At 43.1% G+C, this 144,179-nt stretch overlaps 1 protein-coding gene and 1 non-coding gene across 5 annotated transcripts; both read right to left on the bottom strand.

The window, feature by feature from the left end:
• Positions 1-10,954: 10,954 nt before the first annotated feature.
• Trnaa-cgc (transfer RNA alanine (anticodon CGC)) lies at positions 10,955-11,028 on the bottom strand. The gene has a single exon. It is a non-coding gene; the product is annotated as a tRNA-Ala (tRNA).
• A 22,405-nt stretch (positions 11,029-33,433) lies between these two features.
• Positions 33,434-133,503, bottom strand: Scml4 (Scm polycomb group protein like 4). Of its 4 annotated transcripts, XM_047559704.1 has the most exons (9): positions 133,364-133,483; positions 133,207-133,277; positions 88,829-89,043; positions 73,789-73,918; positions 70,363-70,563; positions 66,399-66,584; positions 49,527-49,817; positions 39,488-39,633; positions 33,434-37,079 (listed from the first exon to the last, which is right to left on the bottom strand). In XM_047559704.1, exons 3-9 carry the CDS (start codon positions 88,982-88,984, stop codon positions 36,954-36,956), a joined length of 1,236 nt encoding a protein of 411 aa, XP_047415660.1. In that variant the 5' UTR covers positions 88,985-89,043; positions 133,207-133,277; positions 133,364-133,483; the 3' UTR covers positions 33,434-36,953. The 4 variants fall into 4 exon arrangements, with proteins under 4 accessions (XP_047415660.1, XP_047415663.1, XP_047415662.1 ...); XM_047559707.1 differs by lacking the exon at positions 133,207-133,277 and having other exon boundaries at positions 133,364-133,503; XM_047559706.1 differs by lacking the exon at positions 49,527-49,817.
• Between the last annotated feature and the right edge of the window lie 10,676 nt (positions 133,504-144,179).

Here is a 144,179-nt window from a genome sequence, read left to right as displayed (position 1 = left end):
CCCTTTGACCTTGGTGAAGAAAGGGAAAGTGGATGCTCAGCATCTAGCCAGAACTTTAAGGTTATGTGCTGTTTTTCTTCCTTCTTTCTAGGTTTATTTCAACAAAAGGGAAGGGTCATTATAAAACAAAAACAATGAAAACAATTATAGGTAGAAAAAAAAAGAAGAGATTTTTAAAATAACAGGACCCTACTGAAAGCCCTTTTAATGTCCCATTCCCTGGCTCCAAGGCCTCCCTCCCCTGTCTTCACCATGTGGCTCCCAGTGTTTCCTACGCATACAGTAGCTGGGTTAGGCCACAGGACCCAAGGCCAGAAACGTAATAAAATACTTTTAAACTTATTGATCCTTTTAAAAAAAGAGTTTGTTTTTATGAAACTTTAATTCACTCTTTTCCCCCCCCCCTTCTTTCTTTTTGCTTTTTTTTAGCTTTTTAGCCTAACTGCTACACATTTTATCCCTGTTCTTTGTGAAATGCTAATCCAGCCCAGGGTTTTCGTTTTCCGGGTGTAACTTTTCAGAAATCGTATATCTGCATAGCAACCCTGCAAGGGCTGCCCATGTCACAGTATCACATGTCAGAAAGATGAAAAGGACTCCAAATCTAAGCTCTCTACAAACTTGGCCCTCCAAATCTGAGGCAGAGAGCTTCTTGGCCTTAATATAAATGGCAGGAGAGACATTTCAGGGCCAGAGAGGTGCAAACTTTTATCTTGTTGATGACAGAAAACGACACATGACCTCAGCTCTGCTCGGTGGGGACGATCAAGCCAGAAACAAAGGCTGTATTTTTCTCTGCTCTCGTCCCTGCTGTCAGCTTCCAAGTGCAACCTGAGCCTGGATTCCGAACCCAGTGTCCAGATTAGAGATTGTTGACTCAGATTTAGTGGTGAAACGTGAGACGGACTCTGTTGATGGCAGGCCTTGAAGGAGCAAGTTTACTTAAGCCAGGAGAGAGATTGTATGTCAGGCGAGAGCCTGGCTTTTCTTTATCACAAACTTCCTGGTCTGCCTCTGTTTTAATAGTTTCCACCACCACCACCACCTAAAAAGAGAGGGCAAGAGGGACACAGAGGGAAGAGAGAGAGAGAGAGAGAGAGAGAAAGAGAGAGAGAGAGAGAGAGAGGGAGAGAGAGAGAGAGGAAGTGCCATTCTGGGTTCTATCACTTCAGTGTCATAAATCAGGAAATTAACAAGTGTCTGACTGGCCTTTGCCATGGTCAAAGACAATGGGCTTTTTGTGTTTCTTACCGGTGGCCAGCACTTAACATGATCAATGGAGACCTCTGCTCAGAAAGGATGAAAAACGGGCTTGATCTAGCCATTGAAAGGCTCTTTCCCAATACCGGCCACATGGCTTTTACGAGACTCGAATGTGGCTTAGAAACTTGCCTTGGGTCGGAAGGCAGGTCGTGAAGAGAAATCATTACATCGCTTTCCCATCTCTGTCTCTCTCTCTCTCCATTTTTACTTTGGCATCCTCCCGGCTTTTCCTTGGCTTCTGATTTCTTCCCTATTTTAGATTCTCTGTGCCTTCAGTAATTTATGTGCAAGATATTTTCCCAACCTCCAAATGTTTTTCCATTTGGCAAACCGTGTCCCAAAGCCTCCACACAATGTAACTGTAGAGTTCATTTATGCTAGAAAACATAAGCTTGGTTAATGGAAAAGCCTAAGCAGCCAACATCAGTGACCCTGCAGGGCCGGGCGTCACAGACTGATCCTTCAGGCCACCCCTGGGGACTCAATGGGGGAGGGTGTCTGGAGGAGTGTCTTTCCAGGTTGCCTCAGATGCTTGGCTTCCACCCTCCATGTCTGCGAAAAGGAAAGAATTCCTTCCAAGCCCCTTTCTCGTATAGTTTTTGGAAGCTTCGGGGCACCATATGGAGAATCGCTTCATGATTTTCCTGATGGCTTTTACGTGAGCAGCTATAAATTGGATGGTTTCCTTCAGGTCTGACATCCCAGTAGTACCTGCTGTGAGTTGTGGGGAATAGTCGCTGGGAATGTCAACCCTGTGTTGTTCTTGATAGGAAAGGAGAGCCATATCATACCCTCTCATGGCAGAAACCAGTATAACTTTCGGAAATGGAAACCGGGGAGGGGGCGGGACTGGGTGGGACAGGTCACCAAGGTGATTTCCTCCAATGACTTTTTCAGTCCAAGGTCTCAGATTTAGGGCTGAGTAGTAGAGGCTGGTACCTGCTTCCAAATGCAGGGTCATTGGTTTCTCCCCCAGGGCTCTTGCTCAGGCGGGCTGGGCTGGACCCCTCTGTGAGTGTACCCAAGGTTAGTGTGCTGGTTTTCATCCAGTCACTCACAAGGCTCAACTAGATAACGTTTGGCTTCTGAAATACAGCTCTCTTCATTGAGTAACTGGCACTTTTTCTTTCTAAACAGTTGCAGTGATACATTTTACTTTATTTAACAGGGGGCATGTGAAGCTCTCTCTCAACTCTTGACCTAGTAACTGTTGATTGAGTAAATAAATCAAAGGCGGAGAGTCATTCTAATAAGCCTTTAGGCAAGTGGTGTTTGTTTGTTTGCTTGCTTTTTTGCGTATCTAGCATTATCTTAACTCCTTGGAGTCCTTTGGCCCTCTCTAGGACAGCCAGGAGGGCAGAGGCAGATCAGTCGAGTCTACTGAACCAGCAATGAGTGAGGACCTTAAACTGTTTCTGATCATCTCCATAAAAAACAAAAATGATGCTGAAGATGGGTTGGCTCTGGGAACTCATTCATTCAGATGTATTTTTAGGCTTTTGTTTATCTTTCTTGATTGATAAAGTAATTATCAAAATGCGTTAGAAAATAATAGCCAACTGGTGAGAAAAGGAACAGTTGGAGGAAGCCACGCAATGGAGGAAAAGCAGCTACAGACTCTACCTCAGGCTTTCCAGTGAAATTCCATGAAAATTCATCACCCCGCTTTGCCATCATGGGGGGCCGATCAGAGATCTGGCTTGATAAAGACTCCCCCCACCACATGGTATCTAATTAATTCCTCCAGAAAGGCAGTCCCACTCCCCAGTTTCCCTCTCCTCACCTTTTCTCCATCGCGCTTTGCTCTGAAGTCTGCCGCAGGCCAACCAGAACCCCAGCAGATGTTTGTGTTTTATGAGCCAAATGGGAGCCTGAAGGATCAACCAAATACCAGCCCCGCTGAGAGGGGGAACCAGGCCATCTGACATCAGGAATACAGAATGCCGGCCGGTCCAGCAGGGCAGGGGCTTCCAGGGAGCAGAAGGAGGGCTAGATAATTAGTTGGCACAGCCAGTGTGCTGGCCCATTGCTCTGTCCTTCTGAAGAGCATGCAGAGGCCCTTAATGGAGGCTCAGGGAAGTTGGGCAAGACCCTCCATAAGTCCACTCCCTGGCTGGCAGTCCTGGCCCATGATGGCCTCCCTTTGTGCCAGAGCACCATGTGGCACCCTGACTGGCTCCTGGCATAGGAAGGAGTAGGAGGTTAAGGACGCCTACAATCAAACCAGCTTGGAAGGGCCGTGCTGTCTCCATAGACACCATCCCCACACCACCACTGCAAGGCCAAATAAGAAGAATGGACAGAGAGTAGGTGGACAGATGGAAGAGTGAAGTTTCTGTCTCAGCTCCACCATTTACTGCTGTGTACTCTTGGCTGTGCTGGTCTGTAATGTCTCCGAGGCTTGGTTCTCCATCAGTGATACAGAAGTTACAATACCTATTCTTGGGGTTACTTCTGGGATTAAATGACAGTAAGTGTGCTGGCTCCTGTTTGCCCTCATATCCATTCCTCACCTCATCCCACTCTGCTCTCAGCCTGGCTGAGTTCAGCCAGTAGGAGACTGGGGAGGAGGTATTTCTCTCCCTCTCTCTCTCTGTCTCAGCTACCCAGGGACAACTCCCTTTCCTTGTCTCCAAGGACAAGACTTTCTGGAAAGCCCTTGGGAGTTGCTGCTCTCATACTGGCCTCCTTCCTTTGTCTCCATATTCTCAGGATTCCTTTACTGTTCTCTACCAGCTTCTCGACCCTCTGTAACCTTTGTAACCAGTTCCCTTGGAAGTGTCCCCTTGGGCATCCATGATTGAGGGACTTTCTGTTTTCCTGGTTGGGTCAGGTTGGGCCATGGCAGAGAGGGTGTGTGAACATGTAAGCACATTTCACACTTAGATGGAAGGAGACCTGCTGAAAACCCCATTCCATAAAGTGGAAGGAAAGCAGGACAGCTCCCCATAAGCATCAGATTCAAGAGTTTGACCATAACACCAGGATCTGAAACAACTTCCAGAGAGGTTCTTCAACTTGGGACTTTATAAAAATATAAAAGCAGAATAAGAACTATATATGTTTTAGTCATATAGTAGTTTAAAAATCCATACCATAAAGATAATTCCAGTGAACTTGTGGTATTCCCTGTCGTCCTTCTTGCTAAGGAACCTACAGGCAGCATGGCCTGGTGTGACTGGACTCCCCTTCTGGGTGCGGTTGGTGTTTTCCTGTGTCCGTGCTATTCCTGTTCCACACCAGGTAGCATCCTCTTGTTTCCTGGACTTATTCTGCTTTTCAAGGAGTGTGAGCTAAGAGTTGAGTTGACTCCCTTCCCTATGGCAGGTTGCTTCCATTGACTGTTTGCTGTCAAGGCCAAGTTTTGTCAGTCATGGACTCTTTCTCTGTCTGCATCCTGGCTTTTGGTTCTGCTGTGCTGTGAGGGTGGGGATGGTTATACTCTACTCCTTTTGGCAGGAAAAGTAACTTACATATTGAAACTGGATTTCAGAATTGAAAATGGATTTCCCCATTGGGCAGCAATGGAGGCCTTTACTTCCTGTGTCGCGTAATTGTCCATCCAGGTTCAGGGCTCTCCCTACTTAACCATTTCCTGCCCAACATGGTGAAGGCTACAGAGGAACTCTGTGAGTTTTAAGATGCTTTCTACATGCTAAACATTATACTGTGTGAGGCACCATGCCAGCACTGCTCCTGCCACACAGGAAGAACTCAGGACCTTAGCTGCTCCATGGAGCAGGAAAACCAGAACCCAGAGGGAACTGGTCAGCAACTGGGGATGTTAGGACAGGGGAGTCCTTACTTGAGGAGCCTATTTAGAATAACTTGCTCACTCTGTTCCCACAGGAAGAATTATGTTATGTCACCTCAAACTGACAGGACTTATAAAACATTCTTTACGGATGAGGGGTCTCTCCCTACCTTGGTCTGCCCACATTTCATGTGACCCCTATTGAAAGTATAGTAACCAAACAGTACAGGGCACTTTGAACACATCTGTGGTCTTACAGATGGCATTTTACACTGAAGTGCACACCTGGTACCCTTAGGTTGGTGTATTGGTATTACCAAGTCCTCCTGGTTTGCATTCCTACCTCAAAATTGTTCCTTGCTCATGTATGCATAAACCATGGCATTCAAGAGTTGGAAAGACCTTAATTGTTGGCATTGTTCAGTGCCCTCTTTTTTGCAAGAGGGAGATTAAGAATAGAGAAAAGTCGACTTGTCCAGTGGCAGACAACCTGTGACAAGGCAATGTCAAGATGAGGACCTGGGTCTTCATGGACTCTCAGTCTAATGCTCCTGTCAGCAGCACTGGTAGCAGTTAAAACCAACTAAAGTTGTTGCTGCCTTGATGGGAGCAATGTAAAGCTTGGGGAAGATGAATGGTTTGCTGTTAAATATTTAACTATGGGTAGGTAGGTGTGCTAATACATACATATGTAAGTTTATTATAAATTCTGCTGTTTTAAAGGATGTATAGCACACAATTTACAAATAATGATAAAATAAACAGTATTCTTTGTTATAAATCCCACAGAGCCCATTGATTCGCATGGAATGCTTTTGATGATTTTTGCTGAGTTCTTGGAACTATACCTGGTTGCAAATGCTGAATGAGCATAGTTTTGACAAAAATGTTGAATATCTTCTCATATGTTAATGTGTAAGACAAGAGTCAAACCACAAAGACATAGGTTAGAACTTTATTCATTCATCAATGTCATGAGTGACTTCTTTTCTAAATCAGGTAACACTTTTCAAATGCTGGGAGAATATTTTCTCAAATTTTGGTGTTATTCACAATATTTTTATATTTAATCTTCACTATTTACATTTTCCATCACTTTCTCAAGACAAACAACAAAACAATAAATCAAAACTGAACTTCTGACACTTGCTAGTTGATATAAATATTCTCACCTCTACCAATTTCAGGCTACCAATGTGATGTCATTGAACTCAGTAAGACATGCACAGGGACATATCATTATATAATATTTCCATTCTGCAGATATATTGGATGTAAATAGCCTGAGTTGCTGGGATTACAGACATGTGCCATTGTGCCCAGGACAGAATTCTTGAAAAGTGAGAATTGGCCCTTGTGAGTCTGAAAGAAGGATCCTCCAGCACATCACTGGTGGATGAATGGAATGGGGATCACCCCCAACTTTGCTTCTTAGTGTCCAGCCTAGGCCACTAGATGGAGGATACCAGGATGATGGCCACTTGGATTAGAAGGCATGTGCCAAACTCAGGCTGAGAGGTGGAAGGTAGATTTAAGAATATGGATTAGATTCCATACAGTAAGTAACTGGTTATCTTTTCCTTTTTTTTTTTTTTTTTTTTTGGTCTATGTGGTACATTTTCCCAACTGCAACAGAAATTAAAATTTTAAATATTTGTCAGTCACAGAAATGGAAAGGAAGTGGTAAAGAGAAATAAGAAGAAAGAAATAACTATTAATTTTCAGGGATATTATTCAGAAAGTAATTTGCCAACACAAAATTCCAGACCAGCTTTGTGGAAGCTCCTTGACTTGTGGCTTCCACCAACCACCCTCCCACGTGTCTGCTGCGGGGCTAGTGCGGGGGCCTCTGGGGCCCTCCCGGTGTGACCTCTTACTTCTTTGGAAGGAGAGGATGAGATTACCAGAGCTTCAGATCCATTTTTGGATCAAATGAAAACCGCAGGCTAATCCTTAGCATGTCCCTCTCCTCTTTCAGATGCTGGCCTCACTCTGAGGGTGGAGCTCGGGGTGGCTAACAGTCCCAGGCCTGTGACAGAAGGTAAAAAGTCACGTGCTGCTCACGAGGTCTGAAGACACCCTCCCTCCGTCCTTCAGCAGCACTGTCCCCTGAAGGACCCATCTTTCCAGACTCAACTCCCACATCAGCTCTCTGTGACACCTCCAGGGGCGATGACCTCAGATAGAGGCACCCACTCTCCTTTTTCCCACAGCATCTGTGGTCATTTGCTTCACCTTTTGTTCACTTGTCCTCCTTCTCAGAAGGACTGCAGACTTCTCCATGGAAAAGATCTTTTGTGTCAGTGCCTGGTACATAATAGGTCTCAATAGATCTTGCACACTATGTCACCTTGCTTCATGATTCTCAAACATTTGAAGAATGGATGAAAATATAGATCCCCCCACCTCAGATCAGTGATTTTTGAAATCTGCATCTTTTAACAACATCATGTGATTATGATGCACATATGTCACAAACCACACTTTAAGAAATACAGATTTATTCACTTTTTTAGGTAGGGAAACAGAGGCTAGAGATTATGTATACTGCTTCTGGACTGGTGGCTATTTAGTGTAATGGGAAATCATGGTGCTTTCAGGAAGAACCATCTTAAATTCTTATAAAACTAATTTAAGTTCATCACAGTCACATGGATGACCACTCTTAGGAATATATGAAAAATGCCTTGACCTGAAATCATTGCCACCACATTTAAACTGGGGACAAGCCTCTCACCAGATAGATGCCTATATACCTATTACCACTACTAGTGTCTCCATAGAATTCCGAATGCTTTCTCGCTGACACCAGAACAGGCTCCTTAGTGACTTCTGCCTTTAAAGTGCTATTGCCTCAATGATCTTCACAAAAGACCATTTACCACAAGCTCTATATCTGGCAGGGTATCCTCTGACCCCACCCCTCTGATGCTCACACTTTACTACAGCAGAGACAGGGCCCCCAAGTAGACCTAAGTGTTTAGGTGTCTGGTTCATGCCTATTTTTATGAGCAAGTCCTTATTTTATCAGTCATTTGTTTGGAGAATGCTATGTGTGCCGGTTCCTGCCTTGGGCAGCAGGTGCCACCTAGAGGGGCCTGTGACTGCACTGTGGCTTGGCAGGAGCTGGGCAGCCCGAGTCCAAGGAAACCCAACGACCCCACTAAGAGTTCCACGAACCCCTAAGCAGCAGTAGTGCTGTGGGTTCAGAGGCAGGGAGAGTGGGGTGCTAGGGGAGCCCGGGAGTCCCGAAGGACAGAAGGGTTACTAGCACTTGGTCGCCTTGCTTGATGTGTTTCTAGGTTAGAAAATGGCCAGGGACTCTGTTTCTCGGCCACAAGGTGTCAGCAGTGGGCTAGCCAGGTGATGGCTCTGTGCAGGGGCGCTAGGAGGAACTCCAGGCCACAGTGTACAGAAACCGGTCTCCGGTGGCCCTTTGAAATTCCTACTTAGGAGAGATTGCTTTTCTTATTCGCAGGGGCGTGATGATTAAGTTACCTTCTCTCGATCCTGCCTGTGGTCTCGACACATGTCTCTTTCTGCCTTCGGAGGAGTAAAACTGCCACTACTGAAGATGTCACGAGCATCTTGATCAAACCTGAACTGCAAAGCAGTGCAGCGGATTCCGGAATAAGACCGTGGATAGTAACAAGGCAGTGTGGGGGGGGGGGGGGGGAAGTAGAGACACATTAGTTTAGGACAGGGTTTTTTTGTTTTGTTTTGTTTTGTTTTAATCTAGAGGGGAATTCTAGGTTGTCTGCCCACAAGTGCTTACCAGCTCTCTGGGTTTGTGTCCCCATGTGTAAAATAATATATTCCCGGTTTTTCAAATGGCAATAGTCATGGGTTGTTATGTGGTTCAAATGAGATAAAGTGATTTGCAAATTATGAGGCGCTATCTACACGTGGGTGCAGTTGTTGAGACTCATCTTTTGACCTCAGTTTTGTCACGGAGCTTCCTGCAGACTAGAGGCACAGACGCTGAAGCAGGAAGAAGTGGCTGACTTCTTGGAGCGGGTCATGTGGAGTCTCCAGCCTGAGCTGCCAGCCATAAAACTTCTGATCCAGCTTGATAGAGTCATCTTCCAACTAGATTCTTCCTGGATGCCTTTACCATGGCTTGTGTCCAAGTGGAAAGCTGGCAGTGGATGCTTGCTCTTCCTTCTTCACTGAGTCTGCTTTTCCATATTGGAAGAAGATGAAATGCACATTTCAGAATGTAAATTTTTCCTGCAGGACACTATCCCCAATGGTGAAGTGATGGAGAAAAATATGAGATGAAGTCAGGGGATAACTGAGTAACATATTGATTTATAAACTCATGGAATTGAATGAAAGCATTTTTTCCACTGGTGGGGTTATTTATGATGTCCTAGCTGGCTGGATCCCACAGTACAAGAGGCTTTGGTTCCTGAGCAATAGAAATAGCAGGAACTAATTTTCTTCTTTGCTTCTCTGTTAAAAACACAGAACACTAGCTGATGTCAAAACCAGTCCCAGTCATAGATCCAACTCAAGACTCACCTGCTCATCACCTTTGTGGTGAATAGTGTCCACAGTATAGGCACATCCTCCAGGGATGGTGGCAAAGAGGAGCTAAGGCTGTTGCTACAGGTCATTGCTCTGTGGAGTTTTTCCTATGATCTGTCCTTGATGGAAATGAACTATCCTGAAAATATTCCATGAAAACCTGATGGGATTTTGATTGGAATTTTACCAAGTTATATATTAATGTGTGGAAAGTGTTATGATATACTATTTTCCCATCCATGAACATGGTGTGTCTTTCCATTTATTCAGTTTCTCTTTTTTAATTTTTAATACTAAAAATATTATTTTTGGTATTGGCAATTGAACCCAAGGGTGCTTTACCCCTGAGCTACTTCCCCAATCCTTTTTATTTTTTATTTTGAGACAGGGTCTCATTAAATTGCTGAGGCTGGTCTCTCATTTTCAATTCTCCTGCCTCAACCTCCCAAGTTGTTGGGATTATAGGCATGTGCCACTATGCCTGACTCAATGTAAAATTTTAAGTTTCTTTATAAAGATTTTAAGCAGTTTATGTTAGATTCATTCTTAGATAAATTATAGCTTTTTGTTGATATCGTAATGGAATCTTTGAGTGTGTACATTTTCTAATTATTGCTGGTATGTAAGCAAATATTTGTGTATGCATGTGTAAGTGTGTTGATAGCAACTGACTAATGACTTATTAGTTCTAATAGTTTGTCTATTATTTCTGAATGTGTGAACATAATCATATCATATCAAATAATGCCCATTTTAGTTTTTCCTTTTTTGATCCTGACACTTCTTTTTTCTTTTTGTTTTCTTATAGTGCTAATTAGCATCTTGAGGTCTTCCTTCTATATACCCCAATTTTGAAGGAAAAACTTTCTTGGAATAATTTTAGATTTACAAAAAACTCACAAATATAGTGCAGAGTTTCCAATTACTCCTCACCAATTTCTCCCTTTTTAACATCTTATATATCCTACCCATGTCAAAACTAAGCAACCAACTCTGGTATATCAACATTAGCTAAACTCCATAGACTTTATTCAGATTCTCTTGTTCTTCCTCTTATGTCTTCTCTCTGTCCAAGGATCGAATCCAGGATACCATATTCTGTTTAGTTATCATATCTCCTTAACATCCTGTGGTCTATGGCAGTTTTTATTTTCTTCTTGTTTTTTATGACCTTGACAGTTTTGAGGAATACTAGTCACATATTCTGTAAAATATCCCTCGATTTTTGGATTACTTGATGTTTTTCTCATGAACAGACTGAGGTTTTGGTTTTTTGGGAATAATGCCAGAAAGGTGCAGTGCCCTTCTTGTCACATGGTATCAGTGGGTACCATTCCATCAACATGTCTTATTGCTGGTGAAGTTAACTTTGATCACCTAAGGCAATGTTTTTTTTTTTTTTTTTTTTTGCGGTACTGGGGATTGAACCCAGGGCCTTGTGCTTGCGAGGCAAACACTCTACCAACTGAGCTATATCCCCAGTCTAAGGCAATGTTTGCCAGGATTTTCCACAGCAAAGTTACCTCCTTAACTCTCTTCCATTCTCTGTTCCAACCTACACTCACGTGTGTGTGTGTGTGTGTGTGTGTGTTTGTGTGTGTGTGTGTGAGGCAAGGGGGGGTGCAGAGGGAGGATTAAGTTCTACTTCCTAGAGGATGGAACATTTCCATGTATTATCTGGAATTTTTCTGTAAGGAAGACTTTTCTATTTATTTGTTTGTTTATTCAATCATTTGTTTGGGTCAATATGGACTTCTTAAAAAAGAATTTGGGTAATACCACATTAATTGTGATTCTACTCAAATGATCTCAAATTAGCCAGTGGAACTTTCTCAGATGGGTTCCTGTGTCCCTTTGACATGTCTCCATCCTTTCAGTTTTTGATATTTTCTTACCATCTAATAATAAAACATGCTCCAGGCCCACCTGCATTATTTTTATCCTAGATCTTAAACCGGCCATTTCTCAAGGAGTGCTGTTTCTTTTTATTGGAGAATGGAATTTGGAAACCAAAATTTGGGGGATTTTTGTGTTCCTTAGAACTGAGGTGTCACTCAACAGACAGAGCTCTCAACAGAAAGAGCTAAGGATGTATGTAACACTAACCCATGTATGCACACATATCTATAATTATGTCTATGTCTTTTATTTGCCTCTTTATTAAGTTCAACCTGAGTTGTACTTGAGGACCACAGAGTTCATCTTAGGCTTCCCTTTCATTATCTGCATTTCCCCTCTCTAATAGGGAGAATCCTAGCTTCTACTATCCACCATCAATTTACTTATACAGGGAATAATCTTTATTCTCTACCATTAAATTTGATGAAGCATTCTTTAACAGGTTAAGGATATTTCCTTTCTATTCCTAGTTTATTAAAAAGTAATCTTGAATTGTTAGGTCACATATTTTAAGCCCATTTTCTATTGAGATGGCAATATAAAATGTTAAAATGAAATGTTAAATCCTTGGGTTAAACCCAACTTGGCAGTAGAATGTTTATATTAGACTGAAGTACATGAAATTGCTGACTTTTTTAGGTCAAAAGTGGCCAAATATCAGCAACCCAACACATTGCCTGATTCAGTTTGTTAATGATTTATTTAGAATTTTTGTGTACATGCTTAAGTGAGATTAGCATATAATTTTCTTGTCACTCACTGTTATTCTGCCCCTGAAATACAAAGACTTTTTCTCTTAAGAATCCAGGAGTATATTTTAATTATCACTAGAAAAGATTATAAGCCTGAAGGTTATTGCCTTTAGAAAGAGAGTAGATAAGTAAAAAAAAAAAAAAAAAAAAAAAAAGAAGAGAAACAAGGAGAGGCAAGGATGCAGGGGGGATGTGCTAATTCTAGATGAGTCTCCCAGCCCATCAAACAGCTGCAAGAACCCCTATAATTTTACTATCGAATATGTCCCCACACCTCACATGCCATTCTACACACATCCTTAGGATAGGGTGGCAGGTCGGGGAGAGGACGAATCTCCCTGCAGATGCCTCCATGCTGTTTGGGAGAGCTGGGGCAAAAGAGTTCTGTACCTGATGTGCCCTGGGTGGACATTTTTGTCTTCCCAGCCAGACTTCCTCCCTTCTTCAGCAACAGCACACTTTGTTCTTTTAGAGAATTGCTCCTCCTTGCCAACGTCATGGATTCTGACAAGGCCACCATCCCTGCTCTCGACCTCATCCCTCACTACACAACACACCTGTAGCCCAGGATCAGCCAGGTGTAAACCCTCACCCCCAGCCTTAATGTCTGCTCCGTAGGTGGACAGTGGCCTCAAGCAGGTGCAATCAGAACCCTTCCAAGGGAGTCAGTGTGCTAATGGTGTTAGAGAATCTCCCTTTCTTGCTTCTTGGGTCCTGGCCTGGAAAGATGCAAGCATAGAACCGTTTGTGGTTCCTTGCCCCTGTCCTAACCCTGGAAGAGCTGTTTGAAGACAGACAGAATGACATCAACATGAAGAGAGTGCTAAGATGAAAACTGGGAGGGTGGCACAGGCGTGATGGTTGGGATGGTTCCAAAAAGCTGTCCTTACTCATTGGCAGGCAGGAAGTAGATGGGGCCCCCTGATGGAGACCCAGGATGGTTAATATAAAGAGATCCTGTGCTATGACAATTATGAACCTGTCAAATGATGGGAAGTGGCAATATAAAATCCACACATGTTTGAAAAAGTATGTACTCTGTTTAGTCACTGCCAGGGTGCTTAGAAGAGGATGGTATCTTAAAGGGGGTCCTCCCTCAGGTCACTGTAACTGAGAGTTCTTTAATAAAGGAACAGGTGGGATCCACTTCATAGTGAGGGAGAGTCTTGTTCACCATATAATGTCCCTGCCTTTCCACCCATCCTAAGTCCAGGCACGCTGATGTACAGCTGGGTGGAATCTCTAATTGTAAATGCTATGTGCAGAAGGATGTAGATAACGAAGGCCAAGGCAGATGCTCAATGAACACAATAGTGATTTCAGTTTAACTTTTCTTGTGGTGCATAATGCAACATTAAAGCCCATTACTGCACAAGGGACTCAGAAAATTTAAGTGCTGTATCTAGAACCAAAGAATAGGTTTTTGAAAAGGATTAATTCTTTAAGAATAAAAATGTACAAGAAATTCTCTTAAAATGCAATAAAAATTAAAGAGATAAAGATGATCTAAAATACCAGCATCCAGAGATGAGCACCATTTACATTTCGATGTGTGTCTCCCAGATTTATTTCTATGAAAGAGCTGGCTTAGAAGGAATTCAGATCAAAATCAAGGTCTCTTGGTGCCTTTTCAGAATATTTGCTTTCATTTGTTATGACATATTTCAAACATATGATAAAAACATACTATGACAAAGTTCATGAACCCAAGGCTCATATACAACAAAAGTATTTTCCATATTTAGTTCAGATACTTTTTTATTTGTTCTAATTAGTTTTACAAGACAGTAGAATGCATTTATGCATTTTGAGAAATCATACATGAATGGAGTGTAATTTCTCATTTGTCTGATTGTACATGTTGTAGTTTCACATCAGTCATGCAGTCATATAAGTACATGAGGTAATGATGTCTGTTTAACTCTACCAACCTTTCTACCCCCATACTCCTTCCCCTCCCTTTATTCCCCTCTACCTAATCTAAAGTAACCCTATTCTTCCCTAGTGCCCCTCTTATTATGAAGTAGCATCTGCATATCAGAGAAAACATTTGCCCTTTGGTTTTTTGGTATTGGTTTATTTCACTTAGCATAATATTCTCCAACTCCATCCATTTATCAGCAAATGCGATAATTTCATTCTTCTTCAAAACTGAGTAATATCCCATTGTGTGTGTGTGTGTGTGTGTGTGTGTGTGCGTGTGTGTGTATCACATTTTCTTTATCCATTCATCTATTGATTGGTTCCATAGTTTAACTTTTATGAGTTGAGTTGCTGTAAACATTGATGTGGCTGTGTCACTATAGTATGCTGAGTTTAAGTCCTTTGGGTATAAACCAAGGAAAGGGAGAGATGGGTCAAATGGTGGTTATATTCCTATTTTTCTGAGGACTTTCCATACTGCTTTCCTTAATTTCCAAATTGGTGGTTGTAACAATTTGCATTCCCATGAGCAATGTATAAGTGTACCTTTTTCCCCACATCCTTGCCAACATATATTGTTGCTTGTATTCTTGATAATTGCCATTCTGATTGGAGTGATGTGAAATCTTAGAGTAGTTTTGATTTGAATTTCTCTAATTGCTAGAGGTGAAAGATCTCTACAGGGAAAACTGCAAACACTAACGAAAGAAATTGAGAAGAACTTAGAAGGTGGAAAGACTTCCCATACTCCTGGATAGGCAAAACTAATATTGTCAAAATGGTCATGCTACCAAAAACATTATACAAATTTAATTCAATTCCTATTTAAAATCCCAATGACATTCTTCATAGAACTATAAAAGCAATCATGAAATTCATTTGGAAAAATAAGAGATCCAGAATAGTCAAAGCAATGTTTAGCAAGAAGAGTTAAGCAGGAGGCATCACAGTAACAGACCTTAAACTATACTACAGAGCAATCATAACGAAAATAGCATGTATTGGCACCAAAAGAGACATGTAGACCAATGGTACAGAATAGAAGACACAGAAACAAACCCACATAAATGCATTTATCTCATAGTAGATGAAGGCACCAAAAACATTCACTGGAGAAAAGATAGCCTATTCAACAAATGCTGCTGGGAAAAATGGAAAGCCACATGTAACAAAATGAAATTAAACTTCTATCTCTCACCCTGCATGAAACCCAACTCAAAGAGCATCAAAGACTTAAGCACTAGAACAGAGACCCTGTGCCTACTAGAAAAAAATTTGACCCAAATCTTCACCATGTTGGCCTAGGATCTGACTTCCTTAACAAGACCCCTAAAGCACAGGAAGTAAAATCAAGAATCAATAAATGGGATGGATTCAAACTACAAAGCTTCTTCTCAGCAAAAGAAATAATCAATAATGTGAAGAGAGAGCCTACAGAGTGGGAGAACATCTTTACCACATGCACCTCAGAGTATTAATCTCTAAGATATATAAAGACCTCAAAAAACTTTAACACCAAAAAACTGAATAATCCAATCAATAAATGGGCTAAGGAACTGAACAAAAGAAATACAATCAATCAACAGATATTTTTTGTTTTAATAAGCACAATGTTACTGATTATTTGAGACTTGTCTGTACTCCTCCCTCATCCCTTTCCCTTTTCCTGACATCACTATCCTTGACTTAAAAGTATCTTTCTGTATTAGCGTTCTACAGAGGAATAGAACTAATAGAAGATGTGTGTGTGTGAATGCTCTCACATGCATGCATGTGCACAATGCCTTTGTTCTATTCAAGCCCTCAATGAATTGAACGATGGCCACCCACATTGGAGAGGATCATCTGGTTTACTGAGTACACTGATTCAAATGCTAATCTCATCTGGAAACACACAGAAATATTTAATCAGGGCACCCTGTGACCCAGTCAAGTTGACATGTAAGATTAATCATCATACTTTGCCTTATGAATTTTCATATTTTGCTGCATATGCCCTCATTCTTAAATAATATAGAGTACCTTGTGTGTGTGTGTGTGTGTGTGTGTGTGTGTATTAGGATTTAAATAATTTGCCATATGCCTGTAATCCCAGCAATTTGGGAAGTTGAGACAGGAGGATTGCAAGTTTGAGATCAGCCTGGGAAATTTAGTGAGTGAGATGTGGTCTCAAAAAAAAAAAAAAAAAAAAAAAGGTGGGTCAGAGGGGTCTGGGTCTGGAGATGTATTCAGTGGTAAAGAAGCACCCTTGAGTTCAATCCCCAGTATGAAATAAATAAATTTATTTAGATTTAAATAAAATAAGTAAGTTTATGAAGATCTATGTTTATACTAATACATATGTTTCTTCAAATTTTCTTCTTCATACTCACCCTTATATTTCTGAGATCTATTCACACTGATTCATCTATGCTTCAGGAGCAAGGTGTTACATACCAAGGCATTGCAGGATCTGGCTAGTCTTTTGGCAAAAATGACAGGAGAAAGTGAAAGTGGATCTTGAGAAGTTGGGCCAAAGAAGGTGGACTATAAAGTCAGTTATAGAAGACCTTACTAACACGAGCCCCTCACCTGTGCCTCAGGATTCAATGTTCTAGCAAGGAGGTTGATCTTAGTAGTTTTCCTGAAAGTTGATAAGAGTGTCTACAGTAAAGAGTGGAGCAAGTCTGCTGCTATGGTACACTGTAGATCTAGGCATCCTGAACCCAAGCTAATTGCAAGGCAAACTGAAAACCATAATTGTCTTCCTGTTTTGTGTAGGCTGAAAAAACGGAATTGCTGAGTATCTAGCCATCTCTGCTTCTGCACACATTCGATTTTAGCTAATAAGGGTGCTATTATGATTATTCTCTATAGGAATGGGCATGGAAGGGGTAGCAAACTAAATGCACAGACAAACCTAAACTTCAGAAGATGAAATTCAAGGTTAAACAAGGATGTAGTAGCCAGGATAAGCTTGTATTAATCAGGATAAGCAATGCAGCCTACTAAAACGAACAACCCGAAATCTCAGGAGCTTAACATAAGACTTATGTCTCATGGAGGATGCATTCTCCATGTTCTCCACTCCCTTCACATTTAAACCTGAGCAACCTTTCTGGTAGCAGGTGCTTGGAGCCTTACCTCCTTTGTCATTCCTGTTCACCTGCTGGTCGAGGAGGTCCTGGCCATTAAGCTATTAAAAAGGCAGATGATAGGAGAATGAAAGAGAAACTTAGAGACTGGAGGTTATCTGAGGCATCTAATAAATGTCTGCCAACAGCGGTGTTTCCTCTAGGGCTTTCTTCAGGTAGCCAGGTGGCTAAAATAAAATCTGTTTTTGTGCCTGGCATATCAGTAGCTTTTCAGAGGCTTGTACCCTTAGTCCCTGGAAGAGGTAAAAGTGACCCACTTCTACAGGGAAATGTACCTGGGTGAGAGTCAATTATGACCTGGAGCAGAGGCCTGATCACATTCTCAGCTTCTCCATGAGGTTTTCTGCAAATATCCAAGGCACACAAATCTGCTAAAGGCCATTTGGGAATCCAGCAATGGCATCATATTAGAGAAAGGGTGCTGAAGGGACTTCTAACCATCTGACTATCACTGGGATCCACGTGACTCCCTACACTTGCCCCCACCCTGCCACGTTCATGATCACCAGGTACAGAGTTGACCATTAGGTGGGTCAATAGTGAAGCCAATGGTCACTGATACAGGAGGTAATTGTCCTAGTCATTTAGTCTCTAGGTTTCCCTTTGTTCTCCTGTCCACCTGCCTTTGAAATAACTCAATGGTCAGGAGCTCCTTTGCCAGAAGGTGAGTAGAAATAACAAAAGGAGGAAAGACTCAAAGCACTCAGTCCAACTGCTCCCAATAGGACTGGTCAGGTAAAGAAATGGAGAACATGGAGGACGCATCCTTTGTTTAAGCTTGAATTTCAGATTTGTCTGTGCATTTAGTTTGCTACCCCTTCCAAGCCCGTTTCTATAGGTAACAATCATAGCAGCATCATTATTAGCTAAAATTGAATGTGTGCAGAGGCAGAGATGGCTAGATGCTCAGCAATCCCACTTTTCCAACCTGCACACCCAGGAAAACAATTCTATTTTTCAATCCCCTTGCAATTAGTTTGGGTTCAGGTCAATGCAGGCAGAGCGATATCTGCAGCTTCTAGGTCTGGTGTAATCCTCACAAGCAATCCTTCTTTTCTCTCTTTTCATTCCCTAGCAACTGCAAAGGACATATGTTAAGGACAGTGACATTACAAGATGAAAAGAGACTGGATTCCAGGGTCTCTCTTCAGGGAGGACAATGTGACCCACATTGTACTGGGATAGAAATGAGATATAAGTCTTATGTTAAGCTCCTGATGTTTTGGGTTGTTTGTTGTAGTAGCTTACATTGCTTATCCTGACTAATACAAACTTATCCTGACTACTACTAATATGACTAATACCAATATATGGCAGGTATTGGACACACATGATCTCATTATATGCCTGTAACACTCCTACAAGACACATTTACTATGAGCATCCCTGTTTACAGATAAGGATGAAAATACATAGAAAAACTTGTCCAAAGATTCACAGGTAGGAAATGATAGGGTCAAGAATCAAATACTGGTATCTGGCTCCCATGGTCCTGTGCTTGGCTTTCCTCCTGTGTTCATAACTGAGAAGTGGTTATTGCTGGATTTTTCTGAATGGGGTAGAACATAGCGAGTAGATTATAGAAGGAAAGGTGTAAGAGTAACTAAAACAGCATCTTTGTCAGTGACTCCAACTTTAAGCTATGACTCATTATAGGAATCAAACATAGTCTCCTGAAGATTTTTGCCTATCTTTTCTTTCTTTGTTTTATCTAGCCTCAGGGACAATAGATGGTAGGGTGGCCTAGGCACTTCTGCTTCCTCTTTAGTGGGCGAATCTGAGCAGACGGTTAACTGAGCTACCAAATGAGGATCTGAACTGGCCCTAATCTTGATCTAGAAAGTGATGCCTTTCCATGATGACTTCTCCCATCCTTCTTGGGAACTTGTCCAGACCCTAATCACTGGACAGAGAATTACCATCAGCCAACATCCCTGGAGCTGATGAGTCCTCTGTGACCATAGGAGGCAGGGAGAAAAGGAGATGGTAGAGGACTTAGGTGTGTTATCTTCCTAACTCTCTCTATTCAAGTCACTACTGACTATCATGTTCCCATCTCAGGGGGACAGGTAAGGTTTAGAAAGGCTATCACTTGCTCGAAATCATGGGGCTTGGAAGGGAGAAGATAGCATTTGAACCTTGATGTTCTTAGCTTCAAAGTTCCTTTTTTCAGGGTTCTCTGGATGGATTCCATTTTCTACCAGCATTTTAGTGACCATCTAGAACTTTCTCACTCCTACAAATTTATTTCGTTTTCTGGAATACTAGTAGTGCCATGCACCATTATTTTCATTCTACATTGACCACACTTCATGTATTTTAACTGTTCAGAGATAAGTCATTTCCTTGTAAGGATCTGAGTGCTATTCTGCAAAGTCAATTACCATATGTGGATAATAGTAGAAATCAAAATTGACCCAGTTTGGATTATGGATAAGCCCACCCACTTCAGGGAGATTTGTGAAATTTGCGGAGGTGGTAATAAGAAATAGATTTCTTTGGATTCTGTACAAAGGGTTTTTGAGGAGCTTGGAGCGTGGATCTGTTTGAACATCCTTCCTGCAGTTGAGGGAATGATGAAGGATCCTTCCTGTAAGCAAGCAGGAGGTTCTGGATAATTCTATACTCAGAGCCTGAACTCTCTGAATAAAAGCACAAGCATAGCTGATGAAGATGGTGGTGATGTTTCATCACAATAGCGATACTCCTTGCAGGTATATGTGATTGTATTGAAAGGTCAGAATGATAAATTTGAGAGCCCTCTGAAACCAGAAGTTTTCAAGACAATTTTTAAAACAGTGGATTCCTTTCTTTGAACACACATACACTGCAACATGCAAAATTGTTGGGGCTCAGAAAATGATACTCCAAAGTATGGCACTTTGACATGCTGAACTAAAGAAGCAGCCTCAAAGTCTCTGGCTTTCCAGTGTCCCCTATCTCTTGATTCTCTATTTGTCCTGAAGCACAGGGAAGGGCTTTCTCTGAAGCTCACTATCTACCTCAAAACCATATACTCCTCCAGGTATTCAGTTGTTGTGAATCACATCTCAAGATATCTTATCAAGCCAGGGAAACTGAGGCATATCTCTTAAAGGAAGTTTAGAGTTGATAGTACTCCCAGATTCAGGTAAACTTAGTCCCACACCATTGTCTGTTCTTTGGGTTTGTTTGTTTCCCCCCAAAATAATTTACTTCTCCTCTAAAAGTGCCTACAGTCCACTGTTTCCTCCCCTCTGGAGAGAGTATTTAAGGCTCAAGCACATGGCCATGACTTTAATGTTTTGTATGATGCCCATGAACTTGCATGTTAGTAATCTCATAGGCCTTTTCTCCAGTTAACCTATTATTGGTTTAGTTCCATAGATTCAGTTACTGAACTCCAGAAGAAAAGTTCAAACTTCCCTACAAAATTGGTAACAGTAGAGCAGCTCCAGTAAAGGGGAGCAGGAGTCCAGGGCTTGGCCTGTCCCCTCCTTCCCTGTGCCCCTGGGCTCCTTAGAACACATCTGCAAGAGCCCAGACCTGATCCAAGTACTTGTTCTTCAGATGAGGAAACAGGCCCAGCCAGGTGAAGAGGCTCAGCAGCAATCTCCCTGAGGGGGCAGAGGCTAGAGTCTGGGAAGTATATCTTCCACAGAACAGGCTCTCCTTAGAGACGGTTCTTTTTTGTTGTTTTTGGTTGTAGATGGACACCATTTATTTTATTTACTTATTTTTATGTAGTGCTAAGGATTGAACCCAGTGTTTCACCCGAGCTAGGTAAGTGCTCTACTACTGGGCTACAACCCCAGCCCTTGGAGATAGTTCTTGAAGGAAATCAGTCCAATGTGCTTTCCATCTCAGTGAGTCTCTTGTGAATGGGCAGAAGCACCTGAGGGTGTCTAGCCTGGCTTGTGGCTACAGCAGGACTGTCACCTGATAGGGAATGAACCCTGAAATCACTGGGGTCTGAGAGTGAAGGGGTCTTGGTGAGCAATGGAGGCCTCTCTCATAAGAAACCAAATGCAGTAGATGAGGTTGGTCTTCCCACTGATCTCTTCAGAACTGTGCAGGAGTCAGGTCCTCACTCAGAATTAGACTGCCTGGCCTTCTGTCCCCACTGGGGATACCACAGGCCTCATAGACAGTAGCTCCCCCCCGCCACCCAGATGGTCCTACTTTGCTCCAGTCATCTGCATAAGCTGCCCTCCATGCACCTTCCCCTTCAGGTGCTCACGGAGGGGCTGTTGAGGAATCTGACATTGTCCTGAAGCATTCAGAGTTCCACCTGACTTCCAAGAGGACCCTGCTCTGCCTCCCTCTTCTCCCCATGTTCAGCCAGAATTGGACAACTGCTTTTGCAGGCCCTGAGTTTCCTAAGGCCCTGTCCAGGAGTTTCCTCCAGACTCTGATTGCACTCTGCTGATCCAGTGAACCCCCAGTTGGGAACTGGCTGCCTTTTAGAAGGGACACCACCCAGCTGCATAATCAAACATTAGAAGCCCAAATGAGAACTCACAGCTTAGAATTACATTCAGAGCGTTGACCAGATTCTCAAATCACAAATCATATTTCTTTTTCCAAGAACTGCAGGTCAAGAGGACCTTCAGGCACCTCACACACAAGCCGATTCAAGCTGCAGCTGGAGTGTGAGCAACAGATACAGCAGGTCCCCCTGCCCGAGAGAGGGGTTCTGTGTCATGAGGAGTTGGGAATAGAACCCCGTGTGCTGTGTCCCAGCCCTTTCCAAAGCCCAGGCCTTGCTCCCAGCCTCCTCCCCAGTACCACACAGAGGCCCACTGGGGATTTTCAGAGCTTTTACTGGATGCCTCTTTAAAGTGTCTGATTTTAATGAAGAAATCTTTCATCTGCCATCCTGTTTCCAGGAGACAGGTTGGGAAGGAATTTTCACAAGTCACTAAGGCCCTTGGAAATGTGTGTTTTGGTGGAAAATACAAGGCCGTAAGACATGCACAGAGATGTTCTCACTGGGGGTTGGGAGTGGAGGAGGCAGGAGGAAGAAATAAAACAGCAGAAAAAATACTTCAAGAGCCAAACGGAGGAAGGATACAGAGGGGCAAGCAAAAGGGAAAAGGAGTTTGACAGGAAAAGTCTGAAAAACAATACAGCCAGAGAACACAGAGTCCCTCCCCAAGGGAAATTATATGCAACTCTAAGAAATGCTAGGGATGGAAGATGCAGCGGGGAGGGGGCGGGAGGGGGGAAGGGCGGAGGGAAAACACATCCACAACTGGAGCAAGGCAAAGAGTCCGTACCTACAACACACATGGCAGGAGAAAAATCTCAAGTTCATCCCCTCCGGAGCTTTTTAAGCCAAAAAGAAAAAATAAAACCAACAATAACCACTGAACTGGAAAGTCTGCGGAGCTGCAACCGCAGGTCTGCAGGGCTGGCAGCTGTGAATGTGGGGGTGTGCTCAGACACAGCACCTCTGCAGGCGATCCTGGATGGAGTCCCCGTTGCATATTGTCCTGGTTCCTGGACCCTTTCTCCCGAGTAATTCCCACCCTGTGTTTGTGACCAAGGAAGCAGTTTCCCCTGTCCCCATCTCCAAAGAGCTCCACAGCATTTCCTGTGGGCTGCGTGATACCTTCCCCATTACATTACAAGGGACAACAGTGCCATCTTGGTAGTTTTGTACCACCTGGTCCTTTGAGGTTCCCAGGGCCCCTGAGAAAAGGGATAAGTGAATGTGTATAAACACATGCAGAGGGAGTTTGGCAGACGAGCCTATGGAATTTAAACATCAGTATGAGCCAAAGGGTAGGGGGGAGAAAGGTTGAGGGCGGGGAGGTGCAATTCATGGGCTACTCTACTCTACTCTTGCCCTGTCATAAAAAGGCAAGTGGGAGTCATAGGGGTTAATAAAAGTGGTTTTGTTGGGAGTGGCCCTCCAGGATCACTAAATCCATGGAACACATCCTTTAAGACTGATGGACATATATGACTGCATGACCGATGTGATCCTATAACATATACAGTCAGAAAAATGAGAAATTATACTCCATTTATGTATGATGTATCAGAATGCACAGATGCATTCTACTGTCATGTATAACGAACCAGAACAAATTTAAAAATTAAAAAAAAAAAGACTGACGAACAGAGGAACTTGGAGTTGGCAGTGATTTGAATTAGTTTTTTTTTTTCAAGTCTATGAATGTACTTTTGGGGGGCATGACAGTATTTCCTGCTGCCAGTGATGAATAAAGATACCTTTCCCTCCCTTTTTCTGTTGCACAGTCTAAACTAGCACCAGATGATGGGGAGTCCAGAACGAGCAGGTTATCATGACCCTTAACATTTTTGGATATAATCATCATCCTGAATTACAGACAAATGGCATTCTCAAATGTACTTCTGTTTACCCGGCTTTGCTAATGTGAGATACTACTTGTAGATGCAAAATTTTAAGGATGTTGTTTTCAGCCTGGAGAGAAAGAAACTGTAATTTGCAGCTTCTGCTAAAAGTGGTAACCTTATTAAGTAATGGGATTTGCTGACTAACTGCTGCTAACAAAACATGGTTGCCAAACCTGTTAATCTAAAACCAGCAACAGAGCTATCCTGAGATCCACTGCTCCATTCCCTCCATCCCAAAGGATATTACAGAAATATTTCTCATTTAAATAACTTTCATCTTTCAATATTTTTTATTGCTTCTGCTACTATGTGAACAATAAGTTAGGAGCCACTCCTAGATGGATATTGAATCAACCTTGGTGAAGAATTCAAGGAGAAAAGCAGTTGTCCTTAAAATATGATTTTTTGATGAAAGGGATAATGGGAAAATGTGTGAGTTCATTGAGCACTAAAATGAATGTAAGTTATCAGAGATCAGAAGGCTAGACCTGTCCATGTCCATCGTGTGCAATGGCACTTTAAATTCCTAGAATGAAGCAATATCTCTTTCATAGTGATTCACGTGGTATGTGGGAAATTCTCTTTTCTGGTAACTTGCCAGAGAAAATCAACCCCATTTGGATCTTAAGAATTACTTACCACTTAGATTCTTAGGAGAGAGATCCCTGAGGTAGGTCATCATATGGGTCTCAGCTACATAAGCTCCTCTAACTCCTTTCTTCCCTACAACGTCCTGATGGGTCCCCTCAGCCTAACTCTCAAGATTGCGGAAAGAGTACCTAGTCATAAACTGTCTATTCTGCTGCTAAGTCACAGGCCTGTGGGAGGCTGGAGCGAGCCAGGACACAGCTGGGAAAATGTGGGCCTCTTCTAGTCCAACTCCCTGGGATCAGCAAAGGTGAAGCAACTGCCCAAGGCACTCAGCTGGCCAGTGGAAAACCCAGGACTAAAATCCAGGTTTGTGGCTTCTGTCCAATCTAGTCCTCCATTTAAGAAACGGGGAGCAAGTGTGTACATAAAGAGCCAGGTGTGCACACACGTGTGCATCAGCTTCACACCTGGCCTCCTGAGCTGGCTGTGCCCGTCCTGTCCCTCAGGGAGGTCTGACCACTCACTCTATGTAACTGCTTTAATCCAGGGCAGGAGGCCTCCCTTTGCCATGGAGCTGCTTCCTTCCTTTCTAGACCAAAAAGAGTTCAGGGGTTCAGGTGGCTACAATGGTGTTCAAATTTGACATAGAAAAATAAAATACAGGAAAAAATATAATATTTATGTCAGGATTTCTTCCCCACACTGCCCTTTTGCAGTTAGGATACTACCATTCACAGACTGTCATGAGAACAACCAGTAGCAGAGGCTGGGCTTTCAGAGTTGGCGCCTTAACTCTCAGAGGGCAGCAGGCTCAGAGAAGGGAATCTGTAAACCTGGGTGAGGGAGGCCACTTATAGGTAGGTTTTCTTGTAGATTGTAGGTTGGGTCAGGGACTTCATGGGTACATGAGAAAAGACCACCCACTGGGGAAGAGAGAGGTGGTATGAGCTTGGAAATGGTTTTGTTTGAGCAGAGCAAGTATCAAGGTTCCTATTTTCAGAATTTATTAAGTTTTAAGCAAACCCGGAACAGAGGGTAAGAGGCCATGCCCCTAATGCTCTCTGAGCTACTCCAGGGGCCGCCCTGCCAGCCTTCCCAGCTACAGAGGACACTGGCACAGGGGCATTCTTCTTCCCCTTGCTGAATTGTCTTTATAAGGAAACATGCTGCCTTTGTCAAGGATCATGTTTAGGCACTAGAGACAGGATAGGAGCCTCGGAGCAGGGATTTGGCAGGTCAAGGGGAGGGCTAGATCAAAACCCGGAAGCAACTCTGACTCCAGACTAGAGTCATGACCAACCATCAGGAGTGGACAAAGTGGAATAGAATTCCAGATTCAATGGACACTGTCACAGAGGCCATGACAAGCACTCTAATTTATTGAATCCTCCTGACTCCCACAGGAAGGGGGCCTTCTAGTCCCTGATTACTGACAAGGAAGGAGACCCTAGAGAGACTAGCTCAAGATAACCCAGAGCTGACACGCCCCTGGGGGCTCTGATCAAATCTCCCATTCCTTTTCTGCACCGTGCTGTCCCTTTGTGGTCGTAGACTTCAATAGGAAGGTCAGGGAGACAAGTTCCACAGAGAGCCCTGGGCTTCTACAGGTGATATGCCTTTAGTGGGCTGTTGCAAGGGCAGGAACAGCCTGGTGACAGGGACCTGCAGACAGCCTTGACTCAGAAAATTGATCAGATAAAAGTCACACAGGCTCATATAGATCCTATTCTTTACTAAAAATACAGACATAGCATGAATAGAAAAAACAGCAATTTCTTGACCTTTTAAGATTTAGAAATCTTATTAAATCACACCCAGGACCATGGTACACTGTCCTAGAAAAAAAAAAAATACTATTGAAAATGAAAACAACAACAAAAAAATTTTTCCCGGACTATAAAATAATTAGGGCCAGTAGTGTTTATTTAATTATATTTTATATATCTGAATATGGTGTACCTACCAGTCACTATCTAAAAGAAGACATTAAAAACAGAAAAATAGACCTCTAAATAATGAACGAATTGTCCCAAAGGAAAAAGCTGTAAGCAACATCAAAAAGGCTTTGAAAAATTAAAGCACATTTTGATGTAGTGTCTTATAAGTAATGGCCTCTATATTAAAACACTGTATTATATAAAAACGAGTGCATTCATAAATAACTCCTAAAGAACATGCTACACGTGCAGTCTGCTTATCCCAAATGAGAAATTTGTAAATACGTGTAGTAAGGATATGTGTTTTCACACAGATAATGTATCTGTTTGAACAGTATGTGATGAAATTAGAGAATAAATAACTTTAATAAACTACATTTTGAGGCACAGGAGGAATAGAATGCATGTCGTTTCTAAGTTTGGACCCAGCATCTTTTTCCCCTCTGTTTTCTGTACCTTGGTGTAATGCCTGTTTGCATTTAACCTAGTTATCTTATGTTTGCATGCTTTGCAAACTGAATTACAGAACCAAATTGCCAATTACAATTTCCCATTATGTGACACAATTACATATGAACATGGTGAGGTGAGAGGATTGTCCCAATATTAGGAAACACTGATTGCATCATGCTTGCAAAGAGCAAAAATTAAGGAGAGGCTCTTTCCCCAGGTGACAGGCTTTAGGGCTCTTTCTCTCCTTTGAAAATACTGCTCACCATCACAATGAGTGCTATTCACTGCTGTCTAGTCTGCAAAATTAGATCCATCAATATTTGGGGAATAAAAAAAGCAAGCAAGCAAGCTAGTACCTAAAACTACACCATTCAAAGGGAGAAGCTCCACTCTTCTCAAGCACTTCTAAATAAAACATGGAGTTGAAATGGTGTTCCTGGATTCCATTATGCCCATAAAAAGTGAAAGGACAATGACTTTTCAAGTAATTAGAATAACTGCAGTACATTCTCCAGGTCCTTCTTGCACCCAGGCCCCAGCATGAGCAAATAATGCACAGATTTTTTGCCAAATGATCTTTCTTTCAAGTTCTCCAACCCAATTACAGAAGCAGAGAGGCACACACACACACACACACACACACACACACACACACACACACACCCTTTTCAAATCTTTAATTAGAAGGGAGGAAAGACCATGTAGGTAGAGGAAAGGGAATGAAGTCAACCCTGTTTTTCTCTGACCAAGATGAGGAGATGACCCATTTGTACCCTTGGTTTCTGGCTGTTGTGTTCAGTGCACGATGAAAGAAGGAAGTGTAACCAGGGAGAGGGAGCAGCTGCCACCCTCCAGACACCGCGAGATCAGGAGCCTCCCAAGTGGGCATGGGGGGAGTGGAGCAGAATAAAGAGGAGATTAACCAAGGCTGAGTTAAAAGAAAGACTCTGCAAATAAACCGTCAACTTACAAAACAAAAGGCATAACATTTCAATCACCATCATTCCACCTCAGGAACTGTGAGGACAGGGGTTTCCACTTGCTCACGTGCCCTCATTATTTAGCAAGAGTCTTGTCAGATAATGACAGCCTCGCAGAGCTGGTGAAACACACCTTTTGGCCTCCTGAAGCTTAGTGATGTTATAATGGCACTTAATTAACAAAAAGTTTTTACTGTTAGTGAAAAGAAAAAAAATAGCAACAGAAGACAATTATGATGAAAAGATTTTACTGAATCAATTTATTTAGTTTCCTTGTGTGCTCATAGAATAAAGAGTAAATTTATTCACAAATGCATTTAAAATATAAAATCTTTATATTAATAAAATTACTTCCAGGTATGTATGCAAGGGAGAGAAAAGATCTAGTTAGCCTACATGTATAAAATGCAAGTTTTTGCTACATAAAGCGACTGATACTTCAAATTTTCTTGAGGAGGAGAGGAGCTCTTTTGTTTCTTTCTTTTTTTTTTTTTTTTTAATGCTCAAATGATCAAAGACAAAGCTGGGAGATGACAGCAAATTAAATATTGTGGCTTGGAACACAATGGATAATAAAGGAAATCAAAGTCTCCTAAGTCTCTTTCTTGGACAGAAAGACTTTCAGTTCCTGAGAAAGAAACAAGTTTGACTTCTAGAGAGACCTTGAGGGTGTGGGATTTTGCTGAGTAAAAGTCAAGAAGAGAGCTTTCCTCTTCTAGAATTTTGCTGCCTTTCTCCCCCACTAAACCAAATTGTCCTTTGGGAAATTTATCATCATCTCTCTTTATTCAGATGCAAACTATTTAATATTACACATGCCTCAGCAGACTTGTAAATGTCTAAAACCAAGTCTCATCCCAGAAATTCTTTGGATTTAGGTCATTCTTCCATGTCTTTGATGCTGGGTGGACCCTCCACTTTAACATGAGGCTCTGAACTGGCTTTGGTTCCAGAAGGCACAGTCAGGGCTAAGTGGGGTTGGGCAATGCTGCATATGGAATGCTCCTGGATGTCACAGTACTCCATAATTGCATATTGCAGGAAACAGCATGGCTGGGAAAAATAACTCATCCAGGTCACTTGGTGCTTGACCTTCAAGGCTGAATAAGGAGGGACACCTAGTGGGATGGGCATTATGCTTGATGAAGCGACAAGAGGTCTACCAGTGAGACATCAGGGTGAGTCACGGAATAAAACTCCCAGAAGGGGTGAGGCTCTTGTTCCTAATCTCAAGCACAGGCTGGCAGAGAAAGGGGTGCTAAGGGGGGGGGGGGTTGACCTTGGGAAATAGAAAGGACAAGAGGAGCTACTGCAGGAAGCAGGACAGAGCCAAGGAATGCTGGGAGCAGGTGACAACTGGACAGTGGGAGCCGAGCAGAGGTCCGTCCTGCTGGACCAGGGAGGAAGGAGGTTACTGCTCGTGTTGTCTTTCTTTCTCCCCTCTCCTCTCCCTCTCAAAAGGCATTTGAGCTAGTGGAATAGAAAAAAAAGGGGTGAAGGACAAAGAAACAGAGAACGACAAGTAATGGGAAAGGAATGAAAAGTGATGCTGATGTGGCTTTGAGGAAGAATTATGGTCCCTAAGATAAGAGGATCAGAAACATCTCAATGAGATTGGACAGAAGGAGGGAGAGAAGCTAGAAACAATAAAGGAGAAGAGGAAGGAACCCTTAACCTGTAAATACCATGGTGGCCTAACTTCATCAGCTTTTGATGAAAGAAACTGAGTTATAAATCCTTTTAAAGGTCATCAGAATAATCTTCTTTTCCAGAGAAGGTGAAGGTATGGAAGGAGAGAAACTGGAGAGGTTTTTTGTTTGTATGTTTGCTTTTGTACTACATCATGGCTGCCCCCACCCGCAGAGTGATGTGGAACTCCTGGAGGAAGGTAGGGAAGTAAGTGAAATCCCAGCTCTGGGATTCTTGGGTTCTTAGGTGTGACCCTGATCTCTGTCTATCTGCTCAGCTTTCCATGCCCAAAGAAACCACAAGATTACTTTGCAATGAATATATGAATGTTTTATATCCAGATAATGTTGCCCTTCAAAATATTCTATACACTGCAGTTCCTTGTACTAATATCTAATATGTTTAACAAACTGTTTCTATCAAGTAAAGAAACACACAAGAGAAGGACAAATGAATGTGTATAAAGACACATGATTTTAAAACTCAATTCAATTCCCCGTTATTCACCAGACAGGATCCAGAGTCTATGGCTTGCTCCAAGAAGAAAAATAAAACAAAATCCACCCTCAAGAAACAATGATGGAATGCCAACCAGAGTATTAATACAGACATTCTCGGAAAAAAATATGTCCTAGTTTTTAAAGACAATCCCTAAAGAAATATATTCAAAATATTCTGAGCAACAATAACATCCTGGAAACACATGTCCAGGCTTTTAAAGCGATTTCCTTGAAGATGAAACACTCTAAATTTTGGTATGGTTATGAGGGGAAAAATCAGTCCCGTGATAATATTCTCAAGCCTCCTATGCAACCATTGGTGGGGGAGATAAGAAAAGTCCCTGTTATTTCCAAATCTGCTCTCAAAGGAGGAGAGGAGCAAGACCAGAAAAGAACAGGAGGAAGGTCTCTTCTGCATACCTCCGGAGGGCTGGTATATAGCAGCAGATGTGAGCCGAATGAGCTTGTGGGGAAGAGCAACCCAGAGGCCAGACCTCTGGGAGCAGAGCAAGGTACCCCAGGGAGGAGACCCTGGGCAGAGCTTAGGAGAAGCCCGGCCCTAGAGCCTTTACCCAACCAATGGAAATGCAGCTCTTATTTTTGGGCGACATTATGGACGGAGAAAGGAAAGGAAAAGGTGTTTTAAAAGTAAAACTATGGGGCTGGGGATATAGCTCAGTTGGTAGAATGTTTGCCTTACAAGCACAAGGCCCTGGGTTAAATCCCCAGCACCGCAAAAGGGGAAAAAAAAAAAAAAACAAAACTATGAATTATCAGTTGTTGCACTGTATGCTTGCAGTAGCACACTAGGTCAAGAAAAACTAAGACCTTAAGATGAAACCATGGGAATGAAGTGCAAGTGGCCTGCTCACTGGGGCTTTGGAGAGCCCAGGGAAGCCGAGGACCTGCAAGCCTTTTCTTTCAGCCTGTCCCTTTAGCAGTTCTTCAGTAAGGATAAAACCTGAAGCTTAGAGAAGAACCTAGTGGTGTTTAGGAGAAAATAAGAAAACTGGTCAAGCATTCCACTCACCAGCCAACCAGAGTATTAATACAGACCTTCTCTGAGGAGGGTATTATGCCAAGTGCTGGGTATTGTCTGCTTTCCCCAAGCACCAAGATTTCGGTGTTTTCATAGAGAATCCACTCCATCATCCAGAATCTTATCTAAGCTAGCCACATCCACTCCGTGTTTTGTGTACTTTGGGTCTGATTTTAAATCATTGCTGTATAGTTCTGAATGAAAGAGAATGCTCCAGAAAGCAAATCTTTTCCAGTCTCTGCTGTAACCTTCCCCCGTTCCCTGTGTTGTTGCGTTAACTCACGGATACACGTTCACTCACCCGTGCACACAGGAGATCTAACTTGGACATGGGTTCATAAGCTGCATCACTCTTCCATAAATTCACCACAGCCTGTGTTTACTTTTCCATCATCCACAACATGGTTTTGTCTAAAGCTTCCTTGGTTCTTTATGTCACTGATGAATGCAATTGAGACCCAGGGCTTGCACATCTCAGTGTCTTTTCCTCAGTTGTTAAGGAGGCCTGTGGCCTTCTTGATTTATTCGCTTCTGTACCTTATATGCTTATGTGACTATAGCCAGATTTATAACTACGCTGAAAATCCTCCCAGGCATCCCCCCACCTTTTTGTAAGGTCACAAAAATTTCACCATATATTTTTTCACCACAGCCTGATGAAGACGATGTCACGACCTGAGTTCTACATTTATACAAATGGGCCATTCCTCTATCACAATGTGGTGCAACCTATTGCTGGGATCCACTGATAATGCCAGTTTGTGTGATAGATTCGGTTACTGCAAGGACAAGTTCTGTTAAAAAGAGAAAGATTTCAGAGTTGGCATCATCTCAAACGTCTGTGTTAGATTCTCAGACATCTGTGTCTCCCTGAGAAGTAACTTTTTCACCATCAGAGCTGTCCAACAGAGAAATAAGCCACTTCCTAAGGGAGGGAACATCCTGCAATGGGAAGCGGTTGGGCAGGACCATTTCTCTGTGTCGTGGGGGAGACAGAGCGGTGATGAGGTCTGAGGATGCTCCATTTCCATGCCTGCACAGGATTATTGGAAAATGACACTTAGTGAGGGTCTTTTATTTCAGAGTGAGTTGTTTGGAGAAACAAGGTTGGGGTATGTTCCAAAGTTGGATCCAATGGAAGATGCGTAGGCCGACCTTTGCAACAGGCGTGGAGTGCATGGAACTGACTCTAGGGCTCAGGCCATGTGGCTGCACTAAGGATCAGAGCATGGTGAGATGACAGCTGAGAGTCAGTCTGAGTTGTACATGTTGAGTCTGGACAGAAAGATGTGGCTGTCCCCACACTGGCATCATTATTCAATTGATTACTGAATCAGCTCTCAGCTCTGGACTCTGGGGCCTGTCTGTATCTCCTTCTCCTGCCCTCTCATCCCAGAGATACCAATTCATGGTCCAGCACACTTGTCTAACCTGGAGGAGGGTGTCATTCTTAAGTTCTACCTGCCATCTTTTCCTCTGTAGGAAATCAAACTCCAAACTAAGTGTGCCCAGAACCTCCAGGAGTGATGTAGGATTTTAAGCGCACAGGTCTGGGGCCCAGCTTGAGAAAGCAGAGAGTGAAGAAAAGCAAAGGATTCAGCACTGCTTCTCAGTGAGGGTAATTTCCTGAAGCCTGGGAGAGCAGGAGTGAGTGTTCTTCCCAAGTAGAGCATTTTGGTGAAGTCCATGTGTGATGATACCACTGTAACCACAAAGGAATTTACCACAGGAAGCGTCCCAGCTGTTGCTTATTAGCATTAGAACAAATTACACAAAGCAAATTGTTAGCAGACATGTTTCCATAATCTTTAACTGGTGGCAATAAATAAGAGCGATTCTCTTTCAAGTAAATGCTAGATTTCCAAAAATCCAGCTTCCAATTGTCCGTGAAGGGATCCTCTTGGAGAGCCCTTGGAGGGAATGACACTCTGGGAGTCGCTGCAGGGAGGGGAGGGGGAGGGGTAGGCAGACGCTGCTGCTGGGTTTGACATCCCAAAATGGAAACAGGAATGTCTAGGCCTCTGGATGTCTGACCATCTGCTGGATTCCCCTCTGGGGGTTCTCAGTGTGGTCCTCTCATGCCACAGGGATATAAGCACATGGCAAGACAACAGGAGAGCCAGGCAAGAGTTCTGTTCTTGGCGTGTGTTTATGGCAAAAAAAAAAAAAAAAAGACAGTTTGCACCCCTCTCCTTAACAAAATGTCGCATTTTAAAATTATCTACTCCTACGCAGTCCCGTGTCTTGTGTGAGGTTTGCTTTTTCCCCCCCTCTAGTGCTAGAGATTGAACCCAGAGAGCCTCACATATGCTAGGCAAGCACTCTACCACGGAGCTACATCCAGCCCTAATTAACCTCATACAACAAAATGTCCAAACCCCTCCTCCACCCCCTCTGGAGAAGACTTGAGAAGGTGTCCTTTTGAGCACATATCAGACAGTGCTCACCTCTTGCTTTATGCATACAAATCCTTGGTCATTTCTTTAGAAAGAAAGCAGAATATTTCCATCTTTCAAGATCTTCTGACAATGACTAATTTCAAGTCCCTAGTCACCTTTGGGCATTTCTAGTTTTTTTCAGAGATTTGACAAAATTCTTCTAAAGCAATCTCAAAAAATAATTTAAAAAACAATTTTAATTAGAAAAATAAGAAACATCCTATACAGCACATAAATATGACAATAGGTTATTGTCAAATCACAGATCGGGACTATTCAAATAACTGTTTTTATTGTTTGCCCAAGAAATGTATGGTTTTGTCCTTTTTTGCTGGTTTCCTTTTTAATCAAACCAACCTCAGCCCAGTATTCCTTCCAACGTATTCAATATCATACGTGGTTCTCCTGAGGGGTTCTTCAATCCTTTATTTCTGTTGAAAGGAAAAATCCTTGGCAGCTTGCTGAAGGGAAATGATGGAAACCCAGTATCCTGAATGAGGCAGACGACTCCCTTGTCTGGGGATCCCCCATGAGGCCTCTAGTTGGTCACCCTGAAGCCCAGGCACGGCATGTCCAGTCAGATGCCTGAGGAGGATAGGCCCAGAACCCCAGAACCACTCTGGTCATCCAGCTGCCTCTAGGGTGCACCCTGCTGGCATAAGAGGGCACACTTAGAAGTAACAGCCACAGGAAGACTTCAGGGACTCTGCCTCTGTTGCAAAGCTGGGGAGCCATTCTAACCCAAGCAATTGCAAATCACTGATACATTCCCACTTCCTAAGGCTCTTTGGACTACAAGGGCAGGACACACACACACACACACACACACACACCACATCCTTTACTTAAAGTCTTCACAAAGGGAATAATGTGCTTCATAAAATATTTAAAATGCCTTAGGCAATAGAATTGTCTCAACTTTTTTTCAAGTGTTTAACAGACAAGTATAATTGGAAATGTTTGGAACATGAACACACACACACTTTAATTCGGAATTATGCAAAACTATATCATTATTCACTACAACCTGCAGGCAAGCTACCGCCCTGGAATAACAAATACTGTATCTGTCAACTTGAGGGCCCCGAGTAGCTTTCATGTGGGCCAGTGTGACCCCCATGGCCTGACCCTGCAAGGTCTGTTTAGAAAAATGGTCTGGTGTGTTTTACATTTGAGAAGCTATTTAGCTGCCTGGTTTGACAAGATTTTTGAGAGGGATGAAAATCAATTATAATTGCCGTATTGCCACAATAATTTGGTCAGCTAATTGCATATCAGTACAAAAACAGGCAAGAATAATTTCCTTCCCAGGTTCTTCTCTGATATGGCAGCATTCAGTTTAAGAGTTGTGAGAGTTTTAAAAAGTCAAACCTTAAATATCATGGCTTCAGCAATCTGGCCTGTTGAAAGTTTCATGCGAAATGAGACAGCACCTGGGTGAGAGCAATTACATGGGAACCTGGTTCCAGTTTTTTTCCAGGCTTGAGATGGGAACATCTCTCCGCCTTGAAAACTACCCAGGTTATCTCTTTGACATTGTTTGGAGCTGATTTTAACTCAAGGGCACCCGTGTTTGTGTGTTGGTAGCCAGGGAGGCACTGCTGAGGGTGGGTAGGATATTTTGAAAGCTTAATGTGAAAGTCTAAAGGAAGCACATGTCAATAGAAGAGGCACCATAAATACAAACAGGCTGGACAAAACCCACAAAAGTGAAGAACCTGGGTTGTCATGGGATTTTTCTGGATCTCCTTGTTTTTACACTGGCAATTCTGAATACATCAATTGCCCAACTTCTTGAGGGAAGTTATCAACTTCAGAGTGAGCACTTAGCATTAACATAATTTTAAGGGACAGAGTCTGTTATTCACTTCAACATCCCAGAGGCTCTATCCCAAGGCCTCATTTGGGGCAGTTTTGTTATGTGCTGAAACCAACATACATGAAGTTCTTCCACTGTCTGATAAAGCTCAATTCCATAGGTGAGGTTGGAACCTTCTCTTCCTCCCCTCTGTCAAATTATCTAGCCACTACTAGTGTTTTTAAAAAGGATTTTGCTATGATGTTCTTTCTCAGTGTTTCTCAGCAAAGTGGGCCTTATAAGGTGGCATGCAATATTTCTTACGGTCCTCATCTAAATTCTGATTCATACAGTCCTTATGGAAATCCACCCAGGGCTGCCCTCAAAGCCATACAGGTCCTGTCCTGCACAAGGGCAGCTGGTGGAGGCGGGAGGGAGCTGAGATCCCACCTGGCTGCATTTGCCAGCTGCGACCCCTCTCAGGCTGCATCCTGGAGGAAGGTGTGCCTTTTCTAATTTAAATTTGGACCCAGGGAGGCCCTGAGTTACTCATGACCTCCTCCTCCCAGGAATTGCAAGGTCTAATATCCACCTCTTCATCTCCAATGCTTTTGATGTTCTTTCAAGGAAGAGGACATGCCCATCGAAAAGGTGGATTTATTTTGAGGATATGTTTCCTATTCAGTGAGAAAAAAGAAAAGAGAGGAAGAAAGAAGAAGGATACAAAGAAAAGAGGATGTCCTTCTGCCTAGTAAATTGTGAATTCATTGTCCTTCTCTGGACACAGCTGCAGAGGGGTAGAAAATCAATTTTTTTTCTATTACTTCATGGTGAGGAAGGAAAACCTATTTGTAAATTGAATTAAACCAAATAACAGCGTGTCTGTGTATTTGTTGAGGACTAGAAAAATTAGCCACAGACACAACTACAGAATCTAGCAATGTAACTAGAAATCAACACTCTCCATTTTCAAAGCTTAGTTAAGACATTTTTCTTTTTCTTTTTTCAAGAAACATCCATAGCTAAATGTCACTAAGATTCTTCAGTGTGACAACACATCAACACCTCAGTATGGACTCTGGAAGGGAAGGGATTCCAAAGCCCCATCTGTGCAGAGCGTGCTTTCTAATTCTTTCCTTTGCTGCTGTGTACAGTCAGTCAATAATGCTTGGGTATGAACTAGAATTTTCTAGATGACAATTTCTTCTCAAGCTGCAATATGTGGGTCTGATTGTGGGATAAATTCCCTATTTCTGTGTAGGCTAGATCTTCTTCAAAGAAACCCTAGGCGGTGAGTCACAGGGTTCTGAATAAGCAGTTCGGCAGCAGTCAAGGGTCCTGAAATTTCATTAGCAGTCTGCCCTCTAGTGGGGCAACATAGTACTTCAGATAAGTGCGAATAGAAAAGATCTTTTCCCCCCTTCTCCTTCAGAAAGTAAAAGAATTCAAGTTTTCCAGATAGTGCAAGGTGAGGCAATCATCCTCAGAGCTGAATCCAGCAAGGCTCACACTGATGGGTCCCCAGGTGAGAACAGAGGCAGGTGGTGCTGTGGTGGGTGTCCCTGCAGGGACGAGTTCTTCTCACATCTTTGGAACCCTCCTGGGCTCTCCTTACTCTCTCATTGTACAGATAGCACCCACTCTAAGAGCGACCAACAAATCAAGGAATGTTAAAAAATAATAGGCTTTTGGTAAATTTTTGGCAAATCATTAACAAAGATGAACCTTTTAAAAAGAGCCAGGTAGAATTTTTTAAAAGGCGAAGATACACTCTTTTTATAAAAAAGACCAAGTCATTGTGGTTGCTAAGAAGAGAATCTATTTCATGATGTTGGCTGGATGTTGGTAAGGCAGAAGATAATCTTGAGTTCGTTGTCTTGGGTTCACCTTTTATCTTTTAAAGATCTTCAGAACTTGGCTTGTTTCAGCTTGTCAATGTGGTAGCAGAGTTTCAGCGCGGGTCCTAGCTTCAGGCCGAGGTACTTCATGATCATGTCACTCTTCAGCAACAATAGGGCATTGCCGTCAATCTCCTGGTGGAACAGAATCAGAAAGGAAAAAAAAAGAAAAGAAAGAAAGAAAAGAAAACCCAGGAGATGGTCAGAGTAATCAAATGGTTGCTTAAGGTAAGGTGTGCTCAAGGGATGTAGCAAGAGCAAATGGGTTTATTTAGAGAGCAAGATTTTTAGAAAAATTAAAGCAAACAAATACTATGTGCTTCTCTTCCCATTATCTCCCTGGAATCATCTGATACACTGGATATTCCTGATTGAAGGTATCAAACATAACCCTATGTACGTTCCCAACATCCCATGTGTGATATCTGTCATCCAATCAAGGGCTAAAAGTGAAAACAAAAAATGAAATCCATTAGACCTGAAACCAGAGGTTGCCTCTCCATTCCATTCCTGATGCTGGCAATGAGAACCTCACTTCCATCCATCCCCTTATCCCTGGTTTCTTTTTTTTTTTTTTTGGAGGCTCAGATACTTTAAGTCAATTTCCAGAACTTCCAGTTACATTCTGTGAAGAATTTCGAGTGTTTTTTTTTTTAATTTTTTTTTTTAGCCCTGTCAATGACACAAGGTGGCATACACTAAATAATATGCCTGCTTCACCCCCAAACTACTAAGGGAGTGAACCAATCCTTTGAAGTCCTGGTATAGCTCCCATTTGTCTCTAAAGTTGGTAACCCTCCAGAATGCATATGGAATTTATGAACCTAGCCAGGCTGGGTATCCTTACTCACTAGAGTGCTGTTTTCAGGTCACTAGAGACAAAAGGTAGTGCTCTCACTGGGTGGTCATGTGGGGAGAAGAGATACAGAGGACTCAGCTGTGTAAGGGTCACCATCCCTCTCGTTATGTCTGTACAGCCAGCCAGTATTGATGGACCACCTAATTCTTGGTCACTCACTCTCCATGTCCTTGACAAAATGACAGGGAGGGCAAAGCTTATCTGTGGACCCCTTCCAGGAGCCCCATTTCCTAATTCCCCCTCTCTCCTATCACCCTGGAAAGACAGCCAGACTCCCTCCGCCCAAACCTGTGTAGGTACAGCCTCCTCCGTGGTTCCAAGTCAGGTGAAGTCACATATACGCCAAATAAGATGTGGGTACCTAGTTAAGGACCATTCTCAGATCTGAGAGTGTGATTTTTATGACAGAATCGTTAAGTAAAATAAGGATCAGAGAGGAGAAAAAATGGTTACCGTTAACAGGCAGAGTAATGCCCTCCTCTCTCTCTAAGATATCTATATTCCAATTTTTGGAATCTGTGAACATGTTAGGTGATATGGTGAAGGGAACTAAGGTTGCAGGTGGGATTAAGTTGCTAATAAGAGGACTTTGAAGTAGGGAGATTAGCCTGGATTCCGGGATGGGGCCAATGTAATTGCAAGGATCTGAAAAGTAAAGAAGAGCAGGTTGCAGTGGCACATGCCTATAATCCCAGTGGCTCAGGAGGCTGAGGCAGGAGGATCACGAGTTCAAAGTCAGCCTCAGCAACTTAGTGAGGCTCTTAGCAACTCAGTGAGACCCTGACTCTAAATAAAATATAAAAAATGGCTGGGGATATGACTCAGTGGTTAAGCACCCCTGGGTTCAATCCCCAATACCAAGAAAAAAAAATCATAGGAGAAGAAATCAGAAAAGAGGACCATGTATGGAGAGGGCAGACTGTGAAGGATTCAGCTGGATGTTACTGACTTGAAAGACGGTGGTTGGGGGTTACAAAGGAAAGAGTGGATCTTGAAACCAGAAAAGGCAAATGAACAGAGATGTTCCCTAGAACATCCAGAAAGGAAAGCTGCTCTGCTAACACCTGCACCTTAGCCCAGGGAGACCCAGGCCAGGCTCCTGACCTACAGAACTGTGAGAGAAGAAACTTGGATTGTTTAAACCAACTATATTTGTAGTCATTTGTCACAGCAGCAATACAGAACTAACATAGTAAGCTTGGCAGGTAAAGTATTTTAATTCCTACCTTTTATTCATTTACCCTCTTGACATAATTCAGAATCGCTGAAATAACTGCAACACTACTTGTTAACTGCAGGCTACCTCTGAGCCCTACACCATGCGAAACACTTTATGTGCATATTCTCATTTAATCCTCAAAGCAGTTTAGGAACGCGCACTATTACAGTTCTCCTGGCGTATTGTAGGTGTGCTATAAATGACTGTTGAATGCACAGACAGATGGATGGATAGGCAGGAAAATAGGCACTCCCGATGAAGCCCAAAATGAGAGAACAGATGGGACAAGTATCCCTTAAAACAAAACCAAGAGATTGTTCTGCTCTGAGAAGCCTGTGTTTGCAGCTGTCTCTCTCATCCCGGGCTCCCTGGAGGGGACCCCTCCGGCTAGTCCAGACCCTCCAGCATCCTCCTTCCCTGCTCCCGACTCCCCTCGGGTCCTGGCCAGGCCCACCCCTTGCATACGTGCTTTCGGAAGAGCTCCACGTGAGGCCCCAGAGCCTGCGGGTCGGCGTCTCTCACGAACCAGACCACGTCCTCCACAGTCCAGGTGGAAGGGTTTCTGCTCCTCGGCCGTCTGGCATCCTGGCTGTCTGGAGAAGGGTTGGAGGCTGGTGGGATGAGCAGAGACAGGGAGAGCATGAGCCAGCGGGACGGGCCTCAGCTCCTACCTGATGCTGCCTGGGAAGGGCTCCTCCGTGCCCTCCAGTCCAAGGTGGGTGCGTGTGACCCCCTGTGACAGGGAAAGGCTGTGAGTGGCTGCTCTGTCAGAAGCAGGGGCCGTGGGAAGCCAGCACCACCCCATCTATGCAAAAGCCCTCTGCGTGGCCTGGGAAGGAAGCACCGGAAAAGGCCTTTCCTTCAACAAAGAGGCTGACGTCCTGAGGCAAGTTAGAGTTTTCAAGACCCTTCTGCTCAGTTCTCTCTCGGTGGGCCCACACCAGGGCCCAGAGGAAGCGAGTCAAGATGAATGTCCAAACTAGCCTCTGCAGGTCTGTGAGGTGAAGGGACTTCAGGTCCTCTCAGCCACCACAGGCTTCACACTGAGATGACAAAGACAGGGCAGAACCGAGGGGCATCTGGGTCCTTGTTCTTCATCTCTGTGGGACAAATCTGCCACCTCCTACTTGGAACCCTTGACTATGAGTGGTCCATCCCTGAGAGCTCATGCAGAAAGACAACGTCACTTCATTCACTGCCCTAGGGACACACCCATCGCCCCCACTGTCCTGCAAGGCTGTAAGAGCACCTTGATAATCTCCACTACACTGTGAATTCCGTGGCAGCCAAGCCTGTGCTTGGTCTATAGCTGGTTCTTGAGAAATGGCCACAGAAGTGTCATTTCGCATGCAGTGGGTGAGTGAGGTCAGGACAGGCAAAGAAAGGAGGGAGAAAGGAATGAATTAGAATGAATTAGAAGCCTGACTTTTTGGGTGTCCCAAATCAACTCATCCTCTCCCTAGAACCAGCTTCTTCTCCCGTCTCCTCCATTTCTGGAATCTCCTCCTGCTTCTTGGCCCCTCCCACACTTAATTATTCACAAACTCTTGGGAGGATGCCTCCTGTGCTGGTCTCTTCCATTCTCTGGCAAATCTTGGGTAAGAACCTCTTAGCAACCCCAGCAGTGATTTTCCAATGGGTCTCCTCTTTCCTCAAGGTCAAGGCTATCTTTAGTCTCAATAGTACCTTTTCTTGATAGATGGCGTGGGAGAAGAGCTTTGGTGGCAGAATCATAGGGTTAGATCGCAGAGCCCTGATAGTCACTTTTTGACCATGATGCAGTATACCAGATGTAAAATAGCAGCTCTCTCTAGCTGGAGGGGCGGGAGCAAGGACTGAAAAGGGACAGTGACAGCAGGTGATCCTTGGAGGGAAGAGGCGCCCAGCCTGCTTCCCCTCTTTCCCGAACATCTCAGCTGGGCACATCTGTTATGGCTGATGTCTCCCAGCCTCCCTTCAGCACCCTCAGCTGGTGCTTTGACTTGTCTTTAAGAGGTATTTGCTCTGCCTCCTTTTCCACTGATGTCCCACCAGCTGTTGAAGCCCAGGTGACACTAGATGTCTGGTGAACAATGTCACTATCCTTTCTGCTGTCTGAACATCACCTGCCTTCCCCTTTCACCCTGAACCTTGATTTGTTCTTCTCTTAGGATGCTTTCCACATTCTGCTTTGTAGTACGATTATGTACTTTGCTGGTACCTCCAATTAAATGTTACTTTCTTGAGAATTCCCTCCATTCATTCCACATTCATTTATAGAGCACCCTCCCTATCCAGGTCCTGGGTGAAATGTTTAGCAAAAAATACAAATGTGATTTTTTTTTTTTTTGCAGTACTAGGATTGAACCCAGGGGTGCATTACCACTGCCATACACCCCTACCCCTTTTTATTTATTTATTTTTTTAATTTTGAGACAGGGTCTCTCTAAGATGCTGAGGCTGGCCTCGAACTTGTGATCCTCCTGCCTCAGCCTCCCAAGTTGCTGGAGTTACAAGAATGCCCACCATATCTGGCAGTGACCTTCTTATTACAGGAGTTATACATTACATTGATTCCGCCATGGATCTAAGTAGAGTAAGCATATTTGAAATGTGGGTTCAATAAGTGTGAAATGAATCAATACACTCTGCAGAAACTGTCAGGTTATTTGCATACTGAGCCTTGTATAGATGATCCTTAATCCTATTTTAAGGCTAGAAAAAAACAGAGGCTCTGAACAATGAAGCAGCTTTCCTACAGAATAAGTTAGAAGTTGAGAAGTATTTGCTTGTTTCTTTAATCCCAGAGCAAAGTGGTTTTCTTCTGTCTCTTTTTCCCTTCTCCTTTTACTGCGCTTGAGAAGTGCCGGGTTCTCCATTAGTGCTGAGAAAAAACAGCATCACATTTCTGAGTCTATCCTAAATACATAATGGTTTGGTTGAGAATTGGATTTACTTTGAGATTTTCCCTGCTTTTTCCTTGTTGGATCTGGAAGGGTCCCATAAGGTGGTTTGGCATGGGGCATATTGCTGGGAAACTGTTAATGTACCCCAGAGCCATCTGAATGCTGATGCATGCTTATTAAAGATGATTTCACTCCATTTAAAGACATCTGCACTCAACATGGGGACCAGAAATCACGGAAATCGCATTTGCCCTTGGAGCCCGCCCATCAGAGCACGGGCGTTAATCAGGGCAGTAATAGATGCTCTGACTACAAAGGCGGGAAGTCTTTCGTCTAAGAATGATTTTAGAGTGATCAGAGCAGAGGTCAAATCTAATTTCCTGTGTTTGACAGGAAGGGGGAGAAACCAGACCAATTAATAGGATCATCCGCAGGATCCTAGGGTCCTTTGAACGAGGTCAGGGAAATGTTTCTCATCAGCCACGGCCATTGGCCATCGGGCCAGGCAGAGGGGCTGGTTTGTTCTCAGGGAGGAGGCTCTCAGGATGATGGCTGTGGAGGAAAGAGATGGCTAGTTACCACTGGTATCTGGTGTGGGCGTTTTTCCACTTTCCCAGGATGCAGCCACAGCAACCAGCCTGGCTCAGGAGTATTTCTAGGGGAACCTGTTAGTTATACAAGACAGAGAGCAGCCGGAAGCCTAAGTTACACCTTGGGAGTTGCTCCTGATCCAAAGTACATAAAGTCACTCTAGAAGGAAGAAAAATGGAACTTTCCAGCAGCAGGTTTGCAAAGCCTTTACACAGCGCGCTGTGCTCAGAAAGAAAATAAAATACACCACCGCCTCCCCCACTTCCAGCTGCTGCAGAGGTGTCAGGAAGACAGATGGGTCCAGCCTGACACAACCAGGGCAGGCAGATGTGATAGGTTAACGGTAAGCCAAGATGGATTGAACACATCTCGCTCCTCTGCAGACGGAGCGAGCAAAGTGCTCGCCGTGCGCTTTATGAGAGCAGAGTTCTCCAGTGCGGAGAACTGCGTGCTCGCTCATGTCACCTGGGGGTGGGCTTCAGAGACATGAAAAGTGAAACTCAGTGGTGAATGGATGTATAATTAAATCTTCTTGTTTCGAAAGCTGAACTCACAGCAGTAATGGAATGACTGTGAATCGGGATTTAAAAGCAATCCCAGCCCCCTCCCCAGTGCGGGTACTTGCACCATGTGTGTGAATCTCTCCCGTCTTGCACATTCCCACAGCACATACATAATTGCCTTTTGCTCATTCATAATTCAGAGGAAAATTTAGCTAACAATGGAGTCCTGTGGGAGAGTGGAATGAACAATGAGCCGGGAGTTAGAAATCTCCGCCACCCAGAGCCACGTGACCATCCCTGGGCTTCTCTGCTTGCAAGAAGGGTGCTTGGCAGGATTCCCTATGGTCTCTCCCACCCGTGATGCTGGGTGATCCTTTGCACCATGAGCTGGTGACACTGAGGAAGTTCCTAGACCTTTCCTGGCTCAGATCATTCTCTATGGGCTTCAGTTTCTTCATCCATAAATTGTGAATATCATTTGGGGCTTCTCAAGAGAATTTATGACTCGAGTGACTATGAGGCACAGGGCTGGAGCCTTGAAGGTGGTCTTCGATAAGACCCCTCCTCAAATGCCCTTCCTTGCCTGCTGCAAGCCCCACAGGCCTCTCGGTCTCTCTGTAGCTAGAGCCGGTTGGAAGGGATGGGGTAGTGGAAGGGAAGGGGAGGGTAGATCTGTTCCCAGCACCTCCTAGTGACCTGGTTTTTGTACAGGGTGTTCTTCCTGGAAACAAGGACATGTAGAGTATGTGAGGTGCCCAGGGTAGCCCACGATCTAGGCAAAATCAGATGGTTTGAAACAGTGTTGTTTTTCACTATTTCTATTCTAGAATTTACCCGACACTGAGGTAAAAGACCTAAGGGAGAGAAGAGAGGCTGGCCACTCCTTAGATTTTAAGCGGGATTTTCTTTCAATCCTTCAAAAGGAGCCACCCACCTGGTGGTGAGAACAGAAGCTGTCTCTAGAGGAGACACCACAGCTTGAAGTTAACAGAGCTGGGTTGAATTCCTTCTCAGCCACCAGGGACACTGCGACCTCCTAGCAAGCAACATGACACCTGGGGAAGCCTCCAGCCACCCCTCCTCCACTGCCCCCTCCAGCCTGCACCTGCTGCCCATTCTGGCTGCACCACTGTCACCTCTCTGAGGAGCCTTTCCTGACCCCCGAGAGAAGCCCAGTCACCCCCTTTCCATCTGATACACTTTTCCTTTCCAGAAATAATCCCAGTTGTGACGAAATGTGTGCAATAATTTTGTTAACATCTGTCTGGAATTGCACAGTCTAAGAACGGGGCCCAGTCTGCCTTGTTCACGGCTCTATCCTGAGACCTGATAAGAGCCCCTGGCCTCTTGTGCTCAGTCAGTATTTGCTGACTGGATGACCCAAAACTCTCCCAGTCTTATTGCCTCAACTGTAGAAGCACCCGCCATCTTGGGCTGTTGTGAGGATTAAATGGGATCATTCTGTAAAACATTGACTAGAAAGAATTAAGAAAAAGCCCATTGCCATTCTTTTTCTCATATGTCATTCAAAAAAAAAAAAAAAGAAGAAGAAGACCAGTAAATTGTCTTTCTAAATTTTATGGCCATCAGCTCACACCTCCATTCAGAAATATCTGGTTTATAATTATTTCAGAGTAAAGTCCCATCTGCTTGACATGGACCACCAAATCTTCCAGCACGATTTCCCTCACGGTCCCTGCACAAATTCTTTTCTTTCCCCAGAACGAATGCGCCGGTGCCACCCCTTTGTCCATCCCACCCCCTCACGTCAGGTGTCCTCCTTCTCCTTTTTCTAGCTGAATTGTTTCTATCCCTGACTCACTGTTGTGGTTTGGATCTGGAATGGCCCCTAAGGTCTCATGTGTTGAAGGCTGGGTTCCCTGGTAGCAGCAAAGTTGACAGGTGGGGAGCCTGGGAAATGATGGTCTCATGAGGGGCTCTGACCTCATCCATGGATTCATCCATTGGTGGATTGATAATCCGATGGCGTCATTAGGAGGAGGTGGTGGAGACTAGGAGGGAGGGCCTAGCTGAAGGAAGTAGGTCACTGGGGCCGTGTCCTGGAAGGGCAGATCTTGTCCTTGGCTGCTTCTTCCTTCCTGCTCTCTGCTTCCTGGCTGCCATGAGCTGAGCAGCTCTAATTTGCTACACTTTTCTGCCATAATGTTCTCCCTCACCTCAGGCCCGAGAGATGGAGCCTGCTGACTATAGACGAAAATCTCTGAAGCCACGAGCCAAAATAAATCTTTCTTCCTCTAAGTTGATTTTCTCAGGTATTTGTCACAGCGATGAAGAGCTGACGAACACATTCGCCCAATGCCATCGAAGCAAAACCCAACCCACAGGAAGCATTTGGGCTGTGATAACAATGTCAGATTTATTTTGCTTCTTGATTCTGAATCTTGGACCTAGTTGTGGCTGGGAATTCAATAGCATGTTCTGTTAAATGAAAAAGTCAGGCAGCTTTTGCTATCTGAAACCTCTTTAGAGCTCTTGGTGATGGGATCTTGGATAAGAGACAGGGAAGAGTTCCCAAAGATTCACCCGAGCCTCGGCATGTACCAGGGAAACGTGCCCCACGAGCGCACCCCTTCAGAGCCCCCTGGCAGCGAGGTAGGCAGATATGTCAAGACAGCGGGAGGCCAGGGTAAGTACTCACAAGGGGGGAAGGAGGCTGAGAAATTTGTCATGTCATCAATACCCACCCTCCTGCCTGCAGACTCGTGCAGTTTTCTGGCTTCTGTGGTTTTAAACCATTTTGATTACCATCATAGGGAGAAAATCCATTTTTAGGTTTCTTCCAGGACTTAAAGACTTGGGTCAAACCTTCCGAAAGAGGTGTGGTTTCTTGATGCCGACTGATTTCACTGGGGATGCAATTTTGGAGCCATGTTGACCAGTCCTTTGGGGGAAAGAAAACTTAATAGCCTTCTGGAGGACCCCCAATAGGGTCCAGGCTGAAGTGGGATATGCGTGAGAAGACTGGAGATTTTCTCTTGGGTTTTACTGTACTGCCCCTCAGTTCAGCAGGTGGAATATTTTGGTTTCTGAACATTTTTAACTCTGCAAATTTTGTTCAAGCAAAGCACATATAGAACCCCACTCTGCAAATGTGAAGAGGTCCTGGTTAAAGAGAGGAGTAAGGGGCCTGGAAACCTAAATGCTCTTGTCCCTTCTTCTCTATCCTCTAGAATCTCAGAAGGAACTCTAGAACCCCTTAAGCCAGTTCAAAGATTCCTGGGGCAGTTTAAAAGACAGATTTTGGAATCCATTGAAGTCAATCCTGGCTCAACACTTGATTGACCTCTTGATCCTCACTAAATGGGCTATAATAAAACCAATTGCTTATAAATAATAAATTATAAACATAATTGTTAACAAATCTTAAACAGTATATATGGAAATGGCTTATAGTAGCTGCTCAATAAATGACAGTTTAATGCAGGCCTCTAACAAGCCATGCTTTGCTGGAGCTTGTGGGAATTCAAAAATGAATGAGAGACCTCATGAAGCTGAGGGGCTGGTCCCTATCATGGGCAGGACAGAATATGAACAACAAATGGGAAACAAAGTACCCTGGGAAGGAAAATGGAGGAATTGAACATTTCTAATCAGGTGTTGCTGACACTGCCAATTGCCTGCCCCATATCTTTTTTCCATGTTCTCCTTTGTAATATAATCTTTGATTTCCATCTGGATTGTGTTTGCCTGGAATTGAAACTAGCTTCCCTTGCAGCTAGTGGCTCTGTAAGTTCTGGCCAATGAAATGTGAACAGAAGTGGAAAGCTAATTTGGAGATCTTGGCATTGTCCTCTGTCTCCCTCCCCCTGACGCACTTTCCCCATCTTGTTGCTGAGGCTGCATGGCTGAGTGGTTTTTTCCTGGTAGTTTCATTTAGCACCCTGCAGAAGGCAGTGCTTCAATGGAACCTTTGAGCATGGAAGAGTTCACACCCCCAGTGCCTCACAGAGGCTGCCTTTAACTCTTTCTTCCAGGAGCGGCTTTATTCCCAGGAGGCTGTGTGGCTTTGTGGTTTTAAACAACCCACAGCCCCAGCGGGTCCTGCGGATGATGAACAACTCTGATGTCCAGGGCCTCAAGAAGGGATCTCACTAATATTTCCAAGTTGCAAAAAGCACACCCCGTATTCCAGATGCAATTATTGGTTTGCTCAGAGTGGAAGGCAGCAGGAACTGGTGGGCTCTGTTTCTCCAATCTCACATAAGATCCTGGGAGATAGAAGTCCTGAGCTTGTGGGGCTCTCCTGGAATACAGATGGGGCTCCCATGGAGAGGGCTTTCCAAGAGCGAGGTCCAGAGGGAGGGCCAGGGCATCACTCCTGTTGAGATTACTCGATCAGGGTCTAATTCCAGGAGAACAAAGAGTCAGGGTGCTGATATGAAGAAGAAGGTCATCCCAGGCCCAACTGGAAGGAGGCACTCAGGGACTGGGGGAAGGAGAGCTAGCTACTCTGAGACTCTTTGAAGGAGCCCAAATTCTCCGAATCCAGGTGGGCTGAGATGGAGCACGCAATTCTTGAGGGAGTGATAGAAGTTCTCTCGAACCAAATTGTGCCTCCCTGTCATTGCTTGAAACCCTGCATTTGAGATACAAGGCCTGAGATTGCACCAATGTGAGAGGGAGAGAGAGAAATACATATCTCCTTTTCAAGACAAAATACTCCCAGGATTGGATCAATTCAATCAGCATGGTGTCCCATGATCACCATGAAAATGGGAATGGGGTTAAGGAGCAGAGGGTGACAGAAGGAAACACCTAAGGGGCAGAGGAACACCAGGATGAGGTTTTTGGCAATCAAGGGTACCATGAAGGCAGAGACGATGAACAACTCCTATGTGCCAGATATTATGCTACCTCCAGGGCAAAACTATGGCCACCCATCATTTATTTTAAGATGGTATTTCCCAGGTCTTGTTCCCTTCTCTTGTTCTTAGAAATTTCAGAAATGAAGTGTTCTCTCTCTCCTTTGGAAAAGGGGACTCTGCCCACTTAAATCTTCTGCCTGGCCAATGGTTCTGGGCGACACTGAGTGGACTGCAGGGTCCTCTATATTTGGCAAGAGCCTCCATGATGGAGGGAATTTCTGCTCTGTCTCTCAGAACCACCTCTGCTTCCAGGGCCCTGCTCACCTCCGTCCTCTGCCAGGGCAGGCCTGCGTTGGGCTGTGCCCTTCAGGGAAGGAGAGACTCCTCGAAGGGAGGACATGGAGGATCTTGAATCAAACAAAGTGGCTCATGTGCGTGGCTCATGGCAGCCATTGTTGGAGGGACGCACAGCCAGAGAAGAAGCGTGGCTGGTCAAAGAGACAGCCAGCCTGGTGGGCAGCTGCAGAGGGGCAAGATGAAGACCCTGACTCCTTGGTTGGGGGCCTATCTTCAGCAGTTCTCAGCTGCAGAGTTGAGGGGCTGTGATCTGTTGAGGAATTTGCTCAAGGGATCTCTGGCCACTAAATTTATTGGCCTCTTACTGTGCTTAGGACTTGTACTAAATACACGTATGAACTTAATGAATCTTCCCAATCATCCTACAAGGTAGGTGCTGCTATTATTATTCCAATTTTACAGATGAGGAAACTGAGACACAGAGTAGTTCAGACAGGATGCAGCAGACCCAGGATTCCAGATTCCAGCCCAGGCCGTCTGGCTCACATCCTTGCGATCATCCACCCTGCTCTATTTGTTCATGAGTACTGACGTCTGAAAATGATTTTGTAAAGCGACCAGAATGGATTCCGAGCTATCCCTAAAATCCTATATCCCTTCAAGCACTTTCACGTTACATCTTAACAAGCTTTCTTTAGGGGCACGACAGAAGTGGCAGTATAACCAGAATTGTGGGAATTTTGCTTAATTCTGCTTTTGCCCATGTATGTGAGTCCTGCAAGTGTTACCTACCATGAAAGAGGCAATTCTTTACCAAAGTTTGGCTCTTCTTTTTCCTGGGCACAGAGCTACAGCTCCCAGACTCCCTCACAGCTAACTGTGACAAAATGTCCAGCTGTTGTCAATGGAATGTGAACAGAAGTGATGCGCATCCCTCCCAGGCTCCAGGGAAGCATACATGCCTCCTCCACCGGTTCTCCTCTCTCCACTCCCTCTGTCCCTACTTATCCACTGGACACAATGTGGCATGGAGGCAGTAGGGAACAGAAGAGCCACAAAATGGACAGAGCCTGGGTTCCTGAATTGAGATGTACACAGCAGCTAAGAACAGCCATCTTAGACTCTTGAACAAAAACTTTTAAGGGATTTGAGCCAGTGTATGTTTGGGAGTCAACTTATTTCCACAGACTATCCTAAAACACCAGTTTCTTTGTTTATGGTCAGAAGTTGAGATTGGTCATCTTTGAGAATAATAAGAATCCATAAAGGGGCTTGTGGAAAGTTCTACTTTCTCAGTGGTCCCATGTATCAATAGCCATGTCCTCCTCCCCCCAGGCTGTGTCCCCAGGTCAAGATCAGAGGATGTGAAGCCACAGGGAAGTCAATGCATGCGTTACATTACCACATCTGTTTCCTTCAAGAGAGGTTCCGTTTCTCTTGGGGCTGGAGGCTGGGGGCCTCAGTCCAGGTGCTGTGGAGCCTCCAGAGGACACAGGGTTGGTATGGGAACCACTAGTGGTGTTGGCAAGGCCTCCCCCAAGGTGGCCTTCTCCAGAGTTCAGCCTCTTGCAGTACAGTGAGGAGGAGGTTGGCAAGGAGCCCCTGTGGCTAAAGGCGGAGGTGGAGGGGTCCATACTGTAGCGGTTCATGGCTACGGGGCTCACCAGGCACTCTTCGGTGGTGACCGTCTTGGCTGAGTGGGAAAGCAGCACAGAGAAGGAGATCAGAGCAGTTCAGGAGGCTACCTGAGCCTCAGTCCTGGCAAACCCTGCCTGCCTTGGCAGCAGGGTCACCTCTATCTGCAAGGGTGGGAGAGAAATGAACCCCTCTGCATAATCCCAAAGGGCACACGGTCAGCAGATGGAGACATTGGCCTTGTCAGTTAAAGCATATTTTAGTAGGAACTGGGAGATGTACCCTTCCTGGTTAGAGAAAAAAGTTATTATCTTGGCTACTGATGCTTGGAAATAAAATCCAAACCAAAGGCTCTTGGCATTACCTTTGTCCCCCTCTCCTCCCATCTGGTAGTCTCTGCTGGCTTGTCCCAATCTCCCTGCTCTCTCCCTCTTGCCTGTCACCACTGCCCCACTCCCCAGGCCAGGGTTCCCAGGATGGATCAAACAGGAGTCACGTGTCCTAGCTGGGAGAATCAGATTTGGCTGGAGGGGTGACACAGGTGTAATAATGTTTCCTCCCCATATACTCAGATCCAGTACATCAAGGACACAAATGCTGATCTGGACAGCCCAGGGTCCTCCTCAGGCCCTGCACATGAGAACCAAAGAGCCAGTCTAATGTGCAGGGAGGTAGAGGACCTGAAGAGTGAGCCGTCCCCATAGTCCATTCCCCCGGTACATCAGGACTTGCCAGCCTTTTGAAGCTCAACCTTGAAGTCTGTTATACTCTGTGAGCTATACTTGTGACCCACATGGCAATTTCTTTTTTTTTTTTTTTTTTATGTCTTTTTAAAGAAAGTTTTGAGAAATTTGGGGGATAGAAAGAGGAAGGAATTATTCTAGCCTTTCCTGCCCCAGACAAGATGATGTCTGTGTAGTTCCATCAATAATTACCTGTATATTAAACATCATCAAGACAGATCTTGATATCCCCAAAGAGAATGCAACCAGAAACCAAAAACAACAAACACTCCAGGATTAGCAATGCAGAACACACAACGGGGCCACGAGATCTGCACATCTTCTCCATGTTGGGATTCCTCCCACAATGAAGCCTTTGAAAAAATGAAGACTCGATTTTATTAGGAGAACTAGCAGATTTTCTCACAGTTGAGGATACACGTGGAACTGGACTAGTGTTAAAAGTCAATGCAGAGGGGCTGCAGGTAAGCAGTGCTTAGAGATAAAGTCATTGTTATAAATGCTTACATATTAAAGCAAAAAAGATCTAAAATGAATAATGTCCTAACACACTGGGGAAAAAAGAGCAAACTAAATTTAAAGCAAGCAGAAAAAAGGAAGTGAAAAAAAAATTGAGCCAAAATAATTCAATTAAATAATGAAGCCAAAAGCAAGTTCCTTGAAAAGATCATCAGGATTAACAAATCTTTAGCTAAATTGGCAAAAAGTAAGAGAAGACTCAAATTACTAGAATCAGAAATGAAAAAGGGAACAGTATTACCAATTTTATAAAAATAAAAAATTATTTAGGGATACAAGTATAACTATATGCCAAAAAATTATGTCAGTTAGGCAGAATGAACTAACTATTGGAACTGACTCAAAAACAAATAGGGGCTGAGGAGATAGCTCAGTCAGTACAGTGCTTGCCTTGTGAGCACAAGACCCTGGGTTCGATCCCCAGCACCAGGGGAAAAACAAACAAACAAAAAAAAAAAAAAAAAAAAAAAACCAAATAGACAATCTGAGTAGACCTATGGCAAATAAGAGATTGAATTAGTAATAAAATGAAAACTTTCCACAAAGAAAGGCCAAGTCCAAATGACTGTACAGGTAAATTCTACCAACATTGAAAGAAAATAATAATACTAATTCCTCACAAATTCTTCCAAAAAATGGAAGAGGAAAGAATAACTTTCTAACCAACTCTATGAGGCCAGTGTTACCCTGATGCCAAAACTAGAAAGACATCCCAAGAAAACTACAGACTGACATTTATATGGATGCAGAAATCTTCAAAGAAAAACTAGCAAAACTGAATCCAGCAACATATAAAAAGATTTATTTACATACCATGACAAAGAAGGATTTATCCTAGGAATGCAATGTTGATTTAACATTCCCAAATAATGTTATAAACCATATCAACAGAAGAACTGAAGCAACCCAAAGACTACATGATCATCCCAATGGATGCAAAAAAACATTTGACAAAATCCAAAATGCTTTCATGATAAAAATCACTCAACAAACCAGGAATAGAAGGGAACTTCCTCAACCTGATAAAGGATATCTGCAAAAACCCTGTAACTGACATCATAGTTAATGGTGAAAGAATAAATGCTGTCCCCCTCAGACTGGGAACAAGACAAGAACGTTCATTCTAGCCACTTCTGTTAACATCATTCTGGAGGTTCCAGTCAGGAAAATTCCAGCCAAGAAAAAGAAAGAAAAGGCTCCAGATTGTAATGAAAAAGTAAAACTATCTCTTATATGTACCAAATCCCAAGGAATATAATTAAAAACTATTGGAACAAACGCATTAGTTCAACAAGATTGCAGGACACAAAATCATCATGCAAAAATCAATTGTATTTCTATACACTTCAAATGAAATCATTTAATAAGCAATCTTTCGCAAATGGCTTCTTTCACTTAGCATAGTGTTTGGGGTTCATTCACACTGTAGCATGTATCAGTACTTAATTCCTGCTCAAGTAATACTCCATTGCATAGAAATGCCACCTTTTTAAATCCATTCATAAGTTGATAGCCACTTGAGTTGTTTCCACCTTTTAGCTAATATGAATAATATTGCTATAAATATTCATATACTGGCTTTTGTATAGACACTTCTTTGCCTTTCTTTGGGGTGTATACCTAGGAGTGCAATTACTGGATCAGCTGTTGACCCTACCTCATGAGTCCATTTACATGAAATATCCAGGATAGGCAATCTACAGAGAAAAAAGGAGGGTAGTGTTGCCTCAGACATGGGGTCAGGGTGTAGGGGAGATTGTTGAAGGGTATGTGGCTTCTTTTTAAGGTGATTAAAACGCTCTAGAGTTGAGTTGGCTAATGACTACACATTTCTATGAATATGGCAAAAGCCATTGAATTGTATTTTTTTTTCTTTTTAATGGACTTATTTTAAAGTAGTTTAGATTAACTGAATTGTATTCTTAAGTGGGAGAGTTGTACATGTGAATTATATTTCAAAAGGCTATTTTTTTAAAAAAAAAGACTTTAGCAGGAGCCCAGTGGTTGGCAATCTGCAGGCTGTGAATACACTCCCAAGAATTCTGTGCAAATTGGACAACACTACTTGGGCACTAGGACCCAGTGAGGTGAGCAGCCTAAGGTGTGCACACTCTGGGATGCATGCAGTGTGGCTAGTGAAGTGTGCAAGATGTCTTTGGAAACATGGAACTCAGCACTTGTGTCTTGATGGCCTACTTGTGTCTACTGCATCTCTTCTCTTTGGGTCTTAGACCATCAGGATGAAGACTTTAAAAAGGAACAGGCTACAGAGCCATATACCAAGCTGCTTCTGGAATGGATTGACAGGAAGGGAAACTAATGTTTACTGAGCACCTGCTATGGGCCAGCATCATTCTGAAGCCAGTAAGCAGTAAGGCCGTCCTTACGTTCCCTTCGTTATGAAGTTCTCATAATCTGGGCTAGCAATCCTCCTCAGATTCCAAATGGCAGGTGTTTTGGTATAGGTGAGGAAGCACAGCGAGGTCTGGTGTGGTTCTTGGCCTAGAAGAGTGACTTGAGAAATATTTATTGAGTAAACATTTGGGTCAGTGTTAACAGTCAGGCTGCTATTTCACAGAAGAGGCATTGAAATTTGTGTTGTAAGGGGCTTACCTAAAAATTCTTCATGTAGACTTGTGATAAACAATGAAAAAAGATTTAATAAGAACACTTGTTCTGTTTATTTAATATTTTAAATCTATATTAAATATGCCAACATGATTTTGATAGTCCAAGGTAGAGGTTGCACATAATTCTGCATTATGGTTGGAAAATACAGATACAGATGGAAGGCCATTCTCCTATGACAAAATGTGGGAATGGAGAACATAGGAACATACACTTTATTGGTTTAAAAACTGCCGAGACAAAGGTAATAAAAGCCAGTCTATCTGGGCTACAATCCAAATGGACTCATCAGAAGATAAAACTGACCTCAGAGAGCATCCAGCAATAGCCCTCCACCCAGCAAAGGATGCTCCAGTGATTCCAAAGTCTGCCTGGGTGTATAACCGTGGACACCAATCACCAAGCCCAGACTCTGGCTCTGCAGCATGGCTCCAGGAGAGACAGGAATGAATAGCCAGCTCAGATGCACAGACCATGATGGACTTCACTGGATCTGTTCAAACCTGCCTAAAACAGCATTTTCTCGCGTTGATAAATAGTGTGTCACAGCTGAGTGTGAATGTGACTGTTCCGAGGCGGGATCATCATTGTACTTCAGGACTGAGGACCTAGCCCAGCCTGCCACACCCCCAAATGTTAGCGCCTCCCACTGATGGGTCAGGGTATGACCTTAGGTAGAATCTGACTCTGCGGGCATTTCCTAGGGCTGCAGAAGTCCCGACAAAGCGGGTGACTTTAAACAACAGAGGTTTGTTCTGGCAGTTCTGGAGACCACGTGTCTGAGATCCAGGGGCAGCTACCTCTAGGAGCTTTAGGGGAGGATCCTCCTTGCCTCTATCTGGCCTCTGGGGTCGCCCCCATTCCTTAATGTTCTGGCCGTCCACGCTGCTGTCCAGTCTCTGCCTCCCTCCTGAGTTCTCCCCAGGCGTCCTATCTCCAAACTTTTCTCTTTTAAAGACCCCAGTCGTTGGAGTAAGTCCCACCCTAATGTGGCGTGATCTCAACTTGGTGACATGTGCAAAGATCCTATTTTGAGCTAAGGCCCCATTCACAGGTACTGGGGATTAAGATTGAAATATACATCCTTTTGTAGAACAAAATTCAACCTTTTGCAACAGGTAAATGTTATTTTTGATCATTGTGTATTTGAATGTCTATCAATAAAATGCAAAAAGCACATCAAAACAATTTCACTGATACAGTATCATTGCTTGGCCGACTAAAGGCTTAAGTTAAAAGAAATCAATGGAAAGAAATGTCTTAACTTTGCTATAGGTGTCACTCAAACCTAGTAAAAATTGTGAAGGTGGCATGTAACACTTGAAATGCACTGAGTGGGATCCAGTGTCTCTTTTCAGGCCAAGGTGCTGTTGTCTACAGAGTAAACCAAGGACAAGAACTGAGCATCTTAATTAAAAGCTCCCCCAAAGAGATTTTATAATCTCCCACTCAAGCCATTGTGCTACAAAGCTAATAGCACTGTAGAAAGTTCTTCCTTATATCTTACTCCAATCCCTCTTGCTTTGATTTAAAAGATGACTGGTGTATACATAGCCTCCATGTTGTACAAAATCACTAAGTCACTTAACACACAGGTAAATGAATTATAGGTATGCAGAACTTCTAGTAGCTTAAGATTTTAATTGAACTGTGACATTTATAATCTAAATTCACTATTTCGAGTTGGTTAAAAAAAAAAAAGAAGCAAATCTGTATTTTGAGGAAGTCACACTTTTCAAGCGGGTCTATGGCTGACTGGAGAGTGAACACCAGATGGGGCCAGCAGACCTGGAATCATCCAGCACAGTGCCCTTGGAGAATCCAAATTCCACACATAGCCTCCTTGAAAACCACAGGCTGACAGGTCAAGACGTCCATGGCCATTTCCTCCTGGATCCTTACAAGATCCTTTCTCATCTGAAAAAAGCCATGCTGTATCCCTGGCACCTCTCATCACGGAAGGATCCAAGCTGACTCCCTGTAAGGCCGTCTATCTGCAGTGGAAAATACTGGCTGAGCAAGGCAGGTCACCAGGAGCCTTATCCACACTCCTGCTGCCCCTAAGACTAAGGATGCTGCCTAAAAATCATTCACTCTTTCCTCCAGAAAAAAGAAGCAAGGACTAATCTGCTTTTTGTGCAACCACAAGACGGAGCAATCACGCAGGTGTCTCTGTGCACAAAAATCTGCCACATTTTCGGGTATCGGTGTCCTGGGAGCTTTCAGGGGAGCCTGGCCTTCCTTTTCGTCATGGCTCATCTGTGGGCTGCTCTGGGTCAAGTCTGCCCATCGGTGATGCCAAAGAGCATTCACGGCAGTTCAAACCATGGGAGCCTCCAGGGACGCTCGTGTGCTCATGAGTCACAACCTTCCTGTTTGGGGAACAGAGTTCCAGGGTTCCGGAGTGTGGGCTCCCCCTGCCTGCCTCCCCCTGCGATGTCTAAATTCACTAGTTCAAGTGGAAGGTGGGGATGGGGCTCCCAGGAAAGGGGGTCCATTCTGCTGACTGGAGAGTTGGTAGGGGTGGCACATAGGATGCAGGGAATGTAGGGAACCTCCAAAGGGTAAGAGGGGCAGGAAGGAGAAAGTCAAGAGCAGAGAGAGAAAGCGAAAGTCCCCATGCTGGGAGGCAAGGGCCCCCGTATAAACCTACAGACCTCCTGACCAAGCTCAAGGGCTCTTCACAATTGGGAGGCAGACCTGACCACTCACACGGAAGGGAGCTGGAACTATTGCCCTCATTTTAAAAATTAAATAGGCACTTGCTTTTATTCTCTAACCAAGTGAAGCCCTGAAATGTAATTATGTCACCAATTGCGAAAATATTCTCACATCATACTATTTTAGGCAAAAATCACCAAAAAATTCCAGAGTCTTCAACACTATTATTCTAACCGGTTCCCTCTCCCTGTCTCGCACTCACACGCGCCCCCAGCGACCTCCCCCGTCAGTCATAACTCCCCAGTGGAGGGGGCAGCTGCGCAGAGCAGCCCCTTCTGTGGCCATTGCTGCCACTTCCCCCAGGCCAGGAGCCACTGCTCTTCTCAGGATCAATGGCCTGACCCTGAGCAGGGCTGCTCAACCCAGCCAGCCCCGCGACCCACCCAGGCTCTGGTCTGTTTCCAGAGGGCTTCTCGTGGGAACCACCTGGCTCTGCTGCGTCCAGAGGTGGTGGCAGTGGCAGCACAGATCCCCAGCCTGGACGCCCACCTTAGGTGGATTCGAAGAGCTGGGGGCAACTGTTAACCGACGCTTGGCCAGATGCCGCCACCTAGAGAGCACAGCCTGGGGGAGTTCTGGAGCCCAGGACAGGGGCCTGCGAGGAGAGAAGCAGGCAGAGCAGGGGCGAGGAGCCAGGTGCCTCCTTAGAGCCACACCTCTCCCACTCAGCCCAGAGGCAGGTGCCTCCCTTCCTACCTGGGCGCTCCTGTCCCTGCCACAGGAGCCTCAACCGCACTCCTGGGGAACCTCTGGTCTCCAGCACCTGCTTGGAGCTGCAGGGCCTTCTGCAGTGGACCTCGATGGGGCTTCTTGGTGGCTGAAGCCAGATTTCCTCCTTCCTGGTGCAGCCTCTCTCTGAAGCTCTGGAGGAGGCTGTCTGATTTTCTTTTCTTGGGCTCAGTCCCGCCCCTTGTTTGTGCAGATAAGCTCCTCTTTTTTTTCCCTTAGGGCCCTCTGTGGCCTCTTGGCCCAACCTTCCTGGTTCAAAGGGCACCAAGCCACACAACCAAGAAGCTAAGCATTTCATTCGCTTCAATTAAATTTTCCATTAACTTGGTCTCTGGCCAGTATAGATTTTCTCTTACAGCTTGTCTCTAGCTCAGATCGCTCAGCCCTTAGGAGCAGCCTTGACCCCCTCTGGTCCACTTAAGTACATTTATACCTTTTTTTCCTAATGAGATGCACAGAAACCAATCATAATTTTTACGCCTGACACCTGAACTTCTTTCATCCTCCCGGATGTTCCTGGTTTACATAAGACTTTATTCTAAGCTATGGATTGATTTTTTTTCCCCCATTGAAAATGTGAAGCAAAGGCAATTTTGAGCTGGCTGCTTGGAATAACGAGTGCGCTCTCAGTCTGCAGAGGGATCCCTGTGATCTTGCCGCTTTGCCCGGCCTCTACTCCAAGGCTCACAGGAACTCCCCAGAAGCAGGGGAAGGCAAAGGGAGGTGGGACCTCCCGCAGTCAGGGGTCTGACTAAACAGTCCCCACGCTTTTGGGTCTTTTATAAACTTTGGGAAAATTAAAAGTGGTCCTTAGGAAACTGTTGGGAGTCCCTGAAATAGAAGACACCTTACAAGTTTCAGCTCTAGATAGACCTCCTGACTTTGAGGAAGGCTCACAGTCCTTTCGGGTACAGTAGTCCCCCTTATCTGGGAGACATATATTCCAAGATCCACAGTGGATCTTGAAACCACAGTGCCATGTGCTGTATATACTGTTTTCCTGATTGTAAATACCTATGATAAAGTTTAATTTATAAATTAGGCACAGTGAGAGATTAACAGCAATAAGGTAGAGCCATGCACTAACATGATAATATACTGTAAAGAGTGATGCACTGAAGGTTATGGGAACATGGTCTTCCTCTTTCTCCTCTCCTTCTTAAAATAGTATTGCACTATCCTCACCCTCTGTGCTGCTGGGAGAGGATGAAATACCTATATGACGAGATGAAGCAAGGCCAACGACATAGGTACTGGGATGGACCATAAGGCTACTACTTAAGGGTTTGAACCCAGCACCGCAATACTGCCACAGCTGTTCTGGAAACTCAGGTGGCTACTAAGTGCCTAATGGGCAGGTAACATATACAGTGTGGATACACTAGACAAAGAGATGATTTACCTCCCAGGTGGGACAGTGTGGGACAGCGTGATATTTCATCATTCTACTCAAATTGGTGCACAATGTACAACTTGGCCTCTTTTATAGGCTCTTTTTCTCCTCCGCACTCCTTCATAGAAGGAACTCTCACAAATAGGAAGCCCACCACGAGTTCATTACATCCTCATTCTGCTCCTGGAGTCTTGGGTGCTGGCACCTTTGATATACAAAATGATTTTACATGTGATGTTGGACAAGAATAATATTACATCTTTTTGTTTTATTTGACTATTGATACTCTACATTATCAAGGTCATCAATATGATACAATATCACACTATCTCATATTTAAGTGCCTTGGTCTATTAAAACAACTTAATTAGAACTGTCATTCATTCATTAAATTCCTAGTTACTGAGTAAATAACTTTCTCCATCTCTAAGGTTGTAACCTTAGCCTTTTACAATAAAATGGGATCCAATAAATTATTGGATATTGTAAAAATCTATTTCAATTCCTACAAAGCTCAAGTTTTTCTCTGGAGGGTCTTACAAAAAGAGAGGGGGGGGGGGATTGTGACCAGGTACAATGGTGCATGCCAGTAATCCCAGTGGTTTGGGAGGCTGAAGCAGGAGGATCACGAGTTCAAAGCCAGCCTCAGCGACTCAGCAAGGCCCTAAGCAACTCAGTGAGACCCTGTCTCTAAATAAAGTACAAAATAGAGCTGGGGATGTGACTCAGTGGTCAAGTGCCCCTGAGTTCAATCCCCCGTACCAAAAAAAAAAAAAGTTCAAAGCCAGCTTCAACAACTTAGTGAGACTCTAAGCAACTTAGTAAGGCCCTGTCTCAAAATAAAAAAATAAAAAAATAAAAAAATTAAATATATATATATACACATATATATATATATATATATATATAAAGGGCTGGGGATGTGACTCAGTGTTTGAGAGAGATTGTGCTTTTTCCTTTTAGCTCAATGTTTTAACATAATACAGACATCATAATTTATGAAAAATATGGTTGAATACACAACTGGTGACTTTTTCCAAGTGCACATAGGAGCACTAGGACTTGAGCCCTCCATGAGAGCACACCCCATTCCAATGCCCTGAGGGCTCTGGCTGGGCTTCTATGGGTAACATACACAGTGTGGATTTCTGAGTGTCAGAAAATAAGTGAAGGCTTTGATATTTGCTGCAAAACCTGTGGACTCTCTTCTTTAACTTTTCCATCAAAACCTTCTGCAAGGATTCTTAAGATCTGAACTTGCCACTAACAATTTATTTTCCTTCCCAAATGACCCCTTTCCCCTACTCAGCTGGAGATCCAGAGAGCTTATTTTGTCTGTGCCGCCCGGGGCTGTGACACAATGACCGTAGCTCCGCAGTGTTCCTGTCCTGTGGCCATCCTGGAAGACAAGCGGCTGGCTGCCTTCATTTCTTTCCTTTCTTCTTTCAGGGGAGGCAGTTTCAGTGCCTCCCACAGCCCAAATATTTATTGTGGTAAAATATATGTAACAAAATTTACCACCTTAACTGATTTTATTTATTTTACCTATCACGCTACTGATCGAAGCAAAACAACACAACTGCCACTTCCCCAAAGGCCCATGTTGACCTTCTTGCTGTTGCTATTTTGGTGCCAGGGGCACTTAACCACTGAGCAACATCCCCAGCCTGCTTATTTTTTAAATTTTGAGACAGGGTCTCACTAAGTTGCTCAGGGCCTCCTAAGTTGCTGAGGCTGGCTTTGGCTTTTCAATTCTCCTGCCTCTGCCTCCTGAATTTTGGGGATTACTGGAGTATGCCACCTCGCCCAGCCCATGCTGACCATTTTTAAAAAGTGCTGTTCAGTGGCATTAATGACATTAATAACGAATGCATCCATTACCACCATCCATCTCCAGAACTCTTTTCATCTTGTAAAATGGAAACTCCATACCCGAGAGTCAAGAACTTCCCCTTCATTTCCTTCTTCCTGCTCCATAATTTCTTATATTATTTAAAATACCAGGTCCAACAGGGCCTCGTGTCTGGTGGGGTGGAGTTTGGTAAAGATGAGAAAGTTCTCCAGGATGCTGGGCTCTGCCTGCCCATGACTGGTGTTGCCAGAGCCCAAGGACAAGGATAAAACACCCCCAGGCCAAGGTGAGCCCAGAAGGAGAGAGAATTGATCTCCCTGGAGTGCGGTTTCCAGTGCAGTTTCACTGCTAGGGCTGGGGTTTGTTTTGTTCCCTGACATCTTTGCTAGAGGTGGTACAGGCGAAATCCATTTGGTGCAGTCAGCCTTCTGAGGTGGGAAAGGGGGTGCACTTACAACCAGTATTGGGCAATGGGGCCTTACAGGTAGCAGGACTTGGAAGGACCAGCAAAGGGCTAGGGTGAGAAGACCTGTGTGCAGTCTCCTCCCCTGCCCTCCCATGTGCCGCTGAGCAAGTGGCCTGGTCTCTGTGCACTTTTATTGCATTAAATAAATGTCTGCAACTGGCTAGATGGATGGATCTGTAATGGCAATCATGCCACTTGACATACTCTATCCCCTTTTAGAAATAAGTAATCTTTTAGAAAGATAGATGTCCTCCATATGATCACTCTCTGCAGTGCTATTATATTAGACAAATTTATCATTGAGCAAGGAGCCGGATTTGCTTTCTAAATGCTGTGTGTGCAGGTTCAGCCGTGAGGGAACACACCGTGAGGGCTGTTACACTAGTACTTTCTGGTGCCGGGATCAAAGCCCACAGTCAAGGAAGAAAAGAGCAAGTCTTGGGAGTGAATGACCTTCTTCATCTACTTCCTACCATCTGTGCATTAAAGCTACTCAACAAAAAGTAAGCGATTTGTTTATATCATGCTAACTCTTCAAAAGACAGGAAACCAGCTACTCAATTAGATCTTGCAGAAGGGTTCAGCTCTCACATTTGTGGTTTCTATAGAAGTTTGTTCTGCTATGTTGCACAGAATTCAAGCTAGTAAATATTCCTACGTATTTATTCTGTTTCGGGCTCTGCTGGGGACCGATGGCCCAGCCCCTAGGTCTATCTTGCAGGGGAGATGACTCTGAACCTAGAGTCCCATAACATACGGTAAAGTCAAGTACCATCATGGACATGGAAAGAAGGGCCTGGGAGAATAGATGGGCATCTTCTCAGGGTTGGAAGAGCCTGTTGCAGGTTGCCAGGCCACACTGAGAAATCTTTCTGTCCATCATTCTTTCTTTCACCTTCCTCCCTAGACCCACCAATCTCTTTCTCACCTGGATTTATAGCTGTGCCACCTCCACCCAACCACTCTGCCCATCATGCCCCTCTCTTCTTCTCTAGACCATGGAATACCTCCACCGAACATCAGAATCATCTTCAGCAACATTTGTACAAAAAAGGAACCATCTTAATGCAGACAGATTGAAGACCTGAAAGAAAATTCCCTACATGAGCTGGACTCTGCCAGCCCACACTTGACCACTCAGAAGATGGCCCCAACCAGCAGAACCCTGGACCCATGAGAAACACAGGTGCTCAGGCCCCAGCCCTGTCTTCTTAGCCAGAATCTGCATTTTCACAGGAAGTGCAGGTGGGTCCTGGGCATGTTCAAGTTTGCAAAGCACCAGCTAAAGGATATTTATACCTGAGGCTTTTTTTCAATACACAAACATAAAATAACATTTTCTGCAGGATCATTTCATGACCTCTGACCAATGTTACCAGATCATCTTTCTGCCTCCAGTTTTCTGATGCACCCAGAGGCTGCTCTACTTGCTAAATCACTAGCCACGTTTAGATGTCAGTTAATGGAATTGGACGAATAGCCTGCAATTCCTATTTCAAGTCAAGAACACTAACCTCTCACAGCTGGATGGTCCTGAAACCTGGTTTTCCTTCGAAACAGGAAAAAAAAATTCTTTGGAGTGAGAATATATATTTCAAAAATCTGAGGAAGAGATTTATAAGAAGCCCTGCCTCTGCTCCTAGGGAAGGTCTTTTATGGGAGAAAGTTGGTGTCCTTCCCTTTACCTCTGTAAGGTTTCTTGCTGGAACTCCTGGGGTCCCTGTTCTTCCTGCTGCCTAGGGATGTCCTCTACCATGACTCCAGCCCATGACTGTCAGCCTGGAAGGGACCAGAGAAGACCTCTGTTCCTACTCCCGTGGGTTGTCAAAGTGCCTCTAGTAACCCTCACAGGTGGACACGTGCATATATTTGTCATCAGTAATGGGTAATTTCCACCCAAGAAGCCCCTTCTACTTCTGAGTGTCTTTGACTTTCCAGAGCTCTTTATGAGGCCAGCCCCCCCTGACTCTGTGAGGGGACTGATTTCACAGAGATCCACGTGGTTATTTAACTCTCAAGTTCTCTTCCCGGGGAGTGTTGCTTAAATCCACACCTCTGGAATCTCAGTGTGCCTTCAAAACAGCTGGAGGTCTGCTGGTCAAGGTCCAGGAGGGCTGCTGAGCTCTGCCATCCTCACGTGACCAGAGTTTGAGTGGCAGGACCTTAGATTTAATGAAATCTACCTTCGAGTCTGTCTCACTTTTGCTTTTCAGCCACAGAGAACAAATACACATGACCTGCGGTCCTTTCCTGGAATCGTGTCCTCCCCAAATCTTCTTCACTCCTTCCAATAGTACCCCACTTCCCTGAATAGCTCCTAAAATTATCATGACTTTGCATTTTCATCTCATGGATTGCTGCCTTTTAACACATTCTGGTGAGCATTGACAAATGCTCTAAGTGTGTGACACCAAGCTGAGACACTCTGGCTTGGACTGAACACCTTGGGACGGAGTAGGACCAGGCATTGTTCTGGTTCACATGAGCTCAAGACCTTACAATCTTCTTTTTGAACAATGTGGTCCTATGGATAGCTATGGAGCCTAATGTCAAAAAGCTTCCACCCCTTGCTGCAGGGCCCTTCCCGGCACAATGATGATAAAGTGGGTGATAAACGAATTCATCCTCTAATGTAATAGTAACTTGGTAAGTTAGACTGCAAGGGAACTGTGAGGGGCAACTCTAACCAGGCAGTGTCTTTCTCTAAAGACCAACTCCTGAGTGGTGTCACCTTAGGGTTCTTGGCACACTGGGGGGAAAGACAAGGGCAAGGGGATCACTCAGAGCCAGTCAGGCAGCCGCTTCTTCCTCCACTCTCCCCAAAGCTCTCTGAAGAGTGAGGACCCAGCACTCGACTCTGTAGCACCCAGGATATAAGGAGCCATTGCCATGAGGCTGTTTGACTCGGAGCTGTTCATTATTTCAAGGCAGTCTTGGGTCAGGGACAACTGTGGTCATTCTTCCAGGAATGACTAGGAAGGAAACCAAGTCTCAGCTGGACATGCCAGCTTTGAGGAAGGCTGTCACCCTCCTGGAATATGATATTAAAATACACCCATTTTAGTTTTAGTTTTGACTGAGGACACAAGACAATAGACACCACAAAGAATAAAGTGTGAGACCACCATGTGGGCCTTGGAAAAAAGACATGGTGGAGAGCCAGTTTTACACCAAGAGATGCCACCCACATCTATCCTGGGAGTAAGCTCACAGCAGCTGAGAAACAGATTGACCAGAAGAAAAATTGTGGAGAGAACTATTCAGTCTATTCCCAACAACGGCTTTAGCGTGACCATGTGAGTAGTTTGTATTTTTCAGCCATAATGGAGCCCACTGTGAGGGTCTGTTACTCCAGTACCTTGGAGCTTGGGAGATACAGTGGATTCAATGCCCATGGGAGATCTAAAAGACTGCAGCTGGCTGGTGGAACAAAGGAGCTGTGCCCTGCAGGGACCAACCTGCACTTCCAGAGTTTGTTGGGGCAGAGACTGTGTGTTTCTCAAGGACCAGGTGCGGGTCATCAGAAGAGACCTGAAGAAGGTTTGTCTTAGATCCTTTCCACAGGACAGTTGGAGGCACAAGGGCACTTCAGCAGAAGGAAGCACGGGGAGACTCCCAGAGGTCTTGGACTGTGGAAGGAATTGAAGTGACCATCTGAGAAGAACTGCTTTTGTACGTGTCAAGGAAAGTGCAGAGATGATAGGATCACCAAGGAGTCCACATAGGACCCCACAGGATGAAGAATCAGCTTAAAACATTTGCTGGGAACAGGGAGCATGATGCTCACTCACAGCAGATTCTGGCAAGCCAACTCCTCTGCCTCTCACCTCTCCCCTGCTTTCCCCACACACTGTGAAGGACCCTGAAATCAAGATTATCTAGGTATGGGAAGTGCCAGAAACACCCACTGGGGGTGGTTAGAGAAGCCAGCCATGCCCTCTGTTATGGCTGCAGGCAGCTGGCCTGAGGCCGCATGTGCAGAACAGTACAGTATCTTTGAGTGAAGCTTAAAGTTCAAGTATCTTTCTGACCTGGGCACATTCATTCTTGACTAGAGAACATTTTGTAACATGAAAGGAACCAGAAAGATCACAAGATTTGTCCTAAATTTCCATCCATAGTCAGGGAGCAACTGGTTCCACAGAATAAATGTTGAGGATAGTAGAAGACGTGAATTATGTGGCTTTACGTCATGTTCCCATGGGCCGTTGTTTAATCAATGTAACAGGGAGGCGAGGGTTTCAGAAGTGAAATCACACCATTCTGCTATCTTCTTGCAAGATTCAGTAGAAAATAAATTACCTTGAGAATGTTTCCGAGTCAGTTAAGTTTCCTAAGAGAGGCCAGAGTCATAAACCATCAAAACCCAAATAAACATTCTATAAAGCACCACCAACCTCTCACTGAACATAGGGAACATAGGTGCAGAGAGAAGAGAAGACTTTGCAAGCTCACACATGCAGACATGAAGAAAAACACAGACAAATATATTATCTTCACCATGTTCAATTACTACCAATCGGAAATTTGTCAAGTTTCTTCCTGCTTCCCAGGACTCAGAGGGATTGAAGCAAACTCATAGGCAAGATTCTTGATAGTCTCCAAGAAAATCTATGCTAAGGATCTAAATTAATCCTTCCCTACCATCCTTCTGACCTTGAGATACAGTCACTCTTATTGTAAGTACCCTTTTGTTGAATGCCTATACCTGTCCCAGACTATTTTTAGTATCATCTGTTCCTCAAAACCTTTCCTTCATTCATGCATTTGCCTTTTCTGAGAGTCTCACACAGTGCCTGGAACAGCAGAGGGTTAGACAGATGTTTACAGAGTAGACCATGGCTCCATTCCAGTCCACTGCCCGTGTGCTTTTCATAGATCAACAACACTGCCTTCAGAAAAAGATAAAAGGAAAAAAACATTCTGTTTTACCTTGGGATTCATGTTCAACCCTCTGAAAACCGTAACTCAGAGCTGATAAGGGGAAAGGAGCCCCTCCCATTCCAGCCCCTCTGGCAGAGAACAGCAGGGCAAGCATGGTCCCTGTGGCCTGGTTGTTCTGCCCACTGGCCACTTGTCTGTACTGAGCTATTCTGTGGCTGCTGGTGCAAAAGAAGTTCAACCCTTGGGTTACTTTTCCATCCTGTGATGAGCAAGAAATACCAGCTCTCACAGGAAGACATTTTTGAAATACAAATTCCTGCAATAAGAGACAGCTTGTATCCCTGTTTCTTCACGTAGGCAGGCAACCGAGACTCCCAGGCAGCACCAACTTCACCTACTCTTAGCTCTAGATTCACTGGGATTTCTTAATTCCATAGTGTCCTAGTCCTCCAGCTACTCAGTCATGATGAACAGATGCCCAGCACTTAGATCATAGTCAAGCGAGGGAAATCACTCCTAGATGTGATGGGGTCTCATTGTCTAAATTCTATCACCACAGGCCTCAAAGCCAGAATGTCAGTGCTCGAGTTGAAGTGACCACTTCCTGCTACCACCTGGGGCGGGTGCAGTCCAGGCACCCCTCAGTCCCAGCCAGCTCTGCCAGCTCCCAGCCACCTCACCTGCCCACCTGAGGTTCAGCCTACCTGACTCCATCCACCCTTCCTCTCGCTCCTGGGCCTTCTCGGAGGTCCCAGGGAAGGGCTGGTGGCTGAAAAGGTCATCACACAGGAGGCTGCGGCACAGCTTGGCCAGGAAGCGGAGGACGTAACCCACGCTGTTCACCACAGGCAGACTCCGCAGGTGCTGCTTTCCATCAAAGGAAGCAGAGACTGGAAAACCACAGAGACAGTCGCTCAGAGCTAGACACTGGAGAACACTGCCAGTTAGCCAGCCCGAGAAGCGTGGTCACGGGTTGGGTTTGAAGTGAACCACAGTTGGGTTTCATCTGTTGTCTCACGAATGTTTCTGTTCCTGGTCTCATCTGCTGCATTTAGCTGTCATGTCCCCTGGTCTCCTGGGTCTCTGACAGTGTCTCAGCCTTTCCTTGGTTTTTGTGACCTTGACAGCTTTGAAGAGTTCTGGGTAGGTATTGTGTGAAAGGCCGCTCAGTTTGGGTTTCCCTGGTGTTTTTGTCACGGTCAGACTGAAGTTATGGGTTTGCGGGGAGGAAGAGCACAGAAGTGGAGAGCCCTCCACATGGCACCAGATCAGGGGGTGCATGATCTTCTCACTTGGTCAAGGCAGTATGCCCCACAATCCTCTGCTGTGTTCTCCAGATCCTACTCCTGGGGGACAGGTCACTAACCTGCCCACACTCAAGGACGGAGGGGGAATTCTACATCGCTTGGAATTCTTCTGTTAGGAAGAGTGGTCCCCTATTCCACATTTACTTATTCATTCAGTCATTTCTTAATCTCAGTACTGTCTCTTGTTACACCGTGGGCTCTCCAACACTACCTTATTTATTTTGTTATTCAAATTGCCCTGGCTTCTGTCTTTGGGAGCTCTTTCAGGTCAACCCCTGTGTCCCTGTGCATGCCCTCCCTTTTATTTAGCACCTCTTTGGTTTTGAGCACCTCCATATGTTCCTAGAGCATCTTGTGTTTTCCCTACACCAGGCACTCCTCCGACAGCCCTGACTCCTTTTATTGAAGAATGATATTTAGAAACCAAGATCGGGGGACCCAATGTGCTCATTGCTACTGAGGTGTCAGTGATTCAAAGCCCTCTGAGTGGACAAAGATAAGAATGTATGTATGTAGGCTATCCTGTTATAATTACTCACTATCTATATTTCTGCCTAGGTATGCGCATCTATATCTGTCTCTATGTCCATATCTATAAAAGGAGATAGATGCAGAAACATTGATACATTCAAACAAACACGAGTTCACATTGAGGTGTCTGACTAATCCTGCACCAGAGTTCTAGGGGTATTTCTGGGAAAGCCTTGGGGAAAGAGTCTCTATAAAAGGAAAATAACCTCTCTGTAGTAACAAAACTCAGTTTCTAAGCAGTTGCCAGAATTCAGAAGCAATATCAGTTTCCTCAAGCCCTGAGCATGCTCCTTCCTGAATCTCTTCTCACAGTCCTTTCTCACCCCAGGACTATACTATTGTAATAATAAATCAAAAGAACCCATTTCTTTCAAGTAGCCCTTTCCAGTTGGACAAGAGCTTTGGTGTTCACCACCTCACTTAGGCCCTCTGACCATTCTCACAAGGACAGTGGACCCAGGCTGCAGATGAGGAAGCAAGTAGGCCAGAGTGACTTTCCCAGCTCACCTGGCCTCTGTGTGCTCTTGCCTTTCATTTTAATCCTCCATATGACTGATTGTCAGGACCAGGCAAAGAGCTGCCATGATGCTTATGAAGGGCGTTGTTGTCCCAGCTGTTCTAGAAATTCCCTCTTAGTGTGAGCACAGTCCCTTGCCTCTGGTAGTTTAAAAACCTGGGTGATATGGAATGGAATCCACAGTAGGAGGTTCTCAGGAGCTCAGGCCTGTCCCATAGATCCATGTGCATGTGACCTCCAAAGTGCTTGGGAAAACCCAAAAGTGGGGAATCCCACTTCTTCTTCCAGGAGACATGGAATTCACTTGATCATAAAGTCTAGCCCTCTGAGAGAGCATGGCTAAGGAAGAGCATCCCAAAAGGTGTGCCAGGAGTGGGTTACAGGGCTCTGTGATGCTGTCCCCTTAACCCTTGGGGGTGGCCCCAGTTCCAGGCAGCCTTCTGAGGCCACGAGTACTTTGGTTCCTTGCCCTGGGTGCCAGCCCCCACGTGGTCCTTTTCTGTGTGCTGTGACGTGGGACGTTTGGAGAGCAGGGCCACACGGAGCAGCTTCTAAGTGGAGTGGAGGAGTTTGGCCATCCACCTGGAGTCACCTCCCTCCCTAGGCCCCCTTGGTGCTGTCACACAGCCTTGCTGAGCCCCATCTTCTGCTGTAACATAAAAATCCACCCCCCTCCCCGGAGCTGCATGAGGCATTGGCTCAGTGCTGTGGCCTTCTCCAAGGATCCAGGAGAAAGTGCTCCGCCTGGCTTCCTGGGAATGCCCTCCACCAACGGAAACTCGGTGAGGCTCTGTCCACTCTGGCATTGCTTGTGCTAGTGCCAAGGCCCTGAGGCCACAGAGAGGCCTGAGCAGAAAAGCGGGGCACAGAGTCAGCTCTACCGCTGAGGCACAGGGTTCACAAAGCACTTCACAGGAGGCGCTCAGGAAGTGGACTCGGTGTGAGGAGGAACCTGCTCTCAGCGCCGGGCTGCGCCTTGAGCCGTGCAATGCAGCAAGAAAAAGGACAAGGCCTCCAGCCTCGAGGGCAGCCCAGGACCCGGAACCTGGCTCCTGACAGAAACCAGGAGAGGAATGGCAAGGGCTCTCGGAGTACCTGATGACTCTCCTGCCCCCGCATACAGTGCTGCCTCTCCTCTCTGCTGAAGTGTCTTAAAATCACCATGGGTCATGGGCTGGGGTGTGGCTCAGTGCTAGGCAAGTGCGAGGCCCTGGGTTCAATCCCCAGAGCCTCCCCCTCATGAAAGGAAGGAAGGAAGGAAGAAAAATGTTAGAAATCACCCTGGGGCAGGCACAGCCTTGCCAAGATCAATTGCCAGCAAGTGAGACCCAGGTTCCTGCTGAGAGGGAACCCTAAAAGGTAACCTGGGTCTGGGAGCCAGGGAAGCAGTGCTGGACAACGTGCCCACCCCTATCCATGGCGACTGGAGATAAGGCCTGACTTGGGTTATTCTGAATGCAGCCTCCCTTAGCTAGTCAGCCAGGTTCCCTAAACGGCCCTGTTGCCAGAAAATCAGAGAATCCCTGATGCTTTGGAAGGACATGTCCATAGTGCTGAGTCAGAGAAGACACCAGGCTGTCTACCTGGTGACGAGAATTCTCATAAGGGCTTGGTGTTCCAGGGCTTAAGGGCTGGGATAGACCAGAAGGAGTCTTTGCAGGCAAAACATTTGAAGGGGACAAGAGTTCCTCATCTTGCCCCTCTCACCTGGTGGGAGCAACATGGCTCCCTCTGGAAGCTGCTGCTGTGTGGGCAGAAGCTGGAAGAGGACTGTGATGATGAGCAAGGGGATTTCTCTGACCCTGAGAGATCTTGTTTTTTGTTTTTAAATCCCTCTGTAGTTGGGGTTGAAAACATGAACCCTTCCCCACTGTCTTTTATGGTGGCACATGCTCTGAGTAAGGAAGAATATAGAGTGGCAAAGGTTGATACTTTAGACAGCTTTAGGCTGGCTTTGAACTGGTGATCCTCCTGCCTCAGCCTCCCGAGTCGCTGGGACATAATGGAACTTAGATTTTTTAAAAACCACGTGAGTGCCATGGGTGATGAAAGGAGAATGGATTCTAGATGTATTTTGAAGGTAGAGCAATAGGATTTACTGAAGTGTTGGAAGTAGGGTTGGGAGACAGAGAGGAGTCAAGGAGAGGATTCAGATGTCCAACCCTCTTGTCTCTTTCTGGAAGCAACTTCTTGGGCCCTGAGAGAAGCCTGGTCCTTGGACCCCAGAAGAAGGAGGATAGGCCCTGGTCACACCACCTCCTCTTCAGTGAGACCCCCACATCCCTCCTTGCATGACCTACTCCAGGGCCTCACCTGACACCAGTTCGCCACCATAGCCCTGCTTGACCAGGGAGAAGACCAGTTTTTGCTGGTGGGCGCAGTCGATGCACGCCTGGACAGCCTGCTGCAGGACCGCCGACGGCTTCTCAGGCCCAAAGCGCTCAGGAAGTTGCTGCACCTTCCTCTTCTCCAGGTAGGGCCCCGAGTTGGCTTGCTTGTTGATGTAGAGGCAGACTGGGAACAGAGACCACAGTGCCCTTGAATCAGACGTGCAGCAGGTCAGCTGGCTACTCCTTATGCCTGCGGGATACCACAGACCTGTGCCCTTGACCTTGACCTTGGGAAAACTGAAAATCTCAGAAGCAGCACAGATTCCTCCCAACTTAAAAAGCAAAAGAGCCTGGCACTGTGGAGCATTCCTGTAATCCCAGCGACTCGGGAGGCTGAGGCAGGAGGATCACCAGTTCAAAGTCAGCCTCAGCAAAAGTGAGGCCCTAAGCAACTCAGTGAGACCCTGTCTCTAAATAAAATACAAAATAGGGCTGAGGAGGTGCTTCAGTTGTTGAGTGCCTCTGATTTCAATCCCTGGTAACCCACCACCCACCAAATTGAGATTTTAAATCTTCATTCCCACTGACGGGCTATTTGGATACTGGGCAGTGGTATCCAGACACCAACTGCAGTGGTTGGTGTGAAGGCCTGGCAGAGGGAAGGAGTCTGGAGGAAAGTCTTAGGGCAGCAAGGCGTCCAGCTGGTCTACCTCAGTCTACCAATGTCTCAGCCCAGAGTCCTCTCCTTTTCACATCACAGAGACACTCAAAGACTGCTGATGTCTTCTAGGGTACAACGAGTCTATGGCTATGAAACATGAAGGGTGCCTGACAACTGCTAATTAAATGACTTAGTTGTACAAAATGTAACTACTAAGGTTCTACTTCCCCCTGTCTTTGGTATACAAAAAAAAAAAAAAAAAAAAAAAAAAACACCAGACACTCCACCTTCCAGGGCTTGCTTTCAAAGGACCGTCCTGACAAGGAGCCCATGTACAGGTGGGTCCCCCTCTGAGGCACTCAGATCCATTGCTAAGGAAGTCCATGAGGACCGTGGGTACAAATGTATTTCCTCACTGGAAAAGTTCACATACCAAATATTCCCCTCATCCAAGGGAGCTGTCAGTCTAAACATAAAGTTGGCCATTTCTTTGTGAACTTTCCATGAATAAAAAACTAATATGATGCCAATCATTCCAGAGACTACATATTCAATGAAGTTCTAAAGAGAGTGCTATTTATAATCTCAGGGAAAACAAATGTTTGACAACCCATTTAGGTGAGTCCAATCAACGGTCCCCTGAGGTAATAAGATATCAGAACAAAAATTCTGAACACATATCTCAAATTGTGTTTATCTATGTCGAGGTTATTTACATTCTTAACTGTATTAATGTATTGTATACACTTTTTAAAGGAAAGTATCAAATTTATGTAATATAAGTCTACAGAAAATGTTAGAATGTCTACAATACTGATTTTCCAGATACAATGGGTTTCAGTAAATTACAGAGAAATCTTTATGAATTCTGAAGTTTAAAAGAAAAAGAAATGTCTCATAAATCCTTTTTTAGGAGAAAACTTGTCTACAGAGAAAACCACCCACAGAGTTGATTATCATCAGTATAAGTGACTTAGGCAGTTGGTTGAGGGGCTCCGACTTAGTTTACACAAGTTCAACTTAATTCTGTTCTATGACAATGACATAAACTCCCACTCCCAACTATCTATTTTACCTATAATTTGATAATAGTTTCCTTGCTGTTCAACCTATTTCCTGCCCCCATTACTAGATCAGTTGTTTTAAGATTTTAAAGTAACATTTACACAATTATCACCTTGCTTAGAAAAGCCCAGAGATTTCTCACTGCCCTTGACATCAGGCCAGATTCCTAAGTGAAGAGTTCTCTAGCCCACCACTTGAGAGAAACAGGCCCAAATAAGGTAGAAAATTTGTTCTCTCCCTTTCAGTGACATAGTAAAGCCCGATCTCACAGGTATTTATTTATATTTTAAAACATATCTAAGAAATAGATGTTTACAAGGAGGAGATAAAAATGTATGTTAAGAGCAGGTGTCAAATTTTCTTCCGTATTTAATAACCCCCAACCCGTAAAGAGTCTGTCCTCCCATTTCCCATCATGCCACACTGTGCCCTCCCAGGATATAAGCATCGTACCTTGGTGGCCACTGCGCAAGGGAGTGTTGAACAGGGACTTTTAAAAGACCAAATGGACTTTGGAAAGGTTAAACAGTAATGGGAAAGATGAAGAAACCTTGCATTCACTGAGCGCCTCCTATGTTCTCGAGACAAGCCTGAGAGTTGGGTATCATCATTACTGCTCTACTAAGGAAGAAACTGAGACTGGAAGTGTTTAGAGGACAGCCTGAAGTCTGCAGCCAGTGGTGTGACAGGGATTTGGACTCAAGTCCTTCTGAAGACAAGGGCCCTTCCATGCTCTGGGGCCATCTCTCTTCCACTCCTCCCACATGGAAAAGAGAGTTGATTAGCAAGGGGTCTTTGTGCCGGGCACTAGCAACATGACCCAGACCAGACCTTCACAGAACCCATGGCCCTCGGGGGAGAAGGATTTCTTCGATTCTCACAGGAGCCCGGGTGAGGACACCACGGGGGACCTAGCCAAGCTCACCACAGAGCTCACCTGGAGCTCCAGGCAGGAAAGGCAGAGAACTTTCTAGAGGGAGGTGTGCCTGAGCTGAGGTAGGAAGGAGGACCCATTCTAAGGGAGGCTCATTCCAGATGGAGGAGGATGTGCTAAGACCCTGTGGCCAGCCCTGGCGAAGGCAGGACTCCAGGCGGGTGGAGCCAGTAGGGCCTAGTCAGCCTTATTAATAGATTTGATCTTTACCCAGGAGCAATGGGAGGGACTGCAGGGACTTAGGTGGGATGGGAGCAGCGAGTGGGACTGTGATGGGGACACTGTGTGTGTGTGTGTGTGTGTGTGCACGCGTGTGTACCATTAGATTGCTATCATATTAGAATGAAACTGTCGTGGGTGTTCTTTTGGAGAGATCAGGATGCACACGGCTGCCCACGCTGGAGGATACTAGGTGGGATTAAAGGAGATCATCCTTAGGCGATCTGAAGTGCAAACACGGTGAAAACGATCTTGAGGTCGGCAGGCTCACATTGGTACACCGGAAACTTGGCTCTGAAATGAAGCACCTGGCCACCCTTTCTTGTCCCACCCCCAAGCAACAAGTTGAACCCAGATTGCACTGAAAACCAAGATGCAAACGATCCAAACGGCCAGGCAAGTGAACTCATGTCTTCAGAGTCCAGTTGTTCTATCCATCTGTCTCAGTGGCACATAAAGGAGCTAGTAGATGACGGCCACTCGGTCACCTACAGACCATCTCAGCCTTGGAGGACAGCTTGCTGACCTACCTGTGAGAGCCTGTGGGGCTGCCAAGCTGGGTATGGTGGCTGCGTCCTGAGGGATGGAGCTGAGGTCGGGCTCCGGAGTACTCCTCGGAGGTGAGAGGGCTAAAGGAGTCATGAGCACCCGCGACTTGAGCTGCAAGAGAGAGCCCAAGTGGTCAGTGACAACCTAGAAATGTTCTCTGTGCCATTCCAGAACCTTTCCGGGTTGTCAGTCAACTGCTGTTCTCTATCACGCCTCTGCACTTTTCTACTGTGCTGCTTTGAGGGATAAGATTCAAGTTCATCATCAAAATTCATATTGGGGGGTTACACTCAGAGGTCAGGTCTGTACCACATCTTTATAGTGGAGCCACCTAGGAAGTGACAGTGCCAAGCAGTGGGCATAAGTGTCACTAGTTGTGGGACCAGGGCTGTAGTTTAGTGGTAGAGCGCTTGCCTGGCACGCGTGAGGCACAGGGTTCAATCCTTGGCCCACATAAAAATAAACAAATAAAATAAAGGTATTGTGTCCATCTACTTATTTAAAAAAAATAAGTGTCACTAGTTGAAACCCATGAGGCTTCTGAGTGCAGGACATAGGAGGGGAGGGCAGTTCCCCGCCTGCATCCCCGTGCTCCCTAGAGTCCTGTGGACAGGCCTTTCCCTACATTCAGGAGACTGGCCCTGAAGTGCTCCTCATTCTCTGCTGAGCTTTCTACTTGCAAGAATCACTGGGTCTTTCTGGTAAAGACAGCAGGAACCGTCCCTCCAGGGGCTGACACTGCTCTGTGTTTATTTCCTGCAGCAGACTCTCCGTGGCTGGCCTGGACGTAGACAGGAGAGCATTTCCTGGTAGTGAAATGATCAGTAGGAGCAGCTACCTCGAAGATCTCACTTGAAACCACAAATGAAGGGCAGAAATCTGCTCTTATGGAATTAGGTGGAGATGAGTGTTAGGTAGAGATGATATTGATGAGATCAATATCAACAAATCTGTCTCTGTACCAACCTTGGTACAGAGACAAGCTTTAAATCTTAGCTCTCTATCCCCAAATAATGAATACATTAGTCACTGGCCCTCTTCACTGACCTGTCTGGACCTCATTCCAGAGGGAGAAGTCAGTTTCTGGAAGTGGGACCCAGCTGTCAGGAGCTTCAAAAGATGCTCAGATTCTATTATGCAGTTAAGGTTGAGGGCCATCACCCAGTTCTTGAGCTTTTCAACTTTTGCCAAGAAACCTCCTGATAAGTCTCATTAAAGGGCAGAGTCTGATTCAGGAGTTCTGGGGATGGGCCTGAGATTCTGCATCCTAATGAGCTCCCAGGTGGTACTGACTCTGCTGTGGACACCCTATGAGTAACAAGGTTGTATATTCTGTTATTAACATATGAACAGTCCCCATCCATAGCCTAAATTTCTTCCCGGATTTTTAGGATAGAATAATAATATTAGTCATGGATGAAGAGCGTTCTGACTGCTAGTTAACTAGTCATTCTATATTTATTCAAGAAACATGCATCGTGGGCCTGTGTTACACAAGACACTCTTCTAGTTGCTGGGGATACAACAGAGAACAAAGCAGAAGAAATGAAATTTTATCTTTACCCTTATAGAATTTATATTCTATTGTGGGAGATAGACAAAAATAGAATACTTAAGTACATATATTGATTGTTACATAGTGATAAGGACTGATGGGACAATAGAAAGGGAAGGGCAATTGAGAAGTTGTACTTTAGGATAAAATTTTAAAATGGGGTGGTTCCTGAGTGGAATAAGATTAGTAAATAATGGGAAAGAGGCACTGGGATCAGGAAGTAGTCAACTCATTCAAGGAATTTTGTCATAAAGAGGAGAAGAGAACTAGACCTAAAGAGAGGAAAAAGGATATTGGGGGGTTTTCTTAAGGTAATGAAATTATTCTAAAATTCACTGTGTGGGATTGGGGTGTAGCTCAGTGGTGGAATGCATGTTTTGCCTGTGTGAGGCCCTGACTTCAATCATCAACATGAAAATAAATACATAAATAAAAATAAAAGGCACTGTGAAGATCGTTGCACATATTTCTGAGTATTCTAAACAAATAACCACTGCTTTATACACTTCAAATGAGTAACTTGTATATGTGAATAAAACTCTCAAAAATTAATCAATGCCTACAAATAAGTAATCAATAAATAGAAAGCAATGACTTCTCAAATTGTCCATTCGAAAAACCAAAAATAGTACTATGTCTGGAAATCTCATAAATATTGTGTAAAAACCTCCATTAATAAAATTACAATAATGAAGTAAGAAAATATCTCAATAAATGGAGAAATGACAAAAAAGAGGGAAAAGAAGGATTTAAAGATTTTTGCACCCATTAAAACAGTTACTACTAAACAAACAAACCAAACCCCAGGAAATAGCAAATATTGGTGAGCTGGTAGAGAAACTAGAACTCTTGTGCACTGTTGGTGGAAATGTAAAATGGTAACATTTCTGTGAAAAATGAAAGACCATTCCTAAAAACAAAAAAAAAAACCACAACTTCCATAGGACAGCCCAGCAAGCCACTTCAGAGCACATACCGTAAGAATTGACGGCAGGATCTTAAAGAGGTGTTTGCTTACTCATATACCTGGAGCACCACGGACAACCGCCAAAAGTCAAATTCAGAGAGAAAGTGGAGAGGCCCGTTGCCAGGGCCTGCGGGAAGGAGGGAATGAATTACTGCTTAATGAATGTAGAGTTTTAGTTTTGCAAAATGAGAAATTTCTGGAGATTGGTTACACAATAATGTGAAAATACAGACTACTACTGAATTCATAGTTAGAAATAATTACAATGGCAAATTCTATGTGTTTTTCTTTTAACATCATTTAAACTTTTTAAGGGATATTTTTTAAAAAAAGATTCTTGGTTGTTTTGTTTTCAAGATGGGAGAAATAACTGATGCCAATAATCCAGTAGAGAGAAAAAAATTGATGAAATAAGGGTGTGTATGGAGAACAGCAGGTGTGGGACTTTGAGAGGGTGAGGAGGGAGGGGATTCAGCGCACGGGGAGGCGGTGGCCTCAGAGAGCAACCTGCACCTTTCATCTGCTGCAACAGGAAGGAAAACCAAATATAAAGGTCTGGATGCTGAGTGGGTGGATCCGGAGATGGAAGCTTGCAGGTCTTTCTCTGATGACTTCTAATTTCCTTGCCGTGCAGGAAGCTGAGCAAGAGGACGGGGAAGTGGGCATGCTAATGAACCAGGAGGGTGGGAGGACTGGGGAAGGGAGTATGGCTGCTGATCACCACAAGGGGACACTGGAATGCATGGAAATGAATTTCAAATGAGATCAGCCATCAGCGAGCCCATCCACTGCAGAGTTTGGGCTCTTGAGGGAGCCTCTGTATTGATCAGAGGCTAAGATGAACAACAGAGATTTCATCTTACTCTGAGCACAGCCTTAAAAAAATTAAGGGCCTATCATGTAACAATATATTGCCAAATATTATAAAAACAAATTAAAAGAAACTTCAGTGATAGGGATGAGAGATCATAAGCCTGCTGTGACTCAGTCACCTTGGCTTTGGTGTGGCTTCCTCATTTGCCAAGGGGTTGCCAGTCCTTGGAGGGGCACACCAAGGGTTCCTGATGAACCCTTCTAGGAATGTATCCCACTCTGTGTGGCTTGTGATGCAGAGACTGGCCATGAATACCTGAGAACTTTGGGCAGTGAGCTCTAGGAGGAAATCCACCTTTGCAGGTTTGCAGTCTGCAGATAATGATGGTCATCAGGGAGAATAGAATTGGCAAACTGTCATTTCTCCTCTCCCTGTGAACTTCAAGAAAATCACATAGAGATCCTTGTGATCCTTCCCTAGAAAGATTGATGATGGTGATGGTGATGGAAACAGAAACTTAAACATCTAGACTGTCCTTTCCATATTGGGAAAAACTTAAGCTATGTCTAAAAAGGGGAAAAAATCATTCATTCAATCAATGAGGCAGTCATGTATTCAACAAATGCTTATTGAGCACCTACTTTGAGCCCAGAGCTGATCAAGGTAATGAGGATTCTGCTGAGTGGAGGAGATAAAGTGCCTGTTCTCAGTGAGCTAATATTGTTGCAACCAATACACAATAAAATTCAGATTGTGAAAAGCACCGTTCTAAGAAGTAAAATACAATATAATGTGATTAAAAGGGACCACGTGTCCAGAGTAGGTGTGTAAGGGGGTGACATTTAAGTGAGGATCTGAATGTGAAGGGGTGGTCTTTTATGACTAAAGAAAGAACTTTCACTTCAGATAGAGCGCTAATTTCCAGAATATATAAAGAACTCAAAAAACTCTACACAAAGAATACAAATAACCCAATCGACAAATGGGCTAAGGATATGAACAGACGCTTCACAGAAGATCTATAAGCAATCAACAAACATATGAAAAAATGTTCACCATCTTTAGTAATAAGAGAAATGCAAATCAAAACTACCCTAAGATTCCATCTCACCCCAATTAGAATGGCGATTATCAAGAATACAAGCAACAATAGGTGTTAGAGAGGATGTGGGGAAAAAGGTACACTCATACATTGCTGGGGGGGCTGCAAATTAGTGCAGCCACTCTGGAAAGCAGTGTGGAGATTCCTTAGAAAACTTGGAATAGATCTACCATTTGACCTATGTCACTCCTCCGCCTATACCCAAAGGACTTAAAATCAGCATACTACTGAGATACAGCCACAACAATGTTCATAGCTGCTCAATTCACAATAGCCAGACTGTGGAACCAACCTAGATGTCCTTCAATTGATGAATGGATAAAGAAACTGTGGTATATATATACAATGGAATATTACTCAGCTATAAAGAATAATAAAATTATGGCATTTGCAGGCAAGTGGATGAAATTGGAGAATATCATGCTAAGTGGAATAAGCCAGTCTCAAAAAACCAAAGGACGAATGATCTCGCTGATAAGCGGATGATGACACATAATGGGGGCAAGAATGGAGGAAGGAGGGACTGTATAGAGGGAAAAGGGGGGGAGGGGGGAAGGAAAAAATAACAGAATGAATCAAACATCATTACCCTATGTAAATGTATGATTACGCAAATGGTATGCTGTTACTCCATGTACAAACAGAAACAACATGTGTCCCATTTGTTTACAATGAAAATATATAAATAAATAAAATAGGGAAAAAAAAAGAAAGAAAGAAAGAAAGAACTTTCCAGGAAGATGTTCTAACTCATGTCAACCTCCTCAAGTTTGACTTCTTCAAGGAACCAAGAGGTCTGGATCACTTCAAGGAACAAGAAGTAGAATGATGCCAGATGGGGTCAGTTATGCTGTTGGGATCATGTTAGGAGGAATTTCTAAGTCAGTGTTGTGGGATGAGTTAGGTTCCCCTAAAAGACATGTTCAAATCCTAACCTCCAGTACCCATAAATGTTGACTTTTTTTGCAAATAGGGTCTTTGTGTATGGAATAGCATTGAAAGGAGGCATGTTGGATTAGAGTGGGCTTTAATCCAATGACTGGTGTCCTTACAGGAAGAGAGAAATCGACACAGACACATATGGAGAATGTCACATGATAATGGAGACAACACACACAGCTAAGGCACACTGAGGATTGTCAGCAAACAGCAGGAACCCGGAAGAGGAAATGAAGGCTCATCCCCAGGAGACTTCAGAGAGAGCACAGCCCTGACACCTTGATTTCAGACTTCTGCCTCCATTCAGAGCTGTTGCTTCAAGTCACGCAGTTTGCGGTACTTTATTACACACCCCAAGTAAACGCTTAACGATCAGGAAGAAGAGTTCGGATCTTATTCTAAGAGTTACAGAAACAATTAGAGAACTTTATTCAGGAAGACACAACCTAGATTTTGTTTGATAAAGATAAATATTACATTGTGAAGAGAATGGGTGGAAAGAGGGAAGGTGACATGAAAGAATACACTAGGAAAGAGGTCACTGCATGGTCCAGGTGACAGACCCTAGTGACTGAACCCGGATGGCGGTGGGGAGGTAGAAACTGGTTGGATTCAGGGTGTACTTTGAAGACACAAGTGAGGTTATGAGTGCAAAATCTAGGAAAAATTTTAGGTTCATTCACAAAATCTTTGTTTTGGTAGTATATTTTATGCAAGTTTTAAAACATTAGCATTTGTTTACTTATTGCTGCTTTAGCTAACCTTGGGGGAGTAATCACACTGCTTTTGTCCCTATGTTTCAAAATATTTCTCCTCTCATACTCAAGAAGTAAACCTTCAGCGTGAAAGTTCTGGGAGAGGACATAAAGGGGAGGTCATTCACATTCCCACATGTGGTACGTGGACATGGAAAATGGGCATGATGAGTTCAATCATCATCTCTACCCAACCACTGCACTGCAGGGGAGTGGCAGGAAGATGGGACTTAGTTATGGTTTGGATGTGAAGTGTCCTCCAGAAGCTCTTGTGTGAGACAATGCAAGGTTCAGAGGAAAAATGATTGGGTCATGAGAGCCTTAATTCCATCAGCGAATTAATTCCCTAATGGGACTAACTGAGTGGTGACTGCAGGTGGGTAAGGTGTGGCTGGGGGAGGTGGGCATTAGGGGCATGACTTTGGGGTACATAGTTTGTATCTGGTGAGTGGAGTCTCTCTCTCTGCCTCCTGATCTTCATGTGAGCTGCTTCCCTCTGCCACACTCTCCTGCCATGATGTTCTGCCTCACCTTGAGCCCCAAGGAATGGAGCCTGCTGTCTATGAACTGAGACCTCGGAAACCGTGAGCCCCCAGAAAATTTTTCACAGCAGAGAAAAATCTGACTAAAACAGAGATAGTATCTGGGTTTTGTTGTTGTTGTTTTTATTGTTTACATTTAAAACACAAGAATTTTATTATCATTTTACTCACATTTTTACCATTCTGTGTGACTATTGTTCTAATTCTGGTTCTGCTGCCAACTTACATTAGACTATGAGAAACTCACTCGATGCCTCTGAACTTCATCTTCCAAAGCCATTAATGGGCTAGAGTTGTTGGTTGCTAAGCTCTCTCCCAACTCATAACGCTGTGTACAGACCATACAGTAGACTAATTCTGAAAACAATGAATCTGGGTCCATGCCATATACCGAGTGTTGATTAGAAGAAAAGTAGCATCCTAAATTTCTTTGGCATTGTTTCTGGTAATGTTGAAAACTAAATTATTGTGATCAGTTGAAAGCAACTACAAAGAATGGATAAACTCTAAGAAAAATTAAAATACAGAGGAGTTGTATTTTACTGACAGTAGTGCATTCTACTGTCATGTATAACTAATTAGAACAAATAAAAAAGAATAGAAAGCTATAAAAATAGTAAATTTAATTTTCATAAATGAAAAATATAATAATTACAATTAAAAACTAAATGGATAGATTTAACAGCATAGAAAATACTGATCTATAAATAATAATCACACCAAAATACAGGTAAAATCTGGGCCTTGGGAATTACTGTGGAGCCCAGGAATCACCCAAAGGCTTATGATCTCAGGATAAGGTTTAAACTTGCCCTACTCTCTCCTCCCACCTCACTATAAGGCAAGTTGCCTCAACACTAGGAGAGGGGGTGTACAGATTCCCTGAGACCTCACACAAATTTACAGCCCAAATTCACAGAATTCAGGTGATCAAGAAAACTTCAGACTATGAATTTAGTTCAACAATTATCCAATCTGGTAATGTCAAGGTATCTGAAAAAGCAAATACAAATCATCTCCCTAGAAAGGTTTCAAAGAAGTCACAAAAATAATTTTTCAAGGTAAATGAATAACATGGTCCAAAATAACCAAGCACACGGAGAAGCAAGGAACCGAAGAAAACATGAGTAAGAAAAACATACAGCAATAAAACCTCAAAAATACTTAAGATATTTAAATCATCAGACTTACATTATAAAATAATTACAATTGCATGTATTAAAGATATAAAGAACATGTTTGAAAACATCTCTGAAGAATAGAAAGCTGGGGAGTGAAGGAAGAGGAGAGGATATGGGGATAGGAAGGATAGTAGAATGAATCAGACATCATTATCCTATGTGCATATATGACTGCATGACCAGTGTGATTCTATGTCATGTATAACCAGAAAAATTAGAAATTATACTCCATTTATGTATGATGTATCAAAGAGCATAAGTGCATTCTACTGCCATGTATAACTAATTAGTACAAATTTAAAAAAGAATAGAAAGCTATAAAAATAGTGAATTTAACTTTCATAAATGAAAAATACAATAATTACAATTAAAAACTAAATGGATAGATTTAACAGCATAGTAAATAAAGTTGAGGAGTGAATTGATGAGCTGAATGACATGTCAGAAGAAATTATCCAGAAAGCAGCATGGAGATAATCAGATGAAAATTATGGAAGAGAGGTTAAAACACATGGAGACTATGAAAAGTTTAAACACTGGAGCTTCAGAAGAAAAGGATATACAGAATGGAACAGAGACTACGTTTAAAGAGATAATGGATGAGAATTTTCCAGAGTTGACGAAAGATTTCCGTCTGCAGATTCAGGAAGCCCAACAATCCTAAATAGGATGAATAAAGAAGAAATCCACATATAGACATAACAGAGTAAAATTGTGCAGCACCAAAGGAAAGAGCTTAAAACATACTAATTACTTTCCAAAGAACACCCAAATTAGCCTGATGCGTAGCTAAATTCTCTAAAACAATGGATCCCAGAAGACAGAAGAAATAATATCTTCAATGTGCTGCAAGGAACTGATTGAACTAGAATCCTACACCTAGGAAAGAGTTTTTGGTTTTTTTTTTCCCCCAAAAGTGAAAGTGAATAAAAAATACTTCTGAACAATAAAAATAGATAATCACTAGAGGAATTGTATTAAAGGGACTTCTAAAAAATGCACTGTACCTTAGGCAAAAGGTAAATGACCTTAGGTAAAAAATATGATATGCAAAACTGAATGAAGAGCTTCTCAAAAGTGGTAAATAATCAGGTGACTCTAAATAAAAATGGGTATATTAAACAATAATAATTCTGTCTTGAGCTAAAAAAGTAAAAACAAAAAAATTATGTGTGACAAAAATAATCTGTAAGTGCCTGGGTGGAAGATAGATTAAAAGTGTTCTAAGGTCCTTATATTACCTTAGAAGTAAAGGTACAGTTAACTTTAGAAGACTCTAATAAGTAAGCATGCTATAATGTCTAGAGGAAGTCCCATTACTACAACAGAAAAGAGTGCCTAATTCCATTTAATAGAGGAGAAAACAGATAATCAAAGAGAATCTAAACAAAGGCAGGAAAGACAGGTAAAAGGAATTTAGAATAGGTGTGACAAACAGAAAATATAAAGTAAAATACAGATTTAACCCCAAATGTATCAGTAATTTCTTTTAATATAAATGGAATAAATACCTAGTTAAAATACAAAGACTGTTGTTCTAGTGTTAACAATTGAAATGTGCCCCTGAAAATGATGCTGATATTCTACCCCTAGAACCTATAAATGTAACCTTATTTGAAAATAGGGTCTTTGCCAATCATCAAGTTATGATGAAGTCATTAGGGTGGGTCCTGATCCAGTATGTCTGGTATCCTTATGTGAAGAAGGTACTTGGACTCAGAAACCGACATGCAGAGATGAAGATGAAGAGAAGTCACCAACAAACCAAGGAAAACCCGACGTTGTCAGAAGCTAAGAGGGGGACATAGAACATATTTTTCCCTGCAGAACTCAGAAAGGACCAACATCACCAACATTGTGATAGTCGACTTCTAGCTTCCAAATTGTGAGACAAATTCCAACTGTTTAAGTCATCCAGTTTGCTCTATTTTGTTACAGCAGCTCTGGGAAAGAAATGCACTGGATTTTGTTGTTGTTGTCGTTGTTCTTGTTTGCATTTTAATTGCGTTCTCTCTTCTTTCTCCTCCTGTTGTGGACAAACCCTTTGTTGAAGCTCTAACTTACAACGAGAAGCATTTGGAGATGGAGCCTTGAGAGGTAATTAGGTTCAGATGAGGCTCTTAGAATGGGGCCTCCATGATGGAATTAGTGTTCTTAAAAGAAGAGCAAGAGTGGCCAGAACTTACTCTTGTTTCACCACATGAGGACACAGTGAGAAGGCAGCCATTGGCAATAGAGTCTCACCAGCTCTGGACCCTGCTGGTCCTTCGTCTTGCATTTCAAACTGTAAGAAGATAAATTTCTGCATTTAAGACACCCAGTCTGGGCAGAGGTATTTTGTCATAGCAGCCAAGCTGACTAAAGCATCTCCCCACCCCCACTGAAGGAAGGATGGTTTTGTGCATGTCCCTACCTATCCCTTTCTTTGGGGACACACATTTCTCCTTTAGACTCACACTCTTTCTTCAAACAAAATTCCTTCAGGATTCTGAGGGGAGCAGAGTTGTAGCGTTAGGGGAAATTGAATAATTTAGCTTGCTTAACTTCAGACTTTAATCTACTTGCATGGTAGAAATGCAAATCATTTCCAATAACAAGAAGTTTGTGGCCAATGACCTAATTCCACTCCTAAGAGCCAACTGGATGCACTCATACCTTTTCTCCCTGCACATGGGGGAGAGATTAAATACCCAAGAAATGAAAGCATCCTATCCTTTGTCATTGAGGCCAGTTTTGAGCAAATCTGGGATCCTAACTAAATAATCTTTGCACCAAAAGTTCATTAGGAAAGTAAAATCATCCAGGTACAATATACTGTGGGCATTGCAATGAAATCAGAAGATGCTTTGAGGTGGGAGGGAACTGTGCCTTTCAGAGATGCAAAAGGTGTGGGGGGAGGATGAGGATGCAGGAGATTCTCCCACCAGCTCTGTGTTGGGCCTAGAGAGGTGCAAAACTAGTGAGGAGGTGGAGCAGGCTGCCGCTCTGCCTGGGGTGGAGAAGAAAGATTTAATCTTGCTCCTGAGAAGGAAGACAAGAGAGACCCCATGAAACTATACCCCAGGGGACCAGGAGCAAGAAGGAAGAAGGAAAACCATGAGTGCATAAAGTAGAATTCAGAAAAACTGTTCTATCATTGAGAATCATTCAATGACGTCCTGTCCACCATGCCCTGTGGCCCAAATAATCTTGGATAGAAACAACACATTTCAAGGAATGCTTGGTGTAATTGGGTTTCTTACAGAAACTGGGGAGGGGGCTAAGTTCTGTACATCAGCAGCAGTAGGTCAAAACAATCAGCCCTGTTGGTGACAGAGGAGACACTGGAAATGTGTTTCCATGTATCCTGCTCACAGCAGAGCTCAGAGCAGGGCGTGTTGGAGCCAGCTTATATTAAGCCATCAGAGATGACTTAAAGTTTCAGGAATATTGCATGTTGATAATTAAATAGCTATTATTAAAAGTCAAAGTGTATATTCTTACAATTAAGTAAAGCTTATTAAAAACAAATGGCATCAATACTCAAACCTCATCACTTTCTAATCATTTTACTTGGCACCTGTACCACCAAAGCTGTGCTTCTGAACATCCTTTTCAAGCCCATGTTCAGGTTCACCACAATATAGCTCAAAATTGGCTACATGAGGAATATCTTCACCTTGGAAATTGGCAAATGCTGCAGATTAGGGCTGGATTTATTATAGTGTTCACTGACAGACTTAAGAAAGAGATGGGTAAAATGCTAAAAATGCCAGTTAAAAGTGTTTAAGTCTTAAAAGTGTCCTTTCTGTGGCTGTTGCATTGGGAGTGGCACAAAAATCTAAAATTCTTTTTTGTTTTCAACAACTATCATGTAATTTGCAATTTTGACTAGCAAGATGGAAATCCCACATCAGAAGAGAAGCTAGAGTTCATCCTTGGAGCAAACACTTCCTATCTCTTCATAAAGATTTCAGTAGTGCTTTCAGTCAGGAAATTAAAGGACATTTACCTGCTGATTGTGGGGAGTCCCTGAATGAAAGACCTAAGCCAATAGCAGATGCTTTGAACTAAGAATGTTCTGTTTGAGAATGAAGGCAGCTATTTTCATAGTGGAGCAATACTCTTCACAGAAGATAGGATGCTAAGAGGCTTTTGCTTCCTTTGTCAGAGATGACAAGGGAGCAGTAAGGCCATAAAATGTGATGTTCTCACAGTGGCAAGCATGCCCTAGCAATGTGGCTGCTGGCCTGAGGTCAAGAGAGAGATGACCAGATGGGCCCTGGTAGGGGACCTGACCTATGAACTCCAGGGAGCATGACTGCCATTTTAACTCTTCCTTTTCTGCCTATGATTCACTTATGTTATCCTCAAGACTCAGAAGTAGTTCAAGCTCACTACTGTTAACTGCACTTGGGTCTTGAAGGGAGAAGCTCATGTCAGTTCTTGGACCAGAAAAAACTCCCGTATGTGCAGGAACACAGAGGTGATTGACAGAGCAGCTTGGGACAACACCAGGCAAGAAGTGACAAACATCCACCAGCACAGTCCTGGATGCAATCAGCACAATGAGGCTTCCTTAGACTCTCCAGGAGAAGAGCCTGCCAAAGGCTCCAAGTCAGATTATTTTATTATGATAATATTAATATCAGTATATTGCTATACTACTATTGACATAAAACATTATATTTTGTTTATTATTTTATAATATTGATGTCATTGCTGTATTATTTTATTGTTTTATATTGTTCAGAGACTCGTATCATGCTATAACAATAGTTCTTGTTCTCCTTTCAGGGTCCAACTATCTGGTTAGTCTTCTCCCCAAGAACACCTTCCCCTTCAAATAGAAGGCCATAAACTGCTAGAATTGAGTCTGTAAGAAATGTTTACAGTAAAGGTAATCAGACTCTGATGAAGGGCTTGGAAGCATTTTCTTAGCAATAAAATACAAAATCTTTAAGGTCGGACCAAGTAAGATCTTATTTCACTTGGTCAGGAATTCTTTTTAATAACTTCTTTCTCCTAACTATGTCCCAGATAGCTAAAATTGCCAAATTAGTGGCCATTTGGTAAATGGAGTGAGACTATCCAATGTCCTTGCTGGTTTCTCCACAATTAAGGTACTGTCATTAATGGTAAAATGGGGGTGTCAGAGTCTAGGGAATTGTCCAAATAAAACTCGGGAGAGCTAATAGGCTGCCAACTTTATTTTGCCAACTAAGGACATTTTTAAATTACCAAATCCTATCAGCATTTAACATTTAATGAAAAAAAGAACTATTTTACCACAAAAATAATAGCAAGCAGATATATTTCCAAATAAAGGATAATCCTGCAAGCAGAATCATTTTAGCTTTATGAAGATTTCAAATGGTTATTTTTCTCATGTCATCAATGATGGGTGAGAACATCATTCAGACTGGCACCTGGTTTGGAGTTATTCTTCTAGAACATTAAACTCACGACTTGAGAAGCTGCCCATTGTTTCTTGGCCTGAAATAATTCTCATGCATTTTCCTAAATATATGGGAAGCAGACTCAAAAAAGAGTTGTGGCTTGTTGTTCCCAGAAAAGAAATCCTATGGAGTAATGAAAACAACCTGCTGCTTTGCGTAGGACCTGTATTGCCAACCAACCCACCAAAAAGCTCTCATCCTGACCTGAGGTGTCTCTGAGCATAAGGAGCATTGAAAACGGTCCTTTTTAGGAGAGAGGAAAAGTGCAAAATCAGGTCCATTCCATGGAGTGAATTTCCATTCTTCCTGGCTCCAAAAATGCTGTGTCTGTTGGTAATTTTTATTCTTGGGTCACAGCCCCCAGGGGAGCAGGAAGAAGGCCAAAGAGAAGAAAGAAGTTTTCAGTATGTTTCTTCAGAGGCTGGACTTGCTTCTTGGCTCTATAAATAGAAGGGCTGCCCAGACCCAGCCCTCCAGATGCAATTCCCAGATGCCAGCAATAGCACAGGCACCTGAGTAGGTGACACCTGCCCTGGGCCAGTTTCAGAGACACAACTCTAAAGTTGGCACACCATGAGTGAAAGAGGTTCCCTGTGTCAGAAAGCTCAATAATGACAGAAGATTTTACCTCATGAGATGACTGAATAAAAGCTATTTTTTCCTACAAAAAAAAAAAAAAAGGCCCCAAAATAACTTGGAGTAACCCACCTTCCCCACACCTACCGTCTTTATTTTCCAGCATTTGGAAGATCTGGGAGAACCAAAGGGATAAAGGTTGAATTCATTATCAACTCTTTCAGAAACTCTTTCTGCTGACGTGAAATAATTTCCATACATTTTCCTAATATATGAGAGTTAATTGCCAATTTGCATTTTGGTTTCAGTATTAGGTCTCAAGATGGAAACACAAACCTTAACCTCAAGAAAAATAAATGGAGGAAAACTTCTGAAACTCATTTCCTAATGCCCAAAAGGCTTGTAGAGAACAAGCAGAATATTCTTTCTTCTCCAGTAGCCCCTTCAAACTACATCCTGGAGAAGGAGCTGCCCCTCAGGTTTGGGTCAGTTTCTGTGATTGTGGTTACATCTGAGGACTTACTCTCCCTCCCAGCCTCTCCAAATCATTGTCAGTTCTTAAAAGGGTCACAGGATTTTAAATGTTGCCTCCTTTGCCCTCTTGTAGCCAAAATTGATATCAGCACCTTTTTAAATTGTGAATTAACACCCTGAATTTTCCTGATGGATGCCTATTTTGAGAGGACTCTTCTACGTCCTCTGATACTGGTCTGCTTGTGTTATTCATTTAAATGGCTCAGGAACATCATCTGCTTCTACTAAAAGGAATGACGAACAAATTCTGGGAAGTGGCTTCAAGAGCCACCCCAGTAAGAACAGTCAGGGAAAGCTCAGTGTCAGAAACACTAATTCAGATGTGGGGTTTAATAACGTGTGTTCAGCTATGACCCTAAAATCTGCTCGCCTTAAAGCTTCCCCATCTGGCGTAATTTGCTTTCTCCACTCGTAAAAAGGCATGTGACAGCAGGCATTCTGTGCCACGTTGTAACAATGAGGCCTTGTCCCTCGCGTGCTGCCTGGAGAGAGGCTTATTTCCCATCCTGTGTTTACCAAGCTCTCAATCTTTCCCTGCGTTTTGCAGTGGGGTTCTGCCTAAGCCCCAGGGGACCCCAGCCCAACACCAGTTCATTGAAGGAGACGATGGAGCCATACCTTGTACCCAGGTTTCCGCCCTCTTTTCTTTGGCATCTTCACTGCTGGTAAGGAGCCAGCAGAAGCAGAATAAAGGTTATGGACTGCCATCTTCACAGGTGTGGAGTGGAGTGGGGGTCGGCCTCGCTTTCTCCCCGGGATCCTCTGCGACTGCATCTCCGCTGGTGCCAGTCTTACAGAATGAGGTAACAAACCACTCACAGGCAGATGAGGTGCTAAGAATTAGTCCAGACATGGAGCAAAACAAAAACAGAAGTGTTTGTTTGATTTGCAAGGCAAACAGATCCAGTTTGGTGATTTGGGCGATACCTACCGTTTATTGGAGGGGACAACCAACTAGGCGAGGGCCAGGAACCCCAGGGGTATTCACAGTGCTGCTGGGCTCAGGGAGTTGACTGGCTCCCTAGTACAATTTCAAGGATAGTAAATCTCCAGGGGCCTATAGCGAGGCAGGGAAGATACTGGCTAGGTAGACCACACAATCGATGCCTGGCAACCAATGCCCCTGATGATGTCATCAGTGCCAACATGACTTTATGTCTCAGTTTCTCAGTTCAACTTAGGACTCTTATAATAATGGTATGAAATAAACACAGTCATTATCTCATACGTACTCCTATTCCTTTGGTTGGGTTGTAAAATGTCATGATCTCTTTCTCCCGCAAAAGAAATCTAACAGTATAATTGTATTCAATTGGATGATTCTTTCAATCAAACCGTAGACAAAGATTTCCATACAGAGATGTTCATTTTAACATAATTTAGAATTGCAAAAATAAAATGAATACAACTCAAATAACAAGCAACAAGGGAATCGTTAATATCTACAGAATAAAACAATCAACTTGTTAAAAGCCTTTAGCAACACTCTTTGCATAACATATGCTGAGAGAAAGAAGCAACACACAAATTATGCAAAGATTGATTTGGCAAAAAGTGGAAGACATACCAAAACACTGCCAAGGGAAAAATGTTGGGACTGTGGGTAAGTGTCACCATGTGTAATGCTTTGTGCAGATCCCCTGTGGTCTAATAATCCTAGCATAGTGTTAAAATACGCATCACAAGCTTCTCAGGTAGAATCACCTAAACCCCAGAATTAGATTTGCTGGAACATTCAGAAATGTACTGAGTGGGCAGAACATCAGACTTCACCTCCGGCTGATGTCAGGTGATAAAACTCATCTCTAAGGATTAGTGCAAGCTTCCAAGGCTGCAGAAGGAGTTGGGGAAGATGATGGTAGCGGTCCTTATGTCCTGGCCAGGCAGCAGTGGAGGACTAGACTGCTTTACCCAGGAAGCAAAATATGAAATAGAGGAAATTCTTAAAAACATGACAGGGGAAAATTAGGGCATTGTTTATGAAGTTCAGGGCACTTTTTAAATTCTCTGAATATTTACAATATTCTATCAATAATCTTGATTGTTCTTAGAAATACCATATTTAGTACATAGAATTTTAAACTATTAATATTTTATGGAATGCACTGTTGAAGATTTTCGATAGAGGCATGAGCTGTTAAAGATGTCAATTTTCCCAGTTTTGGTAAGCATAAGAAAACACCCCATCTCACTGGTTCTAAAATATGTATTTTTTTCACACATTAACATCTCTGAAATTAGGGTGCACCCTAGCACCTTTAGTATGTCAGAATACCGTAGGGAGCATTTTTTCTTTCCTAATGGTACATAAAATAACGGCGTGATATAATTAAAGTCATCTTAGAATCAATGAATTATGATCAGTGAACATAAACTCACTAATATGGAAGCAAAAACAAATCATTCTGGTTCTAGACTTAGCATCTGGATTCCACAACACCAATTAATACCCCAAATAACCTTCTTCTTTTTTAGAGAAGTGGCTGCCAAAGATATTGAAGAACCAACAAAATTTATTTAAAAATATTTCTATTATGTGAAACTTGTCTGAGTTCCATTTTGACCTATCATCATCAAGTTTCTGCTTCTTTATTAGTTAATCTGTGCAGATTTAGGAAACAAGAATTGTTCCTCTCATGAAGGAAGGACTTCTTTATATTTCTAGTTGCCTTTAGTGAAGAGGTAGCAACTTCCCATTAACATTAAGATCAACAGACAAGAGAAAAGCCACCCCGGAGGAGAAGGCATGAAGTTCTCTGCTCTTTTGAGAAGAGTCCCCTCAAAGGGTTGAGCTGTCCTGCTCTGCTGAGACCCACCCTCCCTCCCTGACAGGTTTGAAAGGTAGAGTTAATCAGCACAATATCCTAAGAATGTTTTCTTTCAAAAATCAATTGTATTTGTAAACATCACTAACAATGGAAAACAGAATTTAAATGATAACAAAATGTCAAATACAAGTAAAATCTAGTCTGAATTTTTATCATTTAAAATGAAACAATATTCCAAAATTTTTGTCAAAATGTCAGAAATTTTTCCTAAAAATAAAAATTTTAGAATATCTTTTCACTGGATTTTTCTGAGGTTCTACTTCCCTCACCCCATGAGGAGGAAAATCCAGGACTGTGCTGCTCTGCACTTCCTGCCTTCCACAGGAGCACACCAGTTGAAGAGAATGTGATGAACTTTCTGGACCTTTTAAGTCTTATCAACAAATTTCATGCTAATGGAGCAACTAGGAACCATCGTTAGTGGACAGCTAGTCAGACACCACCTCCCAGTCTCCTCACTTCACCACACCTGGATAATGACATATTTCATCCATTAAGCAGGAATGTGTTCCTCAATTCCTTGTCACAAATAAAAATTTTAAGTAATAAGGTTGCTTAAGTGAGTAAATAAGTGAATTTATTTGGGGGATTCTCTAAATATCTTCTTGCGATAATTTTATAGAGCTTGGGGAAAGGACTTCTAACGCTGTCCTTTCAATAGCAGGCCTAGCCACTTTGAAGAAGATAGCGGCAAAAGTGGACGCCTCCCCCACCAAATCTCCTTTTCCAAAACTGAGTCATGAACAAAAGGAGCAAAAATAACAAAGAGACATACTGAAACTAAGAAAGAGACCCAACCTACACACACAGTGGAAACAAGATAGAAGGATATTGTTTTATTTTGTTTTTTAGGAAGAACATAACTGTGGATGATAGACAATGAACATTTATCAGAGATTTAAAGAAAATTTCAAACCTAATAAAAAGGGAAATACTCAAATATATTTTCAAGAGGCTGTCTGCCAGAATGAAGAGCCCTTCTGTGTCGTAAGAAAATTTTAAGAATGAAGGCTGGGGTTGTGGCTTAAAGGTAGAATGCTTGCCCAGCATGTATGAGACACTGGCTTTGATTCTCAGCACTGCATGTAAATAAATAAAATAAACTAAAAAAAAAAATTAAAACTAAAACTAAAAAAAAAAATTGGGGACAACTAAAAAAAAAACTAAAAAAAAAAAATTAAAAAAAGAAAATTTAAGAACGAACAACACAAGTTCTTTTTTTTTTTTTTTTGGGTGCTGGGGATCGAACCCAGGGCCTTATGCTTACAAGGCAAGCACTCTACCGACTGAGCTATCTCCCCAGCCCCAAACAACACAAGTTCTAATGAAAATAATATAAAGGAAAAACATTGTACATGTGTAGGCAGAACCAACGGGTCATTTATAGTGGAAGATAGAAACAGGCTCCTTCCCTTCAGCACCATTAGCTAGAAAATAATGGAGTCGCCTTGCTGGCCTTCTCCCACACCCAGGCGTTTATAGTTGTCCACTTCACTCACACAGGGCATTTGCGGGAATGCTCTTTGTTCCCCTCTGGTTTACCCTTCTCTTGTGGATCAGTCAGCTTGTGGTAGCTTGCCCTGAGCTCTCATTAGGGTTTCCTAAATCAGAGTTCCTCAGCTGTGACGCAGGCTGCACGTAAAGCACATGCCATGCCACTTGAACAAGGCAAGTGGATGGGAACATGGGGCTTATGTGACCTGCTGTGTCCCTCACCTAGCAGCCATTTGTCTTCAGCCAGCACCCATGACATTGTGGCAGCTAACTTATTTGCAGAGAAGGCAAAATCCCAGACCCTTCTCAGTTCCCCATACGAGTTAATAAGAAGTAGAAGGACTCAAAAGAAGAAAACAATATATTTTTTAAAATCCTATTAATCTCTTAAATAAGACTTGAAAGAAAAAAAAATGATCATTCTAATATCAGACAGAAGAATATTTTTAAAATAGAATATTTGCCTACTCAGGTGTGGTGTTCCATGCCTGTAATCTCAATGACTGGGGCTACCGAGGTAAGAGGTTGACAAGTTCAAGATCGACCTCAGTAACTCCCGTCTCAAAATAAAGAATAGAAAGGACCAGGATGCAGCTCAGTAGTAGAGCACCCCCTGAGTTCAAGCCCTAGTACCAACACACACACATACACACACACACACACACACACACACACACAATTTTCACCTAAATTATCACATTAAAATCCAAATGATTTTAGAAAAAGACTGGCAAAGCATTCAGTGAAGGAGATTCACCCTGCTGGTTACTAAAATAGAGTATAAAATCACCACATAGGCAGCAATATAGTACAGGGGTAGCAATTGGACTAATAAAGAAGTTATCCAGAAATCACATAATTTAAATTTCCATTTTTTTAAAAAAAATTGGTAACATTCCATATCAACACAGGAAAGCTCAATAAATAATCTGTGGACAATTGGCATTAAGAAATAAATCAAGCTATATTTCAGCAAAAATATTCTAGTGATACTCAAGACTTCAATATCTTAAGTACTGAAGACAAAAGTCAACATTTTTGCATTTTTATACTTTTGGGATAGTGTGCAGAAAACCTAGGAAGCAGAACTAGGAAGACTGATAGAAATGACTACATGAAACACAATGCTTTCACACAACCAAAGCAAAATCATGAAAAAGATTGAAAATAAAGGACAAGCTAAAGAACCTATTTGTTACATGTGGCACCAATCAAAGGTTAATACAAAAACCTCAGATAATTGAGTTAAGGTGAACCCCTCAATAGAAAAATTGACAAAGGACAGACAACTAAGCAAGGGAGGGAAGAGAGCAAGGGTCTGCTTCTCTGGACCCTGAGAGAACCAGAACAAATAGCCAATTATCACCAGAAAAGATTGGAAATTTAACTGGTATCTCCCCACAAAATGTGTCAATCCTCAGCAGTATCATTTGTCCATTATCAGATTGATAAAAGTGGAAGCCCGTGGTTAACACTCCACGTTGGTGAAGGGGTGACAGGTAAGGCATCCCCACTTACTGTTGGCAGGAGTGGACATTGACTGACCTTTCTGCAGGACGATTTGAATGTCACTTAAAAACTTAATACACACAAACATCCTGATCCAACCTTATTACTCCTAAGGATGTGTTGTTAAAAAAAAAAAATCTAAGACAAGAACAAAGATATATGCCCAAGGGTACTCATTGCAGCATTATTTATAATCATGAAATATTGAAAGCAATCAAAATGTCCCTCAAAACAACCTTGATTTGGTATATTATTTCACATTCATAACGTGGAGTGCTTTGTAATTTTAACATGTGTTTGTATGTACATTTGTACATATATAAGTGCATACATGGAAATTGCAAATGACATGCCTAGTGTGATCCTCTCCATATGCTTTTTATGCACAGAGACAGATAAATTGGTAGGACTAGGCATAGAAAGAGGTCTGCAAAGAAGACCATCGAAAGGCTGATGGACGTTGTCTCCAGGCAGAAAGCTAATGAAAGATGTTTTTTCTTTCTTCTTTGTATCATTTTGCACAATTTGAATTTTTAAAATCAGAAGTGGGAAAATTGTATAAAGAAAACAAATGAAGAAGGAGTGAATAATTCTTATTCTCTGGAAGTTTCTACTGGATTTTTGTACTCTTCTAAATGGCCTTTTGTTTTCTTATTTTCTAATGGTTTTGCTTCCTGAGCCACAGAACTCCTGCTTTAACTTGTCAAACAAAAATAATAAAAAAGCCAAAAGAGCTCTATTGCCAAAAATATCAGAGAAGGTTGTCTCTGAGCCGAGAAGAAGATCCATAAACAGATGGTAGACGGCTGCTTCTCTGGACCTGAGAGAACCAGCCCTTGTCCTCCTGACATTGCCTCCCTCCAAGCCCTTCCAATGAGGGACTAGGTGACAATTGGGTTACTTCCCTTCCACCAAAGATTTCCTCCATCTCCAAAGACTTTCAAAGGCCTCAAATGTAATCCAAGAACACTCTATCCATAGATACATAATTTGACACAACCAAATATATAAATCACTTGAGAAGTTGCAAAATCCTCCAGGCATTTATGCTTCTGAATTGCTATGCTTTCATTTGTGGACTTCTGTACAGACCGCCTCCATTCTGGTTGGATTTGGAAGTCACTGTGGAGCAAGAAGCTCTAACAAACATGAAAAGATTCAGTCCCTAGAACAGCCTAATCAACAAATCTCTAAGTTTCCAAGTTACAAACTGCATGAAGTTGTCAAATCCTGACTTGGCATATAAAACCAAGTGATTTACTGTTTGTTTCCTAAGTCTCCCTCGTCTTATCAAAGCAAGACTTGGGTAAAAATATCACAAGTGAAACCAAGAGAACCTAAGTTCTGGTGTATGAATTGGTGGTCACAGAGTACCCATCAGTCTTGCAGATCTATTACATAGAACCCACGGTCATGGCTAATAGTACTTCATTAAGATAAAGACCAAGAAAAGATCAAATCCAAAGCACACATCAATCCCAAGGGACCACTGAGTCATCTAGGAGCTATCCTGAGGCATTTATTCATGCATACACTCATTACATCACTCATTAGTTTACTAATTTAACCAACAAATATCTGTTGAATATGCCCCAAATGTCAAACACTATGCTTAGGCACTGGGCTCACAGATGAGAATAAATAAGATACATTGCCCAGTCACCATCTGTAGGAAAGCAGACAGGAAGAAAGGAAAGAAGAAAAGGGAGGAGGAGGAGGAGGAGGGCAGCGACAATATGAATATACAAACTAGGTGGGACAGCATGGGGTCAATGAATTGCTATGAGAGCTTCACGGAAAGAAAGCAGTTCTTTTAGCAGGTTTGGGAGGGACAGGGCAGAAAGGGCACAAGAAGGTGACACCACAGCTAGGATTTTCCCAAACAGAGCAGAGCAAGCTAAATGCACGGAGCTGGTGATAGAGCAGATACATGCAGGTATGTTTCAGGGTAGGCCAACCCTACTAGAAACAAGATGAGTGATTTTTTTGTTGTTCCTAAAAGCATGAGGGCAGATAGTTACAGAATCTTTAATCTCCACTGACCTCTAAATCGTTCCCTCCTGTTATTTTCATGGAATGGGTCCCTGGCCCCAGTGCAATGGTCTTTCTCACTGTTGTTTCAAAATCACAACCTCAATCCTATTTTCTCTTGTTCTGCGGCGCCATGTTGAATTCACCATGAGCCAACATCTCTGGTGTTATTCTCTGACAGGAGCCTCACTCTAATATCCACTGTTCAGCACAGAGGGGTGTACCTGAGGTGATTTCCAATGATAAAGATGCATCTTGGCTTCTGTCTAAATTCAGCCATTCTCCAAACCGGCCCAAGCTCTTCTGCTTCAGAGAACTTTCCTCCATACACTGGTCTCTCAACTCCTCACCACCTGTTGTTTGACTACAAGTTTTATCAAGCACTTCTAAAATTATAAATAATGTAGCTTTCCCATTGTTTTAGACACAAAAACGTCTGTCTATTCATGGAGGCCAAGGACCATGTTGCATATACCTCTCTGATCAGTGTGGTACCTGGTACAGAATCACATCTGCAGAGTTCACCATGGAGTCTAGCTATCTCACCAAAGCTAACGGCCTACAGCTACAATCAGAAGTGTTCCTTCATATTTTTAAATTTGGGGTAGAAATATATCTAATATATTTGGATAGAAATATGTCCAATATAATAGAATACTTTAAAAGTCAACAAAATCTTCATAAGAATCAGAACAGTAATATCATCTGTTATTGGGATGTTATTCATTTTTTTCCTAACTCTGACACCAAAATTTGTCCAACAGAAGCCAAATCGAATACTCAAATGTACTCATTCCTAGCACTAAAATTTTGTTCTCTGCTACTATTTTCCATACATAAAACCAGGTCTTGGGGACAGAGAAAGGTCAGGATTAGCTGGGAACAGCTGATATTACCAGAAGGAGGATGATTTTAAAGATATCAGGGGTGGAGATAAGAGGATAGAGAGATAAGTTGTAATAATTTGTGTATAATAATAATAACAGTAATGTAGCAACTTTAAATAAATTATGATGGGCAATAAGTTCCTTTTTATACTCAGAAGTCTTAGATAAGGTATACCAAACTATAATTATTTTAATGAAATTGAAGAGTGAACAGAATAAAATATAATCTATTTTTAGTTGATTTTAGTAAATATGGAAGAACTTATGTATAGTTATCTTGTTTCATTAATTAAGTATTGATATGCATTTGTCTCTATATGTCTAAACAGAGATGAATAAATACAAAGAAATTGTAAATAAGTCAAAGTGTTCTAAAAAATAGGAATTGACCCAGGAACAAAAGGAATTGAGGTAGAAATATATCTAATATATTACCACAGCCCCTGCCCCCAATTGCTGGAAACACATGCACACACACACATATATATATGTGTGTGTATATACACATATGTGCATCAAAATGAAATGATATACCTCATTTGTGTACAATGAATCAAAACGCAGTCTGTAAAAAATTAAAAAATAAATAATTTTTTAAAAACTTACACTATAAAAAAAAGGTGTGAAGAATTCACTGGCTGGGCAGCTGCTCTGCTGTAAAAGAAGTCTCCCCATTTTCTGGGGTCCACCAGTCCCCTTAGCCAGCTCAGGAAGAAGAGAGAAGATTGCTTGTAGTTGTTAGCACTGCCATTGGGTCCACTGGCTGGAAGCTGCTCCTCAGAAGGCCAGAGAAAGCAGGTTTCAGGCCCAGGAAGAACTATCCATGCCACCTCCTAGCTTCAGGTGTCCATCCCTTCTTTTTAAATCAAGTCTTCGCACAGGCTGACCTTGTGCTTCAGGTGACATCCTTTTAGAACACAGCACTACAGAGATTCTGTGTGTTGGTCCTGAGGCTCTCTGCCCCAGGGAATTCCTATCTTCTCTGCCTTTTTTTCTTTTTGCTGGGTTGTGGGGATAGTACCAGGGATTGAACTCAGAGGGGCTTACCCACTAAGCCACACCCCCAGCTTGTTTTTTATATTTTATTTTGAGACAGGGTCTTGCAAAGTTGCTCAGGGCCTCATTAAGTTTCTGAGGCTGGCTTTGGACTTCTGATCCTCCTGCTTCAGCATCCCGAGCACTGGGATTACAGGTGCACCACTGCATCCAGTTTTTCCTGTTCTTTCCTGGAGTCTGCCTCTCTGTGGCCACAGTTGAGGTACGCTTACAGGCAAACCCATGGTTGTAAGAAGTGACCTGGAGGAGGGAAATATGAAGCTTTCGGCCATTAATGTGGCCAACAGACTCATGGGTAAGAAAGATAGGGAATGACCTTCAAGAGACCTAAATTGATACAGTGGCACGTATAGCATCTAGGAAATGGCAGGTGAGGAAGACACACAGATAATACATAAGCATGTATACACACATACAGTGGTTCTCCTTTACCACGGTTTCACTTTCTGGGGTTTCGGTTACCCACGGTCAACCATGGTCTGAAAATACTCCTATAGTGCAATGAAGAATTAAGATATTTCAAAAGGAAGAAGTAGAGAAACCATATTCACACAATTTTTATTACAGTATATTGTCATAATTGTTTTATTATTTATTATTTTTAATATCTTACTGTACCCAATTTATAAATCAAGCATCATCACTATAGGGGAAATAGTATATACAGTATTCTCCACAGTTTCAGGCCTCCACTGGGGGTCTTAGAATGTGTCCCTTGTTGACAAGGGGAAGACACTATCTGTGTTTGTAGATACATAAACTATCCTTGCAAGTGTTTTCGAGGAGGTAATAATTGTCTCTTGCTGGAGTCAAGAGGGGAACTAGGCGATCAGAGACTGGAGACAGAAAGGGATTTTCCTCTGCATTCTGTTTGCTAACTTTTGCATTCCATGTGTGTTCTAAAAGTAAAACACACAAACTCAATGAGTGAGAGGCTCTGATCCGCTGTTGTTGATCCACCAGGCCAGTTGTATCAGCATGCAGGAGCTGGGTGGGGCAGGTGCTCTGAACCCTGAAGCGATCACAAATCACAAGCTAATATGTGGGTGCCACACTCGTCATGTCTCGTGGTATGTGCCTTTGCACCTGTCATAACCCAATGATTCAGCAGCCACCTCAATGGACATTATGGCACAGGAGGCTCAGGACTGGGTGCTAGTGGACGTAACCCAGGTCTGGGCTCCAGTGCTGGCCATACTCTTACTCAGACAGGTGGACAAGTCCTTCCACCATAGTGGGCCTCAGCCCCCTCCTCTGTGCAGGCTTAGATCTCCAAACTCCCAACAAGCAAAACTGACAGATTCAACTGGTAGAAGAAACAACAAACCTTATTTAGCCTCGAACAGTTTCTCACTTACAAAGAGAGCAAGATGTAGAAGAGCGCAGACTCCTCCCATGTCACTTGTCCCTGGACAACACAGAAACAAAAGGGCAAGATGGTTGCCTCACGAGTGATGTGGTGCCCTGTTCTGAAGAGCTGATTCAAGCTGCAGCTAGGCAGTTTCATAGCTGGACCCTGAGCAGGACAAGGCAGAAAGCCTCACTTTCCATCAGCACCAGGAGACCACGAATACCTGTCTAGTGATGGCCTCCTGGACAGGTAGGGAGGCGGGTGGCGAAGGGCCTGGGAGCAACGGCTCACAAGCCTCCCACGTTCTCATGCTCTGGGGGTCACAGGCCTTCTACCGGACTCCACTTCGCTGTGGTCAAGCCTTACCTGCGTGGCCTGTGTGGAAACCTGCCAGGTCATTGGGGTGCCATGGTGGAGCTGGTCCCATATGCTCCCCTCCTGCCTTTGGGAGCTGAACACTGGGCAGTGAAGAAAGACACACAGAAATGGTAGAATAGCTGTGAAGCAACTCGTGTCTAAGGATGGGGACCAAAGAGCCCAGGATGCTCAAAGAAAAGCAGTCCTACGGGACTAGGGTTTTCAGGGTCTCTAAACCAGGGACAGTCAGAGTGTATGTCATGGGTTAGCCGCACAGCTCCTCTCTACCTGACCTCACCAGGTCCCTGCATCCTGGAGTTACTGTGCAGATGACATTAGAGGACTCCTAAGCCAAAGGCTCCCTGTGTGCTGCCCCTGGGTCCCACTTGCCCTGCTCATCCCAGAGGCTTGGAAATCACAATGAAAGTGAGCTGTTTAAGTTGGAACCCAAAGTAAAAGCAGAACTCAAGGCAGGTACGAGTTGAATCACAACAGGTCTCCGAAGCCTCTATTTGGAGCCCCACCCATGGTTTTGTCTAAGGATGTTACTTGATCTTTGCTCAGTTTTTCAAGAGAGAGAACTGTCCCCTCTCTCTTTCAGTCATCATTTTCTGCCTGACATGTGAACCCTTCCCCTTGACTAGATGAAAAGGAACCACCTTCAAAGACTTGTGTTCCTCAGAGAGGTGGCTTTCCAGAGCTCCTTCCCTGTAGCTCTGCCTGGAAGCTGCTACTCAGGCAGAATTATTCTATCCCAACTCCTTTCCCGAGTTAAGGTTGAGATATTTCTACTTCAGCCCCTACAACACTTTATTCCATTTATTCACATCTATGTCTATCCCTCCCAATATGCCTGGGCTCCTTGAAGGCAGTGCTACTTCTTGACCCATGGATCCCCAATTAGTTCAGAGTCTGCACATCTTAGGATCTTAACAAATGTTCATTGAATGAATGAATGATGGTCAGGACCCCCAAACATACTCTTCTAGGATGCTTCCTACCCGCTAGCCCTGAGGCAGCAGGATCCAGCCCAGGGCATTTGCCTTCCATTAGTTGGTAGTGGCAAGCAGGCCATGCAACACCCAGTAGCCACTTTCCAACAAGAAGGTCACCCAGCAAGGCTCAGCATTCCACATGCTGCCAACACAGATCTTCATCTACTCCATCTCTTAATTTTCACCATGACTATGAGATATGTATCACTGTCCTTGAACTTAGAGAGGAGGAGCTATGGCCTAGAAGGGTTACATGAGCATCACCCATCAGTGGGCAGAACTCAAAGTCCACCCCAGAACTCTGCACAGACCTCTACAGCTGTCTCCCAGGGTTCACCCTGGACAGAGTTCAGGGAACCAGCAATGGAGTTAGTTAGGGGGACAGGAGGGAAGCCCCCACTTAAGTCACATCTCCCCATGTCTGTAGGCTTAAAGACATGGCACTGATGCTAAGTGAAAGCTGAGGTGGTGTAAGATAACCCAATAACTCGGGGACCCCAAGTTGACTGGATGGATAGATCAGTACAGTTATTTAGTTGGTGCCTATGGCATACAGAGGCATCCAAATGTTTGTAAAGATTGTTAAAGAGTAGAGCAGTGGTAGCAGCAGTAGCAAGACAGTGCTTGTTGAAGATGCCAGTCCCAGCTAAGGAGGCAGCAGCCAGGGACCTGCTGTCACTCTGTCTCCGAGCTTGCATTCCATGGTGTAAGGGAAAGCACTTTATAGGGCAGCTACAAGCTACAAGTACTACTTTCTTTTTTAGCAAACCACTGTTTCCTGTTTTGTTCTCTATTTATACTTTACATTTAGTTTTGAGAAAACACTGGTGGCTTGGTGTTTGGGTTGTTTCTAGTTCAATCTTAATCTATAAAGCAAACTCTCTTTCCAAATGATCTAATATGGTATAAATCAACTGTGCACCTAGACTCCTTTCAAATATTATATTAAGAAAAATTCTTAAGACTTCAATGATGAAACAACAAGATTCAAATAACACCAATCACAACTGTGTGCCTGTCAGCACCTCACCCAGTGGGTGAGTTCCTCCAGTACGGGGCTTCTTTTGACAGTAATCTTTCCAACACAAACATTTCATACAGATGTTTAGGCATTCTGAAGTTGTCCATAGTTACAGCAATGTGTAACTATAATATCTACAATATGATACTCTTTGGAAAACACTGAAGTATCTAAAGCACTTTGTTGGAGCTGTATAACAAGATGGATCAACTCCATGTCTGCCCTGAAAGATTATTTAAGAAAGATACAACATCTCAGGCCCATGGGAGCAAGACACAGCAGTCAGCAGAAAATAAACACGAGAATGACACTAGAACCAAAGGCTTCACCTCTTCTACAGGTGGAGGAAAGACGCACATTACAGGTGAAAAGCAAGAGCAAGTACAGTTGTCTCGAAACCCGCTTTGTTCCTCTGTTTGATAACTGAAAGCTTTGCTTGCTTCCCCAATAGACAAGGACCATGTGTCTGCAAGGATCAGGAGAGCTGGCTTGAGTCAGAGTGGGCAGTAAGTAGAGTGGCAGAGAGTCCCCTGGGCTTCAGGGTCCTGACCTGTCAAACAGGAATGCCAGTATTTCCCGAGTCCACCACAGGTTGCATGAGGATCCAGTGAGAAAATGACCCTGAGAGCACATTGTCATCTGCAGATCCCCATGGGATATAAATTACTGCTGTTCCCAGAAAAATAATTCTTTTCTTTTGTTCTTTTTGCAGAGAACAGAGTCCACAGAAACTGTTTCCTGACCACCTTGCAGTGTCCCTAAAGACAGCACACAAGAAATTTATTTTTATTTACCAAGCAAAAGAAATACACCCGAATGAGTCCAGTCAAAGTCACGCTCGTCTCTCCCTACAGAGTGTCACATTAGTCCTGTCGCCCATCTAGACAATGCCCACCTCATGGGAGTGAAGCTGCTGGTGACAGCCTGGCATCAGAAGGGGCTCAGAGCCCTCTGTAAAGTGATGAGGCTGGTAGGAAAAGCAGTGGCTGCCAGTGGCCATGGCTGGACATGAAGGCACTGCCAACTAGTTCATTCTCCCCTTGTATCTCACCAAGGAAATTCCAGGGGTCTTTAAATACTAGGAATGTTGGGTCTGTTACCAGGTCTGAGAATAGAATGGGTAAAGTGGGGGTGTTGGAGCAGAAGCCCAGGAAAGTTCTTCCTGGGTGTTGGTCTCTCCACCTTGCAGGAAGGAAAGCAAAATGCTCTTCTGATCACTAAGGGTCACAAGGACTCCTCAGTCGTCCTAATGAGGGTGGTCACAGCATCATAGCACCAGACATGGTGGGCAGGTCACTACCTCTCTAACTGCTATTCCCTTGTGGCCACTCTCACACAGCCTGTTGGCCCCTCAGGCTTCACAAGCATTGTAAGACCAAGGTTAAAATGTAAGTTCTTGGCTCTCAAATGGGAAATGCTGGCCAGAAACACGCTTCTTCTGCCCTTACTCCTCCCTTCAACCATTCAACAGCATTTTCTGAGTACCTGTTATGTGGGGGGCACGGTGCAAAGGACTGCAGGGTGAAGAGGAACCCAGAGCAATGCCTTCCCCAGACACTCTCAGGAGGATGACTACAGAGGGCCTGCAGTCAGCACATCTCACCTCCTCCAGTGCCAGCCCAAACCCTACTTGCTCCTCATCTCCCCACCCCTGGGTCCCCTGGCATGTCAGTTTTCCTATCAGCTGTTGGGTGCAGTCCCAGCCCAACTGAATTCTCCATGCCCCACATCATCAACACACAGCTTCCCCCATCTCCGTCTCTCAGAATTGCTCAGAGCCTGGTGCACACTACACTTACGGTTTACCTGGGGAAGCAGCCACAACATGTGCTCAATACAGACAAGGACAGTGCCTGATAACCACAAAGACAGAGCCTTTATAGACCAGGCTATCACAGTCTTGGAGGTTTCCTGGAACAACTCCTTCTTATATGAAATACCCCACCCTTGGAAGGCAGTAATTCCAGTTCTCTAGTCAGCTACTTCCCTCAAACCTGTGTCCCCAGTGCAGTAGATACTGTCCTGGTATTCGCACCCAAGACTAACCTCACAGAACCAACAAGGCAACAAATAGAGGATGAAAAAATTAATGAATTAATGAAACAGATACATGCAGATATTATTTTGCTAAATTTTCATACAAACTTTGAAAACAAGTATTATGTGTCCTCACCATACAAATGAAAATTTCTGTCAAATCTGTGCAGATGAAAGCTCAGAAGGCTCTGAATCTCACCCCCAATCACAGGATAATGCCCACCCAATTCTCTCCAACAACACCTGGTAAACAAGATGTGAGCTGCTAAGATTCAGGAGTATAACCTTCCAGGGCCCTTGTTTCCAACTGAGATGGTAAATGTTGCATTTTAAGGTCAATTCCTACAAAATTAATACACAAAAAATCAGTAACTTTTCTATACCAACAATGTCATTGAAAAAGAAATCAGAAAAACAATCCCATACACAATAGTCTCAAAAAACAAACAAACAAACAAACAACAACAAAAACAGAACAAAAACCCCTCAAAACCAAAATACTAACCAAGGAAGTGAAAGACCTTCACAAAGAAAATTATAGAACACTGAAGAAAGAAATTAAAGAAAACACTGGAAGATGGAAAGACCGCCCATGTTCATGGATAGGCAGAATCAGATTAAAGTTGCCATATTACCGAAAGATACATAGATTCAAAGCAATCCCCATAAAAACATCAATGACATTATTCACAGAACTAGAAAATAAAAGCCCTAAAATTCATTTGCAAGAATAAAAAACCCAGAATAGCTAAAGTAATTCTAAATAACAAAACAAAAGCAATACTGGAGGCATCACAATATCTGACTCCAAATTATGTTGTAGTAGCAAAAACTGCGTGGTACTGGCATTAAAACAGATATATAGACCAATGGAACAGAATGGAAGACACAGAGACAAACCCACACAGATGTAGTCATCTAACTCTTGACAAAACTCCAAAAACCTACATTGGAGAAGAAATCCTTTAAAACAAATAGTGCTGGAAAAATTGATTATCCATATGCAAAAGAATGAGACTAGATCCCTATCTCTCACCCTGCACAAGTCAACTCAAAATGGATCAGCGATCTAGGAATTAGACCAGAAATTTTGCAACTACTAGAAAATTTCATAGTGTCAACACTTCAACAGATAGGTGCAGGCAATGATTTCCTAAATAGAAATCCAAAAGCTCAGGAAATAATACCAAGAATTAATAAATGGGAAACATCAAACTAAAAAGCTTCTGCACAAAAAAAGGAAACAAAAGCGTGAAGGGAGATCCTACAGAATGGGGGAAAAGCTTTGCTAGCTACTCTACTGACGGAGGATTAATATCCAGCATATATAAAAAGTAAAAAAAAAAAAAAAAAAAAAAAAAACCACCAAAAATACCAATCAGTAAATGGGCAAACCAACTCAACAGACACTTCTCAAAAGAAGAGATACAAATGGACAGCAAAGATATGAAAAAATGTTCAACATATTTAGCAATCAGGAAAATGCAAATCAAAACTACACTGAGATTTTATCTCACACCAGTTAGAATGGCAGACACCAAAAATATCAATAATAATAAAAGCTAGAAAGGATATGGGAAAAAAGGAAAACTTTTACACTGTTGGTGGGATTGCAAATTAACACAACCATTATGGAACTCAGTATGGAGATTCCACAAAAGAGCAGAAATGGAGCCACGATGTGACCCATTTTTTTTTAATCTCAAAACATTAAAGTCATCATACCATAGCAATACATGCATATTCATATTTATAACAGCACAACTCACTATAGTCAAACTATGAAACCAGCCTGGGTGTACAGCGGTGGATGAATGGGTAAAGAAAATGCGAGAAAAAAATATACATTTCTCTTGGGACATCTCCCACCTCAGCAGAAAACAAAAGCTCTGGAAGGTGACACTCCTGGATCCTAGCAGCTCATATCTTGTTTACCAGGTGTTGATGGAGAAAGACTGGGTGAGCATGACTCTATGGTAGCTGGTGAGATTCAACAAAATATTTTTTTCTCACATTTTCTTTACCCGTATATAAACATATATTTTATGACTCAATCAAATCTTTATATATATATGTATATATATATATATATATATATATACATATATATATATACACACACACACACACAAACACACAATGGAGTTTTTTTAGCCATAAAGAATGAAATTATGTCATATGAAATATGCAGGAAATGCATGAAGCTTGAAAGCATTATATTAAAAAAAAAATAAGCTCAACTCAAAAAGTCAAGGGTAGTATGTTTTCTCTAATATGTGGAAGCCAGAAAGGAAAGGAAGAAAAAAAAAAAGTGTATGTGTATGTGTGTGTTGGGTGGGGGGATCATCTCATGAAAACAGAGGAGAAACAAGTAAAGTAGAGGAAAGAGACCAGGGGAAGGTGTTACAGAGCTGTGACCTTCTAAGGAACTGAGGCAGCAAAAAGACCCCTTCAAACCCGAATTCATGTGACCAAGTCAGAAAGATTTAGACATGTTTCTCAAAGTAACAGGAATGAGCTTATTGACGGACTAAGAAAAGGAAAAGGAGACATTCTCGAGAGAGAGTGGGTCCTCTCAGAGAGGAGAGGGACAATGTGTCTTTCCTATACTCCAGTTTTATTGGGGATCCCAAACAAGTTTCCAAAGAGTCCCGCCCAGGTCCACCTCTTGACTTTTGACTGACAGCAGGGTGACATCAGACTTTCAAGCACCCACAGTCATGCAACTCTAAGTCACCTTGACCCATGCTGACTGGTTCTTACAGATTTTATGGTTAAGAGAAACTATCCTTATTTCCCAGAGTTTCAGGATCTGGTCACAAAAGTCTCCCCCTTCAGGGTTACTTGGGTTCCTGGTATCAACATTATTTTGGACCTACATTTTTCCTGCAGTAACAGGTAGTTTGCTGAGGAATGTGACATATCCTGTCCACTTACGTCAGGCAGGGCTGCTGGTAAATTGCTTCCTGGATAAGAGCATGTGGGGGTCAACACAGTGGGATCACCTTATAGAATTATTCTCTTAATCTCACGATCCCACCATCCTCATCTGCCTATTTCCTAACAAAGAGAAGAGGGAAGGGAAAGGGAAAGTACTGGGAAATGAAACTGGCCAAATTATATTGTTATAGTGCGTGCATGTGCAAATTTGTAAGGATGAAATATGCAACAATGTATAATTATAATGCACCAAAAAATAACAATAGAAAATAAAAATAAAATCTGACTCCTCTAGACCAAAAAGTCTGGAAACCTCACACTCACCCCAAATAAGAGAATGATTTTATTACCTGGTGTCTGGGCTGGTGAAAGCTCATGTGACCTTTAGGGGCCTGGCTTAGGATGGACACTTAGTCAATATGATTTGACTGACTCAAAAAATGAAAGGGAGGGAGGGAGCAACACAATGGTGTGATTGTGGACTTGACTTCTTGGTTGCTGAAGGAAAGGTCAAAAAGGAAAAAATTAATACCCTTTGGTCCTGCTCCCTCTCCTGTGGCCTAGCCGTTCGCGCAGGGCACCAGGGGTTCACAGGACCATTTTCCAGGACTTTTCCCCTTGTCAAAGGCCTCCTGGAGCAGCAACAGCAGCTGAATCAATTCTGAATTTGCTTTCAGTGTTCATCATCTGAAAAAATCCATATCTATATGAATATTCACTGGACATTTAGGCATTTACACCAGACCCTAAGGATACAAAGAGATGTCAGGACATTCTTTTATGGAAAGGCACCCACAGGAATGCCCAGGCTGGGATGGGCCCTGGGACTCCAAGAGGGGCCAAAGCACAAAAGGCAAAGAACACAGAGATAGATCTATCCTCGAGTAAATTCCTCATTTTCAGGGTAAGAAGACAAGGACGTAACTAACCAGCTGCTTAAAGTAGACCAGGGAGTTAGCGGGTGACAAGGGAAAGCCAGAACAGCTCTGGACTTTTGTTTAGTCTGCTTAGTACACACGGGAGGATCTCAGAGGTGGGGCCACCAGATCATGTATAAGAGGTGAGGCAGAGATAGATAGTGAACCCATCCCTCTCTTTTTTTTTTCCCAGTGAAATCTTTTTTTTATTTGTTCTTTGTTTATACATGTCAGTAGAATGTGTTTTGACATATCATACATACATGAAGAATAACTTCCTATTTTTGTGGTTGTACGTGATGTGGAGTTACACTGGTCATGTATTCATGTAAGAATGTAGGAAAGTTATGATCAATTCATTCTACTGTCTTTCCTATTCCCATCCCCTCTCCCTTCCCTTCATTCCCCTTTGTCTAATCCAATGAACTTCTATTTTCCCTCCTCCCACCCTTATTGTGAGTTAGCATCTGCAAATCGGACAGAACATTGGGCCTTTGGTTTGGGGAACTGGCTTATTTCACTTAGCATGATAGTCTCCAGTTCCATCTGTTTACTAGCAAATGCCATAATTTCATTCTTCTTTAAGGGTAATATTCCATTGTGTATATGTACCACATTTTCTTTATCCATTCATCTGTTAAAGGGCACCTAAGTTGGTTCCATAGTTTAGCTATTACAAATTGAGCTGCTATAAACACTGATGTGACCACATCACTACAGTATGCTGATTTTAAGTCCTTTGGGTATATGCTGAAGAGTGGGATAACTGGGTCAAATGGTGGTTCCATTCCAAGTTTTCTGAGGAATCTCCATATTGCTTTCTAGAGGGTTGAACCAATTTGCAGTCCCACCAGTAATGTTTGAGTGTACCTTTTCCCCCAACATTTATGTTACTTGTATTCTTGATAATTGCCATTCTGACTGGAGTGAGATGAAATCCTAGGTCTTAAGCTGAATGAGATCAAATCTGTGCAGGTAGGACACAGTGGACCCTGTTACAGATGTGAGGTCTCAGAGCTGCTTTTTTAAAGTTCCTGAGAAATCAAGGGAACAAGAGAAATACTAGAAGAGCAGAAAGGGGTATATTTTATCCCAATATTCAAAACAGGTTGGATTCTAATATGAATAGCTGTAGTAATCAGTTACAGCTGATTTTTAAACAAATTGGCAAGTGCTTATAAAAGAACGTGCTCATCATTTAAAATGTGACATTGGCTCCCTAACAGCAAATTCCCTTAAATTAGTTTTGAGGGTTAACCTAATTAGATTTTCTGAGAGGCAGGGGCAGGGCAATCAGGTTGGAACTTAAGGGGAATGCTATGACCATGCACTGCTTAAATTATAACAAAGTATTTGACAAATTGTCCCAAGATTATTTCATGAATCAAATGGAAACATGTGAACAAAAGGATAACACAGTTGGATAAAATCATAGCTAATGACACACTACTCAGGTTCCAAGTTGCATGGTTGATGGCAGCACCGATCTTCAGGTTGTTTCTAGTAGCATGCACAGGTCTCTAGAGAGTTCAGTTAGATGCTCCCCAGTGACATGGGTGTGACAATTTAGAAGGCAGGTCTGTCAGATAACCAGATGATCCCAGACTGGGAGGGACAGCTCATACTAGAGATTACAGAATTGAGATTCAAAAATGTTTAGTTATGTGGACCAAATCAATCAAATTTAACTTTTAAAAGCTAAAGTATCACTCACAAAGGTACAGGACAAGACTTCCTGTGTAAAAAAGATTTAGAAATTTCAATTAAGTACACATCTCATTTAGATTATGATGTGGGTCATTTTATCAAAAAGTTCATGGGAAAAGAGATTATCTAGCATCCAATTAAAAGAAATAATAACCCCATTATCTACAGAACATCTGAAGTTTTGCATTTGTTTCTGGAAGCAGGAATATAAATAAGTATTGACTCCAAAAGGAAAGGCATTTGGAACTTTCCTTTGTGGAAGAGTTGAAATAACCAAGGGCATTTAGCTTGAAAAGAAACAGATTATTCCATGTGGCCCCAGAAGGTGGAATCACAATGTGGAACGCAGCCTCCAACATGGCCCCCAGTGACCCCCACTGTATCAAGAATTTAAATGATTAATTAAAAGGACGATTACTCAGAATTCTCATTGTCTAAGAACCAATCTAATTCAAAAGGGAGTAAGAAGTAGTTAATGTGCTTCCTTATCTCAACAAGAAGAAGTAAATGAGATACCATGTATTATACTCATTGGGTATTTATTCTACAGGACAGGAAACCCCTGCACGCAGGTCAGACCCGGGACCAATAATGGGGCAATGTGTAAGGCAAAGAAATACTTTACACAAGCAGAAAAGCACCAAACAGGACCGGCTGGTTCCTCCCCATCATTTAGGAATGTGTATTTCTCATCGTGACGAATTCTCTCTGCTTTCATCCTTTCTGTCACTTTTTTATAGGCACCTCTTTATCTAGGGGCAAATCCCAACCTCTAAGAAGCTCAATTTAGTAAGGACATTAGAATCTATTAAAATAAGAAGTCAGCACAGGAAAAGAAAAATATTGTCTCTATCCCAACCATCCATCTTTTTTATCGTGGCCTTGTTATCAGTCTCTGGTTATATTTCATAATAGGTTTTCAGAAAGTATCTTTGCTATGAGACCCGAGGGGCAGAGGTAGTCAATGAAGATGAAACCAAAAGATGTGATCACAGCAGATTGACTGTTGCAAAGAAGGTGCTCAATAGATGCTTATTGAATTGGTTTGCACTGAATTGGATTGAATTGAACAGATTTAAATTGAAATGTTCAGACTGAGGCATTTAATAAAGCTTCATCTAATTGAGCTGAACGGGCAAAATAAATCATGGTAAATCCATAACCTGGGACACAGTGCCTCCTTTAGAAACAATCATTCCCTTGTCCCAAAGCAGCCCAGGGGGGTACATTCAGGCTACTCTGTGTGCCAACAAAGAACTGTCCCCAGGATTTATTATTCCATTAGAAAACAACAATAAGTGGCCACCGAGTATGTACAGCTACCTCATTGGTATGTTATCAAAATTGTATACAAGAAAGATATGTATGTATATCTAAAATAGATATGTATGATTTTAGAGCACATTTTTAGTTTATTGATTCAGATCTGAGTGTACCAGAAAGATGCTTGAATTCCTAACTTAATTCTTAATTCAGCAATTAGTGTATTTGTTTCCTAATGCTGTCATAATTTATTGCCCCAATTTTGGTGACCTTATTGTCTCCCAGCAGGCCAGAAGTTTGCAGTCCAGGTGTCTGCAGCATTGTTACTTCTTGAAGTCTGAGGGAGAATCTGAGGATCTGTTCCATGCCCCTTTCCCAGCCTCTGGTGTTGACAGTGATCCTTGGCATTTTTTTTGGCTACATCACACCAATCTCTTCCACCATCGTACATGGACTTCTTCCCCCTTCGTGCCTGTGTCTCCACATAGACCGAATATAATGACACTAGTCACTGAATTTATGGCCCACCCTAATCCAGTATGAGATTGTCTTAACTAATTACATCTGCAGAGATCTATTTCCAAATAGGTTCACATTCTGAGGTTCTAGATAGATATGAAGAGGAGCACCATATTCAACCCAGTACTAATAATAAACATTAACCTTCTCATGGGGAGAAACACCACCTTTTATTAGGGATAATGATATGTTAATTAATTCACATATAAATTTCTGTAGAAGTTTTTTGCCATCATTTAGAAACCTTTTTATGGCTATATCCTTTGAGAAGATACGAAAATCTGACAGCACTTCTTATATTGTTGGCATGATTTTTTTTAAACTTCCAGTTAATTTGTGCAACAAAAGTTTCTTTTGAGTTAAGATTTCCATTTTTTTTTTTGGGGGGGGGGCCCTAGGTATTGAACCCAGAGGTACTTTACCACTGATCTACATCCCCAGTCCTTTTTACTTTTTATTTTAAGGCAGGGCCTCACTAATTTGGTTAGGGTCTCACTAAATTGCTAAGGCTGGCCTTGAACTTGTGATCCTCCTGTCTCAGTCTCCTGAATGGAGTCACTGGGATTACAGGCAAAAAGGTGTAATCTTAATTGTGGTATAATTTACATACAATGAAACTCACAGGTCTTAAAGGTACAGTTTGAGTGTTGACAAACATATTCACCAAATATAATTCATACCCCAGTCAAAATATTGAACATTTCCATTACCTTAGAAAGTTCATTTATGCTTCTTTCCAGTCACCCTGCTCCTCCAAAGGTGACCACTATTCTATTTATCACCATAGATTAGTTTTATCCAATTTGGACTTCACATAAATGGAATCATATGACATATACTCTCTTGCATCTGGCTTCATTAGCTCATGGTCATATTTTTGAGTATACCAGTCACTCAGTTCTTTTTATGTCTGAGTAGCAGCCCACTGTTTGAGTATGCTGCAGTCTGTTCATCCATTCACCTGTTATGGACATTTGGATTGTTTCCAATTTTAAGCTACTTTTTAAAAGCTCTATCCACAACATTCCCATACAAAGCATTTGTAGATGTACGTTTTTATTTTCTTGGATAAATATCTAGACGTGGAATTGTTGAGTCATAGATTAGGTTTATGTTTAACTTTATCATGAACTACCAAGTAATTTTCCAGTAATGGTGTCACCTCCACTGACTTTGTGAGGAAGGCCCAACCAGTCGCTCCATACTTTGCCCACTGTTAGTACTGTCAATCTTCCATGTTAGATCTCTGGTAGGTGGGATTTATTTTGCATTTCCTTAATGTACAGAGATGTTGAGAACCTTTTTTATATGTATATTGGGCATTCTCATTTCTTCTGTTTAAAGTTCCTGTTCTAGTCTTTTGCCCAAATTTTTATTCAGTTGTTTGTCTTTTATTCAGCTATAGGAATTCTTTATAAATTCTGGAGACAAGTCCTTTGTTAAAAATATACAATTCAGAACTTCTCTCTCTTTCTGTGACTTGCCTATTCATTTTCTCAATAGTGTCTTTTAATGAGCAGATGTTTTTAAGTTTTGATGAAGTCCAATATAGCAACCTTTTATTGTATGATTAGTAGTTTCTGCACCATCTCCAAGAAAAATTTCACATCCCAAGATCGTGAAGATGTTCTATATTGTCTTCTAATTTAGAATCTTTGCTGTTTTACCTATTACAGTTTGAGGTCTGTGATTCATCTTAAATTAATTATTGTGTATGATGTGAGATAAGGTTCGTGGTTCATTCTTTCCCTGGACAGATATACAATCATTCCAACACAAGTTTTCCAAAGAATTTTCTGTTTCCATAGAATTACTTTAGCTTCTTTATCAAAATCAATTAACCACATAGAATCAAGTCTATTTCTGAACTCTTTATTCTGTTTCATTGACACATCTGCCTATCCTTATGCCAATACCAAACCACCTTGGTTACTATACTGTTTTAGGAAGTCTTTTTTTCTTTTTCTAAATTTTTTTTTTTTTTTTTTGGTACCAGAAATTGAAGCCAGGGATGCTTTACCACTTAGACACATCCCCAGCTCTTTTTGTATTTTATTTAGATACAGGGTCTTGATGAGTTGCTTAGGACCCCACTAAGTTGCTAAGGCGGTCTTTGAAATCATGAACCTCCTGCCTCAGCCTCTCAAGAGGGAGTCTTGAAATCACAAAGTGTGAGTTCTTCAACTTTATTTTTGTTTTTCAAAATTATTTTGTAATTTTCATTTTAATTTCCATAGAGTGCAAAAAAACTTGCTGGCATTCTGATTGTGAATGAATTGAATCTATAAATTAATTTGGGGAGAATGGACGTTTGGACAATTTTTGAGTCTTATAATCCATATTTGTGGTATTTCTTTCCATTTACTTAAGATGCCTTTAGTTTGTCTCAGAAGTGTTTTAGTAGTCTTTGGTGTAGATGTCTTGCACATATTTTGTTAAATTTATCATTAAATATGTTTTGGGTTTTGATGTTACCATGAATGGCACTTTTACTTTATTTTCCAGTTGTTTCTTTTATACAGAATAACAAAAAGACCCAAATAGCTACAAGACATACTTATTTAAAATTGCAGGTAGGCTGCAAGCAAAAGATCAATAAAAGACACTGTATAAACATTAATCACAAGAAAGATGGAATGGCTGCATTATTATCAAAGTAGACTTAAAGCCACAGTTTTATCAGAAATAGAGATATTCATAATGATGAGAGTCAAATCAGCAAAAGACATAAAAATCTGAACGTGCATCGCAATAACAGAGTTTCAAAATACACGTAGCAAAAGCTGCTCCAACTAAGGGGATAGACAACTTTACAATAACAGTTACAAATTTTAACCCTGTACTTTCAGTAATTGATAGAATAAGTAGACAATAATTTATGAAGGTACAGATTATCTTCACTATTAACCAAATTAAGTTAATTAATATTTGTAGAACACTATATCCTACAACTACAGAATATTCTTTCTTTTCAAATACAAATGGATAGGGCTGGGAAGATAGCTCAGTTTGTAGAGCGCTTGCCTTGCAAGCATAAGACCCTGGGTTCAATCCCCACCACTGCCAAAAAAAAAAAAGATCAAATACAAATGGAACATTAACCAAGATCAACCAAAATCTGGTCCATAAAACAAGTCTCAATAAATTTCTCAGGACAGATCAGAAAGGACACTTAAGACGTCAATAAGAGAAATCAGTGAGATACTAATTATGTGAATTTTAAAATACTCTACCAAATAACTTTTGGGTTAAGGAAGAATCATCAGAGAAATTAGAAAATATTTTGGAACTGATGGAAAATGAAAAGAAAAACCCAACATAGTAAAAATTTTTGGATGTGTCTAATACATTGCAGAACTTATGGCTTTAAATATTCATATTAGAAAATAAGAAAGATCTAAAATAAATTATTTAGGTTTCACCTTAATAAAGTAGAAAAAGAAGAGCAAATTAAGGTCATAGTAAATGAAAGGAAGGAAGCAATTAAATTATAAGCAAAAACCAATGGTCTAAAAAGCACAATAGAAAAACAATAACAAAGTCAAAAATATGTATGGGTTCTGTAATTTTCATTTTAAATCTGAATGTGTGTGTTTGTGCTCAACTTGTATAACTCAAAAATGTAATTAAAGAATTAGAAAGCCTGCTACAAAGTTAAGTCCTGGCAGAATGCCTACAGTTGCTGGAGGTCAGGCCCCAAGGCAAGATAAGCTCCAGGGCTCTGCTTCTCCATTTTAATTTGGGCCTTTTAGATGCAGGGTATCTAAAGGAGAGTCCAGAGGGGCCAGGAGAGAATGTGAGCCAGATTCCAACTGCAATATTTTAGCAGAGACTTGGAGAAGTTGCCTTTGCTAAAACATTGACTATTTAGGTATGCAGGTGTCCAATGGGTAGCTAAAAGCAGGATAAAGTGGGGCATCTCTGCCTTTATTTTGTAAATGTCTTCTTTACTGCATTAAACTAAACTGACACTGCTCAGCTCTGCAGGTAGGCATGTTAATCATTTAAGGAGTGTTCATCCAAAAACTAGCAATACAAGGTTTACTAGCCCTAAATGTACCTAACCGATCTCTTCCCTCTTGAAGACGGAGGTAAGATTTGTAGCATCCCACTTCAGACTCCTAGAGTGGCACCTACAAGTCTTGCCCCCAATCCCAAGCAGAAGCAATCACAGGTCTGACGGATAAAAAACCTGAGCAGCAAGCAGAAATTGCCCCCTCGAGTGATAAAGACTTCTCTTGAGTTACCTCACAGACCTAGAACTGAAAGGACAATCAACCAGACCAGTTTGACCAAGGCTGCTTAATGACACAGACTTCTCACCCCTGCCACCAGGCCCAATTCTTCCTCTGTGTAAACCTAAAGCTCATGTCAACAACCTGGCGACAGGGCTGGAATGCTGAATCTCGCTTTGCCTTCCCAGTATGGCCATGTTGATTAAAGTTTTCTTTCCTGCTTTTCAACATCACTTTTCTGCTTGGCTTTTAAATAGAGGAGACCTAGATGTGTTTGTGGACAAAGTGTAACAAGACAGAAGGGAAAGAAAGGATGTTCAAGCCAGGCGCATTCCTATAATCCCTGTGACTTAGGAGGCTGAGGCAGGAGGATCACAGGTTTGAAGCCAGTCTCAGCAACTTAGCAAGATCCTGTCTCTAAATAAAAATATAAAAAAGGGCTAGGGATGCAGCTCTGTGGTTGAGCACTTCTGGGTTCAATCCCTGGTACGAAAAAAATATAGAGAGATGTTCAAGGGAAAGAGCAGATTGGAAGATGTTTGGGGGAAGGTATTTGAGTTGGAGTGAGTCTCAGGTAGACGGATTAACCCGAAGACGGGGGAAGAGTTTACTTTTTCTGGAAAGGAAAGGAGGGAGTCAGCCTCAGATTTTTTAAATGGCAGCTAGAGTCTGAGCTGGGGCTTTCTCACCATCAAGTGTGCCATAGACACTACTACCGGTGTTACAGGTGAAGAGATAAAGATAGAGGGAAAGAAGAGTGAGCGCAAGAGGCTTGGGGTGGGGGAGACTGGAGAATTGAAGGAGGAGCTGGAGACATGGAATCACAGTCAAGACTGCTGTAGTCAAAACCGTCTGGCCCCCATAGTCTAGCACATTTTCTATCTGGACTTTGGCAGAAAGTGTTTGCCAATCTCTCTTCTGGACCATCAGCTTCGTGAAGGCTAGGATCACATCTTCCTTCACCTTTATTCTAGGACAGTACTAGACTATTTAGTGCCTAAAATACAGACATGTCAATAGACATAAAGAAAATATGAATGAATGAGAAAAGTCTTTCCAAAGCATGCTCGTCTTACTAATTGTGAGGAGGACTGAGATCATGTCCTTTAAGACAGAATGTCCTGCCTTTTTAACACCCCTGTTTAAATAAAGGTGAGCGACGGCAGCAGGACCACTTAATACAACATCCTGGAACTCTGACACTGGGCTGATTTTACAGGGCCTGATGTTTCTGTTAGATGAAAGCTGTCAAACTACACCTGAAAACCCTGATTATGCTCAGACCCAGCCAAAGTCACATTTTCAACTTGATTCTGTGTTCTTCTAAGCCATAAAATTTTCAAGTTAGCTCAGCAAAGAGGGATGTCAAGCTTCACATATGTGGTGAGCGATTTTATGGGCCCTCAGATCTAAAAGCACACAGCAGCCATAACATCAGTAAGGAGAACTGATGAGAAGCCAGCCTGGTTCTGAAATATCGTACTCCGAATGACCACGTGGATCATAGCTTTGGAATGTGACAGACATTACCTCTGGGGAGAACCAGGACCAGTGGGAATCAGAGAGCATAAGGCCATGAATGAGTTTTTGGCTTGAATATTCCTATCAGCCTCAGAAGGATGTCTAAGCAGAGGAGCCTTTTCTTTTCTTTTCTGTCCCCATTGAAGGACTGGAGACCCTTTCTTGCTCTAGAGGACCCTCACCTGCCCTTGTCCCTCTGCACAGGCTGTGTAAGTTATTCCATGTGACTCACCTACCACAGGTGCCCCATAATTATACTTCAAGTCCACTGATGCACTAACAGACATGAGGAACACCACCATCTAGTTTCTACCTCCACTGACTTAGTGAGATGCAATGACCACCAGACAAAACATGACAGTGGCTGAGTTCCTTCATACTAGTCTTTGGAGGGACCCAGTACTCTTTACTGGGTCTTCTAGTACTTAACATTAGGTCTCCAAAGCCAGCATTCATGTCCCTGAACCATCACAGAAATAGCTGGCTTTGAGTATTAAGTCTCCCATCCTGGCCTATGGGCCTCGAACCTCCATTCAACCTCATCTCCCAGTCCCAGAACTAAAAGTGAAAGAGATTAGGACAGAGGTCTAGTGCTGATGGACTTGGCCATGTTTGAGACTATACTACCAGGACCCAAGGGCAACTGACAGCTGTTTCTCTCAGTTCTCTGCTCTTTACCCATGTGGTATCTACACCTGGGTATAGATTTGGGCTCTACCTGTGAGAACCAAGCAGCCTGCCTGATGGGAGCACTGGTTTCCTCTGCCCTGGGCTCAGGGGCTAGCTGGCAGTCAGAAAGCCCACAGCAGCACTGGGGGAGAGAGAGAGGAAGGAAAATGAAATGAGTCCTCAGGGACGGGGGAATTATTTGGCGAAATGTTCCTAAGCTTTTTCTGCTGAATACCCATAAATTTCAGGGACTAGGTATGCCAAGAGCTTTTGATTTATGATGTCTTTATTTTCACATTGTATTTAAGCCAATTTACGAAAGGTAGCAAGAGTAAAGAAACCTTTTTAAAAAATGCTTTGGGATCCATCATGGGTCAAGCCATTTCTGTCAATCTTTGCCACCACTTCGTTAAAACAAGGGCTCTGGGTGCTGACAGCCGGGCAGCTAATTGCTGTTGGACACTCGCCCATCAGGCCTCCTCCTCCTCCTGGAAACTCTGCTCCCCTCCCGGAGGACCCTGCCTCTGGCAAGACCTCTTAATGACTGCTGAGGGCCAGGAAGAAGGCCTGCCTTGGGTAAGCTTGGTGGGGACAGGTCTCATTCAGCTGCACGGCCTAGAGATATTCCCAGGACCTCTCATTAAAATGCCTACAGCTGAACCAATGTGCTCCTGTTTCATTGCTCAGGGGTTACAAAGCTCAGGCTGATGCTGAACACAAATTAACAAAACGCTGTGTCAGCCTTTCTTGCCCCATTACAACGTTATTGTCATATTTATTAGCGTGATTCCCTGTAGGACACTGGCAGGAATATCTAAAAAGTGAGTTAAGCAGTCTCCTTGGCTATATGGGCAAAATGCCTCACCACGTCCCTGTGGCCCATGGAAACTTGGTTTGCAATTTGTGTTCACAGCGACTCTGGGCTGGAGATGATGCCGGCTGGGCTTCTTGCGCTGTTGGGGACTAGTTTTCTCCAACTGTAATTATCTTCCATTGACACTACTGTAAAATGACTAGGTTGTTGCCACTGCTTTTATTTCAAAGAACGGTTCTATTATTCCTTACTAAAATTTAACAATCTACAGCACTTCCACGAATTAATTATAGTCTGAAGGGAAATAAACAAATTTCACTGATCTCATTGTTCTAAATCACGTTAGCCTAATTGCGTGATGTTCAGAATTAGGTTTACTTTTGCACATCTTGCTAAATGACTGCCCACCCTCCTCAGGTCTGAATGCCTGCTTCCTCGCTGGTCTGTAGGAGGCATATGTTACCCAGAAGAACAAGAAAACAGAGGGGGAAATCCTTCTTGGAATGTTTGACAAGGAAGGAAAGATATGTTACTATTTCAATTTGTTCTTGGCAACAAGAGGTAACTACACCCCAATACATTCCTCCATGCCAACCGGAAAAACACTCTCAGATCCGGCAGCAAGAGAAGATTAAGAGTCTGGCTACTATATACGAAGTGGTCTTGAAGGACATGTCAAATTTCATCACATGGGGAAGCAAGAGAAGAGAATTCCAGGATGCAGAGAGAAAAAATGAAAAAAATACAGAGGCTTTGAAAATGTGTGGAGAAGGGCAGGCTCATGTGGCCCTTTTCTATTTTTGCACATGTTTTATAATGTGTATAATACTCTAACACATATGTCTGTATGTGATCTGAATATACATGTAATGAGGATGTGTCCTCAACAATATGTATTACATTAATATACGGATATGGCGATGATATAACGGAAAGCATGGGCAAAACATTTGACAACCACTAATGTACGCAATGGACTCTCAGATTGGTAAGCAAAGGACGGACTGTGTCAGTGCTCTGGTTTGCATGATGGTGTCCCCTCCAAAATTCATGTTGAAACTTAACCCCCGATGCAACAGTATTAGGAGGAGTGACCTTCAGGAGGTGATTAAGTCATGATGGCTCTATCCACATGAATTTGCTCCTTTATAAAAGGGCTCTGATTGAAGGGGGCAGTCTCTTGCCTTCCATCCCCTCTGCCATATGAGGCCACTGCATTCATCTCCCCTGGAGGATGCACCAATGAGGCACCATCTTGGAAGCAGAGAGCAACCCTCACCAGGTACCAGTCTGCCAACATCATCTTGGACTTCCCAGGCTCCAGAACCATAAGACATGAATTTTTAGTGTTTAAAAATTACCCAGTCTAAGGTATTTGTCATAGTAGCACAAACAGACCAAAATAATCAGATATGTGTCTTACAGATATCCTTGAAGCAATGCATAAGGAGGGTTACAAGAAGCAGCAACTAGAGGCAAGAGGCAGAGCAGAAGTGACATGACTGTGGTTCCCAAAAAGGGTGCTATGAGGATCTGAGCAAGAGCAACGGAGGAAAGGGGGAGAAAGGGGATGCAGGAAACTTTCTTGAAAATAGCATCATAAGACTTATTTTCCAATTTGAAGGCATGGGACAGTTTGGGATTCTAAAACTTATCTTGGATAACTGGAGAGCAGTTATACATTTAACAAAGACAGAATATTCAAATGAGAAAGGGGTAAATGATGAGTCTGGTTTTGGAACTGGTGAGTTTAGGGTTTCTGTGGAAGATGTAGGCAGGGATATCCATTAAAACAGTTGAAATTCCAAATTGGAGCTCAGTGGGGCTAGCCAAGCAAGCCCATCTCCCCTTCTGTCCATACATCCATTGATGAATCCAGAAAACATAGGGAGCAACTCTCTACACCAGGCAGCATGGCCATGGTCAGTGGGGAAGGGATCATTAACAAGCAGAGGCTATTCTGGGCTGATAGGGCAGAGCCCTGGTGCTGGCCTCTGTTGGCACTAGCTCCATCCTGGAGGCTGTCTTGATTCCTCTCTGCTGGGTGGTATGAGGAAGCACAGAGGCTGTCACTGTTGGTAAGAACCCAAAGCCCAGGGTGCTCACTTTCACTTTTCTCACTATGACCTGAGGCACACTGCCTGCCCCACCAGATGGGGCCCAGAATGTACTGGAAATCTTCAGTTGTGGGTATCACTGTGTAGCATGTGGATAAAAAAAAAAGTCGCCTTCCAAGACCCCAGGAAAATCACTGGTCTAGAAGTAAGGTGACTCTCTCAAGCTTCTACCAGTGTGTGGAATGTCACCCATAACAGTGTCAAGCCAGAGTCAAACTCGATTCACACCCACAAGTGTGTGGGTTTGAGTCATACAAGAAATGCATTTTCAAACCTCTCCATGCTCAATCATATCTTGCCTTCTCCTCAAATTAAGGTGTCTTCACATTAACAGGTTTGTGTTGACAATGGCTTGGCCCTGAGATTCAGGAATGCAGGACTTTCATCCTAGCCCTGGCACTGTTGTTGATGCAGGGAGACATTTAACTCAGGGCATCTTAGGCTCCAGGCCTCGTGGCTTGTTAACCAGCTCAAGGGGAGGCAATCCAATTTTAGAACATCAGTTTTAAAATTCAGGCCCTAATAATTATTATCCATTTCAGCAAGTTAATCTCTTAAGAACTGGAGGAAAACCCCAGGTTGATAAGTTCAAGAAAACCTACTCAAAGTTGGATTAATAATTTTCACTTAAATAGAACCCATATCCTCAAGAATTCCCCTTCCAATTGGTGCCTCAAGCATTTTAGGCTGTATCCTGACCTCTGGGAGAGGTAGGATACACAGAGGGACCTGACTCAGCTAGCATAAGTTCTGGAGTACAAGACTAACACCGTTAGTACGATCCCTCTTGTTGGGGTTTATCGATTTTAGGGTTTTGTGAACCTGTACTGTGGAGGGAGGAGAGGGGCAGAAGTGGAGAGAGGGGATAAGGAGAAATTCTAGCTTCCTTTAAAAAGGGATTTGGGGACATCAAGACTACTTTCTCTGCACTGGGGGACAGTTGGAAGTGAATCTCTTGGCTGCCTGAAGTGAGTGTAACAGGAATGTGACTGCCCTAAAATTCCAAGAATTGTTCATGTTCAATAACAGATGAGACCACTATCAGAAAGGCTTGCCATTGATAGTTGTTATGATCTAGATAAAAAGTATCCCCCCAAAAGCTCACGTGTGAGACAATACAAGAAAGGTCAGAGGTGAAATGATGGGTTACGAGAGCTAAACCTAATCAGTGCATTAATCCACTGATAGGATTAACTGGGTAGTGACTGAAGGCGGGCAGGGTCAGGCTAGCAAAAGACAGGTCACTGAAGTAATGCCTTTAGGATCCCTGGTAAACCAAATGTTCTCTCTGCTTCCTGGTCACCATGTCCTGAGCTACTTTCCTCCTCCACACTTTTCCACCACCATGTTCTGCCTCACCTTGGGCCCAAGGCAATAGAGTTGGTGGTCTACGAACTGAGACCTCTGAAACCATGAGTGCCAAATAAACTTTTCCTCCTCTAAAATTGTTCTTATCAGTTCAGCTGTGAAAAACTGACTAAAATAATAGCTTATAGGGAGGTAGCTGGTAACATCTAGATGAAATCTTAAGCACTTAAGACTGACTTGTTCCCCACCCCACTTACCGCCATTCACACCCAATGTGACTGTATTTGGAGGTAGGGCCTTTAGGCAGGTAATTAAGATTGAATGAGGTCACAAGGATGGGGCCTTTATCCAATAGAACTGGAGCCTTAAAGAAGAGGAAGAGATAGCAGGGATGCACACATGGAGAAGAAGCCATGTGAGGACACAGCAAGTGGCCCTCTGAAGCCATGGAGAGAGGCCTCAGGAAAACCCTACTGACACCTTGATCTTGGACTCGCAGCCTCCAGAACTGTGGGAAGACAAATTTCTCTTGTTTTAGCCCCCCATTCTGAGGGGGGTAGCCCTAAAAAATCCCTATAAAAACTATGAATATGTTTTCTTCTTTAACATGGGAAACATTTTGCTGCTTTTATCCTATAAATATTCCATCAGAATAAATGCAACACATTGCTGTGAATTTGCTTGTTTTCTTTATTGCATGTTGAGCTTCTTGGTGTTCCTCATTTTTCTTTCTGAATCCACCTACTCCTCCTACTCTCCCTGGTCTCACCATGTTTCCTCATTTTCCGGGGTGGAAACTTCCATCCTTGTCTCAGACACAAGCTGATCTACAGCATTTTGGTTGAGCTGGCACTGGCCCAAATTCCCCAAACAAAAAACCACAGCTCAAAGTCACAGAAATGTCTTCTTCAATCCCACTGAGGACCCCCACCACTGATCTTCTGTTCTGTGATGACTTCTCTAGTCGAAGAGGCAGGAGATAAAACCGCTGACCTAAAGTTCTTTTATCCTGCTTCTGGGGGTAGGTGGTACACAAATCCACAGCGTGGGCTGTGGGTGAATGAGATTGATGGTGCCACACAACATTGTCTAAACAAGCGAGACTCAGAGGGTGACATGAAAATGTCCAGCTCCCTTCATGGCTGTGAGACATGGGTTTGTCACAGTTCCTATGACATCATATCTTGTACATCACATCCAAGCTGCTAAGCAGCTGCACTTGGTCACCGCTGAGCCAAAATTCACATAAAATAGTGAGACAGGGTTTGTGACAACCCCGACTCCCTGAGCAGACATTCTCTCACTAGGGGACCAGGCTTGCTGTGATCCTGTGAAAGAGTCTCAAGTGCAGCTGCAGAGCTCTGGGCAGCCCAAGGCACCGGCAGAAAACATGAGGGCCAGCTGTAGATTGCTGGAAAACTCCAAGCTCCAAGAGAACTCTGGAAATCTGAAGGGTGGCTCACACATCCCCAGAACTACAGTCACCAGCAAGGATATTTTTCTAATGGGATGTCCATTATGTTTTCTCCACTATCTTCAGACTCATACTGAAACATTGGCTCTTGAATATCAAGCCTGCTGGCTTTGGGACTGGCACCATATCACAGGTTCTCCTAGGCATTCAGGTTGCCTAGTGCTGATTATAGGGCTTGTCTATCTCCAAAAACCACATGAGCCAATTCCTTAAAATAGATCTCTTTATGGATACACATTCTGTTGGTTCTGTTTCTTTGGAGAATCCTGGCTAATATACCTTCTAAATACTAAAAGTATTTACTAAATCTGATGCAGTCTATTCAAATAAATACTTTTTGTTTTTTGAGAGAGAGAGTATCTTACTATGTTGCCCAGGCTGGTCTCAAACTCCTGGGCTCAAACGATCCTCCTACCTTAGCCTCCCAAGTGCTGGGAGGTGCATGCCACCTTACCCAGCAAAAATAAACACATTTTTTATGAAACCTTTTCACTTGCATAAATTCAAATCACATATTCATTGTTAAAAATATAATTATATACTAACTATAAGATAGGTGTGGTAGTGCACACCTGTAATCCTAGCAACTCCAGAGGCTGAGGCAAGAGGATTGCAAGTTCAAAGCCAGCCTCAGCAACCTAGTAAGACCCTAAAAAATTTAGTGAGAACCTGTCTCAAAACAAAAAGTAAAAATGAGCTGGGAATGTGACTCAGTGGTTAATTGCCCCTGGGTTCAAACCCTGGGGAGAGGGGGAATATATATATATATATTATACACACACACACACACACACACACACACACACACGTGTGTGTGTATACTAGCTATAAAATTAAACACATATTTATTAAATTAATAGTTCTCCCTGAAAATGCATAGTTTTGATTCTAACTGCATACCCTTTTGGGTGAGGGTGGGGAGCAGGTCTGTAGACTGATCATGGAGCAAAATTTTTGCCTCTCATTTCTATGCTTACCAAATGGATATTGATTATATTTTATAGTGAATTTTACCTTCCTTTTTAAGTAGTAATATCCTTCTTTCTAAGGCATCAAAATAATACACAAAGTAATAGAATGCCATTACTGTATTGTGATATCAGTTCCTACATTAAAAACTCCTCTAAAGTTTGTGGCTTAGGGTATCTCTCCACTTTGTGGGTCAGGAATTTAGGAAGAACTTAATGAGGCAGTTTGGCATCTGTGTGGCATCCACAGGGTGGCTGGGCCTGGAGGGCCCACTCCAAGATGGGTTCTTTATCTACCTGTCTTTGTCTCTCCTTCAGCGTCGATCCTCCTGGATCTCTGTGTGTGGCTTTGGCTTCTCACAGCATGCCAGCCTCTGGGGAGCTGCATTTCTTGTATGGTGGCTCAGGGATCCTTGATTAATCGGGTGCTTGGGGAGGTGGTAGAGGGTAAAACGAATGACAGGGTAGAGTGTTCAGTTCCATAGGTGCTCAGCAGGGATAACAGTATTCTCTGCAGAGGGGTTTTTTGGAAACTTACTAGGGTCCTAAAAGAACTACACTAATCCCTTCCAACAGCAGCACCAATGACCTAATTACCTTGCACCGACCCCCTTCTTAAATGCCCCACCACCACAACACCACCACCAGTGCATGAAACTTTGGGGGACACACTCAAATCATATATAAACCATAGCAAAGTATTTCTACTCAATTATAGACTTTATTTTTCAAGAATGCAATTAGTGTATACAATGAAAGAAGACGGTTCTTTATTTTGTCCAGAATTCTAAGAGTTACCATTTTGGAAAACTGTGTCACAAGTGGCTCATGTTATCTGTTTTAGACTGCACTGGAAGGTGTATAGCTCCACTCAGAGTTTCTGGGAACAACTATCAGCACCTGATCACATAAAATTAAGTTTATGCATACTTTTGATGGTAACTGTATACACTTTGGGGTGGGGGGTGGGAGTAGCTTACTCTGGACATTACAGGGAGTGGGAAGTAGGTCACCAACACCAGAAGGAGTTATGAATTACTTTACTTTCATTCCCATTTATATTTCAGTTATGACATCATATTAATTTTTCTTTCTTTTATTTTTATACTGGGGATTGAACTAAGAGCTTCTCATGTGCTACGCAAGCACTCTACTACTGATCTATACCCTCTATACCCCCATCCCTAATTTTTCTTAAAAGACAGGTAGGGGCAGATTATATTATCTGGGAATTTCACCTCAGGCTTGTAAACAAGATGTTAAAAATGTTTGTAATAAAAAGGGAGGTTGAGTCTGACAAGACTGAGAGTCCACTGCTTTAAAAAAGAAAAGTTTGCTGTGGACCAAAACTGCCTTTTCAAGTGGAAACACCAGGGAATCATTTCCTTTCTGGAACCTGCTGGTCCTGGAACTGCCCAGTCTGGCTGAGCAGGAGCAGCTGGCTCTGAGGTATGAATGAGCTCTTTCTCCTCAGCCCCTGCAGGTGAAATCCCCAATCCACTTTTCAAACTAGAAAAGACTTGGCAAACTTTAAACGGCCACATGGTGGTCCTCAACAGGCTATGTTGTGGAAGACTCAGTTTCCCCACCTGTGTGGTGGAGATAAAAACAACCCTTCCCATGTTGACTTCCTGTGTGCATTAAACAAGTTAAGTAAGATAATCACAGTTAGCTTCCCTCAGCCTCCTTGAGTATATGACACTCAATAAATGCAAGCATGGATTTGTGACCATTTGTACAGCACTTCAGGTTTGCTAAGCCCTTCTCAATATTGTTTCCTTTTAGACTCTGGGCGATAGGGGGAGGAGGCTAACAAGGAGATCCATCCCCAGGAAGGAAGAGAGGATCCAGGAAGTTCAGGGATGACCCTGTACTGACCCCAACCACACTGGTAGCCAATCAACTGGCCTTTTGGTATCGGAATCCATGTTGCTCAATTTAGAGGTATTCTGTGCAGCTCTGAGGATAAAGTGGGTCCTCCGAAGAAGTAGTTGCCAGAGAATGAAGGTAGGGGAAGTGCAGAAGGGAAAAGCTACCCTTGCTGACACCTGGAGTACCCTAACAATGGAAAGGCAGAGGCCTGACCTTGTCCTGGGAGGGATGCCTTCAAACCCTCCCGTCTGAGGATCTGGGATTCGCTTGTAGACCCCTGCTCCAAGAGTAGGTTTTTACTTTTCTCTCTTCCTTCAATTGTCAGATGTTTTACTCTCAGGGTCACCATTTTGGTCATTATTTTAACTTTTTAACTTCTATAGAGAAGTAACCTGTTTGGGACTTAAGTGGATCCATGGGCCCCACACAAATTCTCCTTATCCTGCCCTAAATCTATGTTCTGAGGACTGAGAAAGAAAACCCCTGGAAACTGGTAGTCACTGTACAAGGAACACGAGCAGAATACAGGAAATCTGCACCAAAGGGAGGCCTGGGTTCCCTTAGCTTTGTTCACAAAGCCACAAAACGTCACAATGTCCTCTGATAAAAATCTATGAGGTTCTTGGTCCTACTAAAATGTTTTCTCTTCAGGCATGAAAATGTGAAATAACAGTCTTAAGAAATAATCTGACCAATTTCAGAAATATATAATATATATTAGCACTTGATCTGAAAATAGATTTCGACTGCTTCCACAGAAGTGTATATCCAACAAACCTTTTTAAGGTACTTTTTCCTCACTTTGCTATAAGGACACTTCAAGTTGCTTTATTCTTCATTGGGTTCGTGCCAAATGACTTCTAACTGCCCTAAGGGAGGGCAACAGAAAGAAAGGACCCATCCTTTATGCTAACCCAGGTCACTGGCCCCCACACATTCTTACACACATCATACCCCAAACTGAGTTTCTGACTTCACATCCCTGGGGAGAGCTTGTACTCACCTGGTCTCATTAAAGCAACACACACTTGTACAGCCTCTCACTCTGGGACCAATTAACCATTTCCACATCAGACGCCAACACAGCCCCACCATACCATTTGCCCTCTTTATTTATGGTGAGTATTTAATATTCATTATGTTACAAATACTTACAACAGAAGCTGTATTTTCACACTGTGGGTGGTGATTGGAGGCATTAGAACCAGTTTCTCCCACTATTTCTAAGCTTTTTTGGTAATGGGCACACTGAAGTTCATATATATATATATACATATATATATATATATATACACACACACACACACACACACACACACACACACACATATATGTACGTATGTATATATTTATATATATCCACCCACTTGAAGCTTTTATGAAAATGATGTCTTAAAAGTGATTCATTCAAATATGCTCAAGCACACTTTGGCATCTAAAAGGGAGAACTCCCAATACAAGGGGCAACACACGAAAGACTACTGGACTGACCCCTGAATCCCATGGTGAACTCCCCTGGTACATGTAACAATGGCAACAGCATGAATCAAACTTGCTCAGATATAACCAGTGACCACAGACTGCTCACAACTAAAACACATGGACACATATTTCCACAGAGTTCTCCACTGATCAACAGAGTCAGTGCTTTATGAGACTGTCTTGAGTTAGTCTCTTTGGAATAAACAGCCTGTGTTAACAGCTGATTGATAAAGTTTTCATCTCATCATCATTTCCCAAAAATGAGGGCACTTGATCCAAAACAACTGTGGGGGGAAAAGATCTTTTTTGAAAGACCATGAGGAAAGAAAATGATGCTTATAGTTCTATAGAAACTCAGAAATGGTTCCACCCAAAGGAATTGTTGAAGTCACATGACCTCCAAACTCTGGCTCCAAAACCAGAAGCATGAATGCCTCAGAACTGGCTTACACTTTGTGTTTTTCTCTTCAGTTCTTCCTTTCCTCGTTCGCCAAGACAAGGGTTGCCTGTCAAAACAGGATGCAGATCCTGAGGCCAGTCCCAGGCCAGCTTGGAAGCTGTATCCAAGGCAGAACCTCAGACGTAGCCATCAGAGGACACACGGGGCTGGGAGAGGGCTCCAGGCCTGGCTCTGGAGGGACACCAAGGAAAAACACACTCCTGGTGTTCAACCCTGGTTTTCTCATCAGAGCAATGATGTCCCAGGATGACCTATGGACAAAAGATGTAGGAAAAGGAGGAGATCTTTCCTTCATGCCCAAAGGAAAGGATCCATAGATCTAGAAGCTGAGAGCCATGTGCTACTGTCAGCTATTATTGAATCTTTTCTAAGGTGCACCTGCAGACATGCGAAGGAGAGGAATTGCCACATCCTCATTGGAAAGGAGAAGGAATAGTGCCCTCCGCTGCATTTTATTACGGTATCTCTTTGTTTGGTGCCATTTTCCCTGCTGGACTTAGACCCAGCTGGGGTAATTCTTTGCCCAGTTCAGCATTTGTCCCCAAGTGTAGTACCTATTGTCACAAAAGGCTGCACATTCTTCAGGATTACTTTCAAGCCATGTATTTCTGTCTTGGAAGAATGAGAACTTTTTGCTCCACAATAACCAGCACAAAAAGAGAAAAGGGGCAGAGGCTTTTGTTACCAAATATTCAGCTCCCAAAAGCTGAGTCACCATCACAGGGCCAAGCAGACAACATCACCACCTTTCAAAGTACAGCACTGACACTATTTTTCCCTGGCACATTAATGTTCCCATGACAGCCAACTCCATTCCTCTGCTTCTGTGTTGTGTGCCTTCTGGAGAAAGCAAGATGGCTCACTCTCAGCCTTACTAAGGCAGATGACACCTGACTGCAGGAAGGTGCAATCACTCCTGAAAATCAGCAATGGTGGAACCAAGTTCTGATCAACAACTGCAGCTGCCAGAAAGAAGAAAAGCACACCTGCCCCTCCACAAACAAAAATTTAGGTAGAGTGTGCCTGAGCTGGGGGAGCAAAGAAGAGTACACACGGTTTCACATTGCTGGATTCTCTATCAAACTCAAGTGATACAACTGGTTCAAAACCATAGTAATGCCAGGGCGGACTGCAGTGTGGATCTGAGAATACATTCCCATGACGCCAGGGTGTCACGCAGACTCAGTGGAATGGCTTTTCAGCTTAATACTGAAGGACTGCCGCAGGGTGATAGATTCCTTTCTGCTTTCAAACAGTAGCCCAAGAAGCAATCTTCCCAAGAAGCGAGAGAGGTGTTTTATCTCCTCAGCGTGGGAAAGGGACCCGCCTGATTGCAAGCGCTGATTTATTCCAGAAAGCCCAAGTGCTGCTTGCTGCTGGTCTCTACCCCACCCGCCCAAAGGCAGGAACGTTCTTGTTTCTGTCAGAACCACCTGCCTAACCCAGCAGGAAGCCTTGTCACTAGTTTCCCATCCTGGCCAAGTGTCTTGGCTGAGAGAAGCAGGAGACCAGCAAGACTAACGTCTGAAGAAGCCAGTGACTTTTGGAAGGGGATTTGCATCCCTTACCTCTTGTCTGCCAGCCACGATGGGGCTGCCCCTCAATGCTGCCCACCAGTGACCAGCAGCACTAGGAAGTTGTGTGTGTGTGTGTGCATTTGTCCATCTATCTGTCTAAAAGGTCTGTATGGTGCAGGCTGCTCTGAAATGCCGCTTCAGACATCTCCATGTAAATCAGGGTAAACTCAATTCCAAACCAACTAGGCACATCCAAACTGGCCCTCCTGCCTGCAGCTCCTCTTCTTTGACTCTCAATCTAAATCTCAGCATCTGACAAACCACAAGTGAGAGTTTGCAGAAATACGAGGGAACAAATCCTTGCCAGAGCTGAAAAGGAGACGAACGTGGCAACAATGGAAAACACTTAGCACCCCGTGGGCTGGCAGCCAGGGCACTGGACCCGGTGTGGGCGCACCAGTGAAGACAGGATTCGCCACAGCGATTTACAGCCGAGATTTATAGCAGGGACCAGAGGACTGCACTCCTGCAGATGCAGAGGTTTTCAGGAGGAAAGGTAGAAAAGGAAAAAATGCAGAAAGAAAGTGACAGATTCAAATGCAATCCAAACATTCTGAGCTACTCTTTTGAGCTCAGAAATTTTACCGTGACTTGGGTGATCCCAATGGTCTTTGAACCACATTGGGAAATGTCACAATAGATGTGTGAATTAAAATCCAGTGGGTTTGCCAAAAGACCAATTGTTAAAACTTGGCAGCGTTCCAGAAAACTTGCCAGGCTGCTTACTGCCCGAGGCTCAGAGAATTGCTAATTCCAGAGAAAGTTAATTATCACCTTATTGATAAAGGGGTAATTTTTAAAGCCTGTGGTGTAGCTTTTGTGACTCATTAATTAAAATTTAGGGTAATTTACTAGACGCCCTGGTGGCTTCTGTTACATTATATTTGTACCAAACTATTTGATTTTTCTCCCAAGAGTGTTTCAAATCCCCTTGGCCCCTCCTTACCTGTCTGTCCTAGAAGGCAAAAAAAAAAAAAAGAAAGAAAGAAAGAGAAAGAAAGAAAGAAAGAAAGAAGAAAGAAAGAAAGAAAGAAAGAAAGAAAGAAAGAAAGAAAGAAAGAAAGAGAAAAATTAAAAACATGTAAATCTCAAACTAGCCTTTCAGGAGATGGCAGAACTAAGAAATAAGATGTCTGAGGATGCATTTTTAAAAAGCTCCTTCTTAGAAATGTCAAATTTACCCACCAACAGAAAAGAGCTTGTGTGCACACCCAAGGAGACTGCTTTCACAAGCACCATCCCCAAAAACATCAGACTAGAGTTTATGCTTCTTGATGATTAGATTGGAAGAGGGTCTTTCTTCATTTCCTTTCCTCTCCATCCTCAAAGAAAATCTCAAGAATCAATGGGAGACATTAACTGGAGGTGCTTGGAATTCTGAAGCCCCAGTCCAAAGAGGAGCAGTGTCCCCTCCGCTGCTTTTTAGGACTTTGGAGTGTTGGGGCAGTACGTGCAGCTACCTGTGATGCTGAGGCTTCTAAGGGCACCAACTTGGGAGGAAAAAAATGTCTGCAGGGACCCAGTAAGCAACACAACTTAGTTTCAGCCACCACCTCTGTCCCGACCAAATGTTATTCTAAAGTTCGTGTCACAAGGGATACACATACGTGTGTGTGACGGGCCCTTGGGTTATGCAAAATTGTAAACAGACCTGCAAAATACTCTAAAATTTAACTCCCCAGATTTACAACATAAAGGTTATTCTTCACTGAGCATTCCTTATTATGATTTCAGGGAACTTCAGTTATGTTTCCTTCAACTTGAAGTAATTGAGATCTAGAATTAAGATTAAATAAAAGCCACCGCATTAGAAGAACTTTAAGGCAATCTGCTTGTGATTTTCCCATCATTAAGAGTTTTAAAAATGTAAAATTTCTGTCCTTATCCTTTGGGGGTATTGCTTGAATTTTTTTTTATCATAAGCAAATATTATTGAACATTTTAATAGTCATTACTTTTTTGAATTTTCACGCCACAAGTTCAGAGGACAGGGTCACTGTATCTGGCTGGTTTCCCAGCAGTTGATCAGCTCAGCTTACCTGCTGCTAGAGGCGAGCGGCGACCCCCACCCCGGGACCAGGACCAGAAAGTGAAACTGCTTTGCTGGTTTCGCTTGGCGAAAACACACCACCAAAAGCAAACACAACGGGAAGCGATGTGCTCTTGTTTCTTTTATTGTTTTCTTGTCTTGTTATTACCGTTCCTTTGCTTTTTCTCTTGTGCAACAAAACAAAAGTCATTTGAGTGGCACAGGAGAGAAACTTAAACATGTCACACATAAAAGAACTGGGTTTTTGTTGAATCTGCACTTTTTAAAATAATTCCATAAATCAGGCAGACAGATAAATTTATCGCACCCAACAGAGTTCCTCCCCATACATGATTTAAAGAGTTAAAGAAAACACATTCATATTTTTAAAAATATGCCACAAATATTTTTGAAAGGTAGATTTTGAAGCCACCAAACAACTTCTCTAAAACGGAGGTTCTACATTAACATTTTGAGCTTTGACAGTCAGTACTGTTCAAACGCTCCCCGTTTTCAAGAGAGTTCTATCAAGCAACATAAAATGAGTCCTACGCAAATATCACTCTATGCGTTCCTTTATATTTTTATACTTTTATGATTTTTACTCCAGATAATCTATTTTTTTAAAAAGTCTCAAAAACAAAAAGCAATTATGTCCCTAACTCTTCAAAAATTGTTTCTGTGGTAGGAAAGGAAGAAAAAACAGAGTACACAACAAACACCTCAATTCTGAAGCGCCTGGATGACTTTCTCAAGAACCACAGTGCCTGAGACAACTAAAAAGCCACTTTCTCAGAAACCTGATTTTTCTAATCCTCTTGAGAACAGTCACAGACTCCAGAGGCAACACGACCAACCACCTCTTATTTACTGTCACAGATAGCGGAGAAAACTGATCAAACACATCAGTTTCTGGTAAGATTATTTACTCTACAGCTGCACCTCACACTCACTGGCAGGTCCTGTCCCACCAAGAGACACAGAGAGGACACCTCAGGCTCCAGGGGGAAACATGTGGAGGTTGGTTCAGGTCACTCAGTGCTCCACCTGGGAAGGAGGTGACTTTGTACTTGAACTTGGGAAAACTACCCCTGGCACTCCATGGTCATCTAAATAAAACCAGCAACCAACAATAAACACTATTCTCATCTGTGACTGGTAGATTAGGAAAAACCAACACAAAGACACGCGGAATATTCCATCCGGGATGTTCAAGATAAAATTCAATTTAAAAACAACACTTCGACTGTTCATAGCATACCAGTTTTAATAATCAAATTTTAGATAGATATTTTAATCTCAGGACATACTATAATTTTTTTTTAATTAAAAAAGCAGAGCAAAGATAAATTATTGTGGAAAAAAGCTAGCCAGTTATTCAAGTTCACATTTGGAATGAAAGTAACTTTCTATATATTTAAATGCAGAGTTAAAGCGTAGTAAATGTGTATATATATCCAAAATTTACAAACCATATGGTTTTATGCCACATCTTCCTTCCTGGGTCCTGATTAAGAAAGCAAACATTGTATTTTGCATAGGAGGAACTGAAGTTTACCTGCTGGGCTCAGTGGTTTTAGTGCAGGACACCGTGCATTGCCATAGAGGCAGGCTTGCAACCTAGAAAAACTAGAATAGGTATTCTGTCACGCTGACAGCTGGAAGAGAAGGATCCCGTGTCAATGGCACACCCTCCAATTGTGGATATCCCTTACCTACAGCTTGTTCACCAGAGCCCTGATCAGGGTGTTGACCAGGCCGGGAGTGTTGACTCAGAAGACAGATGACTTTCGGCACATGCAAACCGAGTATTGCAAAAGCTGTCTTCCACCCGTGTGCTAGTAGCTCACAGTTAGTCTCCAGCAGCCCTGCTCTCCGGCTGCAAACATCTCATTAGACTAATGCATTCAGCACAGGCAGAACACTCGATTTACCATAGCTACAGCAATGAATTTCCATTACGATGACAGCTTCAACCACATCATGTCCGGAAAACCAGCCAACCACTGGCTTTTAAAGAACACACACATTTTACATGCAGAAAACGAGGCCTGTGTGTGTGCGTGTGTGTGTTTCGTGTTTCCTTCCTCTTAGCAGCCCAACTCAGAGAAATGTGCAGTGTAGCTTTTTGTCGACACGAGCTGCAAGGTAATGACACTTCTGCTTCTTTGGTAGTTACGTCCTTGTAATAACCTGAATTATGTCACAATTGTCAGAATGGGTGTTTCCAACATTTCAGTTTTCATTACCCCTCCTCTGTTGCCATAGAAACCAGACTGTAACATCATCTCTTTGTCCCAGTCCTACAGCAGTGAGGGCCAACACTGGGCTTGTAAGATAGTGGTGATCTGACAGAGTGAGTGTTTCACTTCAGACAAAAAAAGGGAAATGTTCCAACGACATCATCATTCAGGAGAGCCTGTGTGTTGGCCAGAGGAGTGAGCCTATGCAGGTGAACACACCATAGCTGTACATATTAACTCTGCAGCTGCCTATAACACCTGTGTACAGGTCATTAACACTAAGCCCTGACTTTGGCTGCACATCTGTGTGTGTAAGTGCATAAGTGTTTCTATACTCCCAAATATGTTTGCAGCCTGCGTAGGTGGATGTCCCTTATGCAAGAAAAGGGCTACTATCCATCCTCAATGCCCTGCTGCCTTCTCTGGGACAAATCAGTTTATACTGGTAAAGGGACTTTTTCTTGTTTCCTTTTGCAAAATAGAGCAAGGCTCCCTGTTGCCCATTTCATTCACTCAGGATTCTGGGGTATTCACAAGTATTTCCTACAAGATGAAACACAGTCCACACAGCCTTATTACTGAGGATGGACTGCAAGCATGTTCAGCCAGGACTAAATATCAACCAGCATTAATTAAGGCTGGGCTTAGGCCACAACTTGGTTAGCTACTGAGACTATTTAAAAACGCAATATGACTTGAGGTTTTTCTGAATACACATACAAAGTCACATAAGAAAAAAATACTTTTCTCTCCTCTAATTATGAAGACAGGGGAAATTAATATTTTTGAAGTCAAAGCATTGCACTGTTAAGAAGAAATCAAGCCATCATCCAATTTTGTTTTATGTGGGAAAAGGCAGGTTTGGTAGTTTTTCATTTGAGTCACTTCATATAAGTTGATTTCATGAAGAAAGGAAGAGGAAGGGGTAGGAAGGAAGAAGGAGAAAAGAAAGTAGAACCCGTTGGATGATTTAACTTTGGCCTGCATCTATGTCCCAGAGTCTGTTGTGGTTCTGCCTGTGACTCAGACATAATCCTACACCACATCCAGCTGTGAAGCACCTTCAGTGAGCTGAGACACTAGGCCAGTCCTCACTTTAAAATGTTTCTTCTGATAAATAAAACAAATCTTTCTTAAGGAACCAAAACTATTCCCCCATCCCCATTAAAAAAAAAAAAAAAAAAAGGTTTAACGGAATCTGTCCCCCAAAAAGGAGTTTTTCATTTTCCTGCCCAGCTCTGAGCGGGCTTCTGATCCCAGTCCTTGGAGTCATACTTCCTGGCTTCCTCCCAGATGTCCTGTCATTGTGCTTGTCCTTAAGACAGGTGTGCCCAGATGTAGGTATTGCCATCCAATGGGTCAACTTGGCAGTGATGCCTGCAGCTGAAGCTAAATAAGGCTGGTCAACTTTAAATATATGTACATATATTTTAAATAGATAGATAATAGATAGATACAGATATCACTGGGATTTCTTTCTTTCTGTAACCAGGACCATAGGTTTAAGAAATTAAACCAATGTTTTTTAAAAAAAAATCCCTAATACTCTTAATTCCAAGAAAATTTTAAGTTAAACATGTAAAAGTAAAGAAATCCGATAGGATGTCTGGGATTAACTAAGGGATCTTTTAAGAAGAAAAGGGGCCTCTTCTGAGCTAACAGCTCTAAATCTTCTACATCCCTGATGACAATCAGGTTGCTTAGGTTGGGCCATGACAATTTTCTTTGGCACTCTGGTTACATTTCTCCCTTAGACCAACACAGCTTGCTCCACTCTTCCCACACAAATGTCACTTGGGTGGTACTTAGTAAGAGGTGACCAGAAAACAGGTTAATTTGGGGGGCAGGGTGTCTCAAATGCAAATATAGTTAGAGTTGTCCATATTTGAAGAGTAACCTTTCTGTGGGCTACTGGCAAAGCCACCGTTCACATCAAAACCAATCTTTGTCCTTAAAAGGTGTGTTTTCCAATAGGAGAATCAAGTTGACAGGACTCTGTCTTGAACTGAGGATCAATTCTATGGCAGAAAAACCTTTGTTACAATGATAATGGCTAAGGTTTACTGAAGAATTACAGTTTCGTACATTATCCCATTTACAACAACCCTATGAAGTAGGTGTTTTCTATCATTTCAATATTACAGATAAGGAAACTGAGACTTGGGCACGTTAAATACATGCAGAAGGTCACGGTACTCAGAAATGGTAGATACAGGATTGACTCAGGCAATCTGTTCCCATCTTCCCATCACCTGGGCTCCTGACACTGCCCCTTTGTTCCATCTCTGCTGTTAACCCACTGATGTTAATGATGTTGGCTGAATCGTTGACTTTCTTTAAAATAGGGGTGGTAATAGGAGATCAGAGCATCTTTGTGGTCCCTCAGGGTCTGACATTCTCCAATCCTTTGGATGGCCTTCCCTGCCAGGCTGGAAGCCTGGAACAGACCCACACTTTGGGCTGGAGGAGGGCTTTCTTGTGGCTGAGGCTACAGCCACAATTACCAAGAGGCCAAGAACACTTTCTCACTAGGATAATACCTGGGAAATTAGTGCTTTGGATTACCAATTTGGGGCAGAGGTAAAGAGGAGAGAATGTGGAGAAAGGAAGAAAAGCCAAGATTCCATTCTTGAAGTAGGAATGAGGGACCCCGCCTACCACACTCAAGGGGTCCCACATCTTGGGTTCCACATGTTCAACACACTCTGCCATAAGTGTCCCTGAAAGCTTAGGAACCTCCTTCAAGGCTCTGGAAAGTGTGAGGCTTATGATTATCATTTTGCCAAAGGAGCGAATGGTTAACCTGCTCAGTGAGCTAAGAGTGGACTTCAGATCTTTTGGCTCAGTCTTTCACTTCTTCAACCCAAAGTCCTGCCCTCCCTGCCCTCCTGTCTATGCTTGAACTACTCAAGCAGAGTACGTTTCGAAATTAAAGGCAAAACTGTTCTTTGTAGTAAGAAGCAACTAAGTGTTCAATAAAAAAGAGGTTACCTAAGTAAATGTATTATATGGCCACCCTACAGAGTACAAAATGTAAGCACCAGAAAAGATGTCATAGAAGAACATAGAATGATGTGAAAAACAATGTTTTCAATATATGATGGCTAAAAAAAATGTAGGTTACAAAACAATATGCAGAATGGAATCTTATTTTTAAAAAATAATGATTTGCAAAATATGGGAGAGATGTTAAAGGTAATGATTCTTTGGTGGTAGAATTATAAATGATTTTTCTTTTTACTTTCTTTTTTACATTCACTACAAAGGAACACCTAGTTTTGGGGGGATAATAAAAACTCGTGTGAAGGACTGGGTGTGTAGCTCATTGATACAGCACTTGCCTAGCATATATATACAAAGAGGACCTCAGATCAATCTACTACACTACAGAAAAAAATAAAATAAAAGTTATGTGAATTAATCAATTGATTAGTAACAATTTTTCCTTGTCATATTTGTTTATATTTCTCATAAATCTTAAGTCACTATTAAAATAAAAGTAAGCTGGGGAACACCTGTAATCCCAGGAGCTTGGGAGGGAGAGGCAGGAGGATCACAAGTTCAAGACTGGCCTCAGCAACTTAGCAAGACCCTAAGCAACTTAACAAGATCTTTTCTCAAATAAAAATAAAAAAGGGATGGGGATGTGGCTCAGTGGCTGAGCACCCCTAGATTCAATCCCTGGTACCAAATAAATACATAATAAAATAAAAAAATAATACCTTTGTCTTCCCAGGAGTTGTAGGTTACATTCAGCAACTGCCTTGGCCAGGGCTTCAAATTTGAAGATGTCCTTCAACTCACCCAAGCCATCCTGTTGTCCTTTATTCTGAGTTTCACCCTCTTGAATACTTTGGGGTTCCTAAAGGATACTCAGCACAGCCAATACAAAATCTGGGGCAGACTTCCTATCTTACCCCACCCAAGGATCACACCAGAGTTTATTTTTAGTACAGCTATGTGCTAAAGACATAGGAAGTTGGAATGAAGTAAAAATCACTTCCATCCCAAAGCAAGGGCGACTCATTCAGGTTCTCCTGGACCCAGTACTGATCATTTCCAGTCAGGGCTTCCTATCTGTGTGGCTCTGGACCTGTGATTCTGGCTGACATATAGGGATTATCTTAGTGGAAATTTTTGTCTCAAGGTCTGGTGAGAGCATAGCCCAAAGACTGTCATTCCAGGCTAGGGTCTGGTAACTAAGCTGGAATGGTGAGGGCATACCCAACATCGGCACTTATCTTTGGTTGCAAAGCTGTAAATTCCAAGATGGCAGGGAATGGATCTTGTTCTCCACTGTATCCCCAGCAGGCAATGCAGTGCCTGTTCTGTGGTAGGAAATCAACAAGTAATTATTACTGAATGAGTGAAACTAGGAGTTAAAGTGGTGACAATCTTAATCAATGTTATCACAGATTCTCAGATCAAATTCCTCTCCGCCCCCCCAAAAAAGTAACTGATTTAAGATGTCAGTTATCAAAAAAAAAAAAAAATTATTTGTCACAATTGAAAGGAAGGCTTCTGAACTAGGAATGTGGCTCAGTGGTAGAGTGCTTGCCTGATAGGAAGACTTCTTTTTACTCTCTCTCTCCTCCATGAGCTATTAAAATGCTATCTTCTTGTGATCCCTTCTGCTTTGAATTGTCTTTCTTTGAAACAAATGAGCTTCTCTTCAAGATGCATATAGGTTATTTACAAGCACTTGTGCTCATGTGTGCAAGTGCATGCACGGAGCACGCATGCACATGTGCAGTGCTGGAAATAGACCCCAGGGCCTCGTGCATACCAGGCAAATGCTCTACTGCTGAGCAGCATCCTCAGTCCTCAAAGCACTTTTGACTATTATCTCAGTTTTGTTTTCTTCCCAAGATTTTTCCCCCAAGTTAGACATGTGAAACAAACCCTAGAGTGCTGAGAAACTTCTGGAATGGGAGAATGAAAGCCTCAGACAAATCTCTACGTGTACTCCAAAGAAGCAGAAAGATTTCAAATAAAGTAAAGGTATATGTAATTTCAGCTGATAAAAAGTACCACTTTTGGGCTGAGTTTCTAAGAAAGGTGATGGGGGAGCATGTGTGTGTGTGTGTGTGTGTGGGAGAGAGAGAGAGAGAGAGAGAGAGAGAGAGAGAGAGAGAGAGTGCAAGACTCTACATTTTTAAATTTTTCATTTAGAAAACTGCCTTTTCGGGTTTCCTGTAGTTTCTAAAATAAAGTCATGGATCACCTGAGGCTCCCTTTCTATTTGAGGAACCTCTCCAAGATGGGCCCCTCTGTTACCAAACACACCCTTGTCCTAGGAACAAAGCTTGAACCTGAATGCAGACCATGCAGTCTGAAATTTTTATTCTCTAATAAAAAGCAGCTGGTTGGTGAATGAAAAGCAGCTGATTAATAAATCCCTCTTACAGACAACCAACTTCAGTGTGGACCATTTCTCTAATAAACCCAATGAGGTAGAAGCGGGGCACAGAGACTGGGTCTGGGGAAAAGAAATGTCTGAGAGAAGAAGGAAGGAAGGTTGCAAGTAAACAAAAACAACTCAGACTGGCTTTTAAAATACAGAGCATTTACCAGCAGGGTAAATGCTGGTGATTTCAGGTGAGGCTGATTCAAGAGTTCAGTGATCCTCTCTGGAGGCTGAGGCAGGAGAATCAAAGGTTCAAGGCCAGCCTCAGCAACTTATTGAGACCCTGTCTCAATATAAAAAAATAAAAAGTGCTGAGGATGTTGCTCAGTGGTTAAGAACCCCTGAGTTCAATCCCCTAGTGCCAAAAAATTTAAAAAATGAATTTAAAAAAGAAAAAGAAAGAAAAGAAAAGCTCTCAATGATGTCAGCGAAGATCTGATCCAAATTATCTTATGCCTGGATACCCTCATGGCCACAAATGGTTGCCAGTAGTTTCCAGGTCTCATGCTTCCCCATTCCCCATTCCCTCCCATCCACACAGGAGCAAACAAACTTCTTCCTTAGAACCTACTCGTGACACCCCTCTCATTTCATTGGCTGCAATTGGGTCGCGCCCCATCTCTGAAGTAATGACTGGCACCAGAATATCCTGATCGGCTCCTAACCTCCTTTAAAACGCAGGTTTGGGGTGGAGGTTGCTCTGCTCTCCGCCCGCCCCTACTGGAGCTTCCTGGGGTGGGGGGATGGGGACGTGAATGAGAACTGAGTTGCTCTTCCTTAGCAAATGGGAAGAGCAATTAATGCTAAGGGGCCAAAATCAGCAAGAAGGGACTGACTAGTAGGTGGGGCGGGAGCGATCTGGGAGACGAGGAGCGCACGCAGCGGGAGAATGTTGGGGTGCCCTGCGCCGCACTCGTGACCCCGGCTCCTGCCGCCCTCTCAGAACCGATCTTCAGGAAAGACCACAGAAATGATGAAATGCTTGATGTGGTTGAATTTCTTGGTAGAAACTGATGAAGACTCTGAGTTTTGCATCCTGGGTCACCGCAGGTGAAACCAAGATAACTCGTGAGAATCCGGAGGCCCGTCCCGGGATTGTGAAACGTCAGCCTGGGGAAGCAGGCTGCCCTGCAGGGAGGACACGGGCTTCCCTGGATGCGAAACCCAGAATGTACGGGGCAGAAGGGCCGCCACTGCCAAAGGAGCCACAGGCCGCTAAGCGGCGGTGTTGAGTTGAACGGCAGTTTTGTTTTCTCTGGTGCTGGGAATCGAACCCGGTCTGAACATGCTGGAATGGGAAGATGAAAGCCTCAGACAAATCTCTGTACTCCAAAGAGACAAAAAGAAAAGATTTCAAGTCAGGTAAGAGCGCACGCAATTTCAGCTGATTGAAAAAAACCCCGCCAGGCAAGCCCTGACCACTGCGCCACATCCCCAGCCCTGAACCATGGCTTTTAACAGACTGGCCTGGTCTTCGGAAGAGGAGGGCTGGACTGTGGCTGCTGGGATTGCCTGGCATGTGAGTTTTGGGGCGGAGGCTAAGAGCAGCCCCCGCAGGAAGGGAATTGGTGAAGAGCTGATCTGTCCTCTTGAACCTTGTGGAAGCACCAGCAGCTTGGGAACCCGGCAGCGGGAGCCGAGGAGCTGGTGAGCAGGCTCCCTCCTGCTTGGGAGCTGAGAGGATGCCGTGAAGGGCATGAACTACTGGATTTGGACCAAAACAGAACATGGCAGCCTCTGGGAAGGTGCCCTCTAACTGACCTTCCAGCGATCAAAACCAGCATCACCTTTGGACCAAGTAGGAAATCCAGAAAGTTAGGAGGACTCTGGAGAGAGATGCCAGGCTTCCCCCATTTTGTGAGAAAAGAGTCCAGTCCACAGTTACATCCCTATGAACCCTAAAAGAGAAGTGAATAACCAAACCTGAAGATAAAAAGAAATTTTAACAGGAATGTCCCAGTTTTATGGGAAGCTCAGTGGCCAAGTGCAGGAATTCTGACTTGACCATGTCTATGACCCCAGCCAAGAAGCTCAACCCTATACTGTGTGCTTTAGCTTCTCACGCATTCAAGAGGAATCAGAAGTTAGGACAGAGATCATATACATAATTGGCACATACACATTAGATGCTCTGATAAGGAAAGGGGAATTTAAGCAGTGTAAACACACCGTGGCAAGCAGAAGGGAATGGGGTAAGAGCAACAAAATTATAGAAGCTGTGAGTCAGATGGGCATTGTAACAGGCCTGAGAGACCTGAGGAATATGACCATTTAATCTGAAATGGGGCATCCCGAGAAGCATACTGGTCATGTCATGGGGCCCAGATAGGCTCTGAAACTGGGGTCCCAGGGATCTACAAACACTGAAGGGAGGGAACTAAGAACAAGGCAGGATCTCCTTCACAGCCCTGTACTGCTGATAAGGGCCCCTCAGCCCTGGCAGAATACAGGTTTACTCTGATCTTGAGGGCCAGGCATAGCCCAAGGGAGAGGTGCTATACCAAAAGAAAATTGAGAGAAAGTTCCCATCCTTAGAAGTGAGACCAACAGTCCCTGACCACTCATTTGTTAAATTGTGCACAGGGAGGCTTAAACCCTCAGGAGGGACTTCAGAGGAGGCTTCCTTGGGGAAACTGACTGGCTACAGGAAAAATCCAACACTGACATTTGGGACTCCTATGCAATATATGGAACCAGCAGATGCCCCTCCAGTGAAGGCCACTGGCGACAGCACATGAACAGCTTCTGATCACAATTTAAGGGCTGAACTAAGTGTGAGCCTCTGGCATGAAAGAGATCAAAACCAACAAACAGGGAGAAAAGGAATCTGGAGAAAACAGACAAAATTCAAGGAGGAAAAAAATTAAGTTATGACTAATATCCTGGAAGACAAAATATAACATTATATCAATAACATACCGGAAGACAAAATATATTACATCGATAACACGAGAATGGATTGCTACATTTCATAAAGACATTAAAAGATGGGAAAATTAAAAATATGAGAGCAGAAATGGAAAATTTATTTGAAGGCTCAGAAGATGGTACTGAGAAAACTTCCAAGGTAGCAGAAAAAAAAGTTGAAGAGGTAAAACAGAAGATACAGAAAGATGGGTGCGGGAGGTGTATGGCAGACCAGGGCCAGGGAAGGGGTCTACAGATATGAGACTCTTATTCCCCCAGATGTCCGCTCTTATAGGTTTATTTTAGTCAGTTTTTGTTGTTGTTGTTGTATTTTGATGTCCCCTTGGAGGAACAATGGGCTTGGACACACTCGTTCGGCATTTTGCTGACATGAATAATCTTAAGTGAATTTCAACTGCAGCATTAGGAAACCGTGCTATATTGAAAAACTATGTTAATTGGAACACTGTTGCTCTCTCATTTGAAAATACTTGGGCAGGGAAACACTCTGAAGACCTACTGATGGGCGTAGGTGCCAGCACAGGATGTGTCCCGCAGGTCAGAGAGGCAGCGAGTCTCTACGCTGGGAGCTTTATCCCTTGACCTCCCGAGGCCACATCATGAACATGTTAACTAACAGGACTACACTGCAGGTACCCCATCATCCAGGCCCGGAATCCAAGTTCCAGAATCGAATCTGTCACCACATGACACGACTTCTGGACTTTCCAACCCAGGGCTACCCACGATGGGGGACTCCCAAGCAGCACCCTGGCCTCTGCATAAGGAAATCATCTGCCTCCTCCCATGGGATGAGGGTAGCTCTCCCTCTGAACACGTTTGACTTCCCAGACAGGTGTGGTGACTCCTCAAACAGGTGATGACATCTATTAATCAGCATTTTAATTCATGCAAAACAAAACAAATACATATTATCTTAATATAATTTCTCATTTTCTCAAAAGAAATGAGAATCAGGATAACATGCTCCAGAGCTCAGTTAGAATCTGCCGAAATGTAGCTATTTCCTATGGATGTGTCTTATTAAACCCTGCATTTTTGGGAAGTTGTCCAGGCTAGAAACGCCACAATTGTTCTTGTTCAACTGGGATACCACCTAAGGCCATGACGTTTGGAGTACTACATTTCTCAGAGCCATTATTCTTACAGTGATGTATTTCCAATCTCTCATGTGACCTTTACCCCTTCAAACATTGGAAATTTTACATGCATCCTGTTCTGAAGCTCACCCTGGGAGTTTTTGACTCCCAGTCGTAACTGCACCCCATGGCCCTATTTCTCAGGAGACATCATGTAACCATCATGGCTCACAATTATCTACAGCCCAGTTGAGCCAGGGCAGTGGGGTAGGTTTCAGAAAGGCCAAAGAAAGTGCCCAGAGACAGGTTGGGAGACACGTGGTTGATTGAGGGCCAGCTCACAAGAGATCAATGACTGCTCTAAGAAGAGTCCAGTGGCGACAGGCTGAATAGATAGCACCTCCATCCCTCAAGATACTATGCCAAGTGGCACTTTCTCACCCTTATGGTGTTTTGTCCAGTGACAGTTTGTTGAACAAGAAGTGCGTACCCTTTCCACAGTGCCTCCAGTTCCATGGCAGTCATCGCTGGCATGAGAGAGAGTTTTGTACGTTAGGCTGCAGAGTGATGACATCATCAGCATTGGCTTGCTTAGTCTGCTTGTATGACACGTGTCTCATTATTGCCTTAACTTGGCTGGGTTTATGGGAACAGAAAGGGGGCACTCGGGGACATGGTGTTTCGCTGTTTCCTTTTCTTTAAGGATGATACACATATCCAGTAAGTGAAATGGGGAGCACGCTGCCATTCTTAGTGGATTTTCAGAGTGTACTTTGGACCACAGCAGCATCTGCAGCCAGCTCTGCCGGGTGCATTGTCCACCCCAGCCATCAGTCTGGCCCTCGTGTCCTCTAGTTCAAATGTCTCAAGATGA

This window comes from Sciurus carolinensis, chromosome 7 (genome assembly GCF_902686445.1).
Source record: "Sciurus carolinensis chromosome 7, mSciCar1.2, whole genome shotgun sequence".
NCBI classification, from domain to species: Eukaryota; Metazoa; Chordata; class Mammalia; order Rodentia; family Sciuridae; genus Sciurus; species Sciurus carolinensis.
This window is presented reverse-complemented; position numbering and strand designations above follow the sequence as displayed.

Bases quoted from the DNA above. Each gene is read 5' to 3' on its own strand.
- Scml4 (XM_047559707.1), bottom strand. From the start codon at position 88,984: ATGCAGTCGCAGAGGATCCCGGGGAGAAAGCGAGGCCGACCCCCACTC. The intron at 73,919-88,828 runs GTATGGCTCCAT...TCTCTCTTGCAG, and splicing joins GGCGGAAACCTGGGTACAAG to CTCAAGTCGCGGGTGCTCAT. The intron at 70,564-73,788 runs GTAGGTCAGCAA...CTCTGTTCCCAG, and splicing joins AGCCCCACAGGCTCTCACAG to TCTGCCTCTACATCAACAAG.